At 41.3% G+C, this 108,852-nt stretch overlaps 2 protein-coding genes across 2 annotated transcripts; both read left to right on the forward strand.

The window, feature by feature from the left end:
• Positions 1 to 23,076: 23,076 nt before the first annotated feature.
• On the forward strand, positions 23,077 to 66,507 carry LOC124545477 (uncharacterized protein CG3556-like). The gene is made up of 5 exons (XM_047124410.1): positions 23,077 to 23,234; positions 39,102 to 39,171; positions 55,602 to 55,791; positions 59,180 to 59,334; positions 66,375 to 66,507. The coding sequence occupies exons 1-5, from the start codon at positions 23,163 to 23,165 to the stop codon at positions 66,434 to 66,436; spliced, it is 549 nt and encodes a 182-aa protein (XP_046980366.1). The 5' UTR covers positions 23,077 to 23,162; the 3' UTR covers positions 66,437 to 66,507.
• A 23,339-nt stretch (positions 66,508 to 89,846) lies between these two features.
• LOC124545172 (anaphase-promoting complex subunit 15B) lies at positions 89,847 to 90,650 on the forward strand. The gene has a single exon (XM_047124007.1). It carries the CDS (start codon positions 89,985 to 89,987, stop codon positions 90,345 to 90,347), a length of 363 nt encoding a protein of 120 aa, XP_046979963.1. The 5' UTR covers positions 89,847 to 89,984; the 3' UTR covers positions 90,348 to 90,650.
• The last annotated feature ends 18,202 nt before the right edge of the window (positions 90,651 to 108,852 follow it).

Below are 108,852 nucleotides of genomic sequence, written 5' to 3' on the forward strand. Positions count from 1 at the left end.
GGGATGGAGCATTTTAACAGTACTTTCAATATCAGCTTTTATGAGCTCTGGTTCTATGTTATCTGGGCCTGGAGCCTTTGCATTCTTTAGCATTTTCAAAGCAGTTCTAACTTCGTCCACAGTGGGGCAATGTAGATTTATATCTTGATCTTCTTCAACTTCCCCTGAAACACCTCTTACCTGTTCCTCTTGGCTGTCTTCACAATTTAACAGTTCCTTGAAGTGCTCCTCCCATCTCTGTAGCTGTGTCGGTTGAGTTGTAAGCATCACCTCATCCTTGTTCTTAACTGGACCTTCACGTCTGAAGTTCTTCATTGACAACCGTTTGGTTATATTGTAGAGCTCTTTCACATTTCCTTGTCTTGTTGCATCTTCTGCTAACTTTGCTTGCTCACCTATTCATTTCCTTTTATCTTGATGTGCCCATATTTTCACTGTTTTGTTCGCTTCTGTGTACTCTGTATGCGCTTCGCTCTTCTGCCCTCTTGTCTTACAAATATTTCCATAAAGATTTCTGAAACAAAACTTGGCTAGGTGTGCAGGCCATGAGGTGGCAGCCCCACCAAGACACTCGGGGGATGTGGGCTGATAACCCACATCACCAAAAAACACATATCACAGAAACTAAAATGAAAAACAGAAAACTCTCTTGGCAAATTTCTTTCCGAGATTGCTGTCTGAAATACTCCTCTGTGATACTGACAAGTGGGTGATTGAGTCAATAATTAGATCACTGAAGACTAAGGACTCACATAGATATGATGGAGTGCCTAGCATAATATTAAAGTATTGTGATGGACAAGTTAGCACTGTATTTTGCCATATTTGTAATTTTTCCTTTAAAAATGGTCAGTTACCTGAAGGATTAAAGTACTCAATAGTATAGTCGCTTTATGAAAAGGGAGAAAGGGATAATGTAGACACTTACATACCTGTTTCTATTCCATAAATGTTTGCTAAAGTTATTGAAAAGGTTGTGTATGTAAGGATAATTGACCTTTTTATATCACATAATTTGCTATCAAATGTACAGTTCAGCTTTAGAAGTCGTTTAACAACTAAAAAGGCTCTACTATCTTTTCTCTGTGAGGTATTGGATGGATTAACAAAAGATTGCGAACGCTGGGCATATTTTTTGATTTAACTAAGCCATTTGCTTGTGTTTATCACAAAATATTGCTCCAGAAGTTGGACAATTACAGAATATGGGGAGTGGCTCACAATTGGTTCACCTTTTACTTTAATAACAGACAGAGAAAGGTCATTATTCACAGTGTTGAGAATGACTGTGATGTGGGTATGGTCAAATGGGGGGTACCCCAGGGTTCAGCTTTGGGGCCGCTGATGTATTATATAAATAATATGCCCTCTTGTATTATGGGTAATTCTAAAATGTTTTTGTTTGCTGATGACACTAGCTTGGTAGTAAAGGATGTTGTGTACAACATTCGCTAAGTTTCAAATAGTGCAATTCATGACCTTAGTTCATGGTTTGTAGAAAATAACTCTAAATCACAGTAAGACTCAGTTTTTACAATTTCTAACACACAATTCAACAAAACCCAGCGTTTTAATTTCACGGAAAGGGTATATGATCAGTGAAACTGAACAGTTTAAACTTCTAGGTGTTCAGATAGATAGTAAACTGTCATGGAAAGCCCAGGTCCAGGCTCTTGTTCAAAGCCTTAATGCTGCCATTTTTACTGTTCGAATGCTATCTAAAGTAAGTGAATGTTCAACACGAAAATTAGTCTACTTTGCTTATTTTCATTTGCTTATGTTGTATGCTATCATACTTTTGGGTAACTCTTCCCATTCTAAAACGATATTTTTGCATCACAAATGGACAATTTGGGCAATAAGTGGTGTACGTTCATGAACCTCTTGTTGATCTCTGTTCACAAGTCTGGGTATTTTGACACTGGCCTCTCAATATATATATTCCTTACTGTCGTTTCTTGTTAACAACATCAGATTATTCCCAAGAATAAGCAGCTTTCACTCAGTTAATACTCGGCAGAAATCCAACTTACATTTGGATCGGACTTCCTTAACTCTTGTGCAGAGAGGTTTGCCATATACTGCTGCATCCATTTTCAATAAGCTACCACAAGAATTCGCAAACCTTAGCAGTAATCCACGCACTTTCAAATCGAAACTGAAGGGTTTCCTCTTGAATCACTCCCTCTATTCTGTAAGAGGTTCCTAGAAAAATGAAGCTGATTCTTATGTTATATTGTTGATTGCGTATACTTGAACTTGTGTCCTGTTTTTTTGGGTTCATAAACATTTTATTTTTATCTGTTATTACTTTTATGATATAATTTCATGTACTGACATGTTCCATGACCCTGGAGGTTTGCTCCTTAATTTGGTCCTATGAAACTTGACGTGTAAATAAAATAAAATAAAATAAGAGAAATCAAGGCTCATATCATTTTTCGCTCACTCCATTTGTGAGTGGAACAGAATAGAGAATGATAAATGGTGGCACAAGGTACACTTTGCCATGCACTTCATGGTGCCTTGTGGATTATACATCTACACTGCGCCAAACAATTAAAGGATCACTTTTTTGAAACCCCATCATGTTCCATCATTGTGACGCAGAAGTGTGAAATTCGGCTTAAAGTGCCTACAATCTTTCTCCAAAATGATACAAAAGCGTCGCGGCCAACGACTTCATCCTCGGGCTCGTCGATGCTAGATACAGGAAAGTGTAGACACATACAAAAAAAGCCAGAGCTCAGAGATTCGTATGAGGAGTAATGTGTGTTAATGATTGGCACCAAATTTCTCCACCATTCTGCCCAGCCCCACCATGGACGTGACACACTGTGGAAAGGTCATCACACCACCTGTAACCCACATCTCACCCCTCCTCTTAACCCTTCTGCGGTTGATGTCAAAACCACAACGCCCAGCGTAGAAATCACTCAGTTTTCGTATGCCGAGGAGAATGAAACCATCCCTTTCCTTGGAGCGTTCATTTACACACATTTCGCAAACGAAAGCGACAGTTCACAGTGCTATGTGCAACATAACGACGTTCTTGACAAACTATGATGCTGCTACCACACCCTTCTGTAATGACAGTGTGGGGCTGCAAAGCACATGAATGTGATCGGGCTCCTTTGGATAGTAGTGTGATGCAATATTTTGCTCTGGTATACAATGTGGAACCACTAGGCACCGCTCAAAACCATTCGATAAAATTTGAATCTGATCCGAAGCAGCAAAGGGTATTTATGTATTTTCGGCCCTCCTATTTCATGTCCTCCTGTGGTGTGATCAGAGCAAATGGGAGGGGGGCACCACTCAAGTTCCACATGCCCATAGGCAGGCGTTAGAGCAGCAGCATAGTGCTTGCCACAGGCGCTTAGAAATTAATCAATGGTTGTCTTGCACTGGTACATTTTTAAAGTGCTCATAAAAGATCTGGGTGGCACTGAGGGTGCATACCAGAGCAAAAATTGAGGTTGCACTACACCTCAAAGGGCTCGGATCATGCTCATGCGGGTTGCAGCTCCACAGTGTCGTTACAGAAGGCTTGAATCGTCAAGGAGGTGTCAGCGGTGTCATAGGTTGGCAAAGAATGTCTTACAGTTGCACATCACACTGCAAACTGTCGTTTTCGATCGCGAAATGTTTGTAACTTAACGCACCAAGCGACGGAGTTGTTTCCATTACACCAATTTCTCCTGCATCCTGAGGCCATTTCCTGTCAATTCTGAGCGGTGGTGTGTCTGAAATGTTTTAGTCAGCCACCATTAAGAAAACAGCGGAATTTCAACAGTGGGCGTCACGGTTGTGACCTCCATTGCAGAAGCAAAAAGAGTGGGTTGAAATTTGGGCAACGAAGTGTAGGATGACATTCCCTTGGTGTGTCATGTTCACTGTGGTATTGGGATGAGGCGGGTTCTGGGGCTCTTTTTTGTATCAAATTGAAATGCTAATTAATTAAATTCGTTAATTAAACCACCCACTCCCATTCCCTTAACATATTGTTATGCTAATTGGTTTATGATCCCCTGATGGTTGATTTACAACCCCCTGTGGATAATCCGTCCTTCTGACAAACCCAGTATCGCCGTTCCTCCTTCCATCCATCCCACCCCTCAGGGAAAGGGACATTTTTTTTAATCACCTCCTCCTCAGTTCAGTTTTGAGCCACTTTCTCCCCTTCTTGGAAATCCCCCAGCCCTCCCCTCCATTCCCCCACTCCCCACTTCCCCTTCCTCATCTGAAATTGCTGGGAAAAAGGCTCAGTCTGTGCTGGAGAGGAAGAATCTCACTACACGAAATTCGAATCAATGTCAATAATATATTGTTTAATTCAATTTACATATTCTTTATTTAATCAATTTGCAGGAGTCAGAGGTCACCCATTTGGCTAGGGGTCACAACTGCACCCTCCCATCCCCACTTCATATCATGTAACATCTGTAGGCACCGAGGAATGGAATGAAGTGCAGAATATTAGCTGCCGTTTTGTGTCGCTCGCGTGTGTGCCTGTGATTCAGGCACTGGCATGGAGATCGAAAACAGTCCAATGTCTTAATTACAGATCGCGATACTAAATACCACTGACCTCGGACTGGATATCGGCGTCCTTTGATATTCGATACTGGGGAAATCACCTCCACTCTCTATCAAGTGGCTACTTCCTGTTGTAACAGATGGAGCTCAAGCCCATAGATCGAAGTGATGTATGGAGGACCAGACAGTCTTCTAACTAATGAAACAGTGCTGTCAGAACACGAAGAGATTTCGCGAGAATTAACAAGTGAACATCTCTTACTCGTCTAGATCAGGTGGATTAAAATGCTATGTATCAAAGACTGAAGGATTCGTGCGAGTACGGCAGGTAAGCGATATTCTGACGAAAGGGATGTTGGGAGATGAGCTTTATACCGTTTCTTCTAACAATAAGTACTGTGGACAGACATTTACAACCTCACACATACTTCACAGAGCTCCAAAACTTAGTTACAGATCTTGCATCGGAATGTCAGCTGGTTGGCTTGAACATGAACCTTTCCAAAACAAAAGTAAAATCCAACAAATGGGTCCCAGCTAGAGATGTGAAAGTCAAGGACAGTCTACTAGAAGAGGTCAGCGAATATGTCTATCTTGGCCAGATTATAAATATGAAGGGAGACATAAGGCCAGAAATCTATCGACGCATCAAGCTTGGCTGGCAAGCATTTGGGAAGAATTCAAAAGTATTCAGATCAAAAATGCCAGTAAATCTGAAGAAAGCAGTATTTGATCAATGCATTCTTCCTGTGATGACGTATGGCTGCGAGACATGGACACTGAACTCATATACAAAAGGGAAACTTAGGACAGCACAGAGAGCCATGGAGAGATCAATGCTGGGCTATACAAGAAAGGACAGGAAAAGGGCAGATGACATCCGGTCTGTGACGAAGGTTAATGACATCTTAGAGAGAGTAGGTTCCTTGAAATGGCAGTAGGCTGGCCACGTCGCAAGAAGAAAAGACAACAGATGGACGAAGCTAGTACTGGAGTGGAGTCCGAGAGAGCACCGGAGGCCTAGAGGAAGACCACCAGACAGATGATACAAAGACATCAAGAAGATCGCTGGTAACACCTGGCAGAGAACTGCCCAAGACCGTCCCACTTGGAGAAGAGTTCTGAAAGCCTACCTGAAGCCACGACTCGAAGAGGCCACATCATCTACTGATTGAATTGGCTGATGATGATGATCACATACGTCTTGCTAAGTGACTGCAACGAGAAAATTAAAGGATACAACGGAGGTTTTTACCAACAGCATCTTAATAGGTAGACCAAATTCACATCTACATCTGCATGCATTTCTCGCAAATCATCGCACAGTGCGTGGCGGAGGGTACCCTGTACCACTACTAGTCGTTTCCTTTCCTATTCCACTGGCAAATAGAGAGAGGGAGAAATGGGGTGTCTGTATGCCTCCGTATGAGCACTAACTTTTCGTATCTTATCTTTGTGGTCCTTACACGAAACGTATGTTGGCGGCAGAAGAATCCTTCTGCAGTGAGCTTCAAATGTTAGATCTCAATAGTGCTTTTAGAGGAGAACATTGCATTTCCTACAGGGCGCTGGTGACTACTTTTCGCATGCAGGCTGGTGGTGGTGGAAAATTGAAACTGAAATTTGTGGTAAGGTCTTATGAGACCAAACTGCTAAGGTCATCGGTCCCTAAGCCAACACACTAATTAATCTAACTTAAATTAACTTACGCTAAGGACAACACACACACCTATGCCCCAAGGAGGACTCGAACCTCCGACGGGGGAGAGCCGCACGGACTATGACAAGGCGCCTCAGACAGCGCGGCTACCCCGCGCGGCGGTGGTGGTGGCTGGTACAGGGTCGGAGAGGTCGCAGGAGTGGAGAAGATTGTGACACATCCCACCGCCCCCATAGACCAACAAGTTTTAGCTGGATTAGTCTGGGGGCAATATACCGGAATTCTAAGCGATTTTCTTCCACCACCTTGACAAGGCTACTGACAGAATGCAATTAGAGTTAAGGATAGCTTCAGTTATTTGAGAACAGTTAACACCCATGTTGTCATTGGAGGAAATGACTACCTAGCCTGTGGGAGGACCCCAGGGACGTCACAGAATCATTTGTAAAGATTACCTGGCGACTGTAATCCGACTGCAGGGAAAAATTACTTACCATGTAAAGGGACTTTCATGATCAATTTAACAAATTAGTCAATGAATCTGATATCAACTCTAGTACCTCCCGCCGTGGAAGTCGAACACGCGCCAGAACAAATGGACGTGGTCAGCCCATAGAGGGCTCCGCGTCCGCTATTCCGCGCAGCGGCTCTCACGCAGCAAGGGCGCCACCGCTACGCCACGTGCAGACCGCGGCCAATAGCCGCTCCCTCCGGTTTCGTATATAGGGACCCGCTCTTCCCTAGTCCAGTCAGTCTGGTACTCGCTCTGGATTGCGTCTATATCTCGGTGGTACTGCATTCTGGTCGTTGCTCGTTGTTGACGTTTGCCTGGCTCTGGTTTCAAGTGGATTTACCGTTGATGTTTGGTGTTGTGGTTTCTACAAGCCTCTGTTGTTTACGTCTTCCTTGCTGTGTCGGTCATTGTCGGTTGTCGTTGGTCTGTTGTCTGACTCGTCCTTGTGTTACCCGGTGGTGCGTGCTCCACCGCCTGCGGCTTCCCCGCCTGGCGGCTCCGATCTGCAGCCCAAGGCGTTCCCGTGGTTGGTTTTGGTTACTACATCAAAGATGTGCTGCCGGGCAGGGGGAAGGAAGAGTGAGAATGCTGCTACCTTCAGAGACTTCATAGGAGACGAGGCATTTGACTGCCTTAAGAAAGTTCGAAAGTAAAGAGGCATCGTGTGACAGAGGTAGAGCATGCTGTTAGGACGCAAAAAGTAACAGATATTAAGCTAAAAAGAAAATTTTATTTTCACCACGTGAGGGAATACTTAGACGAAATGTAGCCGATGTCATATTGTTGTATAGATTTTTCACACCAAGAACGATACTTCAGCCATGTGAAAAGGCATGTATACTTCAATTCCTGCTGTATTCAAAAACAAGTTGTATAAAAAGGAGGGATTTACATTTTACGTGAGAAATGCCAGATGCATCGATAACATCATACCCATTTTTGACTGGGTAAAGTGGATTTTTGAATGTGGGGAGTCTATGTCGGGAGGTGGAGTTGCTGTTAGAACTGTGCCTCCAAGCCACGTCTGCTTGCCCTTCAGTGAGCTAGGAGCTGTTAACGCCACTCTGCGGTAGGCGCAGTCACGAGGGGTCAGCCAACTGGAAGCCATGGCTTAACAATGTGCAACCGGCGGGTACTAAGAATGACCAGATCTGTCAGCTCTTTCCCACATCTGAGCATCTGGTATAGTTGGCGTGTGGGTATTAGATGTGCGTGCAACTACTGGTGTGTCGGATACGTGTGTGTTTCCAATCCTCTCTCGGCTGGCACGGCCGTGGCTCCTCAGCAGTGGTTGGTGGAGCATGGTTCACGATCACGAATGTGAGATATAGGTTTCTTTCGCTAGATATGTTTAGTGTACAGTAGAAATGTTGTGGTGGAGGAGGGTGCTTGTTTTCTCAAAGGTCGGTGCATACAGGACCTCAGATATACGAGGCTTGAACTTTAATAGTGGTAACTATTTATTTACACCTCGCACAAAATAGATACGTGTTTCAAAGTTTTACCGACCCTCAAAGTAGTCACCAGCATTGTGTATAACCAGTTGCCAGCAATGTGGAAGTTGTAGGATACTCTTAGCAGTGCCAGTAGTGTTGACAGTTCGAGCGGCGCGGTCTATTGCCCGACGAATTTGTAGCAGTTCTGAAGCGAATATCGTGGAGTGTTTCCTTCAGTTTAGAAATCGAGTTGAACTTACGAGGGCTTAAGTAAGGGAAGTGCAGTAGGTAATATAGCACTTAGCAGCCCCATCAGTCAAACAAATCGATAACAGCATGCACTGTACATGCTTGAGCATTGTCCTGCAAAATGATGGTTAGGTCCTGCACAAAGTGTCATCACTTCTGCCTCTATGCTGTTAATTTTTGGAACACAACCTACGAAGAGCTAATGGACAATGAGTGTTTACTGCTAATGGACTGCGAGTATATCCTGCCATTTGTGATATAGCAGTTGTTAGCTCTCCCTTTGTGTCCAGCATTAATGAATAGGAACACAGTATTCTGAGGAGAGACAAAAACCTCCATCTGCGTGTTTGGACAGATCAGTTCATACATGTATTTACACAAACAGGAAGTAAGCACGAGAGAGAGAGAGAGAGAGAGAGAGAGAGAGAGAGAGAGAGAGAGAGAAAAGGAAGCGAGTCTGTAATTTCCCGATCAAAGGAATGCCACCACATGATGTTTTTTGGGGCCGCAAAAACAAATGGAGGTTCCTTGGGTGGGTGGGTGGGCATGTCGCTATGTTCTACAGGTTTGAGGCATAGGTGTCACAACAGGAAGTAGCCATTTGAGAGAGAGTGGAGGTGGTTTCCCCATTATAGAATATCAAAGGATGCCGACTTCCACGCCGAGGTCGCTTGTATTTAGTATCGTGATCTGTAATTAAGACCCGGCCGGAGTGGCCGAGCGGTTCTAGACGTTACAGTCTGGAACCGCGCGACCGTTACGGTCGCAGATTCGAATCGTGCCTCGGGCATGTATGTGTGTGATGTCCTTAGGTTAGTTAGGTTTAACTAGTTCTAAGTTCTAGGGGACTGATGACCTCAGAAGTTAAGACCCATAGTGCTCAGAGCCATTTGAACCATTTTGTAATTAAGACATTGGAAGGTTTTCGACCTTTGTGACGGCGCCTGGACGACAGAGACACGTGCGCAAGACCCAAAATGGCGACTAATATACCGCATTACATTCTATTCCTTGGTACTTACAGTTGTTACGTCATGGGAAGTGGAGGCAGGGGGTGCAGCTGTACCCCTCTCAAGTGGATCTCTGGCAAACTGATTAAATAAAGAATATGCAAATTGAATTGAACAATACATTATTGACATTGTTCAAATAACTTACGGGTTTGCCGGCCACGGTGGTCTCGCGGTTCTAGGCGCGCAGTCCGGAACCGTGCGACTGCTACGGTCGCAGGTTCGAATCCTGCCTTGGGTATGGATGTGTGTGATGTCCTTAGGTTAGTTAGGTTTAAGTAGTTCTAAGTTCTAGGGGACTGATGACCACAGCAGTTGAGTCCCATAGTGCTCAGAGCCATTTTTGACGTCGTCGACCACCGCCGATATTTCGACAGGAGCACACCCTGCCATTCTCAAGGCACAACTGCAAGGAGGAAGCAATGTGCAAGGGAATTTAATATCTCGGTTCACAGAACAAGTAACCGCAGAGTCAACACACAACCAAAGATAAGCAACATCAGAAATATCGATAGTGACTACTAACCAACAGGTGAGGTAGCACTAATTCTGTTCCTCTGTTTTTTGATGAGACAGAGCCGGATTCTAAGCAGCATTTAAACAAAATCCACCATCTGTTTATAAGGTTGCTTGATAGTTTGATTTCAACCGCTTCCTTATTAACGCTATCCCAATAGCTGCACGTGCAAGCCAGAATCTCCGTGTTGTTGTATTCCATAGGATGACCGGTGTCAAGGCAATGTTCTGCAATAGCGGGCTTGCTCGCCTGTTGTAAGCGTGTGTGACGCTTATGTTCAGTACACCGGTCTTCCACAGTCCTGATTGTCTGACCAATATATGACATGCCAAACCTGCAAGGAATACAATAGACACCAGCCTTACGGACGCCAGCAGGGCCTTAATCTTAGAAGGTGGTCGAAAAACACATTTCACATCATATTTCCGCAAAATACGGCCAGTCCTGTTGGGAACGCTTGCACAAGGCAAAAAGGCCGTAGACTTAGGTGCCACTTCGTTGCTATCGTCACTTACCCGTCGCACAGAAGGCTGATAGTGCAACGCACGTTTGATCTGCCTCTCACTATAACCATTCTGACGAAAGGTGACTTCGAGATGTGATAGCTCAGCTGCCAAACTTTCAGGGTCTGAGATAACGTGGGCCCTGTGAACCAAGGTACAAAGTACTCCTTCACGCTGAGCTGGATGGTGACAACTATCAGCTCGCAGATAAAAGTCAGTGTGAGTAGGCTACCTATAAACAGAATGTCCCAACGTACCATCAGTCTTGGGTTTGGGATTTCTCAGGAGGACGGATTACTCTCAAGGGGTCATAAATCAACCCCCAGGATTGCCTAACAGTATGTTAAGTTGAGGGTCAGAGGGTGGTTTAATTAATAAATTTCATTAATTAGCATATTAATTTGATATCAAGAGTTCCAAAACCCGTTTTATCCCTATGTTCACGGTGGCATTGGACAGAATTGTGGTGAAATTTGATACCAATGAGATATCATTGTGCACTACACAAAGGAAGCGGCTACTCGGGTAGCAGAGTACTTGTGGCGTGCACATGGTGTTTTTTTTTTTTTTAGGCTAGGCAGTAGTGCGAGGTGTCCTGATGAACACTCACCAGTCGACGTGCAGGCAGGGAAATCAGGACGCGCTCAGCGTAAAGACACTCCAGCTATCAAGATATTAGCAATAAATTTTCAGAGTGTTCGGAATAAAGTTCCTGAATTTACTGCCCTTCAGGAAGCGTGTGGCGCGCAAATTATTCTCGGGAAGATAGGAAGTTCTGAAATATTTAGTGAGGGTTGGAACGTGTATCGGAAAGACAGATTAGGCACCGTAGGAGGTGGTGTCTTTATTGAAGTTGACAAAAATATTGTGTCTACTCAGGTCGAAGTAGAGTGTGATTGTGAAGTTATCTGGACACGTTTAACAGGGCTAGGAGAAATAAAATTAATTGTTGGGTGTTATTACCGGCCACCAGGTTCCACCGTGACAGTTCTAGAATCTTTCAAAGGGAGTCTACACTCTGTATCGCGGAAGTACCCGGATCATGCTATATTAGTCGGAGGCGATTTCAACCAACCTAGTATAGACTGGGATGTCTACGGATTCGTTACAGGTGGTACAGACAAGCCGACGTGTGAATTACTTTTGAACACATTATCCGAAAACTGTCTTGAGCAGTTAAATCGACAGCCAACGCGTAATGGAAATATTTTAGATCTGGTAGCCACGAACAGACCAGACCTCATCGACGGTGTCAGTGTTGAGACAGGGATTAGTGATCATGATGTTGCCATTACGACTTTGCAAAGGCGTAGATAAAAACGTGAAAATATTCACGTCGCTAAATTCCTACTAAGGCTTTTTTGTTAAATCAAATTACTTTTCAATCCCAAATCATCCACGTTCGTCCAGATATTCAGATTTAAGAGCAATTTAGCTAGGTACCTAACTACGTAGGTTGTCAGGTATGTTATTAATTTAATTACTGAAGTAGCTAATTTATTGTTTTTTGTGTTAATTACTTGTGTTTATGATAATCATACGAAGATTATCTAACAAAAGGAAAGGAAGCGTGGAAAATTTCCTGGGAAAAACTTAAAGGACTTGCACACCCTGAGAAAGAACCATGTAGTGCCCACCAACGCGTCACCTCGGGCGTTATGGACCCCAATGACACACCCGATAAGATAGCAGAGGCAGGAGGAAGTTCACTGTGCGTTTTTACACGGGTGCCGGCTGCAAACATTTGCAGTAAAATCGTCTGCAGCTGCTCCACACAGCTTCATCGAAAAATAATAACTTCAGTTTAGCATGTTTGCCTCCGACCGAAGCCGCTGCTCGCCAGCACCCCCTCAGTGTTTACTTACAGGTTCAGATCTGGAGCAACAATCAGCTGAATTTACTGAAACAGAAATGGAAGACCACAGAAAACGGTCTGATCCCATAGCAAGTACACAACCACTGCTCAATACAATATCCCGTGCGTGCAAGAAGGGAAGCCAAGCAGCTTGTTCCTGCAGAAATGCGTCTGTCAAGCGCACGGCTATATGCAGCGATTCCGAGGGGCTTCATGCTTCTTCTCTCTAACAAAAGAGGACATCTTCCTTGATTCGACGCAGATAAACGATGAGATATATATGGTCGAGGAGGAAATCAATTTAGATCCCATGCCAAAAGAAGACGCAGAATTAGACAGCGAAGTTTTCTCTCAGGGACCATCTTCACCGTTATGCAGAAAAAAATTTAAAAAATAAAATATAGAACAATAATTGCTTAAATAATGTTTGTAAAAATTTCTCTCTCATCAGTTTTATATGGTAACTGAAGTACTTTCCCTTACATTTGACATGTCTTTTTTTGTTTCATTTTTAAACCAGTTTGTCAGCTTGGACTGGAATTGGAATTAATTAATTTTAATACATAGAGCTAGCTATCTGCGTAGATGGGTACCTAACAAAATTGCTCTTGAAACTGAATATTTGGGCGAATGTGGATGATTTGAGGTTCAAATGTAATCTGAGCTCACAAAAAAAGTCCTATACCCAAACTTCTAGATGCCAGTCAGATCGGCACTAAACGTTGCATATCGATAGAGTATCAATCAAAACATATATACATATCAAAACATGTTTTGCATCACCCCGGTTCCCAGAACTCCTGAAGATAGACGTCGAATTTGGATATTGTATCACAGACGCAGTCACTTTGGCTCTTCAGAGATGTCACTAAACCCGCCCAAAGATGTAAACAACCATGCATGAGCAGCGCCTATTAGACAGAGGGGGTCCGACAGCCGATCAGCTCCAGTCATTCCACCAGGAAGGAAGTATACTGCTCGTGTTGTCTGTAGTTCAACCATGCCTAACGGTCAATACCGCGGTTCGATCGCGTCCGCATTGTTACTTTGTGCCAGGAAGGGATCTCAACAAGGGAAGTGTCCAGGCGTCTCAGAGTGAATCAAAGCGATGTTGGTCGTAGATGGAGGAGATACAGAGAGACAGGAACTGTCGATGACGTGCCTCGCTGAGGCCGCCCAAGGGCTACTACACAGGACGTCGTGTTACGACTTAAACTGTGCGGAAAAGGCTGCATAATATGAAACTTCACTCCCGACGTTCATGGCGACGTCCATCTTCGCAACCATGACACCATGCAGCACGATACAGATGAGCCCAACAACATGCCGAATGGGCCGCTCAGGATTGGCGCCACATTCTCTTCACCGATGAGTGTCGCATATGCTTTCAACCAGACAATCGTCGGAGACGTGTTTGGAGGCAATCCGGTGAGGCTGAACGCCTTAGACACACTGTCCAGCGAATGCAGCAAGATGGAGGCTCCCTGCTGTTTTAGGGTGGCATTATGTGGGCCCGACATACGCCGCTGGTGGTCATGGAAGGCGCCGTAACGGCAAAAGATACGTGAGTGCCATCCTCCGACCGATAGTGCAACTGTATCGACAGCATATTGGCGAGACATTCATCTTCAATTCGCTCCCCCATCATGCACGTCCTGTGAATGACTTCCTTCAGGATAACGACATCGCTAGACTAGAGTGGTCAGCATGTTCTCCAGGCATGAACCCTATCGAACATGCGCGTGATAGATTGAAAACGGCTGTTTATGGACGACGTGACCCACCAACCACTCTGAGGGACTTACGCCGAATCGCACTTGAGGAGTGGGACAACCTGGGACCAACAGAGCCTTGATGAACTTGTGGATAGTATGCCACGACGAATACAGGCATGCATCATTGCAAGAGGACGGGCTACGGAGTATTAGAGGTACCGGTGTGTACAGCAATCTGGACCACCACCTTTGAAGGTCCCACTGTATGGTGGTACATGATGCAGTGTGTGGTTTTCATGAGCAATAAAAAGGGCGGAAATGATGTTTATGTTGACCTCTATTCCAATTTTCTGTACAGGTTCCGGAACTCTCGGAACCGAGGTGATACAAAACTTTTTTTTGATGTGTGTGTATAGTTTGTGGCAACGGACTTGCCGCAGTGGATACACCGGTTCCCGTGAGATTACCGAAGTTAAGCGCTGTCGGGCGTGGTCGGCACTTGGATGGGTGACCATCCAGGCCGCCATGCGCTGTTGCAATTTTTCGGGGTGCACTCAGCCTCGTGATGCCAATTGAGGAGCTACTCGACCGAATAGTAGCGGCTTCGGTCAAGAATACCATCATAACGACCAGGAGAGTGTTCTGCTGACCCCACACCCCTCCCAACCGCATCCTCCACTGAGGATGACACGGCGGTCGGATGGTCCCGGCAGGCCACTCGTGGTTTGAAGACGGAGTGCTTAGAGTATGTAGTTTGTGCTATGCGCTGTTGTCCAGGGGAACGTGTGCAATAAGTAACACTTGAACTACTGAGCACGGGAAAAGCGTAACGGTGAGCATCTATTGTGAAGAGCTTCCGTCAGACGCTAGTTTGTCGTACCATGGGTCCCAGGTCCTAGCGTTGGCCGCGCAACCTTTTGTACTGTAGAACGTGTGAAACTGTTATATGAGACAACATGTTCCTGACATGCAAAAGGACTGTCCGAGTTTATGGAAATGCTCTATTGACTGTCCGCTTTCGCTTCGTTTCTTTGAAAGTAGCAAACCTATTAAGTACACATGTATTTTCAAAAGAGTAAACATAAGCAACAGGAACAGAAGGATGAACGAATTGCGTCACGCTTGCGGAAGTATTAATAGTGATAATAACAATGACAACAACAACAGTGATAATAATAATTTACTGACAGATAGCAGCACCTCCGCACATCAGACGTACGTATTGTGGCTAGGGTCTAGTGTTTGTGCACACACGAACAAGTGGGTCTTAAATTGTTGCCCAGACCGCACACGACTGCTACTGCAGCAGCTGACAGTGCTATTTTGCGATATGAATCCCTGGAACGTGACTGATATTCTTATTGAACTGTTGCGTAGCGACGATTGTGTACCTACGAGTGAAGAATGGAGAAACTGTGCGGCATTCTTACTGGACATACTGATCAGTGGGAGGCGTCGAACGTCACATTAAATACCGACGAGCGCACTCCAGATGGAGCGGAATCATTCGCTTGTGACCATCTGCATGGACAAAAATCAACGTCTTTGATTTCGTCGACAGAAGAATCGTCAACTGATGGAAATGACAAACCGTCACGAAAGGAGGAAAAGGTAATGTTTTACCCAATTAACGAGAAAATCGAAATGCTCAAACGTTGCTTTAAAGTAAAAAACCAGCCGAAGTCAAAAAATGGTTCAAATGGCTCTGAGCACTATGGGACTTAACATCTCAGGTCATCAGTCCCCTAGAACTTAGAACTACTTAAACCTAACTAACCTATGGACATCACACACATCCATTCCCGAGGCAGGATTCGAACCTGCGACTGTAGCGATCGCGCGGTTCCTAACTGTAGCGCCTAGAACCGCTCGGCCACACCGGCCGGCGCAGCCGAAGTCAACCCACACATTTGCACATCTACAATGAAAAACAGATTTCACTTTAGATGACCTCCACGATGTACGAGGGTGGTTTGAAAAGTTCTCGGAATCACCACAAGAGGCCAGCGCTAGCGCAACGAGTCGTTCACGTGATATTCATTGGACTGTTACCTGTGAACATGTGCCACGTCAGTGCTCTTCGAAGAAAGCTGTGGCGGTGACGTGGCTCTGTTGTTGTCCCCACGTAGTGATTTGCGAAGATGGAAAAAAATCGAGATTCGAGCAGTGATTAAGTACTTCGTAAAGAAAGGTATGAAAGCAAAGGACATTCATGCCGATTTCCAGAACACACTGGGGGACGCTGCTCCTTCATATTCAACTGTTGCGAAGTGGACAAATAAATTTAAATTTGGTCGTGAGAGCTTAAATGATGATCCGCACAGTGGTCGGCCAAGATGTGTCACTACTCCAGAAAACATTGCAAAAGTGCACAAAATAGTCATGGAGGATTGGCGACTGAAAGTGCGTGAAATTGCTCACGCTTGCCAGATGTCAATTGAAAGGGTATGTCACATTTTAACTGAAGAATTAGAAATGAAAAAATTATCTGCGAGATGGGTGCTGCGACTCTTGACGCTGGATCAATGCGCGCCTGCACACATGTGCCGTCGCCGCGGCAAAATTACACGAACTAAAGTATGAATTGTTGCCACACCCGCCTTATTCACCTGGTATGGCTCTGTCAGACTTCCATCTCTTCCGAAAACTGAAAATTTTTCTTGATGGACGAAGATTCACTTCAAACGAAGAAATGATGGCCGGAGTTGACAACTATTTTGCAGGTCTGGAAGAAGCTCATTTTCGAGATGGGATCAAGGCACTGGAACATCGTTGGACCAAGTGCATTAATCTACGACGAGACTACATTGAAAAATTAAAAAAAAAATCAGTGATATACGTACTTTTTTTTCTGTTCCGAGAACTTTTCAACCACACTCGTATGTTGTATCAATGGAAACGGCGGTGGGAAAGTGGAAAGCTTATATGTATGAAAGAAAAGCACAAACAAATTACGATGGATGTGATGGAGGACTACAATGACACTCGACAGGAGGATCGCTACGTTCACGATATCGACATGAAAGTGTCGGCGAAAACAAAAGCAAGACAGCTGAAGTTCCCAAGCTTTGACGCAAGTGGCGGATGGACCTTGCAGTGGAAGAGTGAAAACAATATTATAGGTCGTAAAGCCAAATCTTTTGTTTCAGTGAAAACGCACCAGTACAGAAACGACATCCAAAAACCTTTAGAGGACTGGTAAGAAGCAGCTCGTGCACTCGTGACAACCAACACAGATGCAAATATCTACAACGCCGATGAAAGTGGAATCAACGAGGAGATGGCTGTGGGCCGCACTCTTGCAGCTAGAGGCTGTACAGATATTATAGGGGTTGTATGTTCAAGCTACTGTACAACCCATACGTATACGATTATTCCATTGCTTTCACAGACACGCTAACGCGCTCCAAAGCCGTTTGTAGTCCTTCCAGAGCCCCGTTCTTTGAGTGCTCGTATACGTCAGTCCATGTTCGCAGCACCAAATTTCATCCTCCATTTTCACTCCTCCGGCAAAGTGGGCAAAGGACAGTTCAGAACACAAGAAGCGGTAGTGGAACAAGTCAATGGAGAGAAACTTCTGTCAGTACTGCATTCTCAAGGGCCTCACGAAGACACCAGAGTTCTTCGTGACCTGAAAGTACAAAATAACCCACTAGGAAACAGAGTCACTTTCACATATTTCTAGCAAACACAGCCTCCATTTGCCAAACGCTTGATATTCATTTCTTCAGACTGTACAAGCATTTGATTTGAATAAATCTACGATGCTGCTCGAGATTCTTCGTAAGAGATTAATCCGCAACAACGGAATAATCTTCTTAAAGTTGCAGTCCTCACATACAATCAACTGCGTTCTCCACGTTTCTATAATTCTCACCATCATGGTTGGATAATAACTAAAGTTGCTGATGAGCCCAGACCCTTTGAAACTTCGACACAGTTCTGTTTCAGGCCAAGCTTCCATTCTGCAATTCACAGGTTGGATGCGCAAACATAAGACTCATCCTCTGTGCTTGGTGTACGAAAAAAATTTGCTTCACACACTTTCCTGTACGGAGCCACTATTGTGAAATCTTTGTTCCTGAATGAAGGAACCTGTGCGTGTGTGCTGGTGTTTGTGTTGATTCCTGAACGTTATGTAGTTATTATTCTTATTATTTTGTTTATTACTAGTATTATTATTTTTATCATGCTTATTATTATTATTATTATTATTACTACTACTACTACTACTTGTGGTGTCACCGCCAGACACCACACTTGCTAGGCTGTTTGTTGTGGCCTTCAGTCCTGAAACTGGTTTGATGCAGCTCTCCATGCTACCCTATCCTGTGCAAGCTGCTTCATCTCCCAGTACTTACTGCAACCTACATCCTTCTGAATCTGCTTAGTGTATTCATCTCTTGGTCTCCTTCCACGCTGCCCTCCAATGCCAAATTTGTGATCCCTTGATGCCTCAGAACATATCCTACTAACCGGTCCCTTCCTTTTGTCAAGTTGTTCCACAAACTCCTCTTCTCTCCAATTCTGTTCAATACTTCATCATTAGTTATGTGATCTACGCATCTAATCTTAAGCATTCTTCTGTAGCACCACATTTCGAAAGCTTCTATTCCCTTCTTGTCCAAACTATTTATCGTCCATGTTTCACTTCCATACATGGCTACACTCCATACAAATACTTCCAGAAACGACTTCCTGACACTTAAATCTATACTCGATGTTAACGAATTCCTCTTCTTCAGAAACGCTTTCCTTGCCATTGCCAGTCTACATTTTATATCCTCTCTACTTCGACCATCATCAGTTATTTTGCTCCCCAAATAGCAAAACTCCTTTACTACTTTAAGTGTCTCATTTCCTAATCTAATTCCCTCAGCATCACTCGACTTAATTTGACTGCATTCCATTATCCTCGTTTTGCTTTTGTTGATGTTCATCTTATATCCTCCTTTCAAGACACTGTCCATTCCGTTCAATTGCTCTTCCAAGTCCTTTGCTGTCTCTGATAGAATTACGATGTCATCGGCGAACCTCAAAGTTTTTATTTCTTCTCCATGGATTTTAATACCTACTCCGAATTTTCCTTTTGTTCCCTTTACTGCTTGCTGAATATACAGACTGAATAACATCAGGGAGAGGCTACAACCCTGTCTCACTCCTTTCCCAACCACTGCTTCCCTTTCATGCCCCTCAACTCTTATAACTGCCATCTGGTTTCTGTACAAATTGTAAAAAGCCTTTCGCTCCCTGTATTTTACCCCTGCCATCTTTCGAATTTGAAAGAGAGTATTCCAATCAACCTTGTCAAAAGCTTTCTCTAAGTCTACAAATGCTAGAAACGTAGGTTTGCCTTTCCTTAATCTTTCTTCTAAAATAAGTTGTAAGGTCAGAATTGCGTCATGTGTTCCAATATTTCTACGAAATCCAAACTGATCTTCCCCGAGGTCAGCTTCTACCAGTTTTTCCATTCGTCTGTAGAGAATTCGTGTTAGTATTTTGCAGCTGTGACTTATTAAACTGATAGTTCGGTAATTTTCACATCTGTCAACACCTGCTTTCTTTGGGATTGGAATTATTATATTCTTCTTGAAGTCTAAGGGTATTTCGCCTATCTCATACATCTTGCTCACCAGATGGTAGAGTTTTGTCAGGAGTGGCTCTCCCAAGGCCGTCAGTAGTTCTAGTGGAATGTCGTCTACTCCCGGGGCCTTGCTTCGACTCAGGTCTTTCAGTGCTCTGTCAAACTCTTCACGCAACATCGTGTCTCCCATTTCATCTACATCTACATCCTCTTCCATTTCCATAATATTGTCCGCAAGTACATCGCCCTTGTATAGACCCTTTATATACTCCTGCCACCTTTCTGCCTTCCCTTCTTTGCTTAGAACTGAGATTCCATCTGAGCTCTTGATATTCATACAAGTGGTTTTCTCTTCTCCAAAGGTCTCTTTAATTTTCCTGTAGGCAGTATCTATCTTACCCCTAGTGAGATAAGCCTCTACATCCTTACATTTGTCCTCTAGCCATCCCTGCTTAGCCATTTTGCACTTCCTGACAATCTCATTTTTGAGACGTTTGTATTCCTTTTTGTCAGCTTCATTTAATGCATTTTTATATTTTCTCCGTTCATCAATTAAATTCAATATTTCTTCTGTTACCCAAGGATTTCTATTAGCCCTCGTCTTTTTACCTACTTGATCCTCTGCTGCCTTCACTACTTTATCCCTCAGAGCTATCCATTCTTCTTCTACTGTACTTCTTTCCCCAATTCCTGTCAATTGTTCCCTTATGCTCTCCCTGAAACTCAGTACAACCTATGGTCCTTTCAGTTTATCCAGGTCCAATCTCCTTAAATTCCCACCTTTGCAGTTTCTTCAGTTTTAATCTACAGTTCATAACCAATAGATTGTGGTCAGAGTCCACATCTGCCCCTGGAAATGTCTTACAATTTAAAACCTGGTTCCTAAATCTCTGTCTTACCGTTATATAATCTATCTGATACCTTCTAGTATCTCCAGGATTCTTCCATGTATACAACCTTATTTCATGATTCTTGAATCAAGTGTTAGCTATGATTAAGTTATGCTCTGTGCAAAACTCTACCAGGCGGCTTCCTCTTTCATTTCTTACCCCCAATCCATATTCACCTGCTATGTTTCCTTCTCTTCCTTTTCCTACTCTCGAATTCCAGTCACCCATGACTATTAAAGTTTCGTCTCCCTTCACTACCTGAATAATTTCTTTTATCTCATCATACATTTCATCAATTTCTTCATCTGCAGAGCTAGTTGGGATGTAAACTTGTACTACTGTAGTAGGCATGGGCTTCATGTCTATCTTGGCCACTATAACGCGTTTACTATGCTGTTTGTAGTAGCTTACCCGCACTCCTATTTTTTATTCATTATTAAAGCTACTCCTGCATTACCCCTATTTGATTTTGTATTTATAACCCTGTATTCGCCTGACCAAAAGTCTTGTTCCTCCTGCCTCCGAACTTCACTAATTCCCACTATATCTAACTTTAACTTATCCATTTCCTTTTTTAAATTTTCTGCGGCCGGAGTGGCCGAGCGGTTAAAGGCGCTACAGTCTGGAACCGCACGACCGCTACGGTCGCAGGTTCGAATCCTACCTCGGGCATGGATGTGTGTGATGTCCTTAGGTTAGTTAGGTTTAATTAGTTCTAAGTTCTAGGGGACTGATGACCACCGATGTTAAGTCCCATAGTGCTCAGAGCCATTTTGCAAAATGCTTCGATAGTCTGTGTAGGAGAGTATTCATTCCATGTAACATTCGAATACCGAAAAAACCAGACGGGCAGAGACGTTCCTGCTGTCACAGATGATTTCTGACTGAACTGCCGACCACGCCCATACCAAAATGTACGCGATCGGCGCGCGCCTAGCGGCGTCAGACGGAAGCGTTCCCTACTTTCTGGATAGCTCTCGTAGAACAAATTACAACCTGAATTCTCTGTCCACGAACTGCATCTGTCCCTCTCTCCTGTATCCAACTAAAGAATCACAAAGCTTGCAAAGGAAGTCACAGCATCTACATGTCAAGTGTGTGTTGTCGCATGTAACTGTTTCAAGCTCACTACGGTACAAAAACTGACATGACGAAGGGTCGAACTTGGGACTCTCGGTACAAGAAACGAAGCTCTACCGACTTCCGCGCTGAAGCTGTATACGAGAGACGTTCATGTGCTCCGTGCTTACCGTTTACGCACTTTGGTTCAAATTGCTCTGAGCACTATGGGACTCAACTTCTCAGGTCATTAGTCCCCTAGAACTTAGAACTAGTTAAACCTAACTAACCTAAGGACATCACACACATCCATGCCCGAGGCAGGATTCGAACCTGCGACCGTGGCGGTCTCGCGGTTCCAGACTGCAGCGCCTAGAACCGCACGGCCACTTCGGCCGGCCTTACGCACTTTCTCCTGGGCGATAGCGCATAGCACAAATTATATCGGAAATTTGGTCGATACTCTGCCAATATACAACGTTTGATGCCGATCTGTCTGACATTTTGAGGTTTTGGTGTTAGCAGGAATTTAGTGCTACGAATACTTTCAAGTTTTTATTAATATATTTGCAAATTTGTGAGTCAATTTTTAAATTTAGGAGCCCTTTCTTGATGGTCCCCAACATCATAAATGGCACATTTGTTTTGGAACATGAGCATATCTCACTTTTCCGGCAGGCTGGTAAAAATTGTGGCTGTTTGGCGGTAGATTGAGGCTAAACAGCTGAAGCGCTTTTAACTTTTAAATAGGGCACTCCACGCGTAATTTTATGCTCTTTCGTTTCGGTATTTTGAGAATTTTCTGTAGGATGTATCGTTTTTTAGGCATAAGCAAAAAACTGAAAAAAGTCGAAAGATTTCGTAGTTTTCCGTCCCCCAAATGTTTAGCATAAGCCAGAAATCGTCGCAAACTCATCTATCTCTTATTTGAATGCTTAACATCGACTGAAATTATTTCCAGTTTGTGCATATTTATTGACCAGCTAAAGTCTAATTTGCCTACACTGCAGGGGTGTAGTACTCTTTTCATTAGAGAGTGTACTTTCTTTAACGCGTTGCATTACCGTATCACCACCAGGCAGGACTATATCTCCCACTGAACAGAGCTCATGTTTTGTTTGATTAGTGTATTTCAAGCATACCCGACGTTGGGGTTGCAGTCTGTACTTTCTTCTGGTGGTATAACTAAGTCAGGTGCTATGACAGTGTATTCTAAGTGGAAAAATTCGTTTTATTTGTGATACTAAACGTCAGGCTTTGTTTTTATTTCCGCAGAAATCGCCGAAATATGGACAGATTATCCGAAAACCACGTAATCCGAAAATTGGATAATCTACAGTACGAGTTAAACATTATTGTGCTATAAAGCTTAAAGCCACAGAAATGCGTTTACTGCGCGGAAAGGAAAGCACTGTAATGATCTCTTGCAGCATAACAAGATGCGTGACAGGTATAATACCAATAAGCAGGAAGTGACGCAGTATGGCTTTGACTCTGCTACGACGTTGCGACACGCGATCTTTATTTGTCTGAACTTCCTGGCCCACACTCCTTCACGTGCGCGGCTCCAGCCGCTGCGGTACCAGTTATTTGCGTGATAGCGAAGCACACAGCGGCAGAAGTCGCAAACCATGTTGCTGGCGTCGATTTTGGTAATCAGCAGTTGCCTTCTCTCCATCCACGCCGGTCCGCCGGCAACAGAGGTGAGAAAGTCGCCGTGTTCTGGAAAATTCTTACACAAACTAGGCACACCGGGATACTCTTGTAAAATTTTTACTATCACTTCAGCGTTGTTGTTGTTGTGGTCTTCAGTCCTGAGACTGGTTTGATGCAGCTCTCCATGCTACTCTATCCTGTGCAAGCTCCTTCATCTCCCAGTACCTACTGCAACCTACATCTGCTTAGTGTATTCATCTCTTGGTCTCCCTCTACGATTTTTACCCTCCACAGTGCCCTCCAATACTAAATTGGTGATCCCTTGATGCCTCAAAACATATCCTACCAACCTATCCCTTCTTCTAGTCAAGTTGTGCCACAAACTTCTCTTCTCCCCAATTCTATTCAATACCTCCTCATTAGTTACGCGATCTACCCACCTTATCTTCAGCATTCTTCTGTAGCACCACATTTCGAAAGCTTCTATTCTCTTCTTGTCCAAACTAGTTATCGTCCATGTTTCACTTCCATACATGGCTACACTCCATACAAATAATTTGAGAAATGACTTCCTGACGCTTAAATCTATACACGATGTTAACAAATTTCTCTTCTTCAGAAACGATTTCCTTGCCATTGCCAGTCTACATTTTATATCCTCTCTACTTCGACCATCACCAGTTATTTTGCTCCCTAAATAGCAAAACTCCTTTAATACTTTAAGTGTCTCATTTCCTAATCTAATTCCCTCAGCATCACCTGATTTAATTTGACTACATTCCATTATCCTCGTTTTGCTTTTATTGATGTTCATCTTATATCCTCCTTTCAAGACACTGTCCATTCCGTTCAACTGCTCTTCCAAGTCCTTTGCTGTCTCTGACAGAATTACATTGTCATCGGCGAACCTCAAAGTTTTTACTTCTTCTCCATGAATTTTAATACCTACTCCGAATTTTTCTTTTGTTTCCTTTACTGCTTGCTCAATATACAGAATGAATAACGTTGGGGAGAGGCTACAACCCTGTCTCACTCCTTTCCCAACCACTGCTTCCCTTTCATGTCCCTCGACTCTTATAACTGCCATCTGGTTTCTGTACAAATTGTATTTTACCCCTGCCACCTTCAGAATTTGAAAGAGAGTATTCCAGTTAACATTGTCAAAAGCTTTCTCTAAGTCTACAAATGCTAGAAACGTAGGTTTGCCTTTTCTTAATCTTTCTTCTAAGATAAGTCTTAAGGTTAGTATTGCCTCGCGTGTTCCATCATTTCTACGGAATCTAAAGTGATCTTCCCCGAGGTCAGCTTCTACCAGTTTTTCCATTCATCTGTAAAGAATTCGCGTTAGTATTTTGCAGCTGTGACTTATTAAACTGATAGTTCGGTAATTTTCACATCTGTCAACACCTGCTTTCTTTGGGATTGGAATTATTATATTCTTCTTGAAGTCTGAGGGTATTTCGCATGTCTCGTACATCTTGCTCACCAGATGGTAGAGTTTTGTCAGGACTGGCTCTCCCAAGGCCATCAGTAGTTCTAATGGAATGTTGTCTACTCCCGGGGCCTTGTTTCGTCTCAGGTCTTTCAGTGCTCTGTCAAACTCATCATGCAGTATCTTATCTCCCATTTCGTCTTCATCTACCTCCTCTTCCATTTCCATAATATTGTCCTCAAGTACATCACCCTTGTATAAACCCTCTATATACTCCTTCCACCTTTCTGCCTTCCCTTCTTTGCTTAGAACTGGGTTGCCATCTTGATATTCATACAAGTGGTTCTCTTCTCTCCAAAGGTCTCTTTAATTTTCCTGTAGGCAGTATCTATCTTACCCCTAGTGAGACAAGCCTCTACATCCTTACATTTGTCCTCTAGCCAACCCTGCTTAGCCATTTTGCACTTCCTGTCGATATCATTTTTGAGACGTTTGTATTCCTTTTTCCCTTCCACATTTACTGCATTTTTATGTTTTCTCCTTTGATCAATTAAATTCAATATTTCTTCTGTTACCCAAGGATTTCTATTAGCCCTCGTCTTTTTACCTACTTGATCGTCTGCTGGCTTCACTACTTCATCCCTCAGAGCTGCCCATTCTTCTTCTACTGTATTCTTTTCCCCCATTCCTGTCAATTGTTCCCTTATGCTCTCCCTGAAACTCTCTACAACCTCTGGTTCTTTCAGTTTATCCAGGTCCCATCTCCTTAAATTCCCACCTTTTTGCAGTTTCTTCAGTTTCAATCTGCAGTTCATAACCAATAGGTTGTGGTCAGAATCCACATCTGCCCCTGGAAATGTCTTACAATTTAATACCTGGTTCCTAAATCTCTGTATTACCATTATATAATCTATCTGATACCTTTTAGTATCTCCAGGATTCTTCCAGGTATACAACCTTCTTTTATGATTCTTGAACCAAGTGTTAGCTATGATTAAGTTATGCTCTGTGCAAAATTATAGCAGACAGCTTCCTCTTTCATCTCTTCCTCCCAATCCATATTCACCTACTATGTTTCCTTCTCTCCCTTTTCCTACTGACCAATTCCAGTCACCCATGACTATTAAATTTTCGTCTCCCTTCACTACCTGAATAATTTCTTTTATCTCATTATACATTTCGTCTATTTCTTCATCATCTGCTGAGCTAGTTGGCATATGAACTTGTACTACTGGCCTGCCGCGGTGGTCTAGCGGTTCTAGACGCTCAGTCCGGAACCGCGAGGCTGCTACGGTCGCAGGTTCGAATCCTGCCTCGGGCATGGATGTGTGTGATGTCCTTAGGTTAGTTAGGTTTAAGTAGTTCTAAGTTCTAGGGGACTGATGACCACAGATGTTAAGTCCCATAGTGCTCAGAGCCATTTGAACCATTTGATTTGTACTACTGTAGTAGGCATGGGCTTTGTGTCTATCTTGGCCACAATAATGCGTTCACTATGCTGTTTGTAGTAGCTTACCCGCACTCCTATTTTTTTATTCATTATTAAACCTACTCCTGCATTACCCCTATTTGATTTTGTATTCATAACCCTGTAATCACCTGACCAAAAGTCTTGTTCCTCCTGCCACCGAACTTCACTAATTCCCACTATATCTAACTTTAACCTATCTATTTCCCTTTTTAAATTTTCTAACCTACCTGCCCGATTAAGGGATCTGACATTCCACGCTCCGATCCGTAGAACGCCAGTTTTCTTTCTCCTGATAACGACGTCCTCTTGAGTAGTCCCTGCCCGGAGATCCGAATGGGTGACTATTTTACCTCCGGAATATTTTACCCAAGAGGACGCCATCATCATTTAACCATACAGTAAAGCTGCATGCCCTTGGGAAAAATTACGGCTGTAGTTTCCCCTTGCTTTCAGCCGTTCGCAGTACCAGAACAGCAAGGCCGTTTTGGTTATTGTTACAAGGCCAGATCAGTCAATCATCCAGACTGTTGCCCCTGCAACTTCTGAAAAGGGTGCTGCTCCTCTTCAGGAACCACATGTTTGTTTGGCCTCTCAACAGATACCCCTCCATTGTGGGTGCACCTCCGGTACGGCCTTCTGTATCGCTGAGGCACGCAAGCCTCCCCACCAACGGCAAGGTCCATGGTTCATGGGGGGCACTTCAGCGTGGAATCGTAAAATTGGCATCATTATCGGTTTCGACTCATCGCCAGCAGATGATCTGTTTAAAAAGAAGGAAATGGGAGGAAGTAAAATATTAGAAAACTAAATTACAAATCAGATCTTCTATAAGCAACCATACATACGCAGGGACTTCGGAATATAAGTTACACATGTCGTCCCACACTAACTAGGGGACCATCAGACCTGTTAATTACGGATTGGGTCTAAGGTATGTTATAAAGGTACCTGACCTGAGCAAAAGGCAAACGGCTTTTCATTCGATTGTCTGTAGTTCCCGACAGTATCAGTGTTGAAGTTTAATGCGTATCTCCTCTATCCGTAATTATAATTGTACTTCTAGCGACCGAGTGTGATGCAGGAGCTAATGTTCACGGCAATGACCATGGCGGTACGGTTTCAAACACTGCCCGTGTACCCTTTCTCTTTCACTTTCGTCGTACAGAATATCATTAAGTAGCATGCAGCATGCAAAATTATTCGAAAGTAGTACATATTGAAAATTCCATATAATTGTATAGCTACGGAAAGATTTCAGATACAGACGAAAGTACTCACCCCTAATTTTCACGTCGATTATGTAATCAGTATCGATCAGACCTTCTGCAAGTACCAGTCAATCTACAGAACAAGGAGGGAAAATAGATTTGAACAAGATCAGTCATTTTTTCACAGCACAGCACACTGTAACTGTATCAGGAAAAATTATCCAATACGTCCTCTTACGTATGCAGGAATCATTCGGAAAATTAAGTCGGATTGTTCAAAAAAGAGTTAACCACTTGGCTCATAAATGGAAAAAATGTAATTGTGACTTGTGCAAAATCAAGGAAGTTCACGAAAGTACTGCTGGAATAGTTTTTAAAGCCTGCAATTTTGTGTCAGATGGCCATTGTATTGGAGGCATCAATGAAACCTCAATGGTTGGGTAATGGATTGAGAAGCATCTACAGGATGCTTCCTGCAATAAATCAAGGCCCCACGTTTGATAAAAGTGTCAGTGGTGTCAGGTGATTCTCAGAACACCTTTATTTAGAAGCGAGGTCCATTATCTTTTTGAATATGGAGTGCCTCGCACACATTGTTTCCTGGTTTCGAGTTGAGTTCGCTTTCGATCTCCTCGTCGGTGTATTCTAAGTTTATCTTTTTGATCACTACTGTTGATGTGGGGGGTCGACATGGAGACTGCGGTTGCTTAGGCGGAGAGGTTGTAAGGGTTGTAATGATAGAATTGCCTCCAAAAGAGGGAATAATTCGGACGATGGGTGAATGGGAATGAGGGTCGTTAGTTTTAATGATGATGGAATTTCTCGTAGGGATGAGTTGCTGTACTTGCATTGATAGTACACTACTGGCCATTAAAATTGCTACACCACAAAGATGACGTGCTACAGACGCGAAATATTAACCGACAGGAAGAAGGTGCTGTGATATGCAAATGTTTAGCTTCTCAGAGCATTCACACAAAGTTGGCGCCGGTGGCGACACCTACAACGTGCTGACATGAGGAAAGTTTCCAACCGATTTCTCATACACAAACAGCGGTTGACAGGCGTTGCCTGATGAAACTTTGTTGTGATGAAATGCTTACCATCACGTTTCCGACTTTGATAAAGGTTGGATTGTAGCCTATTGCGATTGCGGTTTATCGTATCGCGACATTGCTGCTCGCGTTGGTCGAGATCCAAAGACCGTTAGCAGAATATGGAATCGGTGGGTTCAGGAGGGTAATACAGAACGCCGTGCTGGATCCCAACGGCCTCGTATTACTAGCAGTTGAGATGACAGGCATCTTATCCGCATGGCTGTAACGGATCGTGCAGCCACGTCTCGATCCCTGAGTCAACAGATGGGGACGTTTGCAAGACAACAACCGTCTGCACGAACAGTTCGACGACGTTTGCATCAGCATGGACTATCAGCTCCGAGACCATGGCTGCGGTTACCCTTGACGCCACATCACAGACAGGAGCGCCTGCGATGGTGTACTCAACGACGAACCTGGGTGCGCTAATGGCAAAACGTCATTTATTCGGATGAATCCAGGTTCTGTTTACAGCATCATGACGGTCGCATCTGTGTTTGACGACATCGCGGACAGAAAATGTTCGACTGCTGCCCTGGCCAGCTCATTCTGCAATCTCTCACCAATTGAAAACGTCTGCTCAGTGGTGGCCGAGCAACTGGCTCGTCACAATACGCCAGTCTCTACTCTTGATGAACTGTGGTGTCGTGTTGAAGCTGCATGGGCAGCTGTACCTGTACACGCCATCCAAGCTCGGTTTGACTGAATGCCCAGCGGTATCAAGGCCGTTATTACGTCCAGAGGTGGTTGGCCTGGGTACTGATTTCTCAGGATCTATGCACCCAGATTGCGTGAAAATGTAATCACATGTCAGTTCTAGTATAATATATTTGTCCAATGAATACCCATTTATAATCTGCATTTCTTCTTGGTGTAGCAATTTTAATGGCCAGTAGTGTATGTAGCGCTGAATGTGAGTTAGTAGGAGTGTCTTAGGATTGAGAAATTTGGGGTCAAATCTGCTGACCAAAAACGGAAAGGAATGTACTAGGTGTTGCTGTTGTGAGATGATTTCGACCTGCATGTCATCAATATCTGGGATTTTGACACTGATGATCACTGGCACGGCCTTTTGTTAGTTTTAGTGCCAGTTTTAGGTTGAATGTGGAAGGGAGATTGCGGGATGACTGGGCGTAGGGAATGTTTACCTGCTGGTATTGGTATAAGTGGCTTTGCTAATGTTGTGGCCGGCAGTGTCGGTGCTGCTCGCGGTGATGGTATGGCTGTGGCTGTGGTTGCTGCTCTTGCTGGTGTGCTGCGACTGATGACGCTGCTGGCCATGATGTGGCTGATGCTGAGAGAGCTGGTGTTGATGGAGCTGGTGCTGTGGCCTGGGCGGTCGGCGGCGCCGCTGATGGTGCTGCAATGTTGTTAACAGACTCTGCGGATGTTAGAAAGGTAGTTGTTGCCCATGTTGCTGGCCAAGTAGCAGGCAGTGTTCTGTAGACTGCTGCTGCGTTTGTTGTTTCAGCGGTTACGGACAATGTCATCCTGATGCCTTGGTCGCCATATAGCAATCCGGCAATGGCGGTAGGGTCTGTCTGCGACAGAACAAGCTGACCTCTTGGAGACGAAATGTAAACACTGCTGGCGATGGGTCTCATGGTGGCGGTGACGGTCTAATACGACAACAGCACGGTTTTGACAGACTCCAAATCTAGAAGAGTACTTTTTAGCGAGTCAGTTACTGCGAGTGAAGGGACTCCAACCCTTACCGTGAATGAGAAGAACTTTTGTCCCTATATACTAGTGGAAGAAGCTGTTTTCGTGATCTGTTAGGGTATTGAGGATGAGGAGGAGGGGTGTTAGACGACCTTTATTGGTGTTTGCTTTATTTCTTGTCATTGGTAGAGCTAGGCGAATGAGAAACATAGCACTGATTACTTGATATCTTATGGCGATTGAGGCGTGCCAGTACTCTGTGATGTCCTTAGGTTAGTTAGGTTTAAGTAGTTCTAAGTGTAGGGGACTGATGACCTCAGATGTTAAGTCCCATAGTGCTTAGAGCCATTTGAACCATTTTTTGAGTACTCTTTGTACCTACGACTGATGTGACCTCCAGGGTGCCTGTAAGTCTTGGTATGTGAAAGTTGCTGTCCCACAGCACTGTTAGGACCCTACCACACTGAGACGCCAAGGCAGGTCTGCTGGCCGTTCTGCGCTCAACACTTGGCAGCCAAGACGCTGTGAGCCCGTACTCATCTTCTCTATACAAGGTAGCAGATCGCAGGTCGCGTTTCTAATCTTCCTCCTCAATGTAAGTAGCTGTGTCACCAGTATATGGGGTTCTTGAAATACCTGTACTATTTGTTTACTACACTCATCTTCGTGTTCCTCCACTGCTGGCTTGGTGTGTTGTGTTAGGCGAATGTATTTTCATGTTCATCTCAACATGAAAATCCGTGTACTAGTCGGTCGCCCATCTTGCTTACACACACTAGTTCAAATGGTTCAAATGGCTCTGAGCACTATGGGACTTAACATCTGAGGTCTCCAGTCCCCTAGAACTTAGAACTACTTAAACCTAACTAACTTAAGGACATCACACACATCCATGCCCGAGGCAGGATTCGAACCTGCGAGCGCAGCGGCTTACACACACTAAGCCACAATCGCAGCTGATTTCGTAGACTCCAGCAGTACAGGGTTTGTATAAAAAGTAATGAGACTGATTTTTTGCTCACGTGACATGACACTACTTCGCAGTGTGCGCTCGTTTGGAGGGATTGATGGTGGTGGGGTGTCTGGCTGAAAACGAGCAGCGTGCCAGTCGCCTGTGGGCTCTTGTCTCGGCAGCATCGTGCGTTGAGTGGACACGTCGCAAAGTTGTCGGTCGTGGCGCAACATGCAGCAAACGATCGAGCAACGTTACACTATCAAGTTTTGTGTGAAACTAGGAAAATCGGTTATGGAAACGTTGGATATGTGTGGGCAAGCCTACAGCGATGATTGCCTGCCAAAAGCCTAGGTTTTCAGATGAGTGAAGAGCTATTATTGTTATTGAATACCGACCGACGGATGAGTGTCAGGATGGTAACAGACGACCTCAGACTTGATAAAATGACAGTGCACAACATCATTCCCAAAGAATTGTCGATGAGGAAGATCTGCGCCAAGATGATCCCGAAGATTTTGTCAGATGTTCAAAAGCAAGCGCGGGTGGATGCCTACCAAGACAATGTCCAGGGCCTTGAAGCTGATCCGCAATTTTTAGATAACGTTATCACTGGAGACGAAACCAGGGTGTTTCAGTTCGACCCTAGACAAATAGCACGAGTGCCGAATGGCCATTGCAGCATCCCCATGTCCAATAAGGCTCACATGAGCAAATCGAAGGTGAAAGCCATGCTGATTGTGTTTTTCGACGTCAGGGGCTTGGTCCGTCATGAGTTTGTACCCCAAGGCCAAACTTCCAACGGTGCTTTTTATTGTGAAGTGCTCAAGAGACTGAAAGCCAGGGTCCATAGCATGAGGCCAGCCATCACCGATGATTGGCCCCCCAGGGGGTCCACAACTCTTTCGTGGATACGTGCGTGGCGAGCACGGGGCCCCGAGCCATTGCAGCCTTCTTTCTCTCCCGGGCTGCATTTCCTTTCCCTTCCCCTCCTTTCCCCTCCATACCCCTTTCCCCTCGCCCTCTCCTCTCCCTCTATTGGTGTCCTTGCTTATGTTGGCCCCCGCTATCCTCCAGGTTCTGTTGGTTTTACACTCTGGCTTTGTTGCGTAATCATCTCCTCCTTTTGGCATTCCTTGGTCCCCCTCTGGGGTTTGACCTCCATTCCAAAATTTCTCTTTCCGTAGTGTGAGCCATTTGGGGAAGAGCACCTTACCTAGTGTCTCCGACGTGTGCCCTCCTAGTATATTCCACCTTTTCTTCTACGTCGTTGTCTGATGCTAGGGTGCATAGCCAGCACGGTAGCCAGCCCGTGTGGTGGGGTCGCTATGTACCCTTTTGGTTGAGCCCCCTGAACACACAGGGATCACACTTCTGATACCTGAGCTGTGACCTCCTCATGCATGCCTTGGAGTGGTTGCTCGTCGTCCTGGAGCATCGGAACTCCCGGCAATGGCCGCCGTGCCAGACGGCCCTTGCTGTGGCTGGGTGGCGCCCGTGAGGAGAGCCCCTGATCGGAGTGGGTGGTATCAGGGCGGACGCTATGCAGATGAAACGCATAAGGGTCCAAACCTCTGGCCGCTCTTCTGCGGCCGTCTCTCTGCGTGGTACTGATTCCTCAAGTGCTGCTTCTCTTGCCCCTTCGGCCTTCCCTTCCGTGGCTACCCCCTGGGAGGAGGGTCAGGCCCGTCGTCTAGGGGCAAAACCTTTCCCCCGTTATCTAGTTTGCACCAGGACTGATGGAGATACTTTCATCGGTGTCAAACCTTTATTCTTTGTGGAACACATTGAAGACAAGTTCGGCGAAGTGGACTCCCTGAGCAAGATGCGGTCGGGTTCATTACTGATAAAAACTGCTTCGGCTGCCCAATCTGCGGCCCTTCATGCCTGTACCCATCTTGGCACAATTCCCGTGTCCATTACCCCTCACCAGTCTCTAAATATGGTACAAGGTGTGATTTTTCACAGAGACCTCATCCTTCAAACTGATGAGGAACTTCGGGACAATCTCGGACGGCGGGGTGTTCACTTTGTTCGGCGTGTTCAGAAGGGTCCTAAAGATAATCGTATTGATACTGGTGCCTTTATCCTGGCCTTTGAAGGGGATACCCTTCCTGAGAAAGTTAAGATTATGGTCTATCGCTGTGATGTGAAGCCGTACATCCCACCTCCTATGCGGTGTTTTAAGTGCTTGCGTTTTGGCCACATGTCTTCTCGCTGTACCCAGGACCCTCTCTGTGGTGACTGTGGACGTCCACTCCATGAGGGGAGTCCCCGTGTTCCCCCTCCTGTATGTGCAAATTGTCATGGTAGTCATTCTCCACGTTCAGCAGATTGCCCAGTCTATAAGAAAGAAAAAAAGATACAGGAGTATAAGTCTCTTGATCGTTTAAGCTACACAGAGGCCCGTAAGAAATATGCACGATTGCACCCTGTGTCCATGACGTCTAGTTACGCCTTGGTTACATCTTCATCCCTTCCTCCCCCTTCCTTACCCCCGTCCCGGACCCCTCTCCTTCCCCCCTCCCCTGCGGCTCCCACACCTTCTCCTCTGGGCGCCGCTCCCCCTCCCCAGCCGGAGAAGTGTCCCACTCCTTCGGCGTCTGCCGGTCAAGGGCGCCTCTCCCGGGATGCCCCTTCCCGGCACCTTCCAGGTCAAAGGTCTGCTGCAGCGCGGCGACCGCGAGAGCCGCGGTCTATCGGGCCCCAGGTCGCCCGGTCTCTTTCTGTTCCTGATCTTGCTGCAGCTGGCTCCATTATGCCACACAGCCCTCCTCGATCTCAGCCTGAAAAGAAGAAGAAACATAAGTCCCGGGACAAAGAGCCTCTGGTGTCACCGGAGGTCCCTTCCCCGGCTTCACAACCGGATTCTGACCTGTCGTTTATGGATGTCGCCCCCTCCTTGTCGGTGACAGGTGGGGACCCGGCGGTATGACTGGATTTAGCGTGTTCAGCCCTCATTTAAACCATCGTTCTGTGGTTCTCCAATGGAATTGTAATGGCTACTATCGTCACCTTCCGGAATTGAAATCCCTTCTTTCGTCCTACTCAGCAGCTTGTGTGGTTCTCCAGGAATCTCATTTTACTGATGCTCACTCACCGACCCTCCGTGGGTTCCGTGTTTTCTGTCGAAATCGGGTCGGACCCTTGCGGGCTTCTGGTGGCGTTTGTACGTTGGTCCGTACAGACATTGCTAGCACGTGGATTCCTCTCCAAACTACATTGGAAGCAGTTGCTGTTAGGGTCCACTTAGACTCTGCAGTCACAGTATGCAATCTTTATCTCCCTCCTGACAGGACTCTTACACCTGCTGCCTTAACCACCCTTCTTCAGCAACTTCCTCCTCCCTTCCTCCTCCTTGGGGATTTTAATGCTCATCATCCTTTGTGGGGCAGTGCCTTTCCATCTAGACGAGGTCTTCTTATCGACCAATTTATTGCAGACCACGACCTGTGCCTTCTTAATGATGGCTCCCCTACTCATTTCAGTGCTGGTCATGGTACCTTTTCTGCCATTGATCTTTCTCTTTCTTCTCCCTCTCTCCTCCCTTCATTACACTGGTCGCCACACGACGACCTTTGTGATAGTGACCATTTCCCGTTGATTATCACGCTCCCTTCCCGCTCCCCGATGGAGAGGTTACCTCGTTGGTCTTTCCACCGCGCCGATTGGCCTCTATATACTGCACAGGTCGAGTTTTCTCCCTCTTTGTCGGGTTGTATTGATGACGTCCTACGTGACGTGTCTGACGCGATTGTTCGCGCTGCTAACCTTGCTGTCCCGCGCTCATCTGGACAATTTCGTCGTCGGCAAGTCCCGTGGTGGAGTACGGCCATTGCCATTGCCATCCGTGATCGCCGTCGAGCTTTGCAACACTTCAAGAGGCACCCATCTGTAGCCAGCCTTTCTACCTTTAAGCGCCTTCGCGCTAAAGCCCGTTATTTAATCAAACAGAGCAAGCGGATATGTTGGGAACGATTCGTTTCTTCCCTTGGTTCCACTGTCCCTCTGTCACGGGTATGGGCTACACTTCGCTCTCTCCAAGGTTGCCATCGGCAGTCCACCCTCCCAGGCCTTCACCTCCCAGATGGCATTTGTACGGACCCATTAGTTCTCGCAGAACATCTTGCGACCCATTTTGCAGTGGCATCAGCGTCGGCCTCCTATCCAGCTGCTTTCCTTCATCAAAAACAGCAGGCTGAAGCTGTCACCTTATGTTTCACCACTTGTGAGTCAGAATCTTACAACGAACCTTTCACTGAATGGGAATTTCTTTCTGCTCTATCTGCTTCTCATGATACGGCTCCTGGTCCAGATTCCATTCATAACCAGCTGCTTCAACATCTCAGTGCTCCACAACAGCACCATCTTCTTCGGGTGTTTAACCGTATCTGGCTCCAGGGTGACTTCCCTTCTCAGTGGAGGGATAGCATTGTGGTTCCTGTCCTTAAGCCTGGTCAGAACCCCCTATCTGTTGACAGCTATCGGCCAATTAGTTTGACCAATGTTGGTTGTAAGTTACTTGAACGGCTGGTAGCCCGTCGGCTCACTTGGGTCCTCGAATCTCGGGATCTATTGTCCCCTTACCAGTGTGGCTTTCGAGAGGGACGATCTCCAATCGATCATTTGCTTCGCTTGGAATCCGCAGTTCGGCAGGCTTTTTCCCAGCGCCGCCATTTGGTTGCAGTGTTTTTTGACCTTCGCAAGGCCTATGACACGGCCTGGCGCCATCACATCTTACTAACCCTTCATCAGTGGGGTCTTCGGGGCCCACTCCCGATTTTTATCCGCCAGTTCCTGATCCATCGGTCATTCAGAGTTAGAGTTGGTACTGCTTTTAGTTCTCCACGGACCCAGGAGACGGGCATCCCACAGGGTTCTGTCTTGAGTGTCCTTCTTTTCCTCATTGCTATCGATGGACTTGTGGCCTCTGTCGGTCCCTTGGTCGCCCCTGCCCTGTATGTGGATGATTTCTGCATTTGGGTTAGTTCCTCCTCGATGCCATCTGCAGAACGGCAGCTCCAGGTGGCTATACGGCGTGCCTCTGCATGGACCCTCTCCCACGGGTTTCAATTCTCTCCTTTAAAATCGCGGGTGGTCCACTTCTGTCGCCGTACTACGGTCCACCCTGATCCAGAGCTCTATCTCGCTGCACAAAGATTGCCTGTGGTTCCACAGTTTCGTTTCCTAGGTCTTCTTTTCGACAACAAGCTCACTTGGCTGCCCCATATCAGACTCCTGAAGGTAGGATGTTTCCGTAAACTCAATGTCCTTCGCTTCCTTGCCCACTCCTCCTGGAGTGCGGACCGTTCCCTCCTCCTCCGTCTTTATCGTGCTCTAGTTCTGTCATGTTTGGACTATGGTTGTCAAGTTTATGGTTCAGCTGCTCCTTCCACGCTGCACGTGCTGGATCCAGTCCACCATCGTGGTATCCGTTTGGCCACAGGTGCCTTCCCTACTAGCCCTGTTGATAGTCTCCTGGTTGAAGCTGGGATCCCCCCCCTTTCTGTTCGGCGGTCCCAGCTTCTGGTGTCTTATGCCCTTACTATCCGTTCTTCTCCCGCTCATCCTTCCTATTCTATCCTATTCCCAGACCATGGACGTCGCCCGCCTGACTCCCGCCCTCGGGCGGGTTTACCGGTTGGGCTGCGCCTTGCGTCTCTTACCCGTGATTTTCGGCTTCCTTCTTTGTCCTGTCTTCCTCGCTCCCTCCCCTCCACCCCTCCTTGGTTAGTTCCTCAGCCTCGAATTCGGATGGATCTCCGCCGCGGTCCGAAAGATTCCATCCCCCCGGTGGTGTTCCGTTCCTTTTTCCGCCAAATTTTATGGGAGTTTCGGGATGCTGTTGTTTTTTACACTGATGGCTCTAAATCTGCTGATCATGTTGGGTATGCCTTCACGTCCTTTGTTGGAACGGAAAATCATCTACTGCCACCCTCATGTGGGGTGTTTACTGCGGAATTGATGGCAATTTCCCGGGCCCTTACCTTTATTAAACAATCCCAACACAACCGCGTTTTGTTATGTACGGACTCGATGAGTGGCCTTCTTGCTATTGACCGGTGTTTTTCGCGCCATCCCTTGGTCTCTGCCATCCATGACCATCTCGCTGATCTTCACCGTGCTGCTTGTTCCATTGACTTCCTATGGGTCCCGGGCCATGTGGGTATCCCGGGTAATGAGCTCGCTGATCGTTTGGCTGGAGGAGCAGTTACTTACCCCCCGTTTTCTGTAACCCCTCCTGCAGCGGATTTACGGCTTCACATCAAATCCCACTTTGCACAGTCATGGGCCAATTCTTGGGAGGCTACTCCACTGTCTAATAAACTTCGTGCCATTAAGGTGAATCCAGGCCCATGGCGTTCTTCCTTTAGCCTCTCCCGCAAGGACTCGACCACACTGTGTCGTCTCCGCATTGGCCATACCAGGCTGACCCATGGTTTCCTTTTGCGTGATGAGCCACCCCCGCTATGTGGTTGTGGAGCCTTCCAGTCAGTGGCCCACATTTTGGTTGAATGCCCCCTTCTTTTGGCTCTGCGTGCTAAGTACAGACTCCCCCACACTTTATCTTTGATGTTGGCTGACGATTCCCGGATGGTCTCTCTGGTTCTAGGTTTCCTCCGGGAGAGTGGTTTTTATTCTCAGTTTTAAAGTTTTTAATCTCCCTCTGGTGTTGGGGCAGGGCGGTGAGTGTTTGGGTGTCTCCCACTGTAGGCAGTGTTCAGAGATTCCCGATTCACCTCCCTGACCGGAATCCTCTTTTCTTTCCCTTTTACTCTGTTTTTACCCCTTCTTTTTAAGGCTTGGTTAGTTTTTCTATTCCCATACGTACTTTCTGCATTATAGCAGTTGTACCTTTTAAGTCACAGGTGGTCTTGCCTATGCTGTTTCAGCATAGTGTTGGGTTCGTTCTCTTGCCAACTTCCCTCATTTGTTTTTACTAATGACAACGTGACTGCCCTTTTACGTTTCCCCTTTATCCGTTTTATTTTTCTGACTATACTGAGATGTCCCGTTAGCAGAATGGAGTCTATTTGAAACAAGGGACTGATGACCTTGCTGTTTGGTCCCTTTAACCTCAAACAACCAACCAACCAACCAACCAACCGATGATTGGAAGACGCATCATGACAGCGTGCGAAGTCACACCTGCTTCATGGTGGCCAGCTACCTGGACAAGAAAGGGATTCCAACGATTCCGCAGCCCCCCTACAGTCCCAATGTGGCACCACCAGACTTTTTTTGTTCCTCAAATTAGAAACTTCCTTGAGAGGACACCGTCATGGGACCCTGGAGGAGGTCCAAGCTGCCCCAATGAGGGCTTTGAAGGCCATCCCGGACTCAGCGTTCGTGGCAGCGTTCGAAGTGAGGAAATCTCGCTTGCAGCGGGTTGTTGACTCTCAATGGTCATACATTAAAGAGTACTAAGTTTGGAAATTTGTGGTAAGGTCTTATGGGACCAAACTGCTGAGGTCATCGGTCCCTAAGCTTATGCATTACTTAATCTAACTTACGCTAAGGACAACACACAGAGCCATGCCCAAGGGAGGACTCGAACCTCCCACGGGGGACCGTGACAAGGTGCTGCAGACCACACGGCTACCCCATGCGGCAGTACTAAGTGGTTGTAGCGACATCTGCAATAACTTTTGATTCACAAGCTCAGTCTCATTACTTTTTATACAGACACTGTATGTAACTTAGCGACTGAATCTTTCATTGAGCCAAGAACATATTTTATTTTGTTGCTGTCTTGTAAAATTGCCTTCACTGTTGTTATTATACAGACTCACTTGAAAGTAGAAATACTATCGTACTGAGAAAACACTGTCTTTTGTAGAACACTAGACTGCAAGGTAGAGGAAATAAATAAACAGTAGCTCTGTAGCATCTCATAGAATCCCTGATGTGACGTGTCATCGCAGTGAAATAGTATCCTATACACATGAAAAACAGGTAACACAGTGCTGGATAGGTCTCATGGATGCAAAATGCTTCGATAGTCTGTGTAGGAGAGTATTCATTCCATGTAACATGCTTTGAAGCAAATGTTTTGTCAGGAGATATATGTTATGTGGTATAATGTCCACAGGTGCAGGGTAATGATAATGGATCCGGAAAATCGAGGGGACTGTCTGATGCCACAGCAGAGGTGCACACAGGTAGGTTTACTGTCTCGGCTATCATATTTCTTCTTGATACACAATCCGTACAAAATAGCTTTACTAACGTAGAAAAAAGATCTTATGGATCAACTATACAGTACGATTCTTATTAACATTTAAAAAACCAAGCCACATATGTGGTACTGAGACAACTAATTTAATACTAGACGCATGGGGCGCAAACGTCAGGAAATACCCCTGAAGTGGATGACAAATACTGAACGTGATACTTCACATCGACGATACGGAGGATATTTTCAAGCGTATACGTTAACGGACGATTCAGCGATGCATTTCTTGCGGTCAAGCAAACGGTGCAGATTTCGAACATCTTTTGTAAATGTGACCTGTTGTGAACGTAGAAGTTATAAAAATATTATCCTCGCCGTAACAAAACAAAAGCTGTTCTTATTTTTGTTTGTGTCCTTCTGTCCCTTTTTTATTTTATTTTTTTTTTATTTTTTTACAGACGTTATTCAGTAAGGAAAACGTAGGTCATTTACTGGTTAACGACACAATTCTAAAGCATATACTCATTTACTTATGACGCAGTATGGTAGTTTTTTGTTTTGCTATACTTTGCAATAAACCAGCAGAGAGTGCGCAACTGGTAAATTATTTAACAAATCAATACCATAACGTAAACACATAACTGTCTCACGCAATGAAAAAAATTGTACCTGCCAGGCGCAAGACTCTGATCCTGAGCCCCACGCGCTAAATCGCTAATGTAGGCGCAGAGCCACACCGACGTGAACACCTAACTTGTATTCGGATAATGAGGTGCGACAGACCGATAGATTCAACCGCTGCCCGTGCGGCGAATTACGTCATCTGATGACGTCACATACTGAACACTTGTCATCCGCTTTTGCGGTATTTCCCAGCATTTACAGCCCCCCGTGTCTTATATTAAATTACTTGTCTCAGCGTCACCTACGTCGCTTCAGAGGTTTTCAAACGTTAACGAGAATCACCCTGTATGTTGAAGAAGTTCAAATGGTTCAAATGGCTCTGAGCACTATGGGACTCAACTGCCGAGGTCATTAGTCCCCTAGAACTTAGAACTAGTTAAACCTAACTAACCTAAGGACATCACAAACATCCATGCCCGAGGCAGGATTCGAACCTGCGACCGTAGCGGTCTTGCGGTTCCAGACTGCAGCGCCTTTAACCGCACGGCCACTTCGGCCGGCTGTTGAAGAAGTAACACATTACACTGTAAGGAGATGGAAATGTCTCCACATTGGGTTCCAAAAATGTAATAAAATGGATAAGGAAATCGACATGCAATTGCAAATGGGATGTCCCCGTGCTTACCGCCAACGTTTAGTAAAATTCAGATTAATAAATGTCAAGCAAATGGAATAAATTGAAATTAATAAAGCAGGGGCACATGTATGCGAATTATAATCATGTACAAATAATCAATGCAACTGTCAGAGGGCACTGACACGACTCAGTGGTTGGGTATCTATGGAGGGAAGGGAATAAAATTCTTCATTTCACCATGTGATGCAATTAGTGACACATGTAGGCGTGGGCAACTGATGTGATGTCGGTGCTACGAGTTGATCTCCCTGCAAGTCGTTCGTGGTGTCACATGACCGTAGACTGACAATAGGCAGCAGGGTGGCGTTGTCCAGAAGGCGTGACATTTCGGAAAGCCGACTTTTTGCCATTTTCAGGCAATTCTAGTGTCAATGAGGAAACTTTCAGTTACGTATGCAGCACAGAATGCATTGGGTGAATATTAACATGCATTCTAAGAACATTATTCTGGCGATGTAACTGATGAGAGTAACTAAAGCTATAAAAATCGAATTAGAGACAGCATAGACTGCTCTCTGTGTGTTACCAACTTCAGCGGTGCATCCACATGTATGAAAACGGAAGAGGCAAAATGAGTTGATTATCACTGGTATGCTACGTGTACCAGAGTTTAAAAAACGTTATTTACTGCGAGATAGATGCATGCAACCAGACATATGCAGGCAACTAAAGCTTGTGCGATTTTTCACTTCCAGCCCTGTTCACGCACTCCCTCATAGGATTCGTGATTAATAATATGTACTCATTTCAAAGAAATTGCCACATTCACTCTCTGAACACTAGACGGAAAAATGATTTGGACTTGGGTAACATTTCTTTAACCGTTGTAGATACAGGTATGCGCTATTCTACAGGCGAATACTGCATTTTGAGTGGACTTCCTGCAGAACTGAAAACAATGATACACTCCAAATTTTCAAATTTCGCTATGTCGGCTTCCTACCGTAATACCGCTTTCATTCCACACAGAAGCTACTCACAGTGGTTTAGAGTCTCACATTGCAGATATTTCTTATTTTCTGGTCTATTACAAATCTTCCTCTACATCTACATCTACATGGATACTCTGCAAATCATATTTAAGTGCCTGGCAGAGGGTTCATCGAACCACCTTCACAATCCTCAGTATTCCAATGTCGTACAGCGTGAGGAAAGAATGAATGCCTATATCTTTCCGTACGAACTCTGATTTCACTTATTTTATCGCGGTGATCGTTTCTCCCTATGTAGGTCGGTGTCAACAAAATATTTTCGCATTCGGAGGAGAAAGTTTGTGATCGGAATTTCGTGAGAAGATTCCGTCATAACAAAAAACGCCTTTCTTTTAATGCTGTCCAGCCCAAATCCTGTATCACTTCAGTGACACTCTCTCCCATATTTCGCGAAAAAACAAAACGTGCTGCCCTTCTTTGAACTTTTTCGATGTACTCTGTCAGTCCTACCTAGTAAGGATCCTACACCGCGCAGCAGTATTCTAAAAGAGGACGGACAAGCGTAGTGGATCACTTTAGTAGATCTCTTGCATTTTCTAAGTGTCCTGACAATAAAACGCAGCCCTTGGTTAGCCTTCCCCACAACATTTTCTATGTGTTCCTTTCAATTTAATTGTAATTTCTAGGTATTTAGTTGAATTTACGGCCTCTAGATTTGACTGATTTATCGAGTAACCGAAATTTAACGGTTTCCTTTTAGCGTTCATGTGGATAACCTCACACTTTTCGTTATTTAGGGTCAATTGCCAACTTTCGCACCATACAGATAGCTTTTCTAAATTGCTTTGCAATTTGTTTTGATCTTCTGATGACTTTACTAGTCAATAAACGATAGCGTCATCTGCAAACAACCTAAGACGGCTGCTCAGATTGTCGCCCAAATCGGTTATATAGATAAGGAACAGCAAAATGCCTGTAACACTAACTTGGGGAACGCTGGAAATCACTTCTATTTTACTCGATGACTTTCTGTCATTTACAATGAACTGTGGCCTCTCTGATAGGATATCACAAACTCAGTCACATGACTGAGACGATATTCCGTAAGCACGCAGTTTAACTACAAGTCGCTTGTGTGGTATAGTGTCAAAAGTCTTCTGGAAATCTAGAAATACGGAATCAATCTGAAATCCCTTGTCCATAGCACTAAACACTTCATGCGAATAAAGAGCTAGTTGTGTTTCACAAGAACGATGTTTTTTAAATTCTTGTTGACTGTGTGTCAATAGACCGTTTTCTTCGAGATAATTCATAATGTTCGAACACAATATATGTTCCAAAGTCCTGCAGCATATCTATGTTAATGATATAGGCTTGTAATTTAGTAGATTACTCCTACTACCTTTTTTGAATATTGGGTTGATCTGTGCAACTTACCAGTATTTGAGTACGGATCTTTCGTCGAGCGAACGGTTGTATATGATTGCCAAGTATGGAGCTAATGCATCAGCATACTCTAAAAGGAACCTAATTGCTATACAGTCTGGACCAGAAGACTTGCCTTTATTAAGTGATTTAAGTCACTTCATTACTCCGAAGATATTTACTTTTACATTACTCAAATTGACAGCTGTTCTTGATTCGAATTCTGGAATATTTACTTCGTATTCTTTTGTGAAGGCATTTCGGAAGGCTGTGTTTCGTAACTGCTTTGGCAGCACTGTCTTCGATAGTATCTCCATTACTATCGTGCAGAGAAGGCATTGATTGTTTCTTGACGCTAACATACTTCACATACGACCAGATTCTCTTGGGATTTTCTGCCAGGTTTCGAGACAAAGTTTCGTTGTGGAAAATATTACAAGCATCTCGCATTGAAGTCAACACTAAATTTCGAGCATCTGTAAAAGTTCGCCAATCTTGGGCATTTTCCGTCTGTTTAAATTTGGCATGTTTGTTTCATTGCTTCTGCAACAGTGTTCTGACTCGTTTTGTGTACCAAGGAGGATCAGCTCCGTCGTTTGTTATTTGGTTTAAACCTCTCAGTTGCTGCCAATACTATTTCTTTGAATTCAACCACATCTAGTCTACATTTATACTATTAATCTGGAAGGAATGGAGATTGTCTCTCAGGAAGGCGTCAAGTGAATTAATATCTGTTTTTTTGAATAGGTATATTTTTTGTTTATTTTTGGAGGATTTGGGGTTACAATATTCAATCTCTCTACGAAAACCTTGTATTCACTAATCCCTGTATCCGTTTTGTTGCTTGTTATTAACTCAGGATTATTTGTTGCTAAAAGGTCACGTGTGTTTTAACAACTGTTTACTATTCGCTTGGGCTCGTGAACTGACTACTCGAAATAATGTTCAGAGAATGTGTTTTGCACAATTTTGGATGATGTTTAATGCGTACCTCTGGAATTAAACATATATTTTCGCCAACATATCGAGGGTAAATGAAAGTCACGACCAACTATAATCGTATGAGTCGGGTACGTGTTTGAAATCAAACTCAAGTATTCTTTGAACCTCCACCCTTTTTTACTGAAGCCCTTCTTGTGTTTTCCCGAGACCCTGTAACCTAGAAAAACCGCCCAGTCCACGCCACGCAGCCCCTGCTACACCCGTAGCCGCCTCATGCGTATACTGGACCCCTGACTTATTCAGCAGAACCCGAAACCCAACCACCCTTTGGCGCAAGTCGAGGAACCTGCAGCGTACATGGTCGCAGAACCGTCTGAGCCTCAGATTCAGATCTTCCACTCGGCTCTGTACAGAGGTCCGCAATCGGTCCTGTCGACTATACTGCAAATGGCCAGCTATGGCTTCATCTTGCAAGCAAGACTGGCAGCCTTTACCACTTCTCTTAGCTGCTCGAAACCAGAGAGAATCTCTTCTGATTCAAAGTGACACACATAATTGGTGAGCCACCACCTGCAGTTGGCTGCACCCTGTGCTCTTCATGGCAACCGGGAGGACCCGTTCCACATCTGGAATTACCCCACCCAGTATGCACACTGAATGCACATTGATTTTCTTTCCCTTCTCGGCAGCCATGTCCCTAAGCGGCGCCATAATGTGCCTAACGTTGGAGCTCCCAATTATCAAGAATCCCACACTCTGTTATTGTCCAGATATTGCAGGCTGAGAGGTTTCCTCTGAAACACAACAGGCATTGGCATTTGGCTCAGCAATAGTGTCAGCCACAGACAGCACCTGGAACCTGTTTGTCAGACAAACCGGGGAGGACTTATGTGCGGCCGCCTGGGAAGCCTTTCGTTGCCTGCTACGCCCCGGGGAGACCTCCCACTATACCACAGGTGAGGGGTCAACTTCAGTGCAAGCAGTAACAGGGCTGGCCTTTGGTGAAGACCGATTGGAGGACTTGGACATGCTGGACATCCATTGGATCCCCATGGCTGACCCAGAACAGTGGTGGCCATCCACTGCAGCCTCAAGCTGTATAACTGAAGCCATCACAGCCTGGAGCTGAGAGCGAAGTGTCACAACTCGACTCGCATCTGCACACAACAATCACAGTCCCTGTCCATAATAAAGATCGTGGAAAACTAAACTTTGCAGAGAAACAGACTATCAGCACATGCTGTGCAACTCTATTCTAGACACTGATGAAAATGCAGGAGCTGTATCTAATAAATTAGAATAATATGCAGTGATTCAAACATCTAACTACCGAAGCACTCAGGTGAAACTAAATAATTCGCCTCTGATTAGAAACTTGTAATATGCCACAAACTCGGTTTACTTTCTGACGCAAACGAAAACGCGAAAACTGTGGCTATTAGATATTAAATTAACACGCAGAATTCAAGAAACTAAACTATTTAAAGCAAACAGATGATCTTATAAAATTCGGTCCTGGTTAAAAGTCACAAAATCGGTTTCTGCCCTGTTACTTCTTCTGTCTCAGACGGCTGCTGCTGCCTGAATCCTTTATGTTCATTTAATTGATTACTGCTCTCCTTTTTTATTTTTAAATATATTATCAATTTTTCATAAACCATGTAATGACTCATTCGTGACCAAGATACCTTGTCTCACATGGACATAGTTATCCCGATGAATTAAAATTAAAATAAATTAAATCATTTTTCTTCATGTACATCCAACTTGAAGTTGACTTAGGAGAATGAGTTACAAAGCAGGTTAATATAGATGCCATTCGTCAAAAAGAAACAAAACATCTAAAATTCCCTCACATTCTCCATTTTACTCGTATACGTGACTAGAATGGCGACAGGCATTCGAAAACAAAATTTAGACAACAGCTGTTCCACAGGGGGTGGAGTCTCAGACTGTGGCAGATGAAGGCAACGCCCCTCTGACGTCACAACCCAAGATGGCGGCAAGCTACGCCACACTCATCAATCATTTGACAAACCACGCTCCCCTTATCAGTGACATCATCATCATCATCATTGACAGTTCACGAAAACCCCTTTCCCTTCTGTCTCTCCTGCCCACTCCTTTCCTTCCCTGACTCTCTCCAGGCATAACAGCATACTATTAAAACGAAACAGTGGATCACAAATCAGTATTTTACCGGTCGTTAAAATGAAGCAGCCAGTCACAATGTAGTCCCAGAGGTGCCATCTTAGCCATGTTCAAAAGTACCGCACAATGCCTGTTTTGATGAGATTTTGGTACTACTTAGTGGTTGATAATGGGAAATACGATCTGTAAACGTTTCACAGAGTCCTGACAGCATAGTTTCGGTTTGTGAATATTGCAGCCTTTCTCAATAGTTGTTTTTGTGCATAACCTAATATAAGGAATAGCTGTCAATCAGTATCGTCGATTATGTTTTCCTAGTGCAGAACATGACGCATAATATTCTCCTCCCCCTCCTTTGCCCTCCTAAAATTGTGGTTGTTAATGTGAAGCATATCTAAAAAAAACTTCTAAAAACTTCCAGTGATGACAGTCTGTTCTATGAACCATCAAGTACGTAGCAACAGGCTCAAATTCCGATACCATTTGCATGTTTTAGACGTGGAGATACCATTGTAACACTTGACAAGCATCATTGAACAATTTAGGTATCCATTGCGGCTCATACTAAGTGTAGCTGACAGTAATTCAGAGTGCCCATTTGTTTGTGGGCTTATCTGCTTAGCATAATATTTTAACCAACATGTTTCTGCAGTTACAGACTTGGTCAGGTTAGTTTTGCTACATAACTTAGTTCAGGCCTAACAGGAAGTACCATCTGCCTGTTTTTTCACGTTATTTTTAGTCACCGCTGCTTTGTAACTTTTAGGCATAAAACTGCATTGGGGCACTTAATGTGAGAGTTCACAATAATATTTTACGTACCAAACTAACAGGAATATACGAGGTCTGTTCAAAAAATTCCGGAACATTCGTAATTGCGCGCCAGCGGTGTGTTGGAGCTAAATGCGATTGCCATCCCTGGACACGCCTGTGTTTAATGTGTAACTGTCGGGATTTTCAATGCTGTATGTGGGTTAGTTATTGTTCAGTGCTGTATTGAGTAGAACGTTCTGTCCCACAGTTTGAGAATTTCGAGGTGGCGGAGTTAGAGGAGCAACGCGTCTCCATTAAATTTTGCGTGAAACTCCAGAAAACTTTTACAGAGACACGCCAAATGATACAGGAAGCCTATAGTGATGCGTGCTTAAGTAAGTCGGTGTTACATTTGATTCACACGGTTTAAAAATGGCCGAACGGAAGTTAAAGATGACCCTCGCTCAGGACGCCCTTCGATGTCTAACGACGACGCTCTAGGAAGGAACGTCAACGAAACTGTGCGTGCCAATAGAAGATTGACTGTCCGAGAGATTGCAGAAGAATGTAAAATTTCAGTTGCATATCATATCATGAAATCCCGATGCGGCATCTGGAATGCATCGTGTTGCCGCCAAGTTCGTCCCACGGCTCATGAGTCAAGACTAGAAAGACGTTCGCCTCGCAATCTGTGAAGAGTTTTTGGATCGTGCAAATGGGAACGAGGTGTCCCTTAAGAGAAGAGATGTGTGTCTAAGGTTATGATGTTGAGGTCAGGGTTCAGTCTTTACAATGGGCCGAGCAATGTTCTCCAAAGCCAATAAAAGCTCGTTAGGTCATGTCAAATGTCCGAAACATGCTGATAGTTTTCTTGGACTTTGAAGGATTATTTCATCATGAATTCGTGCCACAGGGACAAACTGTTAATCGATGGTGCTGTCGGGAAGTGTTGCGATGCCTGCGAGAAAATGTGAGAAGGAAACGGCCTGAAATGTATCGATAGATTTCATGACTCTTGCGTCAAGATGACCCGCACATTCATCCCTGTTAGTGCGTGACTATTGCACAAGAAACGAAATCCCTGTGCCGCTTCACCTGACCCCTGCTGACTTTTTTTTGTTTATGAAGTTGAAAACCCCATTGAAAGGGCAAAGATTTGCAATGGTAGACGAAATAAAAGAAAATTCTTAGACGGCGCTTCGCGCGATGCAGCGAGAGGCATGCCAAGACTGCTTATTTCGAAGGAGACCACGCACAATAAGTACAAGCTAAGGGTAGAAAAATTTTGTGGACAAAGTTCCAGAATTTTTTGAACAGCCCTCAGTGTCAGGAGACACCGTTTATACGGTTTTTTTTAAGTTACTTTTGTAAATGACGCGAAAAGATTCTGATCATTCGGATACTTCTGAACATGGCCAAGACGGCAGCTCTGAGGCTACTTTGTGACTGGCTGTTTCATTTTCATGCCAGCTAAAATTCTAAGCTGTGATCGGCTATTTCGTTTTAATAGTAGGCTGTTATTGGCTGTAGAGGGGTGGGGCAGGAGAGGTACAGTGTAGGAGTAGGGGTGGGGAGGGGCATTGAAGTGCCACAGCCCGCATCTCGTGGTCGTGCAGTAGCGTTCTCGCTTCCCACGCCCGGGTTCCCGGGTTCGATTCCCGGCGGGGTCAGGGATTTTCTCTGCCTCGTGATGGCTGGGTGTTGTGTGCTGTCCTTAGGTTAGTTAGGTTTAAGTAGTTCTAAGTTCTAGGGGAGTGATGACCATAGATGTTAAGTCCCATAGTGCTCAGAGCCATTTGAACCATTTTTTTCTTGAAGTGCCACACGATGATGATCACGTCACTCACAAGGGAGGCGTGGCTCGTCAGTGATTGATAAGAGTGGCGTGGCTTGCCACCGTCTTGGATTGTGCACGTCAGGTTGATAGTAGGGAAGACGAATGCTCGATTTCGTTTCATTGGGAAAATTTTGGGGAAGTGTGGTTCATCCATGGAGGAGACTGCGTGTAGAATGCTAGTGCGATCCATTCTTGAGTATCGTTCGAGTGTTTGAGATTCCCACCAGGCTGGATTAAAGAAAGACATTGAAGCAACTCGGAGATGGGATGCTAGATTTGTTACCGGTAGGTTCAATCAGCATGCAGATATTATGGAGATGCCTCTGGAACTCAAATTCAAATCCATGAAAGAAAGACGATGCTATTTTGCGCAGTTCTGCGAGACACTATTACACAAATAGCCCGACTGTAGAACGATTTTACTGCCGACAATGTATATTTTGCATAAGGACCACGAAGATAAGATGCGGGAAATTTGGGGTCATATTGTGACTTTTAGACAGTCGTTTTTCCCTCGTTCTATTTGCGAGTGGAACAGGGGAGGAAATAACTAGTAGTGGTACAAGGTACCCTCAGCCTTGCAACGTATGGTGGTTTGCGTACTATGTGTGTAAATGTAGATACACTATGTGATCAAAAGTACGCGGACACCCTCAAAAACATGCGTTTTTCATATTAGGTGCATTTTGCTGCCAGGTACTCCATATCAGCGACGCCAGTAGTCATTAGACATCGTGAGAGAGCAGAATGAGGCGCTCCGCGGAACTCACGGACTTCGAACGTGATCAGGTGATTGGGTGTCACTTGTGTCATACGTCTGTATGCGAGATTTCCACACCCCTAATCATCCCTAGGTCCACTTTTTCCGTGAAGTAGAAACGTGAAGGGACACGTACAGCACAAAAGCGTACAGGCCGGCCTCGTCTGTTGACTGATAGAGATCGCCATCAGTTGAAGAGGGTCGTAATGCGTAATAGGCAGACATCTAACCAGACCATCACACAAGAATTCCAAACTGCATCAAGATCCACTGCAAGTACTATGACAGTTAGGTGGGAGGTAAGAAAACTTGGATCTTATGGTCGAGCGGCTGCTCATAAGCCACGCATCACTCTGGTAAATGCAAACGTCGCCTCGCTTGGTGTAAGGAGCGTAAACATTGGACGATTGAAAAGTGAAAAAACGTTGTGTGAAGTGACGAATCACGGTACATAATATGGCGATCTGATGGCAGGGTGTGGGTATGGCGAATGCCTAGTGAACGTCATCTGCAGTGTCGGTAACGCCAACAGTGAAATTCGGAGGCGGTGGTGTTACGGTGTGGTCGTGTTTTTCATGGAGGGGGCTTGTACCCCTTGTTGTTTTGCGTGGCACTATCACAGTACATGCTTACATTTATGTTTTAAGCACCTTCTTGCTTCCCACTGTTGAAGGGCAATTCAGGAATGGTAATTGCATCTTTCAACACGATCGAGCACCAGTTCATAATGCCCGGCCTGTGGCGGAGTGGTTACACGACAATAACATCCCTGTAATCGACTGGCCTGCACAGAGTCACCTGAATCCTATAGAACACCTTTGGGATGTTTTGGAACGCCGACTTCGTGCCAGGCCTCACCGACCGACATCGATAGCTCTCCTCAGTGCAGCACTCCGTGAAGAATAGGCTGCCATTCCCCAAGAAACCTTCCAGTACCTGACTGAACGTATGCCTGCGAGAGTGGAAGCTGTCATAAAGGTGGGTGAACACCGAATTGACTTGTAAGTCATTTTCAGCCAAGTGTCCGGATACTTTTGATCACATAGTGTATCAAAGGGGCATGGCCACCAAAATCGAAGCCTCCACCTGGCACAGTAGGACGAACACCCAGTGTGCATATTTGTTTTCTAATTCTTAGTGCCTTCATAGATGTGTGGAAATAATAAATGAAAGTTTGAGTGATCTATGGAGGAGTAGTTTCACATTTATGTGTAGAGATGTTTATAAAATGTGGTAGGCCTCACTTATTATTACTTAGTGTGAGACAAAAAAAATAGAACAATCAGATATGCAGCCTCAGTTGTTATTGCAGAATAGTATTTTAGTATATTAGTAGTAGTAATCTGACTTATTTAGCGATCAGTTTTTCAAGGATATTGGACAAGGTATGGTCTTACAGCTGAAAAACGAGAAAACATAATTCATTTAAACAATAAATTAGGTAAACCATGGAATACTTGATTCGGAATGACCAGATGGGGAGAACAAACTCCATGCTCTCGAATATAAGGCCAGTAAATAAAAATAAAAACGCAATCTCCTTTGATGAATCATTAGTGTACAGGAATGTACTGTTTATACATGTTTACAAAGAAATTATTTCATAAAGTGAAATGGACTTGTTTTCCGTTTTGTACAGCGCAACCTCTTATATGCTCGCCTGTAACAATGAGTTATTATTCCTCCATAATAGTGCGTATTTCATTTTAGAAAGATTGCATGGTGTTGCCATTCCCTCTTGCATAGCTTTGACATAAGGTGCTACAGAAAGGTAGCTATTATACTTCGAAAGTGAGTTGTGAAATTAGAAAGATGTTTTATTACTATCTCTCTTACTATACAACTAACCCGACTCATGTTTAATGGTACATGGTCTCAGTTGCCAGCTGCTTGTCTAGCGCTATCCAGGGGTAACAAATATTTGATTTTCGGTATTTCCTGTAATTATTGACCGAATTTAAAATTTTAACATGCTATGATATTCTACTCTTTAAGAGGTATAATCTTATGTTAAAAGTATAATACAGTAAGCTAAGTATTTCAGTTAGAAACTATATAGGCCTATATGTCTTGAGTCAGTGTAACTTGTGGTGTAACAATTATTCACAATATATCCTCCAGTATTTGTGAATGAGAGCATTTAGCGACTTCCAACAAGCGGTTTTTCTTACTGACACCCTCACAAAAGGATGAACAGAGAAAAGGTCACCATTTCCTATATTTTTGCTGTTCATGCAATGAAACTTCGACATCAGACACGCCATTTTAATTTATTACTTCCTCACTACTAACTCCAACTAGCTCTGCAGATAATGAAGAAATTGAGAAATGTATGATGACATAAAAAAAATTATTCAGGTAGTGAAGGGAGACGAAAATTTAATAGACATAGGTGACTGGAATTCGAGAGTAGGAAACATAGTACGTGAATATGGATTGGGGCTAAGAAATGAAAGAGGCAGCCGCCTGATAGAGTTTTGCACAGTGGATAACTTAATCATAGCTAACACTTGGTTCAAGAATCATTAAGGAAGGTTGTATACATGGAAGGATCCTGGAGATACTAGAAGGTATCAGATAGATTATATAATGGTAAGAAAGAGGTTTAGGAACCAGGTGTTAAATTGTAAGACATTTCCAGGGGCAGATGTGGACTCTGACCACAATTTATTGGTTATGAACTGTAGATTAAAACTGAAGAAACTGCAAAAAGGTGGGAATTTAAGGAGATGGGACCTGGATAAACTGAATGAACCAGAGGTTGTAGAGAGTATCAGAGAGAGCATAAGGGAACAATTGACAGAAATGGGGGAAAGAAGTACAGTAGAAGAAGAATGGGTAACTCTGAGGGATGAAGTAGTGAAGGCAGCAGAGGATCAAGTGGGTAAACAGATGAGGGCTAGTAGAAATCCTTGTTGGGTAACAGAAGAAATATTGAACTTAACTGACGAAAGGAGAAAATATAAAAATGCAGTAAATGAAGCAGGCAAAAAGGAATGCAGATGTCTCAAAAATGAGATCGACAGGAAGTGCAAAATGGCTAAGCGGGGATGGCTACAGGACAAATGTAAGGATGTAGAGGCTTATCTCACTAGGGGTAAGATAGATACTGCCTACAGGAAAATTAAAGAGACCTTTGGAGAAAAGAGAACCACTTGTATGAATATCAAGAGCTCAGATGGAAACCCAGTTCTAAGCAAAGAAGGGAAAGCAGAAAGGTGGCAGGAGTATATAGAGGGTCTATACAAGGGCGATGTACTTGAGGACAATATTATGGAAATGGAAGAGGATGTAGATGAAGATGAAACGGGAGATAAGATACTGCGTGAAGAGTTTGACAGAGCACTAAAAGACCTGAGTCGAAACAAGGCCCCGGGAATAGACAACATTCCATTAGAGCTACTGACAGCCTTGGTAGAGCCAGTTCTGACAAAACTCTACCATCTGGTGAGCAAGATGTATGAGACAGGCGAAATACCCTCAGACTTCAAGAAGAATATAATAATTCCAATCCCAAAGAAAGCAGGTGTTGACAGATGTGAAAATTACCGAACTATCAGTTTAATAAGTCACGGCTGTAAAATACTAACGCGAATTCTTTACAGACGAATGGAAAAACTAGTAGAAGCCAACCTCAGGGAAGATCAGTTTGGATTCCATAGAAATATTGGAACACCTGAGGCAATACTGACCTTACGACTTATCTTAGAAGAAAGATTAAGGAAAGGCAAACCTACGTTCTAGCATTTGTAGACTTAGAGAAAGCTTTTGACAATGTTGACTGGAATACTCTGTTTCAAATTGTGAAGGTGGCAGGGGTAAAATACAGGGAGCGAAAGGCTATTTACAATTTGTACAGAAAGCAGATGGCAGTTATAAGAGTCGAGGGGCATGAAAGGGAAGCAGTGGTTGGGAAGGGAGTGAGACAGGGTTGTAGCCTCTCCCCAACGTTATTCAATCTGTATATTGAGCAAGCAGTAAAGGAAACAAAAGAAAAATTCGGAGTAGGTATTAAAATCCGTGGAGAAGAAATAAAAACTTTGAGGTTCGTCGATGACATTGTAATTCTGTCAGAGACAGCAAAGGACTTGGAAGAGCAGTTGAACGGAATGGACAGTGTCTTGAAAGGAGGATATAAGATGAACATCAACAAAAGCAAAACGAGGATAGTGGAATGTAGTCGAATTAAGTCTGGTGATGCTGAGGGAATTAGATTAGGAAATAAGGCACTTAAAGTAGTAAAGGAGTTTTGCTGTTTGGGGAGCAAAATAACTGATGATCGTCGAAGTAGAGAAGATATAAAATGTAGACTGGCAATGGCAAGGAAAGCGTTTCTGAAGAAGAGAAATTTGTTAACCTCGAGTATAGGTTTAAGTGTCAGGAAGTCGTTTCTGAAAGTATTTGTATGGAGTGTAGCCATGTATGGAAGTGAAACATGGACGATAAATAGTTTGAACAAGAAGAGAATAGTAGTTTTCGAAATGTGGTGCTACAGAAGAATGCTGAAGATTAGGTGGGTAGATCACATAACTAATGATGAAGTATTGAATAGAATTGGGAAGAAGAGGAGTATGTGGCACAACTTGACAAAAAGAAGGGACCAGTTAGTAGGATATGTTCTGAGGCATCAAGGGATCACAAATTTAGCATTGGAGGGCAGTGTGGACGGTAAAAACAGTTGAGGGAGACCAAGAGATGAATACACTAAGCAGATTCAGAAGGATGTGGGTTGTAGTAAGTACAGGGAGATGAAGAAGCTTGCACAGGATAGGGTAGCATGAAGAGCTGCATCAAACCAGTCTCAGGACTGAAGACCACAACAACAACAAACTTCGAACGCAATACATATACCAATGAATGTATCTGCAAAATTCTGTCATTTTTGGATTCACAGATCAAGAGTTATAACGTCACAAACATTGAGATGTTTGAAAAACTAGATATTGTTCAAAATGAAGTGCCATTACCTATGTTACACTCATCCAGTATTTGATAATGACAGCTCTTAGCGCCTTCCAATGAACTTTAAAATATTTCCTGACCTTTTTCTCGCTTATATGCTTAGCATTAAAATTGCACTCATTAAATGATTTGTAAAGCAATCAGACGTCTGTAGCTGTTTTATAAATAGCAGTTCGATTCTATAAAGAAATGGGGGTTTAGTGGTTTACTTATATTAAATTTTTTTGCCATATCTGTACTTTATGAAATGTAATTGACATTTCATTTTATTGGATGTTTTGCATAATGAATACTTTTTAGCAGCTTTTTAAATACGTTCCTTTTAGTAATGAATCTGAGCAATTTATTCTGAAATTTTATTCTTTGGTAGAAACTGGTGGTTTCAACTTGTTCTTTCTTGGTAAGTGCAAGTTAAATCTAGATCTCGTTCTGTGGTCATGGGAAAGAGTTATTTGGCGAATAATTATCGAGATCTTTTCGTGTGTGTAACTAATTGGTAAATAATATACTCACATGGCGTAAAACCTCAATATTTTGAGCCGCTTCTTACAGTGGACCTCATTGCTATTTTTTGTTGCTATCCTTGTAGCCCTTTTTTGTAGCTTGAAGAGTGCTTTCATATTTTGTACATTTGTTTCCCAGGATTCTTCAATTAAGAATTTAATTTTCATATGAATAGCTCGTAAGTAAAAGGCGCTGGCTGTTTCACATTTATATAATCTATATGATTACTCTACAATTCACACTTAAGTAGGGCATAGGAATCAAAGAGTCACCTTCAAATTATTTCCCTACTCTCGAATACATGTGGTTAAAATTGACACTAGTTTCTCTTATTTCACGTGGGAGTCAACAATAGATTTTGGTATTCAGAGGAGAAAGTTATTTATTGTAATTTTGTGAAAAGAACAACAAAAAGCATTTTTCCTTTAATGATTTCCACTCGAACTCACTTACCATAAACGTGGCACTGTCTCCCCTATTTCGTGATAATACAGAGCAAGTTGCCCTTTCTTTAACATTTCTGTTGTTTTCTGTTAGTCCCATCTGGTAAGGATCCCATACTGTGAAGCAGTACTGCACAAGAGAACGAACAAGTATAGTATAGACAGTTTCTTTTGTGGATTTGTTGCACCTTCTAAGTTTTCTCTGAATAAAACGCAGTACTCGGTTCGGCTCCTTCATAACATTTCATATGCAATGGTTCCATATTAAGTTATCCATAATTTTATCTCTAAGTATTTAGTTAGATCGACAATCTTTTACTCTTCGTGATCACACAAAACTATAATGGCGTAGAGACATTTGTACCTGACTTAATTTCGTTAAACAGTTGCAGATCACCTCAGAGTGGCAGACATCACTGGCGTGGACCATCGAAAGGACCCGCACGTGACCATCACATATTCCATCTGGGTGGGAACGAACGTATCAGAGAAGTACACCCTTTTACTTCACCCTGTGCGCAACACGTCCTTCTATGACGTTATGATCCTCGCCGCTTCGATAGACGAGCATTATCAGTGAGTCTTCAGAAAAGGCCCGCTAAGAATACGTCGTATGTTTCTTAGACGTTGTAACAGCTTGTAATATTACTTTTATAAATTGAAACGCCTTTTTGCGGCAATAAAAGGTGTTTCAATTTATGAAACGCATATTTATATACTTTCTGTTGGTAGTGGCCGAACAAACTAATTGCACTGGTTAATGATTGATTCAGAGATTTCGCTGAACAGATTTTTGATTTGATGGTGTCACTGTCTCATCGTGACATGGTATTCAAAAGAATAAGTGTCTGGGGCAATGCAAGCGAATGGCCCCTCAGCAACTTCCTGCAATGTGTAACACACCTTCATTCTTTGATATGTCTTAACGAAGTCTCGTTACGCTTTGTTCAGAGTATGTACTGTTACCTGTTTTTTACATGTCGAAGATATTGACTGATTCTGTCAAATGGTGACGAGATCAACGTTTTGAAGTCGGGTGTAATTGACCGTGAGTGTATCGGAAAGTACTCTTTCACTACCACTGCAGAACACACCGTCTGTCCTAAAAGTTCCGAGACTGATTAATTTCTCACATATAAGCGACGCCAGCGCAGTAATTACGCTGGTAGCTTGAACTAACACCTGTAAGCAACAGACGCGCATTCAACCAGTCAGTTGCGAGAAGGCCGTGTCAAGTACTGAACGTGTGGTTATAGTGTGTCAACTTTGTTGTCAAACAATTTGCAATGAAACATATCTAAATAAAGTGTTCAATACATTCTATAGCACGATTTGAAGAAGAGAAAGAGATATGCAAATTATATCCTGCACACTTTGACTCCCAAATAAAAACAAAGATGTGTGGACATATTCCAAGATCTGGAAAAAATCACTTCAAGTGAGGAGACTTCGTGTCATCAGTACGAGTGTACCACAAAATGACGAAGTGCAGAAATTTACAAGAGAGGTCAATGCGTTAACAATATAACTGACACCCAAGTCAAAGTGATGGGTGGGTCGTACAATACCCAAGTCAAAGTGATGGGTGGGTCGTACAATACCACAAACAAGCACTTCTCAGACAGCTTTACATAGTTGTACGATCGACAATGTAAAAGACCTAAACTACCATCCCACCTTGAGGTGTGCATACTGTAAGACCTTCAGCACACACACCATCAGATTATTTGACTTGTCGCTCTAACAAAGTAAGCGAGTGTCAGCTATATGTCTTGTGGTCTTATCGTGGCGTGTTTATCTTCTGCCGTTAGGTCAGACGATAGAAATACCACTTGCACGCTTAGAGTAGCAGACTGACGGTGGCCAACTTTAAACAGAACTTGATTAATTTTCACACACATTTATTAAAATAATAAGACACATAAAAATTACTTAACTTGGTTCTGAATGCTATTTACAATTGACCCCTGAAGTTCCTTTGGTATTGGTACGTTAATCTTATTCTCACATATATCTCTGATACTTGACAAAAGTGTCTATACATTTATCTTCATGGCTATGTACGGGAATATGGTAATCTTCTTAGGTGCAGACTGAAACTTGACTATAGACTGGTACAGACAAATGTAGACTGGTACAGACTGGTGCAGACAAATGCAGACTGACTAATCAGAGGTCTATACGCTGGTTATAACACCTCGCGCGTTCATGTATCACTGCGCGAGTGTGATCTGTGATGAGAAAAGGTTCTACTTTAGCAGCAATCTCACTGGCTGCATTACATATTAATACGCAGATCGGCGGAAGCAGAATTTGGTCCGTCTCTATGGCAGCGCCATCTCGTAGTGCGGAGATGGACGAGTGCTGCGCCTGCGCTGTTGTGCTTAGCGGGGCACGTTCTAGTGGGAAAGTTGTGTACGTGCTGACTACGCGGAACTATGTACACAACACACCTTGTCTCTGTTTTTTATTAGTCCAGTCTCGAAACTGTTTGGTCTTACGGGTACAACTATTGAGACAAGGGAATTGACTTGCGATACCTCTAAATGTATCGACATATCGATGCTGCACCTGAGTATTCAAAGAGCCTTTATAAGCTGGATTCGTATAATACTGACGACTTGTACCACCCGAAAACCCTTGCTACTTATCATTTACCACTTAGTTTTGCTCTACAGGACGTACCGTGTTTCAATAGTTGCATGCCAAAGTCTGTACAACAAATACTCTATTTGTATGACAAATATTTCCCACGTGGCATCTGCATACGTTATTGAATCCTAAATACTACCCTAATTGTGGTTACTGATATCTCATCACGGGGTATATAATGAATAAAAGAACAAATTTGTGTGTTTCACAGTCTTGTGCAAGCCTTTCAATATGAAACCACTTGGGAGAGTTGCATATTATGTGTGTTAAGTGTATCTGTCCAGTGTAAGTGACTGTAATGATTGTCTGTAGAGTGTTGTATCACGTTTGAGTTGTTGATAACAATAAAAGAAGGGAAAGGCTAGAACCTGGTACCATGCTTCTCTCCAATAGCACTAAGTGGGCTGTTGGACTTAACACCCCTACCAATAGTGTCATATACCTTCTCTCCATGAGACACTGTAGAAAGATACTGAATATAGCGCAGAACACTTTCACAAATAATTGGCCCCCATTCCTGAGCTTGCTCATGTACCCCTGTGTAGGGGTGCCTGACTCAGAGATTGTCAGTTCTAATCCCAGTGGTAGAAGACATTTTCACCGTCAGTACCTGGCTGGCGAGGAGAGGAGAGGGGGTTGTCACCAGACTTTGCCGCAATCCCCTCGGTTAAATTACAAATCTTTCCACTGTATCTCATTTAATAAGGGCATATAACACTGTTAGTGATTAACAGTCCATCAAATGGGAATGTTAAGACCAGCAACCTTCCTGATTCTAGTCCAGAGAAGTAGGCTATGTGCCATGATGCCACACTATCCACACAGAAAATATGCACAGAAGAACAAAACGCCTTTGCAATTACCTGACTGAACCTAACTCACAGGATCTTTCAGCCAACAATCACATATGACTCTTTCATACTTAATTGGCGCTATTCTGGGTGCCAAAAGCCTCACTCCTCCACCTCTGCTCCCCTTGTCGCTCAAATATTTGCAGTGAAAGTCTTTTCTACCACCAGGATCTTAATCGAGAGTTGCATATTAGTATAGGTATTAGTGACCTCGACCATGAAGCTGAGTTGGGATATGCATCGATCCTTAAATAAATGCCTCGTTTGCACACCACAGTTAAATGTCTACATGATATGACATCTTTTATAATATTATATGTGGTATCATCTTGAAGATTAATCAATTATGTTAATGGAAAACCGACATATTTACCTAATGTTAGACTCCAAAGAGGAAACATTCTTCTTAAGCTGTGAAGGAAACTTGCACACAGGACTGTAGCATTGGAATTAATTCACAGGTTTGAGGCGACAGAGTGGCCCTATGGGCACTACATCACGATGCTGGCTGGCCACAGGGAGGATCCTGCCAATTACCTCTTCTGGCTGATCTACCAAACACCACAGCTGCCCGACCCTGCCAGCCCACCTGGCAATGAACTCCTCACTCCTGTTGGTATGGCCACTGCACCTGCAATATTCTTACTTACTTTACCAACTGTGTGAATTATTTAGTTAATTTGAAATCTGTCAAAGGCACTATAATGTCAGACGATACCTGATACCCTTGGAATACTGTACAGCTGGCTGTTCCATCGCAATGGTAGACAAAGAGCATGCATGTTGGCGTTGGCACCCATGCCTCATAGAACAATGTTGGAACAGTCTGCTGCATAGGATTCCCTGTCTCTTCAAAATGTGCATCTTTTGGAAGTGGCATGTTCCCTGCCACAAGGCTGAAGTTATGTCCAACAGCAGTGGTGATACAGGCAAACAACTTCATGCTCATTCCAAGTGAATTTCTATAGGCATGCATTGTACTGTAAGCAAAGTCTTTTGGGATAATGTCTAACCATTTCTGTACCCAAATCAATCACTGAAAGTAGTGACGATGTTATTTGATAATACATGAAAAATCCATCTCCTCACTAGTATGTGGAGAACTATCATTACTGGAAATCTAAGGTACATGAAGTCCACGTAGTGGTTTACTTCCTGAAGCTACAGAACACAGTCTCCTCGTTTCCAAGGAAAGGGCTGTTTATCAGCTATGACTTTTTCAAACAATCCATCCCAGCACTTGGCTTACATAATTTAGGGAAAACAAGGAACCTAAATCTGGACGACTGGATAGCTTTGAACCACTGCATCTTGTCACCCAGTCCCCTGATTGAAATGGTAGGACGTATGGTTTACGTCACATTGACAAGGCTCATTAGAAACGGTAACAGAAATAGAAAGTATTATGCCGTGAAACACCAGTTAACTATTTATGAACTCAGTGGTAGTAGCCCACACATAACAAACATTAAGTGATTGAACTTTCATTTTGTTTGAAACTGATCTCTGCTATCAACATCAGTATGAGGTGTTACCGGCTAAGGGCACGAATACACTCTTGTATTCCATCATTTTTTGTGAGTGCATCCAGAATATTATTAATTCTTGTGTCGATATTTCGGCTGACAACCTTTCATCCATTCTCAATGTGAGGCACTTGCAAGATTTTTAAAACACTAAACCGTGGAGTTAAGGCTCATGTGTCAAAGATAAAACTGTTGGCAACAAGAACATCAATCATAGATGAAACATTACACCTCTAAGAGCAAGCACAGAATCAGCCAATTCATAGTGCTTACAAAGCATTTATCTGATTATTATGGATGACATATATTTGAATGCCAGGTAGTGACAGCCTAGAAGAATTTCCCTCTGAGAGCGCAGACATAAAATGACAGGTTTCAATGATTTGTCAAGCTGGAAACCCTCTTCCCAGTTGAACAAGTTGTCTGTTAATCGTATTTCCAAGCTTCCTTGACCTCTGAATCAAAATAGGACGACGCTGTGGTCAGCATCTTATCTTTTTCGTAATTTTTGGAATGGCCAATGGAAATACAATTAGCCAATAACCTGCTCAAGCAAGACGAGGATTTCCAGCTTGACAAATTATGGAAGCCCCTCATTTCACATCTGTGCTCCGAAAGGTGCTCTAGGTCTTCATAGCCTGGAATTCTTACATGTGCCACCCACAACAACTTAACAAATACTTAGTAAGCACTGTGGATTTGCTGACTGTTATTGTTTTGTGTTACTCTTGGAGACGTTAAGTTTTAGCTGTGACTGACGCTCTTGTTGCTAACAGTGTCATCTTTTACACATGTGTGTTTACTCCTCAGTGTAAAGTGCTTTCAAAATCTTGCAAGCGGCTCGCTTAGAGAATGGCTGAAAGGTTGTCAGCCGAAATATTGGAACAAGAGTTAATAACATCCTGGGTGCACTCCCAAAAAATGTTGGAATATTCGATCAGCCAGGAAAACTTCAACACTTTTGTATTGCTTGTGGCACAGAAGTAAACAGCCACCGAATGTCATCTTGAGAAATTTCTTGCCATGGGTGAAACATATGCTTTGGCAGTCCATTAATATTGCATTCTGTAGGCTGGCATGAATATATACATCTATCTGTCACATCACATTCGTCAAGGCATCTGTAATGTGAACTGCGCTTTGAGGTCTTGCATAATTTTGCTGGAATACTGGTATATTCTTCGACCTATCTAATGCTTTTGACTGTGTGAAGCGCAATATTCTCCTGGATAAATTATGGGATAGAAGGTATAGTCAACCAATGGATAATGTCATATCCAACCAAAGGAATGCAGAAAGTTGAATTTAGCAATTCAACCAATTTAGTTTGGGGATGTTATTCTGACTGGAGAGGAATCACATTTGGGGTTCTCTAAGGCTGAATCATAGGTCCACTATGGTTTGTCATATATATATGTAAACCATCATCTGTCTAGTGTATAACAAGCAGAATTAGTTCTTTTTGCAAATGACACTAGTATTGTAATTAGTCCTAGCATAAATACAGAAATAGAATGAATGATAAATAATATTCTTAAAAATACACAACATATTTAGTTCTGCACATCCATGTGTACGACACCAATGATAAGTGTAACACATAGTGAGAAAATAATAAACAGGGTGGAAAGATCAAAAATTTTAGGACTCAATATACATGAGAATTTAAACTAGGAAATGCACATTTTGGGACTTCTAAAACAACTTTGTTCAGCCACATTTATACTTAGAATCACTATAAACCTAAAGGAGAGAGACAAATCATTACATTGATATATTTTGCATATTTCAATCCTATAATATCATATGAATTAATTATCTGGGGTAACTCATCCTTAAGAAAGTGTTCATATTTCAAAAACGTGCTGCAAGAATAATATGTGGTGCTCACTCACGATCATCTTGTAAACATCTGTTTAAGGATTTAGATATTCTGACTACTACTTCACAATATATTTATTCCCTCATGAAGTTAGTTGTAAATAGGCCACAGCAGTTCAAACGGAACAATGCTGTACCGAATTACAATACCAGAAGGGAAAATGACATCCATTCCTTCAGATAAATGTTGTCTTTTGCATAAAAAGGGGTGCACAATGTTGCAACTAAAATATTTAATCGCTAAACCAGTGGTATAAGATGTCCGACAGACAGTAACATCCATTCAAGTTGTTCATAGTGTAATACTTCCCATTTCTGTCACTGGATTTATCATATGACCTACTCAGTACATCTGGTGACAGTACAAAAGACTGGAAAGTTCCTTGCACGAGCACAACCATGGGGACCACCTAATACATCATCCTGTCTTATCATTTATGTCTGCACAGAGCTACAATCAAGTGTTTCCAACAGATTGAACCCTCTGCAGAACCTTAACCCTCTGCTGAACCTTATCATGAAACTAATATATTTTAGGTAATTGACTTGATTTGCAGCATCTGCCAGTCAAGACTTCATGCGACTCTACATCACATACAGTAAATTCGTTGGTAAACCATTGAGCAGCTGGTTAGACCCATCTTTAGATATGGGTGTAGAGTTGTGGTGCTTAACTAAGATTTATCTAAAAATCGAATTAAAAACGTGTGCAAGTGTGTAGTCTCTCATGTATCTTACTAAATCTAAAATTATGCTTGACCTCTTCAATAGCCAAAACAGCAGTTGGCTCCAAAGGCGTGTCAGTGTTGGTATTTGAACCACACCAAGTGATATAAGGCTACAACATGCGCAAATAGGCAAAAGTACTACATATTCATTGATTACAAAATCGTCAAACGACTACTGGAATCAATCACGACAGTCAAATGTCTAGGAAAATCAACTCAGAAGGATTTATAGTGCCATGGAATTCTATTTATTTGAGAAAGGAAACTGTCAGGCTGAATTTCTTTGGTGTATACTAAGGAACTGTGGTTTATCTTTTGAGGAAGGTGACAAAACGACTAAAAACCAGAATGTTTTTCTGACAACTTTTGATCCTGATCGCATTGTATTGATGGAAGAAAAGAAAAGGTCTACACGAAATGTCATCGTGTTTGCTTCATCGGCATAAGAGTGCCAAAGAAACACCAACAGACAGCAGCTGGCGCCGCTTCAAGAAAAAAAAACTATGCATTGTTCTAGAAATTACGAGAGCGAACAGTGCGAGAGAGTTCTACAAATGGTACTGTAGCTAATAAAAATGGGCTACCAGCTGATGCAAGAGGGCCGTATTGAAGGATCTATTATGATATTCACGCGACATAGCTAGAAGCTGAAAGAGATGGTCCACGCGATATTTGAACTCCACTCCTCGCATGTGTTAGACACAGTCTCGCCCCATCTATTTGAGAACGAGTTATCGATTGCAACGACCACGACATCGACAAATTTACGTCGATAGCGCAGGGACTATTTAATGGACACATCACAATAAACCCACAGACCCTAAATATCAGACCCACTTACACCAAAAATGTAAAGAATTTACTTTAAATAACCAGAAAAACAACACCTGGGCCATTAAGACCAAGCAATACTACAGTCACCTGGCCACAACTGTAGGTTCTTTGAGTGCTCTGGGAGATGGTTCATTTTTAACTACAACAGATGAAATATCAGTTCACTTTATTACATGGATGAATAAAAAGATTTACTGAACTTGAGACTGTCCTTTGCAACAGGAGAGTGTAGAATATTTACAAATGTTATTGACTATGAAAGTATCACTTGATGCATACAATCACAAACTGTTCTCCTAGAGTACAATGTTCAACTTTAATTAAAGTACATGGTCTTCTGAAACTTCAAGATCTCTATTCATGATGTTGCTGACTCTGAAACTGAGCTAAAAAACTGGGGCTTAGCTGTTGAATGTTTGACACTACTCATACACTGACCTCAGTGTGAGGGCACTCCTTTGGTGAGAGGGAGGCTTGGTCTTCTGGAGCGCCTTCCATATGTCAGATTGCAGTGAGCCCCGTCTGTCTGTGGCATTGATTTGCGCTGCTGACTTTGATGTAAGAGCGCGATCTCTAGATGATATCACACAGAAGTAGGTCGGTCATGTAGTTCACATACACTGATATACATGTAAAAAACGTCAAGGATCCATACGAAATGTACTACATGCTTGGATATGCATCATTGCAGCCATATAAAATAGCTAGCTGTAATATCATCTGCATTCTCTGTATAAAAAAATGATTTCCTCAAATTGTGTTTGAGAGTGATTGTGAGAAGATCGTGTTACACCTAGTGTAAGAACGAGAATGTCTATATCATGTGTTGGAATACAGAGTGATGGGACAACAGCCTATTAATAGTATAGTTTATTGTTCTGTGATATTGCTGCTTGTGTTGGTCAGACACGCATGACTGACATGAATATTTGGAGTTTATGGGTTCAGAAGACCTATACTCAACAATCCCATGTGACTAGTGCCCAAGAAGAGAAATATATGGTGTGCAGGACTATACGGCCATATCACATTCTGTGAACTAGGAAACAGGCTTGTTTGCAGCAAGTCAAGTATTCACACAGACAGTACGACAACGTCTAGATCACCGTAGACTGTTGGCATGGTGACCATTGTCGTAATTTCCCTTGGCGAGACAGTAGAGAGAGGCACACTGACAGCGGTGAGCCCAACGAGTTCCAGTTCTGTGTAGAGGATTACATTGGATGCATCCATGTATAAAGGGTCTGAGGACAACTAAAATTGCCACACTGCATGCATTATCACATGTTGGGCCAACACTTTGCATGATGGTATAAGATGCCACTGGATATGCAGTATGAGCATATCTCTTTCACGTAGTTGGTAATTTGGAGAACATGCATTACATTTCAGGCACATTAAGTCTTTTGGCCATGGCCTGTCTTTGGGAGCACTGTGATATTATTATTTAACAAGATAAAGCAAGACTACATGTTGTCCATGTTGCCCTGTGCTACCATGAAAGACTATTCAACTGCTGCCCTATTAAACACTTTCTGCAAATCTCTCACTCACAAAAAAATATCTGGCCATGAGTTGCTGACAGGCTGACACTTTCCAGCCACTAACATTAATAAATTGATGAACTCTAGCATAAAGTTGAAGCACATATCCATATCTGTCATCGACTACTTATTTACCTGGAGGCCTAGTTAGGTTAGAGCCATTGTTGCTGTATATAACCAGCAGCAGAATCTGATTTCACATATATGCAGAGATATGTACTTTCGAATGCATTGTCTTTATTTTTATTACTGTTTCGTTTTTATTTCACAGTAATGTTATTTCATTTAGTTTTATTATGATTGTTATTTCGCTCTCTGCTTCCCTGGAGCCTGAGCTCAGTTATGTTCATAGTTAGTGCAGCACTTGCATTGAGCAGTTCATTTAACTTGAGTTCTGGGTCTTGAACAATGTTTTAGGTAAATGTGCTTTTGCTAATATTTTGACATTTCTGCTGTTTTGCAAGGAAAGCTATCCGATTTCTATTCTTTTTGGTGGGGAAGTGAGAAGGACAGTTGAAAACAAGCACATAAACAAGACACAGAAGAGACTCATAAGCAAACAGACTTGCTATTTGATAGGAATATCTTTTAATTCCTAATAGGAAAACACCACCAACTTCCAATCTAATGGTTTTATGCACTGAAAGCCAGAGATTATCACTGGGGAGACTGTAGTGATTTCTCACTGTTCGTACAGGAATTGAGTGGAAAATGTACACATTATCGCCAAACTGTGTTCTTCGTCCAGTTCTACGATCTCTATTCCATCCTTCCGTTCACTTCTGAAATGAAACTCATTGTGATGAATGCCCTGAAGTGAAATGATAACATGTCATTTTATAGGTTAATCTGATCCTTTACTATGTTGTGAAAAACGTGCCATTCATGTATATTTAATTGCAACATTTACTGTTATTACAGTTGTGTTACTTATTTGTTACATAAAACGAACAGAAAATTGTGATTCTCTACAGAAGTACCTCCAGTATGTTAAAATCACATGATGTGGAAGATTATGTAAAATCAAAGACATGCCCAAGGGAAATGTTATATCAGATGAAAACTTGTTCAGTTTGTATGCAATAAATAAGTCTTGCAAAATCGAATCATAGAGTCTAACTTGTTGATTTTTTTCTTTTCTAGGTGTGGACAGCTTGTACGTTGATGAAGGGGACAACTATTTGTTCTGGCTCAGAAATCTGTAACTTTCCACAGAATGGCTATGAAATGAAATGTTGTATCCAGACAATCCCAATAAATGCTTCTCCTGCAGTAATGACATTAGTATAATGTTACATAAAAACTTATGCATATATTATATCATATAAATATTATATTATACAACATATTATGTTATGTAAAAACTTCATTTTGAAGTCATTATTCCATTTTTTCCTCGTTCTTTAGCCTGAGTATCTTGAGAGCAGAGTGTGTTCATCCTTGCCTATAGACATGTAAAACTGCAAGCAGATCAAAGCTGAAAATTATCCAAGCAAAAACAAATTATCTCTTTGTTACAACTGTTGAGAAACAGTTGCTGTTAGGACATCAATGTACTCAAAATAGTGGTAAAAAGTTAGATGTACTGCTAAACAGAGAACCAGTATCGTCCAAGGTGGCAAATAGACTCACATTGTATTCTTACAGACTTTAACAATGGGTATAAGCAGGCAGCTCCGATATAAATAACGTTATATTTGCAAAAGTAATGATGTTCTCACTCTGTATTGCACAGTTAGATGTGGGAATACTTCTTGACAATGTCCTCAGTCACCTACCTATATTTTCATGGCGAGCTGCTTCCTCCTCTGTGGCACTATCGATGCTGGAAATACTATAATGTTCAGGTACAAGGCTACAATTCAATTGCAGAGGGTTGGCTGCTTCTCTGCAGTTCAAAGTAACTCATTTCTACCAGTGTACAATTTCGATTCTGAAATATTACTTTAGTTGAATGTACTTCTCATACACTAATATTTTAGACACATTAGAATCTCTTTTATAGCCATCTTACACAATTCTAGCAACCAATTTTTCTCGAGTATAATTATATTCTGCCTATTAATAATCAGTCACTTCAGTTTCAGATATTACAATAACATTTCTGTGGTCAGCATAGAATGCTCAAGACAACACTTGCGAGATTAATCCTTGCAGTTCAGGTCCCAGTTCAATGCATATGGAATGGTAAATATGACATGGCAGGCATTCACAAGTATAAATCACTTCTTGCACTAACTGCTTTAAATAAACACGCAAATGCATTGCCTGTCTCATTCCATGACATTCTTGTACACCCACTGACGATTAATTACTTTATCACCGCACTCAGCTCTATGCTCCAGTGAGTGAACTGACTACTGTGGAACTTCCCAGCTACATCAGGTCAGTAGTATTCTACCACCACATGAAAACAGAAAAACGTCAAACTGGAGGTGAACTACCGATAGTGCTGTACACTAAACATAGTTTACAAGTTACACACTAACATTGCAACAGGTTGATGCCAATTTACACTGGATGTCAAGCCACATCACATTATGGCATCATCACATCAAGGTGTATTCACACTTTCCATCACATGTCAGTTTGCTTAGTACTGTATGAGATGGTGAAAGCGATGTTATGAGACGCTATCTATGATACAAAAAGTTGGAGTAGAGTGTTGGAATTGAGGAACTATAAAGTTTATTAACGGCCAAAGCAAACTTTCGAATGTATGTCCCTGATCTGTTGCGTGAAGTAAAGTTCTGAGAAATGAAACAACATTTCAAAAAATCGACATTTATATGCTATCGAAAATATATACACACAAATACATCAAACAATAGTTCTAAGGGAATAGACAGAGCACACCTTACCCATTATGTTTTTCCCTTATTTAACTATTTCTGTCATAAACAACGGTAATTTTCTTCTTCATTACAGCTGAAGTTCTCATTTAAAGCGTTATACACTGAAAACTGCTTCATCGACGTATGTTCTTATTTATGCAACTGTGGGCATCAGCTCTGTTCTGTTATTGTAAAAGCTAAATAATTTTCGGTTTTTAGGTATCTGATCTCCCTTTTGGAAAAAACACTCAATGCAAAAAGTATTCAAATCGTGGAACATTTCCGATTTGCCACAAAAACAAAGCACAATAATAAAATAAAGATTAAGAAGAAACAAAAGCACAAAATTCACTTCTATGTCAATAAAGCATGGCAAAAATATGTTAACTTCCGATGTTAGCAGATGTCGACATGGCCTTTGTTAAAGCAACCATTTTAAATGCATTATGGAATGTTTTGACATAATGAGACATGACAGCCAATGTGAATTAGCCTTTATAATGTAATTGCTGCATGGGGAAAATCTATTCTGTCCACTCAAGAATTTGAATTCTGTTGCACGAAAAAGTCTTGCAGCCTATAGAACTATAAAATGGTTTAACTAAAATTCCTTGTATTTTGCTCATATCAACAGTCTGACAGTACTCAATGAAGAATGAACATTAAGCTAAAAATGTTGTAAATCTCCTGATGTTCGAGTTCTTCAAGTATAACAATTTACAATAAACTTATTAGATTTATGGAGTGTTCAGTGATTATTAGTTTCTAATAATAATAATAATATAAATAATTGAGATTTACTTCAACATTAGTTTTTGCATAGATAGTGGAACATGACAACATGGCCATCAAGTCCGTGTGTGACAGGTAGGTAGGCACAGAAAGTACATTAAATGGAGAAGTGACAATATTAAAATAAAGTGTGTTTCAAAAAGATTCATTGAAATTTTATATAATCCTTTTTGAAATATTGTGCTGGTATAGTGTATTAATTTCAGCAAATCGTTGAAGGACTGGCCTTGTATCAGTGCCATAGTGGCTGGAGTTTTAAAATAAATGACCTGTAATGCCTTTGTACAACCATTTTTGTGAATAATACTACTGAATAATGGTGTGAAGCTGCTTTAGATGCATAGTATGCAACATATCCCCGCTGAATTCATTAAAACTGTTACTTATTTAGCTTATTCGGTCATCAATAAGTATTAAAAAAATCTTCATATTGAAATAGTACACTACTGTTTATCCACAGAAGTTAAACTGTTGTTTTTTCTCTGATAAAAACTTTCTGTAACGAGTACTTCCAATATTAAACTTTCAAGTAGATCACAGTGGATATCATCACAGTTTGTATCGCAATTTGATAGGCTGTGTTGTGTCATACGTTTTCATTGCCTGATGGTAACTTCTACCCTCATTGGCTGACTACGTTTCAAAGTAGATCACAGTGGATATCATCACCATTTGTGTCAGAATTTCAGAGGCTGTGTTGTATCCTACGTTTTCATCGCCTGATGGTACTACACTGCACTGTATAGTTTTTACCTTTGAGAATAGAGCAGATTTTTATGCAGCGAAAGAAGTTGTCAGATCATGTAGCTGCTGCAAGTACCACTGGTGGTAGGATCATGGATACTATTGCTGGATATATGAATCGATATCTGAAGTAACCACCCTTGCTATTCTCTTAACTCCTAATGTTGTGACAACAGTACAACGTGACTTGCTGCCAGACTCTGTCAACATGTCCCATCTTTCCTCCATTTCCAAGCACTACATGTCCTTTCCGAGCACGATTCTTATCGTCTTTTCTTCGTAGACCATGAATTCATCTCTGAAAAATAGCCTTCCTTGAAATCAAATCTTACCCTATACATGACATCCCAGATACATGGCTCCAACGCACTGTTTCCTTGTGAAATTGGCATCCCACTTATCTTCTAACACTTACATCCTACGTATTACTTCTTTCCCATGCGCACATTTCACATTATTTTCCACATATTTCCCATGGCCCCTTCCTATACACAATTACCAGGAGACCCTAGTTATCTAGTGCTTATACCAAAGACAATGTACAGTGCATAACCATCAAATTTTCGAAAATATTGTCAGTCATTTATATCTTCTTAAATTATTTTAGCTGTAAGTTTCACTACTACAGACTACTATTTTGTAAGTTATGTTAATGCCTTGATCATAAAGTAGCTATTACTTCCTTACAGAAAAGTGGATACTGAGTGGAAAATGTGGAAATATTGCACTAGGGATGTAAGTGCCTACATTAGAATTAAGGGGAAACGATTTTCCAAATAACACATTGCTTTCATAAGTTACTCAATACACAAATGAAGATCACAAGGGTCGATTTACTATGCAATACATTATGCATGACACTCACAAGCTTCCAACAGTTTTATAAGTATGCCTTCAATCATGTTCTACAGAGTGTCAGCATGTTGACTTGACCTGCACTATCACCAGATCTGCCTCCAATCAAGAACATGATGGACATCATCAGATAACATCTCCAGCAATATCCACAAACAGCATCGACAGTCCGTGCAACAGACATGGAACTCCATCCAGCAAACTGACATCTGGCACTTGTACAACACAACACATGCACATTTGCGTGCTTGCAATTCAACGTTCTGGCAGTTATACCAATGATTAATGTACCAGCATTTCACATTTACAATGGCTTATCCCACACTTACATTAACCTGTGATCTTACAATGTTAATCATTTAAATACATTATCTAGATAAATAACTTACTCCTCCCGAACAGGTCCAATGGTACTGACCAGCCGCCATGTCATTCTCAGCTCAAAGGCGTCATTGGATGCAGAGATGGAGGGGCATGTGGTCAGCACACTGCTCTCCTGGCTGTATGTCATTTTCCGAGACCAGAGCCGCTACTTCTCAATGAAGTAGCTCCTCAGTTTGCCTCACAAGGGCTGAGTGCACCCTGGTTGCCAACAGTGCTCGGCAGACTGGATGGTAGCCCATCCAAGTGCTAGCCCAGCCCAGTAGTGCTTATCTTTGGTGATCTGATGGGAACCAGTGTTACCACTGTGGCAAGGCCGTTGGCTACCTGAATAAATGTATTCCCGAAATTTCATTATCCTGCATTAATTGTATTTCGGTGTTGTGATTTTTTCCCCATTAGTGTATAATAGTGATTTACTTTCACATCAACTTGTCCTTTCTTTCATTTAATTTTCATACATCCATGCATTGTCAATGTGTTTTGAACAATATTGTCCTCTGATCGGTTCTTTCCTCTGCGAAAGCTAAACATTTCAAACTGATTCAGCTAAGTATGACAAAAATGGAAACAGTTCTGTTTAGGGAATAGCTTCTGTGGCTCTAGAGAGAGATGCAGAAGGTAAAAATTGTAGGGGATGACAGAGATGGGAATACATCCAACAAATGGTAGAGGATCTAAGTACTACTCTATGATGAAGAGGTAGGGACATGTGAAGAATTCCAGGCACCCCACACAAACTAGTTCAAAGACTGATGACACCAAAAACTGACAGAAACAGTTGAGGATATATTTCCTCTACTTTCTTCTTTATTCAATAAAATAAACAGTGATGTCATGGCTAGCTCCGCTCTGTTTGAAATAAGACAAAGGCAAGGAAAATCTTGCTTTGTATCATCAAGTGCAAGAAGTATATTACTTCAAAACCATAATGATTGGTTCTGTCGATGTAAGTACAGCGTCTGCAATACTTTTTCAGTATTTCATATGGTGAACTATTCCTAATAATGAGAATAAAGTTTTCTTTTCTCAGGAGAGAATACCTTTGGCTGTCTACATCTTGTTAAACAATGCACATCGATTATTGCTGGTGTTAGTACACTTCTAAACTGTGGCATTGTCTTTGTATCCCATGATATATTAAAGGAAATTATTGTATTGCTCAATGTAATATAAATCTTATTTGTCTTTGGATGGATTCATCCAAACTTGAAAGTAGGTAAAGCAATTCTTATTGCACAGAATGGAAATCTGTTTGTAATTTCAACAGGTAGCATGTTTCTTTTTACTTCTGCTAATCCACAATCACTTATAATATACACGAATTGTCACATATTAAAAATTTGCAGCTAATGTTGCTAGTCTTGATACCTTATTACAGCTATTCACTCATGATATTTGCTATCAATAAGCCTACTGAGTTTCAGAATAACAGAGATATTGACAGGTAGAATAGTGGAGGGGGAAATGATCTGCATTACCTCCCAATGAATCTAAATTTGGTGCATAAAGTGTGAAATATGCAGCTATAAAGCTATTAGACACAGTACCCATGGAAATACATCCCACAAGAACCATGGACCTCGCCTTTGCTGGGGTGGCATGCTTGCCTGAGTGATACAGATAGCAGTGTTATAGGTGCAACCACAACGGAGAAGTATCTGTGGAGAGGCCAGTGAAATGTGTAGTCACTGAAGAGTGGCAGCAGTCTTTTCAGTGGTTCCAGGGACAACAGTCTGGATGATTGAGTGAACTAGCCTTATAACATCAACCAAAATGGCCTTATTGTGCTGGTACTGTGAACGGCTGAAAGCAAGGAGAAACTACAGTGGTAATTCTTCCTGAGGGCACTCAGCTCTCCTGTATGGTTAAATAATGATGGCGTCGTGTTGGGTAAAATATTCTGGAAGTAAAATAGTCTCCCATTCAGGTCTCCAGGTGGGATCTATTCAGGAGGATGTCGTCATCAGGAGAAACCAAACTGGCATTCTACAGTTTGGAGCATGGAATGTTAGATACCTTAGTCGAGCAGCTAGGTTAGAAAATTTAAAAAGAGAAATGGATAAGTTGAAGTTAGGCATGGTGTGAATTAGTGAAGTTCGGTGGCAGCCTCCTCTGGTCAGGTGGATACAGGGCTATAAATTTCAAATCAGAGATGGGTAATGCAGGAGTGTGTTTAATAATGAATAAGAAAATAGGAATACGGACTAGCTACTATGAACAACATAGTGGACACATTATTGTAGGCAAGATATACATGAACCAACCCCCCCCCCCCCACCACCACCACCACCACAGTAGTGTAAGTTTATATACCAACTATCTCAGCAGATGATGTCGAGATGAAGAAGTGTGTGTATAGTGGTATAAAACAAATTAATCCGATAGTTAAGGTTGACGAAAATTTAATAGTGATGGGGGAGTGGTATTCTAAAGCAGGAAAAAGAAAAGAAGGAAAAATAGTAGGTGAATATGGACTGGGGGAAAAGGAACGAAAGAGGAAGCCACCTGGTAGAGTTTTGCACAAAGCATAATTTAATCATCGCTAACATTTGGTTTAAGCATCATAAAAGAAGGTTGTATACATGGAAGAGATATGGAGCTACCAGAAAGTTTCACATTGATTTTATAATGGTAAGATAGAGATTTAGGAACCAGATTTTAAACTGTAAACAATTTCCAGGGGGCAGTTGTGGTCTCTGAGCACATTTTACTGGTGATGAACTGTGGATTAAAACTGAAGGAATTGGAAAAAGGTAGGAAATTAAAAAAGTGGGACCTGGATAATTTGAAAGAACCAGAAGTTGTTTAGGGTTTAACAGGGAGCATTGGGCAATTGTTGACTAGTACAGGGGAAAGGAATAAAGCAAGAGACGAATGAGTGGCTTTAAGATGTGAAATAGTGAAGGTAGTGGAGGATGAAATAGGTAAAAAGACAAGGCTAAGTATAAGTCCTTGGATAACACTAGAGATATTGAATTTAATTGACGAAAGGAGAAAATGTAAACATGCAGCAAATGAAGCAGGCGAAAGGGAACACAGATGTTTAAAAAATCAGACTGACAAGAAGAGCAAACTGGCTATGCACAAAGAACTAAGGACAAATGTAAGGATTTAGAAGGATATTTCAGTAGGAGAAAGATAGATACCGCCTACAGGAAAATTAAAGGGGCCTTTGGGGGAAAAAGAAGCAGCTGTATGAGTATCAAAAGCTCGGATGGGAAACCGTCCAAAAGAGGGTCAATAGAAGGAAGATATACTTGACGGCAGTTTTATAGAAAGAGAAGTGAACGTAAACGAAGATACGATGGAAGATACAATACTGCAAGAAGAATCTGACAGAGCTGTGAAAGATCTAAGTCGAAAAAAGGCTCTAGGAGTAGATAATACTCCGTCAGAACTACTGATGGCCTTAGGAGAGACAGCCAGGACCAAACTCTTCCATCTGGTGTGTAAGATGTATGAGACAGGCGAAATATTCTCAAACTTCAGGACTACTGTAATAATTCCAAGGAAAATTGGCAGGTATGAAAATTACGGAACCATCATTTAAATAAGTATAGGTTGCAAAATACTAGCACGAATAGAAGCCGACCTCAGGGAAGACCAGTTTTGGTTCTGGAGAAGTGTAGGAACATGCAAGGCAATACTGACCTTACGATTTATCTTAGAATATAAGTTAAGGAAAGACGTTTGGGGCATGTGTAATAGGGGCTGTAGCCTGTCCCCAATGTTACTCAATATGTACGCTGAACATGCAGTAAGGGAAACTAAAGAAGAATTTAGAGCAGGAATTAAAGTTCAGCGAAAACAAAAACTTTGAGGTTTGCCAATGACATTGTAATTCTCTCAGAGACAGCAAAGGATTTGGAAGAGCAGTTGAATGGAATGCACAATTAAAAGGAGGATATAAGATGAAAATCAACAAGAGCAAATCAAGGATAATGGAATGTAGTCGTTTTAAATCAAGCGATGCAAAGGAAACACTTAAAGTAGCAGCAAAATAACTGATGATGGCCGAATAGAGAGGAGATAAAATATAGGCTGACAATGACAAGAAAAGCCTTTCTGAAGAAGAGGAATTTGTTAACTTCAAATATAGATTTAAAATGTAGGAAGTCTCTTCTGAATGTATTTGTCTGGAGTGTAGCCATGTATGGAAGTGAAACATGGACTATAAACAGTTTAGATAAAATGAGAATAAAAACTTTCGAAATGTGGTGCTACAGAAGAATGTTGATGGTTATATGGATAGATCACGAAACTAATGATGAGGTACTGGACAGAAGAAATTTGTGGCACAACTTGAGCAACAGAAGGGATCGATTGATAGAACATATTCTAGACGTCAAGGGATCACCAACTAAGCATTGGAGAGAAATGTGCAGGTAAAAATCGTAGTTGGAGATCAAGAGATGAATACAGCAAGCGGATTCAGAAGGATGTAAGTTGCAGTAATTATTCGGAGATGAAGAGGCTTTCACAGGATAGAGTAGCACGGAGAGCTGCAACAAACCTCTTCAGACTGAAGGCCACAACAAGAACAACCAATGGAAATAAAGTAAGTGACAGATCCAGGAAATGTTTTCCAGTGAAAATTCTACATATACGTCAGTACATAGTGGTGGGAGGGATGCTTCAGGTACAGCTAACTGAGGCCCCTATCCCTGTTCCAGTAGTGAACGGCGCGTGTGAAGAATAAGTGTAGGTAAGCCTCAGTGTTAGCTCTAATTCCTTGAACTTTCTAGTCGAAGTCATTTCGTGAGATGTATGTGGGAAAAAATAATATGTTGTCCAATACTTCGCGTATAGTACTCTCTCGAAATGTCAGTGGTAAACTTTTCCATGATGCACGATGCCTCCCTTGTAGCGCCTGACACTGGAATTTGGTGAGCATCTCTGTAACACTCTCGCACAGACTAAACGACCCTGTGGCGGAACGTACCGTTCTTCATTAGATCTTCTTTATCTCATCTATCAGTCCTATCTGTAAGGTTCCTAGATTTATGAAGAGTACTCAAGAATCGCTCGAATAAGCGTCTTTTAAGCTACTTCTTTCGTGTATGAGTTAATTTCCTGAAGATTCTTCCTGCGAATGTCAGTCTGGCATCTGATTTTTCTGCTATTTGTTTTATGTGGTCGTACTGGGTAGTTACTACTGGAAATTTTGCGGTAGACATTGTTTCCAGCAATTTGACGTTCACAGTGTAGTTGTAGAGAAGTGGATTCCCTTTCCTATACATGCACAATGTGTTATGCAGAGTGAATTTCCAGAGCCTGCCACATTCATCAATTCTCTGCAGGTCACTTTTCAAATCGATACTGTCTTCTGGTGTTGCCACTTTCTTATAGATAATCGCATCATCTACGAATAGTCTTAAAGAGCTTCCAACGCTTTCTACTACGTCACTTACATGTGTTGTAAATAATAACGCTCCCATCACACTTCCTCGGGGTACTCCAGAAATTACACTACTGGCCATTAAAATTGCTACACCACGAAGATGACGTGCTACAGACACGAAATTTAGCCGACAGTAAGAAGATGCTGTAATATGCAAATGATTAGCTTTTCAGAGCATTCACGCAAGGTTGGCGCCGGTGGTGACACCTACAACGTGCTGACGTGAGGAAAGTTTCCAACCGATTTGTCATACATAAACAGCAATTGACCGGCGTTGCCAGGTGAAACGTTGCTGTGATGTCTCGTGTAAGGAGGAGAAATGCGTACCATCACGTGTCCGACTTTGATAAAGGTCGGATTGTAGCCTATCGCGATTGCGGTTTATCGTATCGCGACACTGCTGCTCGCGTTGGTCGAGATCCAATGACTGTTAGCAGAATATGGAATCGGTGGGTTCAGCAGGCTAATACGGAACGCCGTGCTGGATCCCAACGGCCTCGTATCTCTAGCAGTCGAGATGACAGGCATCCTATCTGCATGGCTGTAACGGATAGTGGAGCCACGTCTCGATCCCTGAGTCAACAGATGGGGACGTTTGCAAGACAACAACCATCTGCACGAACAGTTCGACGACTTTGGCAGCAGTATGGACTATCAGCTCGGAGGCCATGACTGCGGTAACCCTTGACGCTGCATCACAGACAGGAGCGCCTGCGATGGTGCACTCAACGACGAACCTGGGTGCACGAATGACAAAACGTCATTTTTTCAGATGAATCCAGGTTCTGTTTACAGCATCATGATGGTCGCATCCATGTTTGGCGACATCGCGGTGAATGCGCCTTGAAAGCGTGTATTCGTCATCGCCATGACTCGGCGTGATGGTATGGGCTGCCATTGGTTACACATCTCGGTCACCTTTTGTTCGCGTTGACGGCACTTTGAACAGTGGACGTTACATTTCAGATGTGTTACGACCCGTGGCTCTACTCTTCATTCGATCCCTGCGAAACCCTACATTTCAGCAGGATAATGCACGACCGCAAGTTGCAGGTCCTGTACGGGCCTTGTTGGATACAGAAAATGTTCGACTGCTGCCCTGGCCAGCACATTCTCCAGATCTCTCACCAATTGAAAACGTCTGGTCAATGGTGGCTGAGCAACTGGCTCATCACAATACGCCAGTCAGTACTCTTGATGAACTGTGGTATCGTGTTGAAGCTGCATGGGCAGCTGTACCTGTACACACCATCCAAGCTCTGTTTGATTCAATGCCCAGGCGCATCAAGGCCGTTATTACAGCCAAAGGTGGTAGTTCCGGATACTGATTTCTCAGGATCTATGCACCCAAATTGAATGAAAATGTAATCACATGTCAGTTCTAGTATAATATATTTGTCTAATGAATATCCATTTATCATCTGCATTTCTTCCTGGTGTAGCAATTTTAATGGCCAGTAGTGTACCTTTAAATCTGTCGATTTTGTTCAGTTAAGAGCGGTGTGTTGAGTTCTATCTACAATGAAGCCTTCAATCCAGTCGCAAATCTGCTCCAATACTCGGCCAGCAGGTATTTTTTAATTTTTTTTTTACTAAATAGCAATGTGGATTGTGTCAAATGCCTTCCTGAAGTCAATGAAAAGGCATCAACCTGAGCACTTTTGTGGACAGCGCTATGGGTCTCATGGGGGAACAAAGTGAGCTGAGGTTCACGAGACTTCTGTTTGCAGAATCTACATTGATTTTTATAGAGGAGATTTCTGTTCTCTGAAAATGAGCATAAAACATGCATCTATCCTACGATCCTTCTAGTTACTTGCTTAGAAACAGTTAAAGTAAATGATACAGTTAATAACCACAAACATGAAAGTAATCCTTAGTCATATACAGGCTGATGAAAATGTTTTACCTAATTACATTATGGCTGCGATACAGGCGACAGAATTCTACAAACGCTCTGAAATTTTGTGCTCAGAATACTTTCTTAAATCGAGGTACTATAGAGAGTTCTGGTCTAGACACAAGTTCATAACACTTTAGACATTAATATCTATGGTTAAAAATGTATTCTGATGATTTGCAAGAAGGAAGCATTCTAGAAGTTACAGTTATTCATTACCACAATTCTATACCATCAAGGTCGATTCACACTTGATGAAATGGCACAATGATAGAACATCAAAACATTCCACAAGTAAAGACACATTGAAGCGATTCTGCACCCCTTGTAGAACTGCCAAAACTGCGCCTCCTCTACATAATATTACCTTTCTGGAATTTTTGTATGCAGAATTAGCAAATTTTATAATCTTAGAAGTAGATTTAACAAAATTATGCTTTATTAGAAAATATTTCTTAAATATATAGACTTTTTCAACATATGCTGCTGATGAAATCTTCTCAGGCTTCCATCCAGATCGCTGCATCGAAATTCCGTGATATTTCGATGAGTACCATTCTGATTATCTTCTGGCGAAGTGTCGATCTGGTGCAGGCATCCCTATATATATATATATATATATATATATATATATATATATATATATATATATATATATGGCCGTCTCTTTCTAATCTTCTCCTCAGGTGCGGGTTCCAGAGACCTGCGATCGCGAGCGCAGAAGATCACCGTTACACTCTTGGTGCATTCATTCTTGCTCAGACTCACGAAGCGTGAACTGCTGCGTGTATTCTTTGCATGCTAGTTGAGGGTTCTCTGGCGAACCTACCTAGTAGCCCTCATCTCTGCCGACGAGATTGTCATGGAGCATTATCTCAATTGAATCTTTGACGATTTTCTCCCAAAAGTCACTAGCTCTGTACAACATTTTTGTTTTCTCAAATTCGAAAGTACGTCCCTCGTCGAGCCTGAGTTCTGCCACTGCTGATTTATCCTTATGCCCCAGATATATGCATCTAGTGTGTCCAATGCAGCATTGCGAGATTCAACTTTAACATCTTTCGTTTATGGTGGCGGTCGAAAGATGACCTTGATTTTTTTTCTGAGAATTCTCGCAATTTTGGCTAAGGGTGATACAATACCAGTTGCTCATCCTCTTTCAGTGCTTCTTCTTTGTGGACGGCTGTTTCATTATTTTTCCTCAATGCACATCTAATCTTCGCTTTGCTGTACCAGGCTTGACAAACTACATTTCTAAGTTGGTGCAGCTCAGCTGGGTGGCTGTCTTTGTCACAAACAGCTGGTGCCCTGTGTACTAGAGTCGTTAGAACTGTGTACCACTGCACCAGATGATGACAAGTAGTTGCATGAAGGGAGAGATTTTTGGGGGTGTTCTTTCTGCAGACTGCACGTCATAGAACAAAGTCTACTTTCTTCCCATTAGAATGTGCAAAAATGAAAGACATTCATTCTGTTCTAGCTCCATTACAAATTGCATATTTTAATGGGCACCGCTGCGGTGATAGAGGAACTCATTCAGTGCCTCTCTGCCATGTTTCCACACAACGAAGGTGTCATCCACGTAATGGAAGAAGAGTTTAGGTTTGATCCCTACAGTTTTGAGTGCCATGTTCTCAAAGGGATCCTTACGGAGACTGATAATTCTGGTTACAAGTGGAAAGCCCAACGCTACTCCACTGACTTGTTCGTAGATCTCCTCACAGTATTTAAGTAGGTTGTGGTGAGTACAAATTCAAACAGTTTCACTGTTTGGGGCTCAAAATTATCTACTAAGGATGCTAATGCGTCTCAAAGAGGTACTTGTCTGAAAAGAGATATTACGTTAGGACCTACCAGCAAATTGTCCTGCAGCTGTGTCCCTTTCAATAAGGCCACAAATTCGACACAGTTCCTCACCACAGTGTCCCACTATGGGTACATTGATGGTATTCACTATAGCAATGTGTTCCAACATGTGCGTCACAAAACCCAGGGGGTCGCAAAGTCTTTGGTGTGGGATGGCAGTTGCAAGAGCGAATTTAATTTAATCATTTTAAATCATGCAACCAACTTTCACAGGATGGCTGATAACATATGAAGACTTCATAGCAAAAACGACCCTTGTCAAGATAAATTTTTCAGGAGAACGATAAAACGTTCTAAATAGTTGTTTAACACCTTGCAGTTAATTGTGTTTGTGAAACAACAAAAATATCCCATGACGACTTAACTTTTGCTTCCATGACTGTTCTTCCCCCAAGGAGGCTATAAATCTGAAAGATAAAATTGATATCGGTTTAGTAATATCTGGACTAAGAAAAAGTCTACACTGTGCATACATAACAACTTTCATGAAATAAAGTCTCTTTAGGAGTTAGAAATTCAGCTCTATTGAAGGAAAACGGGTTCTTTTAGCATAACTTGGTTATTGTTGTTCTTGTCTTCAGTCCTGAGACTGGTTTGATGCAGCTCTCCATGCTACTCTATCCTCTGCAAGCTTATTCATCTCCCAGTACTTACTGCAACCTACATCCTTCTGAATCTGCTTAGTGTATTCATCTCTTGGTCTCCCTCTACGATTTTTACCGTCCACTTTGCCCTCCAATGCTAAATTTGTGATCCCTTGATGCCTCAAAACATGTCCTACCATCCGATCCCTTCTTCTAGTCAAGTTGTGCCACAAACTTCTCTTCTCCCCAATTCTATTCAATACCTCCTCATTAGTTACGTGATCTACCCACCTTATCTTCAGCATTCTTCTGTAGCACCACATTTCGAAAGCTTCTATTCTCTTCTTGTCCAAACTATTTATCGTCCATGTTTCACTTCCATACATGGCTACACTCCATACAAATAGTTTCAGAAACGACTTCCTGACACTTAAATCTATACTCAATGTTAACAAATTTCTCTTCTTCAGAAACGATTTCCTTGCCATTGCCAGTCTACATTTTATATCCCCTCTACTTCGACCATCATCAGTTACTTTGCTCCCCAAATAGCAAAACTCCTTTACTACTTTAAGTGTCTCAATTCCTAATCTAATTCCCTCAGCATCACCAGACTTAATTCGATCACATTCCATTATCTTCGTTTTGCTTTTGTTGATGTTCATCTTATATCCTCCTTTCAAGACACTGTCCATTCTGTTTAACTGCTCTTCCAAGTCCTTTGCTGTCTCTGACAGAATTACAATGTCATCGGCGAACCTCAAAGTTTTTACTTCTTCTCCATGGATTTTAATACCTACTCCGAATATTTCTTTTGTTTCCTTTACTGCTTGCTCAATATACAGATTGAATAACATTGGGGAGAGGCTACAACCCTGTCTCACTCCCTTCCCAACCGTTGCTTCCCTTTCATGCCCCTTGACTCTTATAACTGCCATCAGGTTTCTGTACAAATTGTAAATAGCCTTTCGCTCCCTGTATTTTACCCACTTGGAAAGAAAAGAAAGTCTCTCTATAAGGTAATAAGCCCCTATGTATCATGTCTAATTATTGCTTAATATTCTTTAACAAGTAAATAACGATGTTCTGAATGTTTGGATTACACATTTCCTAATTTTCACATTTTACCATTTTATCATAAATACATTGACAATGATATCAGTTGTGAAGTTTGCCTTAGGCATTAACAAAATTTATCATTGCTGTTTCTTTAATTGTGATACTATGTTCCATGTATCATGGATATATATGCAATTAATAAGGACAGCAAAGTTTAGTTCAATAAACACAGCCCTAACAAATTGAAATCATTAAAGTAAGACAGTGTGGGACATAATCAACACTACAAACATTAATAAGTCAATAAAACCGAGAGCACAGTAGTTACATATTGAACAAAAATTGCTAATATACTGAACAACGAATTTATAGGTACCACACAAAAGTTAAAACATGAAAGAAGTAACCAGGGGTCATAGCATCCTATATTATCTCTTAGGCAACCATTCCACTCACATTTCATGGAACCAACGATAAGTTCAAAACTGATAAAAACAATTCAGCAACTGCAATCCTACAAGTATGCAACAGACAGTGAAATATCAAATTATCTAATAACACATGTGAGTGAATGGAACCACTTTCAGATATAACAACTTCTCCTTCAGAGAGTGAGTAATTGTATAAAAACTAAAAATAAGCAAAGTAGTACCAGTATTTCTCAGAAAGACTAGAGATTCTTATGCCTAGTGGTTTGATTGCAGTCCTAGGGGATGTGTAATACCTAAACAACTAGCTCCCAATATCATACCTTTTTTCTCATTATTAATTTCTACAGATGTTTTGTTTTCATTGTTAGAATTAGGAAACTTGTACACTACCGCAGAGGACGGCAAGGATACGCTTTTAAAATTATGTTTTTAACAAAAGAGAAATGTCTGGGGAATATTCATTTTTTAACAACTTTTGTTTTAGTTTTGCTTGAGTGTACTTACGTTTTAGATATCACAACAAAAAGACATGTAATTTTTACTCATGTATCAACAATGTGTATAGTAAATGCTATAGGTGATAAAAATTGCAAGAATATATATATATATATATATATATATATATATATATATATATATATATATATTAAGAGTTATCATAGACGCAAGAAAGTTTTTATTACGCCAATATTCGTTTATAAGCATGACGTTTGCCTGCAATCATAAGAAGAGGCAGTAATTTCTTTCATCCTGCATGTCATCTAAAAATAGATATGTGCTAATCATCGAGATTTACTGGATGGGCTATATGATTAGCAACCACAGAAAATTAGAGGTAAATTAATGATGTCAGCGTAATGTAATAGTGACTCCTATTAAATATATATGTGTGTGTAATAACCGAAAAATTGACTTTTTGTTAAGCACCACATTTGCTGCAAAATACAGTTGGTGTGACTTCAATATTGGTATGTTGCATTGTATTTTTCTTATGCTGTGAGGAAGACTGTTCATGGCATCAATTTACTTACAACAAGAACTCATGCTTTAGTTCCACTACTGTAAGTAGTAATTATCTCCCATTATGTAAATTTCATGACGATTCATATTCTTTGTGTTCGCAGTTGGGCTGTCTCCCAGTACGGTTATTCCAAAATCGATCAACAGACCTAGCACAACTGGCGACCAGTTTCCCAGGACAAAGTCATAACTAAACATGAACAGACTTCTTCTAGAGAATGTTAAATGAATGCACACAAAAATTTTGTCATTATTGTGTAAAGAATAACTGATTTTTGTCTATTTTTTCATTGCATGAATAAGAGTGCGACAAAAGCCATACTATATAAAAACGAGGAGCATAACGTAAAAAACGAGGAGTAGAGAATTAAAAAGACCAATTTATCCACCAATGGTAGATGTAAGTGAGCTGCTTGACTATGCAGAGAAGGCAGGAAATTTCCACAATAGCGTGCATGATTATGCTTAGTGGCGCCTCTCTTGTGGTTAGCTTTCTTTTTCCTCACTGTTTCCCTAGCAGAAAATCTGTTAATCGAAAGGACTCAAAAATCATACCTAACCTTGACTCCTCAGAATAGTGCAAACTATTACGAAATTTTCAATCATTTGTGTCTGTGTTCTTTTCGACAAATTAACAGGAATTTATCAAAACACGATTTCACAGGTAATTGCAGGTTTCAGGTGTAAGGTATATTCACATGAAAATTTTTCCACTGGTTTTTATTAAATTTTTGGTAATTGCTGGTACGATCAAAATGGGTGACGAAAAATTACGCAATATTGATCGCAATACAGAACGTGCAATCGGCCATGATGGCGGTGATTTGCACGAACAGGTAAATGAAAACGCCAACAGCGCAGTTAGCAGAAAGCCGACATAAATCAGAGATAGGTATCACAGATGTAACAAACGACAGCACAGATAGGCGGAGAAACTATGACGGTACCATGATACTATCAATGAGTCTGTTTCACGCACCTCCAGAAGCGATATATTGCTGCTAAACGAAACAGAGGAATGTGAAACAACAGTGTATTTTGACAATATAGGAATGACGCTGATTATCGGTAATTTGTTATTAACATGCAACATACAGCTAATAGCAACGATAATAGTACCATCAATGCGCTGTTACAGCAGTTACTGACAACTGTGAACGACATGAACATGAAATTCAATACAGTTATACAACAGCTTTTGTACGTTGAACACAAAATGTAACGTTCCAATAAGTTTCGGGTGTGCAGTCGCAAGAAATCTCCAAGAAGAAGGAGATTTCTTGCGGCTGCACACCCGAAACTTAATGGAACAGTCTTTGTGCCGCCAAAACATGAAGATTCACAAACTGTAACGATTTGTCACAAGGTTTTTCAGATTTCAAAACAGATGGAAAATTTACAAAACAGTGTCACGCAAAAATTCAATGATCTGACAGAAAATCTGCACACAGAGATATCCGAAAGTTCAAAAGAAATGAAAAAAAAACAACTAAAACAGGAGGTTATTTCTGACTTTAAAGAAAGTATTGATGTCTTGAAGGAAAAGGTAGGTTCAATTAGTGACAATCAAGAATATACAGAAAGTGAATTTAAAAAAATCATGCACACGAATAATAGTATAAGAGCAAATCAAAATCAAATATGTAATACTATAAAGAACGTGATCACTACTGTCAACAAGCTACACAAGGACTATGAAGGTTTACGATTGGCAGTAGAGGAGCTAACATTAAGAGTTGAAAGCTTGAATTAGAGTCTGAATGTGCCAAAAGAGAAAGAACTCAGATAAAGAAAAATTTAGACAATGGAATTAAAAGAGCAGAAGCAGTTACCTCAGATCTAAGTAGTACATTAGCGCAGAAGGTAGTATCTGAATGCATAGTATATATAGTGGTAGAAGAGGCCATGAAGAAACGGGAAACAGAACCATCAAATGAAGTAGGTCAGGTGCATGTAATAGTTATCCATATCCTGTCACAAGCCCGATAGCGAGCGCAAGTGAAGACTGTAAAATTCGTAATTTACCTACAGCAATACCTACAACACATGAGCATTTGCCACAAAGCGCTCCACACGCTTGTAACAACACACTGATGTCAGATAACGCCGCATGTTTAACATCCATCTTCGCTGATGAAGGGTTGCCCTAGACATAGGCAATTTCCCACGTATTCAACAGATGGAAAGCAGATGAACCTGGTAGTTTTTATCAGTGGGTTCCACAACGTATTTCCGTGTAACTGGGCAGAGATTCAGAAGATAAGATTTGTTGTTGGTTAAATCCAAGATGACGTTCTTTTGTGGACTACTGAAATGGTAGAACTTTGTCACAGTTACAAGCAATATGAATGTGCTTTCTTAGACAACTACTGGTCAGAAGCCATTCAAGAGCGATTAAGATGTGAAGTCTTTAACCTGTCTCCATCTAATAGCAAGCATGGAAGCTTGTGGGGTCATATCGAAAAGTATTTAAATAAGACCAGAAATTGGACCAACCCCATATCACAGGTGGATGTATTGAAGACAGTAAAGAGTCGATTTCGCCACACATAAGAGAAATATTAGTAAGCACACCAGAACACGACACTGACTACTTTTGGTCAGTTTTGGATTCCATTAACCTGATTTAAGAAGAGGCACCATGGCAACATAAAGCAGTAGATAAACAAACACCTCAATCTGTCTTTGGGAACCAACCTGTAAATAATAATGTTGCTAAGCAACAAACGTGGCAAACATATCCAGCACAGTACATACAAAAAGGGAATGGGAATTACAATTGACAATGGAACTATGGTCCACCAGTACAAGGCTATCCGCCACCTGTAAGCGGTAACAGCCTGCTGATGGAGTGGCAAGCAATTGGCAACAATCAGATGCCGCACAAAGTGCCACAACCAACCTGTATGGACGTACACTTAGTTCTAGACACAGGTGCAACGACTAACCTAATGTCAACGGATTTTTTCCAAGAGTCAAAGAAAAGAGGAAAAGTTCCCACGTTCCCAGTGCACAGTTGTAGAATACAGATGGCCACTGGACACAAATCAAAAGTAGTGAAGTTGCAAGCACTTAGTCCATTTAGAATAGGACACTTTACTGTCAAATGTAATTTCCTCATCATTGACAAATTAATGGTAAATTGTTTGATTGGGATGGACATGTTTAGGACTTATAAGACGCAAATTGACACAGGAAGTGGTAAATGCTACTTCAGTGTAAACGAACAGGTGTTTTCTGTCGATTTAATAAAAACGTTAGACAAGAAGGTCAAGCAGAAGGAGGAGTCTGATGTGACATTTCAATTCGTATTTCCTATCGTATTGCCTGTAAACACTCACTCTAATGAACAAGTGCCAGAATCAGATGTAAACAGTGAAATGGTAGAGAAAAAGGTAAGTGAGTCCACCACCTTAAATGACAGGAGCAACATGAACTTACAGATCTGTTATTTAACTATGCACATGTATTTGGAAAACAACCTGGAGTTATCAAGGATTATCAGTACAAAATGGATATTTACCCACATGAAACCTTTCGTGTATCATCATATCCCATTCCTTGTGACAAAAAAGAGGCATTAGTTAATGCAAATATGCTTAGTCACACCAGTATGGAGAAGAAATTCCATCTGTGCACAGATGTGAGGTCTGAGGGCGTGTCTATTCCAGATGAGAAGGAAAATGACTGTACATAGTACACATAATAGTAATTTAACTTCTATTTTCTTTCGAAAACTAGTGTTCAACAAGCATATTTAGATATAAGTGATTTTACTTGTATTTTGATGTATAAAGTAGCAGGTAAGTGAAATTGAGAGGGATTTTAAACATTATAGCACTTCGCTTGACACAAAGAGTGGCGAAGCAGAGTAGAACTTGCGACGTACACTGTGATGTAATCGCAATGGTGAGATATGTCAGCAGACGAGGTGAAAGCAACAACTTGCACACATGGGCATGTAAACACGGCTGCAGGAGATTCAATTATCAGACAGCTGACATGATAAAAGACCATCAGCTAATGCAACTAAATGCAACTAAACCACATACATATTTATAAGAATTACATACATGGATGGACTGTATGATCAGCAACCACAGAAAATTAGAGGTAAATTAATTATGTCAGTGTAACTTAATAGTGACTTCTGTTAGATAGTACTTACAACAAGAACTTGTGCTTTAATCCCAGTACTGCAAGTAGTAATTATCTCCCATTATGAAAATTTCATGACGATTAATACTCTTTGTGTTAGCTGTTGGGCTGCCTCCCTGCATGGTTATTCCAGAATCGACCAACAGACCTAACACAAGGCACATAGTGTTCTGGTTCTGGTACAATATGGCTTCCAAGTAGAAAATTTTACAGCAACAGCTAGCACAAGCCTAATACGGTCTGTTATAGATGCATTAAACAAAGGAAATTCGGTATCTGATGTTTTGGATTTGTCTAAAATCATTGATACGATCACCCATAAAGCACTAATTGAAAAACTTGGAACCTATGGCATACAGACATGAAGTACAGTGGATAAGATGATATGCTGGTAACAGAAAGCAGTATGTGACTACAGAATTTGAATACGAATCTGAAATCAGGGGTATTAACTACCATATGCCTCAAGGATCTGTACTTGAATCACTTTGGTTCAACCCTTTTTAAAATTATTGAAGTCATTGAGACAGATCGAAAAATACAGAAGGCTGATGACATAACATTATTAAATGGAGAAAAAATCTGTTAACAGATATATCCATACATTATGCGATTAAAAGTATCCGGACACCTGGCTGAAAATGACTAACGAGTTCGTGGCGCTCTCCATTGGTAATGCTGGAATTCAATATGGTGTTGGCTCGCCCTTAGCCTTGAAGAAAGCTTCCACTCTCGCAGGCATACGTTCAATCACGTGCAGGAATGTTTCTTGTTGAGTGGCAGCCCATTCTTCACAGAGTGCTGCACTGAGGAGAGGTATCGATGTCGGTCGGTGAGGCCTGGGACGAAGTCGGCGTTCCAAAACATTTCAAAGGTGTTCTGTAGGGTTCAGGTCAGGACTCTGTGCAGGTCAGTCCATTACAGGGATGTTACTATCGTGTAACCACTTCGCCACAGGCTGTGGAAATGGTGCTTGATCGTGTTTAAAGATGCAATGGCCATCCCCGAATTGCTCTTCAACAGTGGGAAGCAAGAAGGTGCTCAAAACATCAATGTAAGCCGATGCTGTGATAGTGCCACGTAAAACAACAAGGGGTGCAAGCCCCCTCTATGAAAAACACGACCACACCATAACCCCACGGCCTCCGTATTTTAATGTTGGCACTACACACGCTGGCAGATGATGTTCATTGCGCATTTGCCATACCCACACCAAGCCATCAGATCACCACATTGTGTATCGTGATTCGTCACTCCAAATAACGTTTTTCCACTGGTCAATCGACCAATGTTTACGCTCCTTACACCAAGCTAGGCGTCGTTTGGTATTTACCAGAGTGGTGTGTGGCTTATGAGCAGCCACTTGACCATGAAATCCAAGTTTTCTCACCTCCCACCTAACTGTCATAGTACTTGCAGTGGATCCTGGTGCAGTTTGGAATTCCTGTGTGATGGTCTGGATAGGTGTCTTCCTATTACACATTACAACCCTCTTCAACTGTCAGCGTCCCTGTCAGTCAACAGACGATGTGGCCTGTACGCTTTTGTGTGTGCTATAAGTGTTCCATCATGGTTCCACTTCACTTTCACATCGGAAACTCAAAGACGAAAACGCTGTCTGCTGTGGCAAACTAATCAACAGCTGGCACGTGCATATTATTTGGAGACATAGTGCTATTTCAAGATTTCACAATCTTGATGTATTAATTGATGTAAGCAATTCGAATAACTAATTTTTAGTTTAACAGCTGTCACATCACACTCGGGCATTATTTCCTGCATATAATGCACAATTTACACCATGTTTGGTCCCACAAACCACAAGTTCATACGATTTAAGTTACTTATTCACTCATCAAAAAATCTTTCAAAGATGTGAGTTACATCATTCATTTACAAATATTTTGCATGTGCACACACACACACACACACACACACACACACACACACACACACACACACACACACACGCACGCACGCATAACACACAACACACAAACACGCACACACACACACACACACACACACACACACACACACACACACACGCACGCACGCATAGCACACAACACACAAACACGCACACACACTGCTACAAATATTTTAACGATAATATTAGGTTGTTATTCTTATGGTTCCAGAAGCTGCGAAAATACTCCTGCTGACCAATGTTTTGACTTTTTCGATTAACAAAATGTAAACATGTTGAAATAGAATGAAGTACAGCAGTAATTTATCCACAATAACTGTGACAGAATACTCGTGATCCGAAATACAGCCACCAAGGAATAGTGGTGGAAGGTAAATGGCGTTAAAAAGTGAACGCTAGTTGAACTTTTTATGGATGACAGAAGGTGCCTCTCTATGAGTGGATCTTGTGACTCCGTAACTTCAGAGAAATTCCTTTAAAAAGTTTTTGATTCTGTTCTTTTTAAATTAATTTTGTTGGCTATTTGTAGCAAACAATACAGTCACTACAGCTGCTGATGTTAGTGACTGCAATTAAAAGTTGTTTTGTTGAGCCTAGCCTTATCGATTCACTGTCGTGTCCGCGGAAAGCGAAAGATCCTTGGTGGAAATCATTGTCCTTATGTTTTTTCCAAAGATGTATCATATGGCAGTGAGTGTTGTCGATATTTGTTTACTTTTGCAGTGCTTGTCGCACGGTTGATGTTTGTGGTAGTGCTGTTGAGTTTTTGATATTGACTACTGTTGCAAACTCACAATGCCGGTGCCAATGTTTCCCAGTTTACAGAACAAAATTGCAGATCCTTTGTGGTTTAGTATTGATAGATCTTGTGATGACGAGAACGAATTACACGCGTTAGAAAATGAACAGAGCAATTGGATGTCAGTAATTGTGCAGAAGAACTGTGACTTACTGCCTATCGGTAAAAAGCCCTCTGAGCAGCTAGAGGAAGTAGAAGAAGACGACGAAGAAGAAGATGATAATGATGACGACAGCGATAGTCATGATGATGAAGACGACGAAGATTTGGACATGGAAGTCTCATACGATAGGGATTCTCCGATGGACATAAGTATTCGTTTGGGTTCCGGAGGAAGTCATGCAGCAGGAGTACGTTGAAGTGGGAATTGTGGTAAAATCTGAAGTCATGAATGTGCACAGACGGCCACATGCGCTCGGTATTTGTGTTAACGCTTTGTTTTCATTGATACCGTCTAAGTGCATTTACTATCAGGATAGTCAAATGATTTTCAACTATACTTAAGTAGTTTGAAGCCACATTTGCAGTTAAGCAAAAATCTCCTCCAGATGTCAGTATGCGAGAAGATTGTAAATAGAATTTTCATTTGTGCTTTAATCGAATGGACTTTGGTTTTGAACATCAGTGCAGTATTGTGTAAATAAAAATAATACGAACCCGTAGCAGTAATTGTTGTTCTTCTCTTCCACAACTACGAAACCTGCTTCCTATAGCTTTTTAATACCGCATTTTTAATTTTCATGTGTATGGAAACCGCTTCAAGAGGAAGAATTGTTTTAGAAGTACAGAGGCCCATAGGTCGTCATGGCACATGCTCTTGTCAGGGTAATTAGCAGCGAAGGTTAATAAATTAATCTCATTGTCTTTTTCAGTGAGTTGATCTAATATAAAGTTTTTTTATTATAACCAAGACACTGCCTTGACTCTTTGCCAGTGACACTTATTAAAACATTGCACCCTTTCACTGATCTCACTTTGTTGGAAAACAGAGCTTTATATTAGTTAATAAATTTGGTTCATTTGCATCATTGTGTGAAAATGGCCTTTCTGATTACTGCCTTTGGATTATATTTATAACATATGTATTTTAAAATATACTTTACAGCATACAGTCTTTGCAAAGGAACTTGTAAAGAAATAGAATTACTGCACCATGCAAAGCATAGGCTCACGAATAGCGAAACAGTACCTATAACATATTGTGCTGTGTAAAGGGATGATGCATAAAGCCTTTAGCAACTACCATAAAAAATTCTTGTGGAAACGTCTCTCCCAAAACCCAAAGATATTCGGAAAATTTTTAAAGACTGAATGCAATGCCCCGACCCTTCTGGATGATGCGGAAACTGTAGGCCTAGTTGAGAGTACCAAACCAAAAGATGAAATTCTGTTCACTCTGTTTTCAAATCTTCTTTTACAAAGGAAATTCCAGGTGTATTTTCCAGTTTAGTTCTTGCATGAGTGCAAATATTAGTGATACAAATATTTGTATTAGTGGCTTGAGAAACAGTTGAAATCAGTAAAACTGAACAAAGTTCAATGCCCAAAGGCATTTGTTATAAAATCAATCCTTAATGTACTACAGATCCCTCAAACAAAAACTATGCCCTATAGTTGACAGGCCACACCCACTTGCAAGAAGGGCAGTAGAAATTACTTATGAAATTATTGCCCACTGTTTTTGACAACTATCTGTTGCACAAGCTTAGAACCTATTCTGAGTGCAAACATAATAAGATATCTCAAAGGGAATGACATCCTCAATGCCAACCAGTATGGATTCCAAACATCAGTCATGTGGAATCGAACTACCAGTTTTTCTCATGTTGTTCTGAAAGCCATTGATCTCAGCATTTTGGTAGATGAAGTATTTATTGACTACTGAAAAGCTTTTGACTCAGTACCGTACCACCAATTATTAATAAAAGTATGATCGTATGGACTATCAATTTGTTTTGTGACCACATACAGGATATCTGGGTATAGAGGATACAGCATTTTATCTTGGATGGAGAGTCATCGACAGATATAGAAGTAACTTAAGGTGTGCACCAGGGTTGTGTGTTGGAACCCTTGCTATTCATGTTGTATATTAAATAACCTGTCAGACAGTATCAATACTAACCTCAGACTTTTTGCAAACAATGCACTTATCTATAGTGAAGTATTGTGTGGAACAAGCTACCCAAATATTCAGGCAGACCTTGATGAGAGCTCAAAATGGTGCAAGCATTGGCAACCAACATTATATATACAGAAATGTAAAACTGTGTCCTTCATAAAATATAGTATCCAATGATTACAACATCAATGGGTTACAGTTGGAATTACCCAACTCATACAAATACTTTGGTGTAACAATTTGCAGGGATATGAAATGGATTGAAGACATAGGCTCAACTGTGTGTAAAAAAGGGAGACTTCATTTCATTCGAAGGATACTGGGAAATTGCAATCAGAATACAAAAGAAAATAATTACAAAACATTCATGCACATCCTTCTATAATACTGGCAGAGTGTGTGAAACCCATACCAAATAGGGCATCAGGCATTATTGAATGAACACAAAGAAGGCCAAAACATACGGTCGCAAGTATATCTGACTCACGAGACAGCATCACAAATTGCTGAAAGATTTTAACTAGCATATGCCTGAAGGCCTTCAGTGTGGTTTCTGGATTGTTTGTGACACACATTTTCACTCTGAACTCTTTTTTTTCCAAGTTTTTAAAAGGAACTGAAAATGTAATAGAAATTGCCAGTTCTGTTAAATTTAAAAACATGAATTGCAAATTATGTAACAGTGACAAAATTACTCACACCATGACTGAAGGATCCTCATGATGGGGATACCTGATACATGAAGTCATAAAACATTTTTATGTAGGCTTAAGAATCTTATATTAAAACCATTACAGTTTTAAAAAAATAATTTCAAAATAAACAGGAAAATCCTTCAAAACAAGTTTCAAAAATTAAGCTTATCGTATAATCATTTTTAGTACTGATGGTTAGCGACTGAAGAATCGTATTAATTTTGTATTCGTATCAAAGTTGTTTTCAGCTGGAGACTATTTAAATCTAGAATCTGCAGTTCTTCTTGTCAACTTAACTTTTGGCACTTTCTGTTCAATGTTAGTAACTTTTCACATTTCCAACAGACTACTTTGCATATCCCCACCTCCTGTCGTCCCCACACAAAATGTTACAGTCAGTCATTGATGCTTCACTTCCTGTTCACCACATCATTTTTCCCATCATTAGGATTACTATACCATGGCCAAGCTCCTGCTTTTTGTAGAATTGTCTGCCTTTGTACTGCTTGATTCTGCTAGTATTCATTTTGGATTTATTTGGGAGAAGCTGCTTTTCGTAATGCCTTTAATCGACGGGGTGGTGCTTTTGGGTGAGCTCCCTGTTTCTGGAAAAAACTAGTTTCACTTTTTGAGGGACCAAAATGGCTCATGCTTAATGCAGTCTCTGCTGGAACTGGTATATTCCAGCAGGATAACTGTCCATGTAACAAGGCAAGAGTTAGAATCATGCTATAGTGGTATGATGCACTTGATAATGAACTCACATTGATGTCGTGGCCACCAGATTCAATTTGAGAATTGGTCAGCAGCTCTGCACCCATAAACCACCGACTCATAATTTACAGGAATTACATGAACTGTGCATATACGTCTTGTGTAATGTGTCTCCAGGAACCTACCAAGGACTTTTCAAATCCATACCACACAGAATCTTTGCTTTATTGTGTTGCAGAGGTGGGCCAACATGGTATTAAGCAGGCAATCATAATGTTTCGACTAGTCTGTATAGATGAACACAAAAAACTCAAAATCAGTGTTTCTTTGCAATAATAATATGTTTGCATAGTTATTTAGACTAGCTGAAGTACTATTTTAGTCAAATTGTGCAAAATTAGTTGAAGTAGTAACAGATTAGGCTTTAAAGTAATTTTTTAATTATAAAAAAACTTTTCAGACACTTTTTTTTGTAATGTAAGTTTTATAAAACTGTGTATGTGTAAATATAAAATGTACCTATGAATGTAATTTTAGTGTAAGGATTATTCAGCTATGGCTCAACTAGTTCCAATCTGAGAGTCCCAAGTATGCCCACCTTGACCATTTTTGTCCAAGTGGCAGTTTCAGGGGATTATTTTGTGCAATCAATTTGGCTTCCAGTGAAGGAAAAATACAACAGATGCCATAAATAAATAATTTCATTAAAAAAATTAGCACAGCTCTAGACGAAAACATTAAAGTAGCCGGAATTTTCTGTGACCTGACAAAGGCTTTCGATTCCGTAAATCATTCCTTGCTAATCCACAAACTAGAAAAAATATGGGATTAAGGGTGCAGTACTTCAATGGCTAACTTCTTACTTATGTAATAGAAAACAAAAAACAATCATCTTTTCAAATGGTGTAAACTACCATTCAGACTGGAAAACAATAACACAGGGTGTCCCGCAAGGTTCGATCCTCGGTCCAATTCTCTTTCTATTGTATGTCAACGACTTGCCATAAAAAAAAAATTCACCATCCGTTCTGTTTGCTGATGACACGTCTGTCTTGATAGAAAGCGAAGAAACAGAAATGATTCCTGATACAGTCACTTGTACATTAGACAGGCTAGAGTCATGGTTCCAGTTAAAAAGTCTGAAGTGTAACGTATCAAAAACGAACTTGATTCAATTCATAACCAAACAGTCAAGAGACCAGGAAATTAGTATAAATCATAAAAGTGAAGAATTAACAGAAGTGCAGTCTGCCAGATTTCTGGGTCTACACCTCGATAAGAATTTAAACTGGAATACACATATTGAGTACCCGTGCAGCAAACTGGGTAGCTTTGCATATGCCATGCATATATTATCAAGTGCTACTAACATGTCCATCACAAAGTAGCATACCTAAGTTACTTTGAATCAATGATAAGATACGGCATTATTTTCTGGGGGAGCTCTAATAATATATCTCGTGTACTGAAGCTCCACAAGAAAGTTATCAGAAATATGTGCACTGCGCAGCAAAGAGAATCATGTCATCCATTATTACAGAAACAAAAAATTTTGACTGTCCCCTCCCTATACATATACGAGCTAATGATATATTTACACAACAAACCGGAACTGTTCATTAAAAACCAATTTGATCATCCTTACAGTACAAGGAATAAAGATAATTTTATGCTTCCTGCCCATAGATTGAAATTATATGCTCAGACCCCACAATATATGGGCATGAAAGTCTACCACAAACTTAAGGCAAAAAGATTCTAAACATGGAACTAGGGATACTAAAAAAGAAGTTACATGAAATTCTTATACACAAATGTTATTACTCATTAGAAGAGTTCATGGAAGATGAACTGATAATTTGAGCAGAATCCAACCTCAAATTAGCATTATATTGTGGGGAAAAAAAATTGTCCATTATCAAGAAAGATATTTAGCTACGCTGGAAAATAAGAAAATATAGATACTGTTACATAGACTAAATATAGTTTTAAAAATTAATATTAGATTGTAGTTTGTAATTTTTGACGTGTCTCCTGTACCATAATCACATGATTTGTAAGCTTAGAACCTATTCTGAGCGCAAACATAATAAGATATCTCAAAGGGAATGACATCCTCAATGCCAACCAGTTGTTGTTGTTGTGGTCTTCAGTCCTGAGACTGGTTTGATGCAGCTCTCCATGCTACTCTATCCTGTGCAAGCTTTTTCATCTCCCAGTACCTACTGCAACCTACATCCCTCTGAATCTGCTTAGTGTATTCATCTCTCGGTCTCCCTCTACGATTTTTACCCTCCACGCTGCCCTCCAATATTAAATTGGTGATCCCTTGATGCCAACCAGTATGGATTCCAAACATCAGTCATGTGGAACCAAACTACCAGTTTTTCTCATGTTGTTCTGAAAGCCATTGATCTCAGCATTTTGGTAGATGAAGTATTTATTGACCACTGAAAAGCTTTTGACTGAGTACCATACCACCAATTATTAATAAAAGTATGATCGTATGGACTATCAATTTGTTTTGTGACCACATACAGGATATCTGGGTATAGAGGATACAGCATTTTATCTTGGATGGAGAGTCATCGACAGATATAGAAGTAACTTAAGGTGTGCACCAGGGTTGTGTGTTGGAACCCTTGCTATTCATGTTGTATATTAAATAACCTGTCAGACAGTATCAATACTAACCTCAGACTTTTTGCAAACAATGCACTTACCTATAGTGAAGTATTGTGTGGAACAAGCTACCCAAATATTCAGGCAGACCTTGATGAGAGCTCAAAATGGTGCAAGCATTGGCAACCAACATTATATATACAGAAATGTAAAACTGTGTCCTTCATAAAATATAGTATCCAATGATTACAACATCAGTGGGTTACAGTTGGAATTACTCAACTCATACAAATACTTTGGTGTAACAATTTGCAGGGATATGAAATGGAATGAAGACATAGGCTCAACTGTGTGTAAAACAGGCAGACTTCATTTCATTCGAAGGATACTGGGAAATTGCAATCAGAATACAAAGGAAAATAATTACAAAATATTCATGCACATCCTTCTATAATACTGGCAGAGTGTGTGAAATCCATACCAAATAGGGCATCAGGCATTATTGAATGAACACGAAGAAGGCCAAAACATATGGTCGCAAGTATGTCTGACCCACGAGACAGCATCACAAATTGCTGAAAGATTTTAACTAGCATATGCCTGAAGGCCTTCAGTGGTGTTTCTGGATTGTTTGTGACACACATTTTCACTTTGAACTCTTTTTTTTTCCAAGTTTTTAAACGGAACTGAAAATGTAATAGAAATTGCCAGTTCTGTTAAATTTAAAAACATGAATTGCAAATTATGTAACAGTGACAAAATTACTCACACCATGACTGAAGGATCCTCATGATGGGGATACCTGATACATGAAGTCATAAAACATTTTTATGTAGGCTTAAGAATCTTATATTAAAACCATTAGAGTTTTAAAAAAATAATTTCAAAATAAACTGGAAAATCCTTCAAAACAAGTTTCAAAAATTAAGCTTATCGTATAATCATTTTTAGTACTGATGGTTAGCGACTGAAGAATCGTATTAATTTTGTATTCGTATCAAAGTTGTTTTCAGCTGGAGACTATTTAAATCTAGAATCTGCAGTTCTTCTTGTCAACTTAACTTTTGGCACTTTCTGTTCAATGTTAGTAACTTTTCACATTTCCAACAGACTACTTTGCATATCCCCACCTCCTGTCGTCCCCACACAAAATGTTACAGTCAGTCATTGATGCTTCACTTCCTGTTCACCACATCATTTTTCCCATCATTAGGATTACTATACCATGGCCAAGCTCCTGCTTTTTGTAGAATTGTCTGCCTTTGTACTGCTTGATTCTGCTAGTATTCATTTTGGATTTATTTGGGAGTAGCTGCTTTTCGTAATGCCTTTAATCGACGGGGTGGTGCTTTTGGGTGAGCTCCCTGTTTCTGGAAAAAACTAGTTTCACTTTTTGAGGAACCAAAATGGCTCATGCTTAATGCCGTCTCTGCTGGAACTGGTATGTTCCAGCAGGATAACTGTCCATGTAACAAGGCCAGAGTTAGAATCATGCTATAGTGGTATGATGCACTTGATAATGAACTCACATTGATGTCATGGCCACCAGATTCAATTTGAGAATTGGTCAGCAGCTCTGCACCCATAAACCACCGACTCATAATTTACAGGAATTACATGAACTGTGCATATACGTCTTGTGTAATGTGTCTCCAGGAACCTACCAAGGACTTTTCAAATCCATACCACACAGAATCTTTGCTTTATTGTGTTGCAGAGGTGGGCCAACATGGTATTAAGCAGGCAATCATAATGTTTTGACTAGTCTGTATAGATGAACACAAAAAACTCAAAATCAGTGTTTCTTTGCAATAATAATATGTTTGCATAGTTATTTAGACTAGCTGAAGTACTATTTTAGTCAAATTGTGCAAATTTAGTTGAAGTAGTAACAGATTAGGCTATAAAGTAATTTTTTAATTATAAAAAAACTTTTCAGACACTTTTTTTTTGTAATGTAAGTTTTATAAAACTGTGTATGTGAAAATATAAAATGTACCTATGAATGTAATTTTAGTGTAAGGATTATTCAGCTATGGCTCAACTAGTTCCAATCTGAGAGTCCCAAGTATGCCCACCTTGACCATTTTTGTCCAAGTGGCAGTTTCAGGGGATTATTTTGCGCAATCAATTTGGCTTCCAGTAAAGGAAAAATACAACAGATGCCATAAATAAATAATTTCATTAAAAAATTAGCACAGCTCTAGACAAAAACATTAAAGTAGCCGGAATTTTCTGTGACCTGACAAAGGCTTTCGATTCCGTAAATCATTCCTTGCTAATCCACAAACTAGAAAAAATATGGGATTAAGGGTGCAGTACTTCAATGGCTAACTTCTTACTTATGTAATAGAAAACAAAAAACAATCATCTTTTCAAATGGTGTAAACTACCATTCAGACTGGAAAACAATAACACAGGGTGTCCCGCAAGGTTCGATCCTCGGTCCAATTCTCTTTCTATTGTATGTCAACGACTTGCCATAAAAAAAAAATTCACCATCCGTTCTGTTTGCTGATGACACGTCTGTCTTGATAGAAAGCGAAGAAACAGAAATGATTCCTGATACAGTCACTTGTACATTAGACAGGCTAGAGTCATGGTTCCAGTTAAAAAGTCTGAAGTGTAACGTATCAAAAACGAACTTGATTCAATTCATAACCAAACAGTCAAGAGACCAGGAAATTAGTATAAATCATAAAAGTGAAGAATTAACAGAAGTGCAGTCTGCCAGATTTCTGGGTCTACACCTCGATAAGAATTTAAACTGGAATACACATATTGAGTACCCGTGCAGCAAACTGGGTAGCTTTGCATATGCCATGCATATATTATCAAGTGCTACTAACATGTCCATCACAAAGTAGCATACCTAAGTTACTTTGAATCAATGATAAGATACGGCATTATTTTCTGGGGGAGCTCTAATAATATATCTCGTGTACTGAAGCTCCATAAGAAAGTTATCAGAAATATGTGCACGGCACAGCAAAGAGAATCATGTCGTCCATTATTACAGAAACTAAAAATTTTTTCTGTCCCCTCCCTATACATATACGAGCTAATTATATATTTACACAACAAACCGGAACTGTTCATTAAAAACCAATTTGATCATCCTTACAGTACAAGGAATAAAGATAATTTTATGCTTCCTGCCCATAGATTGAAATTATATGCTCAGACCCCACAATATATGGGCATGAAAGTCTACCACAAACTTAAAGGCAAAAAGATTCTAAACATGGAACTAGGGATACTAAAAAAGAAGTTATATGAAATTCTTATACACAAATGTTATTACTCATTAGAAGAGTTCATGGAAGATGAACTGATAATTCATGGAAGATGAACTGATAATTTGAGCAGAATCCAACCTCAAATTAGCATTATATTGTGGGGGAAAAAAAATTGTCCATTATCAAGAAAGATATTTACCTATGCTGGAAAATAAGAAAATATAGATACTGTTACATAGACTAACTATAGTTTTAAAAATTAATATTAGATTGTAGTTTGTAATTTTTGACGTGTCTCCTGTACCATAAACACATGATTTGTAAACAATTCACAACTTTGGTATCATTTATTCAAACTGTTATTAAAAAAACTGCAATTCTGTCGGACTAAATTTATTTTGGCTGAAAACAAGAGCTACACCAAAGATAAAAATGGAAACCAGTTGTGCAAGGATTAATTGCAGGGAGCCAATAACAATAAATGGACAGTACAACTTCTACTTTGCTCCTAAACAACTGATGTTTTTGCACTGGAAAATACTTATGGAGAAACACAAAAGATCCACAGATGAGAAAACGTGAGTGGTTCAAATATCCTCACTCTACCTTATTCAGCATCATATCTTCTTTTTGGTTGCCACTAAGTAACATTGTATGAATAGAGTATTTGGGATTTTTTTTCATAGGCACAAACTGAAGCAACAATGAAAAATGTAAATTGTAATTACACATTGTTACAGAAGGCAACCTCAAATCACAATTTCACTTGTACTACAATATTCAGGGAGTGAAAATAAAGAAAGAAGATGGTAAACAGTGCTTAACTACAACAACTGTCATAAAATCTACATGACGATTTCAAATGGGGCCTGCTAGTATGTTTGTGTTTTAATTCATTGAGGTTTCATTGCCATATCTTCGTGTAATGCTTGTTGATGTTCTTGGGAGCTTTGGTCAAAAGATTTTCTGCCATTCCAACAGCACAACTGGCTAGAATTAGTCAATATTATCCCTCCGTTTTTGTTTGCAGACTGGAATATAGCTCACAGCCTTATGCGAAATCTATCCATATTGTCAATGCGGCTTTTCTCTTTTTACCTGAGTGGGAAGTTTGCTACAAGAGGGAAAGTCCATTCTCCACTTATTTTAAGGCTTTTATCTTTCTTGTTCAAGCTGTTACCATGGTTGCGTATTTCAGTAGCTCTTCTGTCACTAATTATACTATGCAATCGGTGTGCTCTGTGTATGGTCACCTATAGCTGACTTCATCATGTGCTCCAGCCTGCAATGCATTTTATTATTATTTCCCAATGCTCCCTCTCCACTATAATTGATATGCATTTCAAACAAAAGGAGCCCAGCATATGTTAAACAATCCATAGGGAGACAGCCTAAGTGCAATGCAGGTGGTAGACTAGAGCAGTTCTCTATCCTTTTATCTGAGAACTACAGATTTCTTTTTACCTGCATATGCTTTCGTCACTTCAAGGTTTTTGTTGACTTTTCTCTGTGTCAGTCATCAACAGTTAGCTTTCAGTAGCAGTGTGCACACCTGCAGCAGTAGTTTACTTTTGTTGTTCACATAGAGTCATTTAGACACGGAACATTTTATTCAGTTGGTTCAAAATAACCTGTCATCCAAATGATATGAGGAGTAAGCTAAATAAAAGAATATGGAGGAAAATAACAGGAACTGCTCATCTTCTGCCTTGCTCTGTCAGTTTGTAATTCTCTTTGAACTGGCATCAGTTCATTGGGTGAATACAGGATCAGAAACTTTTAGTGATAACATATGCTCTTCACTTTTTCATATATTTACTTTTCCAGAGAGAACTCTCTTTGCTTTTATACACAGCACAACAAGGCAATGTTTCTGAGTTCCAAATCAGACTTATAATCTGGATCTATCTGCATCAATAGGTTTGCAGTGAACTTTACAATGCAAGTGCAGTGCAGAGACTCTGTTGCCCTGATCTCTCTCTTCTGTGTGCAGTAGACCCAAAGCTGATTTATTGTGTACTAAAATGACATTCATGGCGGAATGTAGTTTACAGAGTCTTCATTACTTTGCTATCCAAAAAATTTAAGATTTATTTTTGTAATTAACATATTTTGTGCTAGGTGCTAGATATAAAGATGATGTACATAACACCTTGGGTGAAAAAGCAAATGTCTAGACGCTAGTCGAATCTGTCCCAGACCTACACCAACATATCACCAGTTATCTAGCACTATAATATGACCTCCAAGGAGATATATACCAGGTCCTGCATAGACAATCCCAGTGTAAATAGTTCTCAGTAGTCTCGTTAGGTAAGCTGCCAGATCCTAAACTCAACATGACTTGCTATTTTTGCAATCCATCTGCTCTCCATATTCAGGAAAGACACTGCTGAAAACTGATGCCAAGGCTGGAAATCATAATCCTGTATGGGCCCTCATACCGTACATGGTACATGCGCTGTCCATCACAGGTATTGCCCCGAAGACTGCCACCCACCATACCAACACAGAGGCATCCTTAGGGTCCTTGGTAGGCAGAGCGTATGCTATTTTAGCGCAGATAGTCTAACACAGAAACTCAAATGCTTTGTGACATGTTTTTAAGAAAAATGGATACACCAAGAAACAGATTTGTAAGGCTATGGAGTTTCGGCCATCCACGGAAGTGTGGGACGAGGAGCGTAATTCTGTGCCATTCATTCCCTATGCTGTGGTCATATCCCTTGTTTAAACAATTACCCACTATGGCCAATTTTCAGGCTGCTTATAACAACAATATTCTGCATAGCTGTGCAGAACTGACCACTGATGTAATCTTTTCCACACTGACACAACATTTTGTAGATGCAAAGCTTCGTAAGTCCTAAATCACTTTGACAGAGCCATGTAAATCCTCAGTATTGACAGGTGGATGAGAGACATCTTAATGTCAAATCTCTGTAAAATTCCTCCAGTCTTAAATGATATGCCCACAGCATACGGAATAAAGACCCCCATGTCAATGCTTCTCTTCAATTTTAAAAACGGGTTTGAAACACTTACCAATGGGACTATAAAGAAGAATTCAGTTGTTTGATAGCCCACATTGAGTATCTTAAGAAATTGATGAATGGCATTTGGCTTCAATAGTTTTCATATGCTAGAGATGCCAATTCATACATTCCTCGTTATGCTCTGGATAAGAGTGAGGTTCATGCAGAAAAGTAGCAGCTGGCAACTTTAATTTCAACCAAGCTACAAAAGACTCACCAATAAAAATACAAGTAAAATTTTTGTCAAATTCAACAAATGATAATGGGATACTCAGAATCCTACATGCACTCAGTGCTGCAGTTTTTCAAGTTGAATAGCCATGAAGTTTCAGTCTTGGGATACTGCATCAAATAATAATTCAAAATAGTTGCAGAACAGAAAATAACTCAGATTTTAGTATAACTAGTATGCAGCTTGGACAAATAACAAGAGCAAAGTCACATTAATTTCCTTTTCTGTATACAAATATAGCTTGAGTGATATAAATTGTGCCAGCCGGGGAGGCCAAGCGGTTAAAGGCGCTACAGTCTGGAACCGCACGACCGCTACGGTCGCAGGTTCGAATCCTGCCTCGGGCATGGATGTGTGTGATGTCCTTAGGTGAGTTAGGTTTAAGTAGTTCTAAGTTCTAGGGGACTGATGACCTCAGATGTTAAGTCCCATAGTGCTCAGAGCCATTTGATATAAATTGTACTTTTATAAATGATACATGCTGTTCGGGGCTAGTTTAGATTTATTTTGTGGGGTGATAGTATTGCCATTTATTCAGATGACTGGACCAAAATTGAGAAACCTTGTTGTGTGCTTCAAGCAGCACTTGAGTGCTGTGAAGAACTAAGTGCACATTTAGGTATGGGCGTAGGCAATGTGGGAAATTTCCAGAATGAGATTTTCACTATGCAGCAGAGTGTGCGCTGATATGAAACTTCCTGGCAGATTAAAATTGTGTACCAGACCGAGACTCGAAATCGGGACCTTTGTCTTTCGCAGGCAAGTGCTCTACCATCTGAGCTAGCCAAGCACGACTCGTAGCTCAGATGGTAGAGCACTTGCCCGCGAAAGGTTAGAAGGCCTCGAGAAAGTACAGGGTGGGCTGCAATCTCAAAGGGTGCAGGGCAAATACAGGACATGCTTGGATCAAGGAACAGTCGGAATTGTAGTTGTAAATTGTTGTAGTTGTGCTGGGAAAGTCCCTGAGCTTCAAGCGCTAATAGAAAGCAAAGAAGCTGAAATCATTATAGGTACAGAAAGCTGGCTAAAGCCTGAAATAAGTTCTGCAGAAATTTTTACGAAGTCTCAGACGGTGTTCAGGAAAGATAGATTAGGCAGAATTGGTGGTGGAGTGTTTGCGTCTGTCAGTAGTGGTTTATCTTGTAGTGAAGTCGAAGTAGATACTCTGTGCGAATTGGTATGGGTGGAGGTTATACTTAACAGCCGAACTAAGTTAATAATTGGCTCCTTCTACTGACCCCCAGACTCCGATGATATAATTGCTGAACAGTTCAGAGAATATTTGAGTCTCGTAACAAATAAATACCCCACTGATACGGCTATAGTTGGTGGGGACTTCAACCTTCCCTCGATTTGTTGGCAAAAATACTTGTTCAAAACCGGTCGTAGGCAGAAAACATCTTCCGAGATTGTCCTAAATGCTTTCTCCGAAAATTATTTTGAGCAGTTAGTCCACGAACCCACGCGAATTGTAAATGGTTGCGAAAACACACTTGACCTCTTAGCCGCAAACAATCCAGAGCTAATAGAGATCATCATGACTGATACAGGGATTAGTGATCACAAGGTCGTTGTAGCTAGGCTCAATACCGTTTCTTCCAAATCCACCAGAAACAAACGCAAAATAATTTTATTTAAAAAAGCAGATAAAGTGTCACTAGAAGCCTTCCTAAGAGACAATCTCCATTCCTTCCGAACTGACTATGCAAATGTAGAAGAGATGTGACTCAGATTCAGAGATATAGTAGCAACAGCAATTGAGAGATTCATACCTCATAAACTGATAAGAGATTGAACTGATCCCCCATGGTACACAAAACAGGTCCGAACGCTGTTGCAGAGGCAACGGAAAAGCACGAAGTTCAGAAGAACGCAAAATCCCGAAGATTGGGTAAAATTTACAGACGCGCAAAATTTTGCACGGACTTCAATGCGAGATGCCTTTAATATGTTCCACAATGAAACATTGTCTCAAAATTTGGTAGAAAATTCGAAGAAATTCTGGTTGTATGTAAAGTACACAAGCGACAAGACGCAGTCAATACCTTCGCTGCACAGTGCCGATGGTACTGTTACCGATGACTGTGCCGCTAAAGTGGAGTTATTGAACACAGTTTTCCAAAATTCCTTCACCAGGGAAGACGAATGGAACATTCCAGAATTTGAAACACGAACAGCTGCTAGCATGAGTTTCTTAGAAGTAGATATCTTAGGGGTTGCGAAGCAACTCAAATTGCTTGATACGGGCAAGTCTTCAGGTCCAGATTGTATACCGATTAGGTTCCTTTCAGATTACACTGATACAATAGCTCCCTACTTAGCAATCATATACAACCACTCGCTCACTGATAGATCTGTACCTACAGATTGGAAAATTGCGCAGGTCGCACCAGTGTTTAAGAAGGGTAGTAGGAGTAATCCATCGAACTGCAGACCTATATCATTGACGTCGGTTTGCAGTAGGGTTTTGGAGCACATACTGTATTCAAACATTATGAATCACCTCGAAGGGAACAATCTATTGATATGTAATCAGCATGGTTTCAGAAAACATCGTTCTTGTGCAACGCAGCTAGCTCTTTATTCGCACGAAGTAATGGCCGCTATCGACAGGGGATCTCAAGTTGATTCCGTATTTCTAGATTTCCGGTAAGCTTTTGACACCGTTCCTCACAAGTGACTTCTAATCAAGCAGCGGGCTTATGGGGTATCGTCTCAGTTGTGCGACTGGATTCGTGATTTCCTGTCAGGAAGGTCGCAGTTCGTAGTAATAGATGGAAAATCATTGATTAAAACTGAAGTGATATCAGGTGTTCCCCAGAGAAGCGTCCTGGGACCTCTGCTGTTCCTGATGTATATAAATGACCTGGGTGACAATCTGAGCAGTTCTCTTAGGCTGTTCGCAGATGATGCTGTAATTTACCGTCTAGTAAGGTCATCCGAAGACCAGTATCAGTTGCAAAGCGATTTAGAAAAGATTGCTGTATAGTGTGGCAGGTGGCAGTTGACACTAAATAACGAAAAGTGTGAGGTGATCCACATGAGTTCCAAAAGAAATCCGTTGGAATTCGATTACTCGATAAATAGTACAATTCTCAAGGCTGTCAATTCAACTAAGTACCTGGGTGTTAAAATTACGAACAACTTCAGTTGGAAAGACCTCATAGATAATATTGTGGGGAAGGCGAGCCAAAGGTTGCGTTTCATTGGCAGGACACTTAGAAGATGCAACAAGTCCGCTAAAGAGACAGCTGACACTACACTCGTTCGTCCTCTGTTAGAATATTGCTGCGCAGTGTGGGATCCTTACCAGGTGGGATTGACGGAGGGCATCGAAAGGGTGCAAAAAAGGGCAGCTCATTTTGTATTATCACGTAATAGGGGAGAGAGTGTGGCAGATATGATATGCGAGTTGGGATGGAAGTCATTAAAGCAAAGACGTTTTTCGTCGCGGCAAGATCTATTTACAAAATTTCTGTCACCAACTTTCTCTTCCGAAGGCAAAAATATTTTGTTGAGCCCAACCTACATAGGTAGGAATGATCATCAAAATAAAATAAGAGAAATCAGAGCTTGAACAGAAAGGTTTAGGTATTCGTTTTTCCCGTGCGCTGTTCGGGAGTGGAATGGTAGAGAGATAGTATGATTGTGGTTCGATGAACCCTCTGCCAAGCACTTAAATGTGAATTGCAGAGTAATCATGTAGATGTAGAAGGCAAAGGTCCCGAGTTCGAGTCTCGGTCCGGCACACAGTTTTAATCTGCCAGGAAGTTTCAATGTGGGAAATGTTCAATTAATACCAGGAAGAGAGCAGTCGACAGTGTTGAACTGAAAAATATTTATAACTGAATACCAAAAGCTTTACTGGCTTTATCCAGTGACACGGGAAAGCAATGTTCAGTACACATGTCGTGGTACACCTTTAGGCAACTTGTAAGTAAAATCAAATTGGAGAGAGAACTTTCTGGTTGGTAGCAGCATTGACCAACACCAGTTAAGGACAAAAATGTACATTCTGATGAGGTGAGCATTTCCGATAAATTAAACCTTTGAACTGGATTGTAGCTGTAACTTCATATTTTTACCATGAGGCACATTAATGTTGTCCATGTTTCTGATTTTTAGCAAATATCCAGGACTGAATCTCAGTTCAACAGATTTTTTAACTTTTAGCAAAGAAACAGTTCTTGCAGAGTGGAAACTATAGTGGGAATCACACTGGAATTGTGCCAATAGGTGGCAGGTGAAGGTAAACATATGATCTGCAATGGAAGTGGGAAAGACAGATTAATGGATTTATTATCTTAGGAGACCAGAGTTGTACAAACCAAGCTTCCTGTGTTTACAGAGAAAAGTGCACACTTTTTTATGTTAAAGTCTTTGTTGAGGCAGACAGAGATTAAAATAATCTAAATTTCAATTATACTTATTAATGGTCAGCTGAGGGATAAATATTGCTTCATTATTTATTACAAGAATTTATTTAATACTAGAGAGGTGTAGGAGATTAATTTGAGCAGCAAGTACAGCATCTTAGAAAATGAAAGTTATACAAACATAGGTGAAGGTAGCATACTAAATGGAAGCAGCAAATGTAGCAGGTACGAACAAAGCAAAAGAAAAGAAAAGTTCAAATGGAATAACCTGAATTAAATAGAACTATCTGAAATGTTTGTGAGCCGATGTGTGAATATGCAATGAAACATTGGTAAGGAAAAAAAGGTGAAAACAATGAAAGTATGAAGAAAAGAAAACTGCAACTTGTCAGGTACACAGCACATATTCGGTATAAACAAAATTATACAAGTATTCACAATGTGCTTAAATTTGTCTATAGTTCAATGAATGAAACAGAAGCACTAATAGTTATAGCATTAATAGTTAATAATGTTCCAGAAATAAAATCATATGAGACATACAAAGCGATTTGGGGTATGAAGAAAGAAACCATGTCTTGAAATAATTAGGTTTAAAGACTGAAATTGTTAAAGCTGGGCAAAAAGGAACTTGCAAAATTATTTACAGAATTCCTGTGATGAAAGACAATTCAACAAAACTGGAATATTGTTTTAACTATTGTCCTTCACAATAAGGATACATACAAGATGTAAAACATCATAGACCTATTGGGCTCCTCTCCATTCTGTTCAAGAGATACAGAAAAACTATTAGCAAACATAGGGGTGGAAACAGTGAAGCAGGCAAAGGAATAAGATGGGCTTAGAAGTGAATTTGATGCCATGCCCCTCTAAACTGGATCTGCATGACACCATATGGCAGAGGATGACACAGTGCACGGTCCACGTTGCATGATCTTCTTGGGCTAATAGCGGAGTTTAGTTTAGAACCAGTAAGCTAGTGATTCTTTAAAGAATTGATTTTCAGCGTATAAAAGTTAGAAAGTTCTGATTACTTTGCAAATGAGTTAACATGTTACATATTTTACATTATGAAAGTAAGTGAAAAAAATAGGTTTCAAATTGTGTTTAAAGTTTGTTAGAAGTCACTAAGTGCTCTCATTATCAAACACTGTACAAGTGTTGACTGGGTAATTTGCACTCTGTTTTAAGCAAAAGTTAGTTTTTTGTTCATCCCTATGTTTATGATACCATATATCCTGAACTACATATTGTACGACGATATTATTTTGTGGGTGCATTCAGTGGTATGTGTAGACACTGTCAGCAAATATGTTATGAATAGAGTTCGCAGTAAAGCAGTAACAAATTAACATATCATGCCTGAAGTGGCAGTTTTACTGCATGGACAGTGAAAATGTTGGAAGTAAGAAACTTTTGCTTTCATTTTGTGTGTTGGGAGGGGGGGGGGGGGGGGGGTCTGTGAGGAAAAGCTTTGGAAGTGAAGTTTGCTGCAAGTCACTAAGTGCTCTCGGTCTCTATTACTGCATGAATATAGTCCAGATATTTGTGTGTGGTGAGTTTGGTGCCTCGAGACATACACACAGTTTCTAAATGTAATACTTGTCCTATTGTGTTGAATATATGATTTTACCCCTTAATGAGTAATTATGACAGAACTTAAAATTTTTAAATTCAGCCAATAATTATATAAAATACTGGAAATCAAAATTTCGTTGTCCCTGGATGCTGTTAGGATGGCAACCTGTAATTGGGACTGGGAGCCATGAACTGGGTTAGCTGTTACGTAATATAGATTGTAGCACAATGATAATTTATGGTCATGA

The sequence above is a fragment of the Schistocerca americana genome, chromosome 8, assembly GCF_021461395.2.
Source record: "Schistocerca americana isolate TAMUIC-IGC-003095 chromosome 8, iqSchAmer2.1, whole genome shotgun sequence".
In the NCBI taxonomy this organism is placed as follows: Eukaryota; Metazoa; Arthropoda; class Insecta; order Orthoptera; family Acrididae; genus Schistocerca; species Schistocerca americana.

What these genes read in the sequence shown, in the direction of transcription:
- LOC124545477 (XM_047124410.1), top strand. Translation starts at nt 23,163, where the DNA reads ATGTTGCTGGCGTCGATTTTGGTAATCAGCAGTTGCCTTCTCTCCATC. An exon ending in CCGGTCCGCCGGCAACAGAG is followed by an intron (nt 23,235 to 39,101) that starts GTGAGAAAGTCG and finishes TAATGTCCACAG; the next exon opens with GTGCAGGGTAATGATAATGG. An exon ending in TGAACTCCTCACTCCTGTTG is followed by an intron (nt 59,335 to 66,374) that starts GTATGGCCACTG and finishes TTTCTTTTCTAG; the next exon opens with GTGTGGACAGCTTGTACGTT.
- LOC124545172 (XM_047124007.1), top strand. Translation starts at nt 89,985, where the DNA reads ATGCCGGTGCCAATGTTTCCCAGTTTACAGAACAAAATTGCAGATCCT.